Source organism: Hemiscyllium ocellatum, chromosome 16 (genome assembly GCF_020745735.1).
Source record: "Hemiscyllium ocellatum isolate sHemOce1 chromosome 16, sHemOce1.pat.X.cur, whole genome shotgun sequence".
NCBI classification, from domain to species: Eukaryota; Metazoa; Chordata; class Chondrichthyes; order Orectolobiformes; family Hemiscylliidae; genus Hemiscyllium; species Hemiscyllium ocellatum.
Window position 1 is genome coordinate 80,649,200 of NC_083416.1, and position 143,346 is coordinate 80,792,545.

General features: G+C 41.0%; 3 protein-coding genes and 1 pseudogene across 3 annotated transcripts; all 4 read left to right on the top strand.

The window, feature by feature from the left end:
- The first annotated feature begins 20,190 nt into the window (after positions 1 to 20,190).
- Positions 20,191 to 24,543, top strand: LOC132823509 (protocadherin-10-like). Its single transcript, XM_060837437.1, has 2 exons — positions 20,191 to 22,765; positions 24,236 to 24,543. Exons 1-2 carry the CDS (start codon positions 20,291 to 20,293, stop codon positions 24,269 to 24,271), a joined length of 2,511 nt encoding a protein of 836 aa, XP_060693420.1. The 5' UTR covers positions 20,191 to 20,290; the 3' UTR covers positions 24,272 to 24,543.
- Positions 24,544 to 31,983: 7,440 nt separating this feature from the next.
- Positions 31,984 to 33,667, top strand: LOC132823113 (protocadherin gamma-A4-like; annotated as a pseudogene).
- Positions 33,668 to 33,691: 24 nt separating this feature from the next.
- LOC132823114 (protocadherin beta-15-like) lies at positions 33,692 to 55,246 on the top strand. Its single transcript, XM_060836653.1, has 3 exons — positions 33,692 to 33,774; positions 50,098 to 52,534; positions 55,187 to 55,246. Exons 1-3 carry the CDS (start codon positions 33,692 to 33,694, stop codon positions 55,244 to 55,246), a joined length of 2,580 nt encoding a protein of 859 aa, XP_060692636.1.
- A 9,585-nt stretch (positions 55,247 to 64,831) lies between these two features.
- LOC132823507 (protocadherin gamma-A11-like) lies at positions 64,832 to 103,825 on the top strand. The gene is made up of 2 exons (XM_060837436.1): positions 64,832 to 67,279; positions 102,764 to 103,825. Exons 1-2 carry the CDS (start codon positions 64,832 to 64,834, stop codon positions 102,911 to 102,913), a joined length of 2,598 nt encoding a protein of 865 aa, XP_060693419.1. The 3' UTR covers positions 102,914 to 103,825.
- The last annotated feature ends 39,521 nt before the right edge of the window (positions 103,826 to 143,346 follow it).

Genomic DNA, 143,346 nt, shown 5'->3' on the forward strand with positions numbered 1-143,346 from the left:
CATCACCATACTAGGTAACATCATCAGAGAGACTCTCCAGTGAAGCACTGGTGGTATGTCCCACCTCTCTATTTATATATCTTGGTTTCTTAAGAGGGGGTGATATCATTTCCAGTTTCTTGTTGTGGTTCTGTTCGCCGAACTGGAAGTTTTTGCTGCAAACGTTTCGTTCCCTGGCTAGGGAACATCATCAGTGCTATTGGAGCCTCCTGTGAAGCGCTGCTTTGATGTTTCTTCCGGTATTTATAGTGGTTTGTTCTTGCCGCTTCTGGGTGTCAGTTTCAGCTGTAGTAGTTTGTATATGGGGTCCAGGTTGATGTGTCTGTTGATGGATCTTCTTGCCATTTCCGGGTGTCAGTTTCAGCTGTAGTGGTTTGTATATGGGGTCCAGGTCTATGTGTCTGTTAATGGAGTTTGTGGATGAATGCCATGCCTCTAGGAATTCCCTGGCTGTTCTCTGTCTGGCTTGTCCTATGATGGTAGTGTTTTCCCAGTCAAATTCATGTTCCTGGTTGTCTGAGTGTATGGCTACTAGGGATAGCTGGTCGTGTCGTTTTGTAGCTAACTGATGTTCATGGATGCGGATTGTTAGCTGAAACATCAAAGCAGTGCTTCACAGGAGGCTCCAATAGTACTGATGATGTTCCCTAGCCAGGGAACGAAACGTTTGCAGCAAAAACTTCCAGCTCGGCGAACAGAACCACAACAACGGACACCCGAGCTACAAATTTCCAGTTTCTTTTTTAAGGGACGGTAGGTAGGATGTAAATTGATGTGTTCATTGATTGAGTTCTGGTTAGAATGTCATGCCTCTAAGAATTCTTGTGCATGTCTTTGTTTCATCTGTCCTAGGATGTATGTGTTGTTCAAGTCTAAATGGTGTCCTTCTTTGTCTGTATGTATGGAAATAAGTGATAGTGGGTCATGCCTTTTGGTATCTCGTTGGTGTTGTGTAATCTGGTGGCAAGTTCCATGCTTGTTTCTCTGGTGTAGTGTTTTTTACAGTTGTAACTGAATATGGTGATGAAACATCTGAAAACAAACCTTCCTGTCAGCAAGCTAACTTACATGCTTATCATCAAACTGAGCTATAAATCTTCTAAAAATTCACAATCTTTATATCATCTTTGGTAACAGAGGAGGGAGAAAACTTGGAAATGGTCAATGCTTTTCCTTGTTTAAGAAGTGCAACAGGAATAATCCAGGAAATTACATGCCAGTGAGCTTTCAGTCAGTGGTACAGAAATTATTGAAGAAGATTCTTAGGGATAGGATTGACTCACATTCTGAGAAACATGGTCTTATCAGCATGGCTTTTTGTGGCAGGGTGGGGTGGGGCGTCATGTATAACAAACTTGATTGAGCTTATCGAGGGAATGACAAAGATGATTGTTGAGGGCAGGGCAGAGGATCTTGTGTCCATGGACTTCAGAACACACAGGTGAAGTCACATGTAATCATGGTGAGCTGATAAGATGGATACAGAACTGGCTTGGTCATAGAAGATAAAGGATAGAGGTGGAAGTGGAAGTGCATTTTTTTTCAATTGGGGAGTTGTAACTAGTGGTGTTCCACAGGGATTAGGGTTGGGGCCCGTGTTTTCTGCAGTGAGGAGGATTTGACAGGATATAGGTAGGCTGGAGACTTGGGCAGAGGAATGAGAGATGGCGTGTAATCCAGACAAATGTGAGGTGATGCATTTTGTAAGGTCTGATACTGGCGGGAAGTTCACATTAAATGTCAGTATCCTTAGATGCAAAATCTTACATGGATGCAGCCATATAAGTTCATAGTTCCCTGAAAATGGAAACACACGTGTATAAGGTGATCAAGAAGGCATAGAATCATAGAATCCCTGTAGTGTGGAAGCAGGCCATTCAGCCCATCAAATCCACAGTGACCCTCTGAAGAGTACATGTACTCTATAGGGTAAAAAGTGAAGTCTGCAGATGCTGGAGATCAGAGCTGAAAATGTGTTGCTGGTTAAAACACAGCAGGTCAGGCAGCATCCAAGGAACAGGAAATTCGACGTTTCGGGCCAGAGCCCTTCATCACTATAGGGTAGCATGGTGGCTTAGTGGTTAGCACTGTTGCCTCACAGGTTCAGCACCCAGGTTTGATTCCACCCTTGGGCAACTTTGTGTGTGGAGTTTGCACATTCTCCCCCTGTCTGCATGGTTTTCTCTGGGTGCTCCAGTTTCCTCCCACAGCCCAAAGATGTGCAGATTAGGTGAATTGGACATGCTTAATTGCCCATAGTGTTTAGGGATGTGTAGGCTAGGTGCATTGGTCAGGGGAAATGTAGAATAATAGGGTAGAGTAATAGGTCTGGGTGGAAGACTCCTTGGAGTGTCAGTGTGGACTTGTTAGGTCAAATGGCCTGTTTCCACACTGTCAGGATTCTACGATTTCTGTGATCAGTCATAGCATAGAGTATAAAAATGGGCAAGTCATGTTGCAGCTGTAAAGAACTCGAGCTGGGTCATATTTGGAATATCACATACAGTTCTGGTTGCCACACCACCAGATGGATGTGAAGACTTTGGGGAGGGTGCAAAAAACGTTTATCAGGATGTTGCCTGGTTTGGAGGTGTCACAAAAGTGGTCTTTCTTTAAAAAAAAGCTGTTCCTTTTCTCAATGATACTGTGTTCTTGATTTTTTTTCAGAGGGGTCATAAAGCACTGAAATGACTGGTTTGGTACAGAGATAAAAGGTTATTGAGAGGCCTTTTTGTTTATATGCAAACAGATGAGACGTTAAGCCTAAGCTTTTATGGTTTAGGAATAACTTGTATAAGGCAAGGGGCATGGCCAGCTCTCTCTTGCTGAACAGTTCAGTTCAGAAATTAAGTTAGAGTCCGTTCAGCAGTGAGCTGTGTGGAAACAAGTTGCTAGACTCTCTGTCCTTCTGCCCTTCTAACTTCAATCTGTAAGCCTTTGCTTCATTTTTACCGTGTTTAAGGGATTTGTTTATTGACACTGTTGTGCATATTCAGAACAGCAAAATTAAGTCTAGTTTGGATAGACTGGGTTCTTGCAGGTGTTCTTTTTTCTGTTTCATTCTGTAATTTTGTGAACAAATTTTTGTCTGTTTTCAAACCTGGTAGCCAACCTAGTAAACGGGCAAAAATTTAAGACTGAGATGTGGAGGAATTTCTTCCCTCAGAAGACTGACAGACGTTGGAACTCCTTGTCACAAAGAGTCGTGGGGGCACAGTCCTTTTGTACCAGTAAGGCTGAGATATATGGATTTTTGATCAGTCAAGAATCAACGGTGCAGGAAAGGGCACATGAGGACTGCCAACTCAGCCCTGATCCTACTGAATGGCGGAGTACGCTTGAGTTGCAGAACGGCCTACTCCAGTTCCTACTTCTTATGATCTTGCAACCTGTTTTCATGAGCACCAAACTCCAACTTGAATTGTCATGACGAACTGTTACTTTATTTCGACTAAAGGCCTATCAAGGTAGAAGTCCTTTATCTCTTTTTTTTTAAAGCAATATAAACTGAGTTTCAATATTCTTACGGCCATAAAAGTTAAGATGAAAAGAGCTCCTTGTAGGTTTGAGCAAAATTCACAGTTAAAACGCTTACTACATCGTTAATACGTACGTTGAAAGCCAAAGTTCGTGTAACTAACTAGTCTCGTGTACGGAACAAAAGCCGTTTTAAGAACTGACATGTTATTTGCTCGCTTAAAGAAGCTTAGATCGATGAAATATCCAATTGTTTTCGCCATTTTCCTTTTCCATTTCAGCGCCAAAATTGTTGTCACATCATCACTCCTTAGAGGTTGTGATCTCCCTCTAGTGGCTGAAACCTGTAATTATAGCCTTCAACATTTTAAGGCACAGACCCACACAAGGTAAAACTATCAGAGAGGTCATAACAGTACAGAGGAAAATAGATACAAAAGAAGGAAAATAAAAGGGCAGAATATCAAACCAAGTAAAAGACAGAAACAATCAAACACCGTATTCAACAAAATTAAAATAATGCAACAGCCACTCAACAAAAGAAAGTCACAGGGGACATTCGATTGTCAGTTGAACGGCGGTTTATATCTTTACTCAATTACAGCTATACGTGCGATATGCACCTTTACTTCACAGATCAAACCATAAATGAATCAGAGAGGAGGCCTCTGAGTATCAGACTTTCTATGGGTAAGGAGGTACTTTGAACAAAAAAACATTAAGTTGCATTTCATCCAGATCTGGAGAGAACAAGCAAAAGACTGCGATCTTGGACATCTGGAACAAAAATGGAAAATGCTGGAGAAACTTTGCAGGACTGGTTGCATCTGTAGAGAGAAAGGGAGAAAGAGAGAAAGACTGTCAATATTTCACTGTTCTTTAGATCGGAAAGGAGCTGTAAAATCGCGATTTTCCTTGCTATTGACCGGGCCTGGATAAACGTGTGGAGCAGACGGTGAAGATCCCTAAAGCAAAATACACCGGAAGTGCTAATTTTGTTAAAGGAAAGATGAACATGTGGATATAAATGCTAGGTTTGACAAAGACAAAACGAATCTACTCTGCTGAGAGCAAAGCTAACAGGGCAAAAACAACACAAAAGTTTCGGAGTTCTTGCCCTGAAATTGTTGGTTTCTGCAGTGTGATCAAACAATTGTAAAATACCGATACAGAAAATTACACCATTGATGCCTTGCTAGAAGATAGTTGCGAAGATGAAATCATTTTCTTTTCAGAACATCAATTACAGCAAGCTTTTGTTGTAAAACTTGTATGCACCCCCCCACCCCCACCAATACCTCGTCCGTCCGCACCCACACACCGTATTTTTGACTGTGGGCTAAATGAAGGAGCAAAACAGTTTTAAAGGCGAAAGGTGTTTCAGGGATTTCTGACCCTTTTTTTTAAAAAAACAAAACAACCTCTGTTAGAGTGTTGTTTGCAAAAGTGTTTGTGCAAGCATTAGAGCAAGTGTAATTAAACACGAGCTGGGGACAGGAGGATACACGCAAATGAAGATTTGGCTGGTAACGCATAGCTGATGGTCAGTGAATCAGTGGCCAGGTATTGATGTCAAAGGCCTTCAGCTTGCGGAATCAGTAAACAATCTGATGAGCTCCCAGTTATCTGAACAACATGGGATGTGAATGTTCAGGTCAGATGGGAAGGATTTGTTGTTGGTTTGTACCTGAACAAAACTCAACACTGAAGATAGCCAATTTATTACCCTCCATTAATACCGAAATAAAAGGCCTCCTATTAGTGGCAGTCAGGCATCCTGTGATTTCTACAAGCACATTGATGCGATGGAGAAGGGAGATTAAGAGGCAGTCCTCCTGACAAACCAAATAGATCACCTCAGTGCACCCTGGAGCGAGGAACAATTGAACGTTATACCATAATCGTCCACCCATAATCTCCAATGTTTATTTCCTATCCTTATGTCGCAGGGTCACATTATAAACATGACAATACTGGCAACCTGGTGTGTGCGCGCGTGTGTGTGTGTGCGTGTATGTGCATTTCAATGCAAGGAGTATGGCAGGCATGAAAGATAAGCTTAGATCTTAGATGCGTTTAGCAACATGGAACTACGATGTTGTAGCTATTACAGAAATCTGGCTGAGAGAAGAGCAAGACTGGAAAATCAACCTTTCAAGGCTTAGATGTTTCAGGCATGATTAGGAAGTACGCGGTGAGTAGCATTAAGGAGAATTTTACAACTGCACTGAGAAACGGCATCTTTGGAGGGGTCATCTCGTGAATGTGTATGAGAAGAATTCAGGAATAAGAAAAGAGCAATCACGATGGTGGGGTTATTGAATCGACCTTCCAATAGCCAACAGAAGATAGAGGACTGATACGTTGGAAGATCGTGGTAATATGTGAAAATAACAGGCTTATTGCAGTGGATGGTCTTAACTTCTCAAGTTAACTGGAATTTTCATATTATCAAGGGCTTAGAAATGGCAGAATTTGTTATGTGCATCCATCTTAAAACAAGATGCAGATAATCCAACTGGGGAAGAGAATGCAAAAAAAAACATCGCCATAAGGAATAATCTGGCCAAATGATCGAAATTTCAGTGGGAGTGCATTATGGGAAATGTGACCGTAATTCTGTAAATCTTAAGATAGTTTTTGACAAAGATATGGCTGGTCCTCGAGCATAAATGCAAAACTAGGAAGAAGGCTAATTACAATAGCATTGGGAAAGGAGTGGGGAAATTAGATTGGGGTCAGCTACTTTTGAGGAAATTCACATCTGACATGCAGGAGTCTTTTAAAATCTAGTTGATCAGAGTTCAGAAACAGCATTTTCCATTGAGGTGAGATAAGAATGGCAAGATTCGGGATCTGGGTGCCGAGATATTGAGCGTTTAGTCAAAAAGAAAACAGGAGGCATATGCAAGGTTTAGGAAACTGGAAACAGACAATGCCCTTGCGGATTATAAAGGAAACAGGGAAGACCTTCAACAAAGAATTGAGAGAGCTAAAAAGGCCATGATATGTCCATGACAAGTAGAATGAAACAGAATCCCTCAAAAAACGTTGTAGATAAATAAAGAGCAAGAGCGTAGCTAGAGAAAGAGGAAGTCCACTCTCGATTAAAGGAAAAAAAATGCATGGAGTGACAATAAGTATGTGAGATCCTGAACAAGTTCTTCACTTCGGTACTCATCAAAGAGATCGACATGGATGATGGTAAGGTTCGGGATGGGTATTTTGATATTCTATAACATGTCGATATTAAGAAGAAGGAGGTGTTGGGTGTCTTGAAAAACTTTAAAGCAAATACGAACCAAGAGCCTAATGGGATCTATTCCAGGATACTGTAGGAGTCAAAACAAGAGATTGCTGGAGTTTTGACAGAGAATCGCAACATCTACTTTCACCAAAGGCAAGGTGCCAGAACAATGAAAAGGTGCCAGAACAATGGAGAATATCCATAGTTGTTCGTTTGTTTAAGAAGGGAAACAGGGCTAACCAAGGAAACTATAGGCTCAGAAGCCTTATGTCAATAGTACAGAAATTGATGGGGCAGGTTCCTCGGGACAAAATTTACTTCCATTTGGAAAAGAATGAATGTTTTAGGAATAGTCAGCGTAGTTTTATGCAAGGAGATCTTGTCTCACAAATTTGATTGCGTTTTTTTGAGGACATGATGAAGATGATTGATGAAGGTAGGGCAGTGGGTAATCATGGACTCTGCATGGACATTACTAAAGCAATTGACAAGATCTGTCATAGTAATCTGGTCCAGAAAATTAGGTCGCATGGGATCTGCAGTGAGTTGCTAAGTTGGGTCTAAGATTAATTTGGTCGTGGAAGATAGAAGTAAGTTGTGGAGGGGTGTTTTTCTGACCTGAAATCTATGACCGGTGATCTTCTGCATAGATCAATACTGGGACATATGTTGCTTGCAATTTACATGAATAATTTGGATAAAAATTTGGGTGATCTGATTAGTAAGTTTGCAGATGACATGAAAATTGATTGAGTTCTGGATACTGAGGAAAATAACAAACAAGCTGTAAAAAGGAAAGCCAGTGGATGTGACCTACTGGGATTTCTAGGAGGCCTTTGACAAAATGCTGCACAGGAGGTTGCTAAATAAGATATCAATCCATGCTATTGATACAAAGTACTGTCATGGATAGAGGATTGGCTGACTGGTAGAAGACAGAGAATCAGAATGGGCGGCACGGTGGCACAGTGGTTAGCACTGCTGCCTCACAGCGCCTGAAGACCCGGGTTCAATTCCCGACTCAGGCGACTGACTGTGTGGAGTTTGCACGTTCTCCCCGTGTCTGCGTGGGTTTCCTCCGGGTGCTCCGGTTTCCTCCCACAGTCCAAAGATGTGCGGGTCAGGTGAATTGGCCATGCTAAATTTGCCCGTAGTGTTAGGTAAGGGGTAATGTAGGGGTATGGGTGGGTTTCGCTTCGGCGGGTCGGTGTGGACTTGTTGGGCCGAAGGGCCTGTTTCCACACTCTAAGTGTAAGTGTAAGTAAGTGTAAGTAAGAATTAAGTTGTCTTTTTCAGGATGGCAGCTGGTGACTGGTGGAGTTCTGTAGTGTCAGTGTTGGGACCACAACCATTCCTGTTAAACATTAATAACCTGGATGAAGGAATTCAGAGTATTATTGCTCAGTTTGCAGAGGAAACAGACAGGTGGAGGGACATGAGGTGTTGGGGAAGTGGGAAGGTTGCAGAAGGTCTTAGACAGACTAGGAGAGTGGCAAAGAAGTGGCAGATGGAATAAAGTGTGAAAAATGTGAGGTTATACACAATGGTAGTAAGGATAAACGCATAGACTATTTTTTTAATTGGGAAAAAAAAGCTTCTGAAATCTGAAATGCAAAGAGATTTGGGAGTCCTAGATCAGGATGTTCTTAAGGTTGCCACATAGGTTAGGAAAGCAAATACAAATTTGCTATTCAGTTCAAGGAGGCTCGAATAAAAGAAAAGAAATGTAATGCTGAGGCTGTGTAAGGCTTTGGTCAGACAGTATTTGGAACATTGTGAGCAGTTTTAGGTCCATGTCGAAGGAAGAATATATTGTCATTGGAAGGGGTCCAGAGGAGCTTCAGAAGAATCATCCCAGGCATGGATGAGGTACTGGTACTGAACTTGATGGAGTTTAGGAAAAGGGGAAATCATTTCCTTACAGAAACTTACAGAAGTTCTTTCCATTCACCAGAGACAGTAGGAACTGAGAGCACAGTTTCAGAGTAAAAGGATGACTCTTTAAAACTGAAATGATGAGAAATTACCTAGCCAGAGAATGGTGAATTTGTGGAATTAGTTGCTGCAGAATGCTATGGAAGGCAACTAATTTTAAGATTTGTAAGGGGACCAAGGTTTATGGAGAGAAGGCAGGAGAATGGTGTTGAGAAATGCATCAACTATGACTGAATGGCATAGCAAACTCAAGGAGGCGAATGACCCAATTCTGCTGTGATGTCTGGACTTTAAATGCTTTTTCACATTGGGAACATGTGGATGTCCACGTGTGTCACACGTTCTGAAATGTCAGGCAAGCTTACATTTCCAATTGGCAAGATTTTGCTGCCCGATTCAACTCACAATTCTCCTACAGTGTGGGTTTAATCACTGTAATGAAATGAATGAATTGAAAACAAATCTGTTCATGGGGCGACTGTTCCAATCAAAATTCATGCTGCACAGCCTAATTGTTACCTATAGTGTTATGTGGCGATTGTAATGTGTTGACTTTTCATGGCTTTAATGTTTTTCAGATATGTGGTTTTTAGATTTTTTAGGTTTTGGAAGGCCAAATTTGAATGCAGGATACAAGGTTAAAGGCAAGATTCTAGGCAGAATGGAGAACAGAGGGATCTTGTGGTCCATGTAAGTAGACCCCTCAAAGTTGCCACCCAGCCAGATAGTGTTGTTAAGAAGGTGTGTGGTGTATTAGCTTTCATCAGCAGGGCTATTGAGTTTAAGAGCAGTGATGTTATTCTGAAGCTGTACAGAATCCTGCTTAGTCCACGCTTGGAATATTGTTGAGTTCTTGTCGCCTTATTATAGAAAAAAATGTGAAAACTTTAGAAACGGTGCAGAGGAGATTGACGAGGATGTTGCCTGGACTGGATGGCGTGTCTGATGAAGAAAGGTTGAGGGAGCCAGGGTTTTTCTCATTGGAGCGAAGAAGGAAGAGAGCTGATTTGATAGAGGTGCACAAAGTGTTGAGAAGCATAGATAGAGTGGATTGATAGAGACTTATTTTTCCCCATGGCAGAAATACCTACCATGAGGGGACATAATTTTAAGGCAAATGGAGGAAGGTTTATAGGAGATGTCAGAGAATGTTGAGTGCATGGAATGCACTGTCAGCAGTGGTAGTAGAGTCAGATACATTAGGGACATTTAAGCATCTCTTGGATAGGCACATGGAAGTTATTACAATGAAGGTTATGTCTGTTAGTCTGATCTTAGAGTAGGATAAAAGGCTGGCAGATCTTTGAGGGCCGAAGAGCCTGTACTGTGCTGTATTGTTCTATATTCTATGTTATTGCATTCCCAGATCAGTAGTGTTTTCCTTGTGGCAAACATAACTTTTAGTACAAATGTATTATGGTTAACTTGTATTCCATTGTTTCATGTTCATACCCAAACTATTTTTTTAACATTCCATGTTTAAAACAATTACACCATTAAGCTTCATCATTCCATGTCCATTCATTTCCCTATAGATGTATACTACTTTTTCTTGTCACCCATGCTCTCTCCATTCCCAAAATACTTGGGACATACAGAATGCACCCATAGAATGGTGACACATGTGATCGTTGATAGATGATTGTGTTCAGTTACAAAATTTTGTTTTCTCAATTATTGATCAACAGCTGTCTTCCAGTCCTACAGAGCAGTTTTTATAATACTTAAAATTACCACACAAAGTATCTATCCAGAGGGTTTTATGTTTCACCCTTTTGGGCTTTGAATGCCATCCATTCAAATCACTTGTCACTCGGCATCAACCACTTCGCTACTAAATATGAGAAAAATGTGTATCTTGAATTTGTTGTAATATGGATATACAATGTACTAATGTGAGAAAAGAACAATTTCTCACTTCAGTTTGCGAATACAAAGTCCAATTTCTGACCCTGAATGGAAGAAGAAGGAGACTTCTGTTAGGTGAGGCAAGGAAGGAAAGAGCAGAGATGCTGTCAATAATATTCAATTCCTCTCTGGAAACAGCACAGGAGTCAAAGGATTGGACTGCAGCCAATGTAGTATCATTAATCAAGAAGGAAGGAAGGATAAACCAGTAAAATACAGACTAGATTCTAAAATCTTAGCAAACAAGTAGGCAAAGGTCAGTGCCAGCCCCAGTGTCTGGAATAAATGATAAGGGCAAACCAGCAGGCAATAAAAAAAATGACAGTTAAAAGTTCTGTAAATATATAAAAAGGAAGTGAGAGATCAAAGTGAACATAAGCCCCTTGGAAAATAAATCTGGGAAATGGTTATGTGGAACAAGGAAATCGCAGAGAAGTTTAACAAATAGTTTAAATGAATCTTTACAGGGGAAGATGCTTTGAACATCCCAGTTATACTAAAAAAAAGGTGATGAATGAAGTACTAATCACTATCATTTAGACAAATCACTCAAGTAAAAGATATATAAATCCCCTGATCCTGATGGCAGGCATCCTAGGATCCTAGAAGATATGGTTGCAGAGATTCTAGATACATTGTTTCTAATTTTACAAATATTCTTGGATACTGGAGAGGTTTGGAGGACTGTCAATGCGACACACCTGTTCCAAAAAAAGGAGGTAAAATCCAGGTTAACCTACCAATCAGCTTACCATCTAATGTTGGAACAGTATTGGAATCAGTTATTAAGGCAATAATATTAGAATATTTGAAAAGTGATAATTTAATCAGAATCAGCATTGCCTCATGAAAGTGAAATTGTGAAGTTTTAGAGCAAGTACCAACCAGAGCTGATAGAGGGAAACCAGTAGATGCATTATAATTGGACTTCCATAACATGCTCCAGAAAAGGTTAAGTCATAAAATAAGAACCCATGCTGATGAAAACATTATATTAACATGGATATAGAATTGGATAATCCACACGAAACAGAGAGTGGGTTAAAGGGTTTTATTTCAGGTACCACATGGCTGGCACCAAACTGTTTGCGACATGTATTAATATCTTGGAGGAAGAAAGCCAGAGTATTGTAGCCATCATTTCAAAGTGCTAAAATAGGTGGAAAGACAGATTTCAAGATTGAACAAATACTTTGTTGAGAGACATTGATAAGTTAAGTAAATAGGGAAAATTGGCCAATGAAGTATCATTTGTGAAAATATGAAGTTGTTTGTTGTGGAAGGGAGACCAAAGCCTTACGTAATTGGAGAAAAAGAACTGCAGAAATCAGAAACATAAAGAGACTTGGGCCCCCTTTTGCATGAAATTCAAATTGCTCGCACACATGATCAGCAAGTAATCAGGAAGGCTAATGAAATGTCAACTATTGTTTCTAAGTGATTGGAACACAGCTATAATGAAGTCATTCATTACAAGGTGCAGGTGCAACCACATCTGGAGTACAGTGAGCAGGTTCTTCCACTCATTGAACAAAAACGTATCATTTCAAAGAAGGCAGTTCAAAGAAGGATCACGAGGGTGATTCTTGTTATAGAGAGATTGCCTTATACATTGCCAAACAGGTTTGGAATTTTTTGAAAAGGAGAGGTCATCTCATTGAAGTATACAAGTTTTTAAAGGGATTTGACAGGGTGAATGCTGAGACGATGTTTCCTTCATGTGCAAATCTAGGACTAAATTGCCTCACTTCAGATTGGACTTCAGTAAGGTGTTCGACAAGCTTCCTCATGGTAGAATGGTTAGCAAGGGTGGATCACATGGAATACAAGGAGAACTAGCCATTTGGATACAAAATTGGCTCGGAGGTAGAAGACAGTGTTTGGTTTTTGAGGGTTGCTTTTCAGAATGCCACAAAGATTTTGCTGGTTCCATTGATTTTCGTCATGTATATAAATGATTTTGGTGTGAACATAAGAGATATAGTTAGTAAGTTTGTAGATGGCACCAAAATTGAAGGTGTAGTGGACAGCGAAGAACATTATCTCAGAATATAGTGAGATCTTGCTCAGATGGGTCAATGGGCTGAGGAATGAACGATGGAGTTTAATTTAGAACAAATGTAAGGATCTGAACTTTGGAAAGACAACTCAGGGTAGGACTTATGTACTTTATGGTAAGGTCCTGGGGAGTGTTGGTGAACAAAGAGATCTTGGAGTGCAGGTTCATAGTTCTGTTTTCCCTGAAGCATTGGAGGCTGAGAGGTGACCTTATAGAGATTTATGAAATCATGAGGGGCATGGATAGGATAAATATACAAGATCTTTTCCCTGTGGTCTGGGTGTCAAGAACTAGATGGCTTAGGCTTAAGGTGAAAGGGGAAAGATTTAAAAGGGACCTAAGGAACAGCCTTATTCATGCAAATAGTAGTGCCTATATGGAATGACTGGTTGGCAGAAGTGATGGATGTTAGGACAAGTAAAACATTTAAAAGACATCTGGATGGTATATGAATAGGAAGGGCTTACAGGGATAGCAGCCAAGTGCTAGCAAATTGGACTAGACTAATTTAGGATATCTGGACTGCATGGACGAGGTGAAATGAATGGTTTGTTTCCATGTTGTACATTTCTATGGCTCAATGAATCAATGATTAAAGGGGGCTAACTAAAGATTGAGATGAGGAAGAATTGCTTCTCTCAGAAGATTTTACATCTTTGGATCTCCTTGCCTTAGAGAGCTGAAGGGGTAGATTCCATATGTATAGAGAATTTCAGTTATGTTCATGCATTTGCATCTAATGGATATTGTCCATCAGAATGTTAGAATTACACTCATAGAGGGGGATATGCCTAGTTGTATTATTGCCAAACTATTGATCTGGAAACTCAGCTAATATCCATCAGGGAAGGAAAACTGCTATCTTCGCCTGGACAAGCGTGGATGGCAGATTTCCTTCAACAACACTTGGAAGGAGCACTGAGGATGACAAGAGCACAAAATGTACTCTGAGTCTGGATTTCAATGTCCATCACCAAGAGTGACTCTGCATTGCATTATTCGGGTCCTAAAGGACATAGCTGCTAGACTGGGTCTGCAGCAGGTGGTGAGGGAACAAACAAGATGGAAAAAAACCACACCAGACCTCATTGTTAGCAATCCATTAGCTACAGATTTATCTGTCCGTGACAGTATCAGTAAGAGTGACCACTTCACAGTCCTTGAAGAGACGGCATTCCCTTTTACATTGGTGATAAGCTCCATCGTGTTGTGTGGCATTACCACCATACTAAATGGGAGAGTCTTCGAACAGACCTAATAATTCAAGGCTGGGAATTCATGTGATGCTGTGGACCATCAATAGAAACAACATTGTACTCAGCACAATGTACAAACTCATGGCACGACATGTCCCCCACTCAAACATTACCATCATGTCAGGGGATCAAACATGGGTCAATGTTGAGTTCAGGAGTTTATGCCAGGAAGAGCACCAAGCATACTTGAAAATGAGGTGCAACCTGGTGACGCTACCAAACAGGACTATTGTAAGCTAAACAGCATAAGCTGCAAGTGATAGACAGAGTTAACGATCCCACAATGAAAGAATCTGATCTAAGCTCTGTCATCCTGTCACATTCAGTCAAGAGTGTTGATGGACATGAAATAACTAACTGGAGGAGTAGGCTCCACAAATAACCTTGTACCCAATGAAGGAAGAGCCCAGCACATCAGTGCAAAAGATAAGGCTGAAACATTGGCAGCAATTTTCAGTCAGGAGTGCTAAGTGGATGATCCATCTCAGCCTCCTCCAGTGGACTCCACCATTACAGATAACAGTCTACAGCCAATTTGATTCTCTCCAAATAATATTATGAAATGATTGGAGGCACTGGATGCTGCAACGTCAGTGGGCTCTGACAACATTTTGACAATAGTATTTGCAGGCTTGGGCTCACATACTTGCCATTTCCCCAATCAAACTCTTCCAATACAGTTACTGCATTGGCATCTATCAACAATGGGAAAACCACCCAGGTATATCATATATATAATAACCAGAGCAAATCAAGCCTGGCAAATCACTGTTCCATCAATTTACTCTCGATCTTCAGTAAAGTGATGGAATGTGTAATCGACAGTGCTATCAAGCAGCACCAGCTCAGCAATACCCTGCTCATTAACATTAATTTGCATTCTGTCAGGGCCACTTGGTGCCACATTACAGCCTGCCTTTAAACATGGGGGAAAAAGAGCTAAATTCCAGAGATTAGGTTGCAGTGACAACCCATGACATCCAGGATGCATTCAACAATGTTCTTATGGAACAGGTTAGACCCCCTTAAAATATTTTGAGAAGGTTGCCTGGACCCTAACCTTTTCTTACTTTAAAGGTAGATATGAAGTGAGTGTTCCAGGTGTAATGCATCTTGTCAAACTACTTGGCTTTAAGCAAAAGAGAATTTATTTAAACATCACAGTTGTAGCATGTACAAGGGAAAGCAGAATTTAAATAACTTAATTCTTGGGAAACGTAACCAAAACTCAATACTATAACATAATTACCTGTTCCACTGTAGTAACATTCCACACATACACCACCTTGGCAAAAAAGATAAATCCAAACACAGATTCTTACAGACAGGAATGAACAGCATCCAGCTATGTTTTAGAGAAAGTCAGTCAGGAATCATTTACTGAAGCTTGCAAGCCCTCTGGTACTCATATATCTTGTGACTGTTACACTAAAAAGAATTGAATCTGCACTGGGAGAACTGGACAAGCCCACTCCATTGTTAGATTTTTTTTTAATAAAAGACAGATTCAGGCGAGCTCCATAGCACATTGGTACCTCTGCCTTTAGAACCTCAGTTCAGAAATGTCCAGGACAAAATAAGCTTTTTAAAGTGACAGCATCGTCACAGCGAGACATCAAGGAGCCTTGGCAAACTGGAATCACTTGATATCGGGGCACACTCTTCTCTGGTTGGAGTCATAGCTGGTATGTGGAAGATGGTCGTGGTTGTTCAAGGTCAGTCATCATCGCTTCAGGACATCTCTGCAGGAGTTCCTCCAAATAGTTTCCTAAGTCCAAACATCTTCAGGTGCTTTATCAATGACATTCCTCCACCATAAGTTCAGAAGTGGGATGTTCAATGATGAATGCACGAAGCATTAGAAATAAGATGGATGAGCTTTAGGTTCTTTTGGAAATTGGCAGATACGATATTGTGGGGATAACTGAGACATGGCTTCAAGTGGACAGGGCCTGGGAAATGAATATTCAAGGCTACACGTGCTATCGTAAGGACAGACTGACAGGCAGAGGGGGTGGGGTGGCCATGTTGGTCAGGGATGATATTCAGTCCCTTGCGCGGGGGAACCTAGAATCAGGGAATGTAGAGTCAGTATGAATAGAGCTGAGAAATACTAAGGGTAAAAAGAACCTCTTGGGAGTTATCTACAGGCCCCCAAACAGGGGTCTGGATTTCGGATATAAGTTGAATCAGGAGCTGAAATTGGCCTCTCGTAAAGATGTTACTACAGTTTTTATGGGGAATTTCAACATGCAGGTAGACTGGGAGAATCAGGATGGTATTGGACCTCAAGAAACAGACTTTGTGGAGTGCCCCCAAGATGGATTCTTAGACCAGCTGGTGCTGGAGCAGACCAGGGGGAAGGCAATTCTGGGTCTGGTATTGTGCAATGAACCAGAATTGATCAGGGACCTCGATGTGAAGGAGCCATTGGGAAATAGTGACCATAATACAATAAGCTTCAATCTGCAATTAGATAGGGAGAGGGTACAATCAGAAGTGACAATATTTCTGTTGAATAAAGGGATCTATGGAGCTATGAGGAGGAGCTGGCCAAAGTTCAATGGTGCAATATCTTTGCAGGGATGACAGTAGAGGAACAATGGCGCATATTTCTGTGTATAATGCAGAATATGCAGGATCAGTTCATGCCAAAAAGGAAGAAAGGTCCTAGGAGAAGGCATGGGTGGACGTGGCTGATGAGGGAAGTTATGGAACATATAAAGTTAAAAGAGAAAATGTATAACATAGCAAAGATAAGTGGGAAAACGGAGGACTGGGAAGCTTTTAAAGAACAACAGAGGATTACTAAGAAGGAAATACACAGAGAAAAAATGAGATACGAAGGTAAACTGGCCAAAAATATAAAGGAGGATAGTAAAAGGCAAAAAAAAAATGATTAAGACAGAAACAGGGGAATATATTGCGGGGAACAAAGAAATGGCAGAAGAATTGAATTGGTACTTCAGATCTGTGTTCACTGGGGAAGACACAAGCAATCTCCCTGAGGTAATAGTGGCTGAAGGACCTGAACTTAAGGGAATTTACATTTGCCAGGAATTGGTATTGAAGAGATTGTTAGGTCTGAAGGTTGATAAGTCCCCGGGGCCTGATGGTCTACATCCCAGGGTACTGAAAGAGGTGGCTCGAGAAATCATGGATGTGTTGGTGATTATTTTCCAGAGTTTGATAGATTTGGGATCAGTTCCTGCAGATTTGAGGATGGCCAATGCTGTACGACTTTTTAAGAAAGGTGGGAGAGAGAAAACAGGAAATTATAGACCAGTTAGTCTGACCTCAGTGGTGGGAAAGATGCTGGATTCTATTATAAAGGATGAAATTACGACACATCTGGATAGTAGTAACAGGATAGGTCAGAGTCAGCATGGATTTATGAAGGGGAAATCATGCTTGACTAATCTTCTGGAATGTTTTGAGGATGTAACTCTGAAGATGGACGAGGGAGATCCAATAGACGTAATGTACCTGGACTGTCAGAAAGATTTTGATAAAGTCCCACACAGGAGGTTAGTGAGCAAAATTAGGGCGCATGGTATTGGGGCCGAAATACTAACTTGGACTGAAAGTTGGTTGGCTGATAGGAAACAAAGAACAGTGATAAACATCTCCATTTCGGAATGGCAGGCAGTGACCAGTGGGGTACTACAGGGATCAGTGCTGGGACTGTAGCTTAAAGATGTAGAAGATGGTTTTAGCAATAGCATTAGCAAATTTCCTGATGATGCTAAGCTGGGTGGCAGGGTGAAATGTGAGGAGGATGTTAGGAGATTACAGGGTGAATTGGACAGGTTAGGTGAGTGGTCAGATGCATGGCAGATATCGTTTAATATGAATAAATGTATGATTATCCACTTTGGTGGCAAGAACAGGAAGGCAGATTACTATCCAAATAGAATCAATTTAGGTAAAGGTGCTGTACAAAGAGATCTGGGTGTTCTTGTACACCAGTCAATGAAGGTAGGCATGCAAGTACAGCAGGTAGAGAAGAAGGCTAATAGCATGCTGGCCTTCATAACAAGAGGGATTGAGTATAGAAGCAAAGAGGTTCTTCTGCAGCTGTACAGGGCCCTGGTGAGACCACGCCTGGAGTACTGTGTGCAGTTATGGTCTCCAAATTTGAGGAAAGACATTCTGGCTATTGAAGGAGTGCAGCGTAGGTTCACAAGTCCTGGAATGGCAGGACTACCTTACACTGAAAGACTGGAGCGACTGGGTTCGTATACCCTTGAGTTTAGAAGACTGAGAGGGGATTTGATTGAGACATATAATATTATTGAAGGATTGGATACTCTGGAGGCAGGAAACATGTTTCTGCTGATGGGTGAGTGCCGAACCAGAGGACACAGCTTAAAAATACGGGGTAGACCATTTAAGACAGAGATGAGGAGAAACTTCTTCATCCAGAGAGTGGTGGCTGTGTGGAATGCTCTGCCCCAGAGGGCGGTGGAGGCCCAGTCTCTGGAATCATTTACGAAAGAGTTGGATAGAAATCTCAAGGATAGTGGAATCAAGGGTTATGGAGATAAGGCAGGAATAGGATACTGATTGAGGATGATCAGCCATGATCATATTGAATGGTGGTGCAGGCTCGAAGAGCAGAATGACCTACTCCTGCACCTATTGTCTATTGTCTATTGAATATATAATGTTTAGCACAATTTGCATCTCACCAGACAGTGAAGAAACGAGATGTTGACAATATCCAGGCTTGGGCTGACAACAGCAAGTAACAATCGTACCACACAAATTCCAAGCTATGATCACCACCAAGAAGAAGCAATCTAACCACCACCCCTTGGCATTCAATGGTGTCAATCACTAAATCCACCATTATCAACATTCTGGGGGTTCCCATTGACCAGAAACCTCAACTGGACTCTTCATATAAGCACAGTAGCTAACAAAAGCAGACTAGAGGCGAGAAAAACTGCAGCAAATAACACATCTCCTGAACCCACCACCACATCCCGCCCTCCCCCTTCCCCCCTAACCAAAGCTTGCCCACCATTTGCAAGGCAGAAGATAGGAGTGTGATGGAATATTCCCAATTTGCTTGGATGGATATACCTCTCACAATACTCAAGAAACTTGACACCATCCGAGACAAAACTACAGTCTTGATTGGCATGGCATCTATAAATATCCACTCCCTCGCTTCCATCACTCAGTAGCAGCAGTGTGCACTATCTACAAGGTGCACTGCAGAAATTCACCAAAGGTCCTCAGACAGCACCTTCCAAACCCATAGCCACTTCCATCTAGAAGAACAAGAGAAGCAGATACATGGGAACACCATCACCTCTAATTTCCCCTAAAGTCACTCATCATCCTGACTTGGAAATACAACATGGTTCCTTGACTGTCGCTGATCAAAGTCCTGGAATTCCCTCTGTGATGACATTATGGGTCAACCCACAGCAGGTGGATTGCAGCAGTTGAATAAAATAGCTCGCAATCACCTTCTCATGGGCAACTGGGGGCGAGCAATAAATGCTGGCCAGCCAGCGATGTCCATAGCCCAGAAAAATGATTAAAGAAAACAAAATCTCTGTAATATGACAAAATGGCTGGTTTACAATGCTGAGTTGCACAAACACCTATGGCGTTCAATTCCCATACTAGCTGAGTTTATCATGAAGAATTTCCTTCTCAACTCCATCAGTTATCACTCCTTGGCGAGAAAGCAGTCCTATGGTCTGGCGAAACTGTAACAACTTTAACATCTTTAACCCAGCACTAAAAAATGCTTTCATAGCATGTAAGTTATTATGTTGAATGAAACATGATAACTATATGATGTTAATCGAATTGTAATGTTTTCCATGTACACCTTACACTAGTTTAGGCTGACTTCAAGTTTGGTCATTGCAGAACGCCATGAATAATACACTTAAATACATTTAAAAATCAAATTGCAAGCTGTCACAATCAATACTATATTGTATTAAAGCTTTTGCACAAACCATTTACAACCTAAATAACTACATTGTATGACAATGCACTCATATTTAAAGTTGTACAACGTGATTCGGTTCAATACTGCTTTAAGAGGAGTTGGTGTTATAATTGGTCGATACTCGCTGTGTCGCTGTGTACCAATACGGTGATAGCAATGTGGTTGGAGATCCAGCCCCACCCCCACAAGCGAAACGCTCGGCAATATCCGAGAATGACCAGCACACTCTTTGTCTTTTGCTCTTCATGACATCTGAGAAAGCACATTAGTCGCTAAAGGAACTTCGTGCAGATAATGCTATTGTTTCCAACTGGAAGTTGGAAAGAAGCGAACCAGGTACCTTTTGATATGGTGTTGTGTGGGGTATGATAACTGCAGTGCAATTTCTTGGTGTATTTGCCCGCAGTATACGTTTTGGTCTTTGAGTACGAATGGCTTATTTAACGTTCCCATTATTTTTTGTGCAACTTCTTTGTTTGATATTCGGCCAATTTTTATATTCAGTTTACGGAACCATTCGCTATTCAATTCCCGAAGAATTGCAAAAAGGTTCTATGGTTGGGAACATTGCAAAAGACCTCGGGATAGATTTACGGCAGCTGTCCGTTCGGAAGTTTCGGATTGCAACTGAAAAGCACAAGCAATATCTGGACATAAATTTTGAAAACGGCATTCTGGTCGTCAATGAGAAAATCGACAGGGAACAGCTCTGTGAACCGATATTTGCATGTGTGTTGACTTTGGAAGCTATGACTGAGAACCCATTTGAATTATATAATATTGACGTTGAGATTATCGATATAAACGACAATCCACCCGGGTTCCCGAAAGGCGAGACCCGTTTTGAAATATCAGAGCTTGCTTCACCCGGAACCCGCTTTCCACTTCAAAGAGCTTACGATCCTGATTCTTCAAGCAACAGCGTCCACACTTATCGACTAAGCCAAAATGATTTCTTTGCTTTGGATCTACAAACCAATAGCAACCAAATAATGACTCCAGAACTCGTCCTCCAAAAAGCCTTAGATAGAGAGCAGCAAGCGATTCATCGGTTAACACTAACCGCAATCGATGGAGGTTCCCCGAGCAAATCAGGAAGCACACAGATTGTCATCATCGTTTCTGATATAAATGATAATGCACCGGTTTTCGATGAGAATGTGTACCAAGTTGCGATTCCTGAAAACGCACCGAGGGGTTCTTTAATAGCAAAGGTTAATGCTATAGATTTAGACGAGGGAGTAAATGGTGAAGTAATATATTCTTTCAGCGAGGACACTGGTGATAAAATACGTAAACTGTTCAGCATTAATGCTGAAAAAGGAGAGATCAGAGTAAATGAAATAATTGATTTCGAGGAGATGGAGAACTACGAGATGACGGTGCAAGCAAAGGACAGAGGCATTGCAGGAATACCATCGTACTGCAAGGTCCTAGTAAAAGTTACTGATGTTAATGATAACGCCCCCAGAATAATGATCAGTTCTGTGCATGCCCCCATTCCAGAGAACGCCCCTGAAGGGACGTTGGTAGCCATTTTGAAAGTAACGGACAGAGACTCCAAAGAAAGACAGGCAGTTTCTTGCCGTGTTTCGAAGGATGTTCCTTTTAAGCTTGACAGTTCTTCGAATAACTATTATACAGTGGTTACTGACGGTGTCATAGATCGTGAAAAGGTGTCTGAGTACAACATTACAATTACATGCACGGATAAAGGCAACCCCCCACTTTCGACTTACAAGACTATCCCAGTGCAAATATCGGATGTAAATGATAATGTACCACGTTTTACGCAGCCTTCTTTTACAATGTATGCGACGGAAAATAATGCTATAGGCGCTTCAATCGGATTTCTATCGGCAAACGATCCAGACAGTAATCAAAATGGCCGACTGTCATATTCAATACTGGATAGAACAGTTCATGGTGTTCCTGTATCCACATTCGTCTATGTCGATTCAGATAGCGGAGTGATGTTTGCGCAACAAAGATTCGATTACGAGCAGCTTCACGATCTTCAGCTTTCTGCGCAAGTAATGGATAATGGAACCCCTCCGCTTGCCAGCAACGTAAGTGTAAATGTGATTATAGTCGATCAAAATGATAACGCTCCCGTGATCCTATCGCCATTGGCAAATAGAGACTCAGCAGCAGAGGAGACCCTACCCAGATCTGCGGATCCGGGTTATCTTGTGATTAAAGTGACAGCCACAGACGCTGATTCAGGACAGAACGCCCAGCTGTTTTATCAGATTAGCCAGCCCACGGATGAAAGTTTGTTTACCGTGTCTTCCGAATCAGGAGAAGTATGGACTATCCGCCACTTTGGCACAAAGGATTCACTGAAACAGCAAATCGTGATCCTGGTCAGAGATAACGGAAAGCCTTCACTTTCTTCAACAATCAGTATCAACTTGTCAGTGTTGGAAACTGATCAGACAAGTGCATCTAATGTTGCTGCGCTGGGGAACTCCGATTTCTGGACACATGATATCAGAATGTATTTGATAATTTCTTTTGGGATAATCTCCTTTGTTTTTCTTGCGGCTATAGTCATGCTCGCTCTGAAAATTCAGAAGGGCTCACATGGAGATCATGGCGACTGTTGTTGCTCAGAGATACTCTTCTGTGGTGTACAAAGAGATTCACTGCGAGGTGTTCAAAAAGCCAGTGCGAATATTCCAATTCCAGTTAATTATCCAGATGTGTACGAAAGAGTGTCGGTCCCTCACACGGCTGTATATGGCAAGTGTCCGACTTCAAATGCATTCACGAAGGATTTCACGCTGTTAAAGTTACATGATCCGCTGCAATCCTCGATTACTGTGAAACATGGTTCTTTTCTAATAGACAACACTACAAAAGAGCCCTATTCTACTGTGAAAGAAAGCGTTCAATCACACGAGGTGAGACATGTAACGTACTTGCAGAATCCGTATTTCCTTGGTCAAGGAAATCAAACATGATGTAATTGTATATGGAATGGGGTAGTGGAAACCGGAGGTTGTGTGGAGTAGAGAGAGAGAGAGTGGTGGGGGCAAATTTGGACGAGGCATTAAGATCAGATCAGTCATAATATTACAGAATGTTAGAGCATCTAAGAAGGGCCCAATGACGTGAGCTTGCTCTTAAATTCTTTATTTCTCCGCCTCATGCAATATTGAATTGACCAATCGTGAACGGGTTAAACAGTCGTAACTGTTCATGTATTCAGTCGATAAACTGAACGTTGCTTATCTGGAAATCAGGGGGAAAAGATGTTGGTCTAATATAACATGGACAAAATAGTGACATAGGTTCTGTCGTAGGACCTTGTGATCAAACTTATTACATGCATGTTGCAGTTTTTACGTTGCACAATTGTTTAGCAAGGATTTCATTCTAGTATTCTAATCCAGTTGATTACATAAACAAAATCAGAGTCATGCGAAGAAAGTCGTCTGGATTGGCAGCGTTTGTAGGGAAAGCGACAGAGTTGTGTCTGGAGTCCACTATGACTGTTCTACAGTCCCCGAGAAGAGTCATAGTGGAGTCAAAACATTCATTTTGGTTTATCTTTCCTTGCTATCAGACCTGCTAAGTTTTTCCAGCATTCTCTGTGTTTCATATTTGCAGCATGCACTGTATTTTGTCTTTGCACGATCACGCAGTTATGTAGAAATGGTTACTAAATGGTGCTGACAGCACTGGATTTTGAGTGTTGGTCCTGGTAGTTGGGGTGACGGGAGAGGTGGGGGTGGGGGGGTGGGCGGGAAGGTGTGGAAGTGGTAGTAGCGAATGGTGGAGAGAGACGGAGAATACAATGAGAGCTACACGTTGAAACAGAGAATGACAAACGCACTGCAAGTACTGAATGAATCCCTTGGAGACTATAAGGGTTGTAGGAGTATACTCAAGAGGGAAATCAGGATAGCAAAAAGGGGACATGAAATAGTTTTGGCAGATAGTAATAAGGTGAATCGAAAGGAATTCTACAAAAACATTGAGGACAAAAAACTGGGTAGAATATACGGCCCATTATGATCAGCAAGGCCACTTCTTTGTGGACTCGCAAGAGATAGGAGAAGTAACAAATGCATATTTCACATGAGTGCTTAGTGCAAAGAAGGATATGGAAGCCAGGCAACTTGGGGAAACAAATACTAATATCCTGAAAAGTGCCCATAATTACAGAAGAGGAGGTGCTGGATTATGCCTCATGAAATGCATCAAGATGGATAAATCCCTGGGGCTGGATCAGATGAAACCTAGAACATTGTGGGAAGTTAGGGAAATAACTACTGGGCCCCTTGCCGAGATATTTGTACCATCAGTTGCGACGGGGGAAGTGCTCGAAAACTGGAGTTTGGCTAACATAATGCTTTTATTTAAGAAAGGTGGTCAGGAAAAGCCAGAGAACTACAGATCAATGAGCCTGACGTCAGTGGTGAGTAAGTTCTTGGAGGGGATTCTGAAGGACTGGATTTACTTGTATTTGAAAGGCATGAATTGATTATGGATTGTCAACATGTCTATGTGCTTGGGAAATCGTGTCATCATTAACATGATTCAATTTTTTGAAGAAGCCACGAAGAAGATTAATGAAGTCAGACCAGTGGACATTGTCTATACGGGCTTCAGTAAGGCATTTAACAAGGTTCCATAAGACTTAGGTTAGACCACATGGAATACAGGGGGAATTAGCACTGCTGCCTCACAGCGCCAGGGACCTGGGTTCAATTCCCGCCTCAGGCGACTGACTGTGTGGAGTTTGCACGTTCTCCCTGTGTCTGCGTGGGTTTACTCCGGGTGCTCCGGTTTCCTCCCACAGTCCAAAGATGTGCAGGTCAGGTGAATTGGCCATGCTAAATTGCCTGTAGTGTTAGGTAAGGGGTATATGTAGGGGTATGGGTGGGTTGCGCTTCGGCGGGTCGGTGTGGACTTGTTGGGCCGAAGGGCCTGTTTCCACACTGTAAGTAATCTAATCTAGACGTTTTTGATGCAAAAGTGACTTGAAGGTAGGAGACAGAGGGTCATGGTGGAGGCATGCGTTTCAGACTGTGACCAGTGGTGTGGAACAAGGATCTGTGCTGAGTCCCTTTCTTTTTGACATTTATATGAATGCTGTGGATGTGAATACAGGAGATATGATTAGTAAGTTTGAAGATGATGCCAAAATTGGTGCTGTAATGAACAGAAAAGAAGGTGATCTCAGGGTACAATGGGACTTTGATCATATTGGAAATGAGTCTAGGAGTGACAGATGGAGCGTAATTTAGATAAATGTGAGGTGCTGCATTTTGATAGGGCAATTAAGGGCAGGGCTTACACACTTAATGTTCATGTCCTTGGGACTGTTGCCGAATAAACAGACCTTGGGCTGCAGCTTCATAGTTCCTTGAAAGTGGAATTACAGGTAGACAGGTTAGTGTAGAAGGTGTTTGACACGTGTGCCTTTGTTGGTCAGTGCATTGAGAATAGTCGTTGGAAAGCCATGTCGTGGCTCTACAGGATATTGGTTCGATCACATTTGGAGTACTGTGTTCAATTCTGGTCTCTCTGCAATAGGAAAGAGATTGAGAAACTTGAAAGGTTTGATACAAAATTTACAAGGATGTTGGATCGTTTGAAGAACAGAGAGAGGATGAGTGGGCTGGAGGCTGAGGGGTTATCGAAGTTTATAAAGCCATGAAGGGCATGGATAAGATGAACAGTCAAGGTCTTTTCCACAGGCTAGCTGAGTCCAAGCTATAGTGCATCAGTTTAAGGTGAGAGAAGAAAAAATTAAAGGGTCTTAAGGGGCAACATTTTAATGCAGAGGGTGGTGTGTGTATAGAATGATCTGGCAGAGAAAGTGGTGGATGTTCATACAATTATAACATTTGGAGTCTTAGTGTCATAGAAATGTGCAGCATGGGAAAAAACCCTTTGGTCCAACTTGTCCATGCCAACCATATATTCTCGTCCTACTTTCCAACGTTTGATCCATATCCTTCTAAACTTTTCCTATTCATATAACTATTCAGATGCCTATTAAATTTTATAATTGTACCAACCTCTTCCACTTCCTCCAGCCACTCAGTTCTATACACATGCCACCTTCTCCATGAAAACGTTGCCCTATAGGACCTTTTTAAATCTTTCCCCATTCACTTTAAACCGTTGCCCTTTGGTTTTAGATTCCCTAACCCCAAGGAAAAGACCTTGACCATTTTACCCTATCCATACTTTTATTCATGACTTTACAAACTTTTATAAGGTAACCCCTCAGTTTCTGATGCTCGAGTATAACAGCCCCAGACTATTCAGCCTCTCCCTACAGCTCAAACTCTCCAACCTTGGCAACATCCTTGTAAATCTTTTCTGAGCCCTTTCAAATTTCCCTACACCCTTTCTGTAAGGGGGAGACCAGAATCACATGCAATATTCCAAAATTGGCCTATTCAATGTTTTGTATGGCTGCAACATGTCCATCCAACTCCAATACTCAATGCGCTGATCAATAAACGCAAGAAAACCAAGGACGTTCTTCACTATCCAATGTACCTGAGACTCCACTTTCAAGGTACTATGAACCTGCACTCCGAGGTATCTTTTTTCAGCAACTCTTTCCAGGGCCTTACCATTAACAGTATAAGTCCTGTCCTGATTTGCCTTTCCAAAATGCAGATCCTCACAGCTATCTAAATTAAACTCCATCTGCCACTCGTTGGCCCATTGCCCCATCTGATCAAGATCTCTCTGCACTCTGATGTAACTTTCTTTGTTGTCCACCACACTTCTACTTTTGGCGTTATCTGCAAACTTACTAGCCAAACCTCCTATATTAACATTCAAGTCATTTATATAAATGATAAAAAGCGATGGACCCAACACCGATCCTTGTGGCACACTGCTGATCACAGGCCTGAAAAGCAACCCTCCACTAACACCCTCTCCCTTCTACTTTCAAGCCAGTCCTGTATCCAACTGGCTAGTTCTTCCTGCATTAAATAAAGTGCATATAGTTCACGTTCACTGCTCTGCCCTCATCAGTCCTCTTTGACACTTATTGAAAAAAAACTCATTTCAGTTATTCAGACACGATTTCTCACGCACAAAGCCATGTTGATTAACACTAATCAGTCCTTCCCTTTCCAAATACATGTAAATCCTATCCCTCAGGATTCCATCCAACAACGTACCCAGCAGCAATGTCAGGCTGAGTGATGTGTAATTCCCTGGCTTTTCCTTATCACCTTTCTTAAATAGTGTCACCACGTTAGCCACGCTCCTATCTTCTGGCACCTCACTATTACCTCATTAACTATTGAAAATAGGACTGTAACTGAACATGTTTACTAATAAACACAATAGGTAACTTACAAAAAAAATCCAATTATACTTCTAAGGGGGACCAACGGGTACTTTCTTTTGGAGCATGAGATTATTTTCAATACAAAATTAGTTAAGTAGATAATGAAAAAAATGTTAACAATTAGATCAGTTGTAACAGAATACTGTATGAGGGTTATGCAGAGATTACTATGAGCAGAAACTAGAGGGATTTCTGCTCTATTAATTGTACAGAAAGAGAGCTGTTTTGCTCAGTATTTAGATTCATCCGATGTAATGACTATAAGAAATTCCCCCTTGCCATTTTTCCATGTACTTACCTGATGTATCCCTTTCTGTCTCACTAATTTTTTGTACAAGTATAGTTAGCTTTATTTTATTGGTTTAAAAAAAGTTAAAAGATTCTTGTTTTGACCTAGAATGAGCATAATGTCTCTGTATTTGTTTTAGAATGTGTGATTCGATTAAGGAATCTAAAAATAATCCATTAATGCCCATTGCCTTATCACTTTCATTATTTTTATGCATTACTCTGCTGGATTTTGAAATCTGGCTTATATTATTAACCTTTATTTCTGCTTAACTTTTCTATTTTATTTGTTTTATAAACGATCCTATCTACTTAATAATGAGACTGATATACCATTAGAACACATATTACCATGAGACAGTGGGCACTAACAAGTTGAACCTACTTGGCTAAAGTTGAGAACCAGGATTGCTGAGATCTATTTTCCACCTGCCTGTAATGAATATTTACTTCAACAACTGTCTGTTGTTTGGCACGACCCAATTAATCTAGTTTCTGTCTAATTTCCCTTTGCTAAATTGAATCTATTGTACTGTACAAGATATTTACCAAATATTGCCAACTTTTCTTTCTATTGTATCTAATTGTGATGGTTTTTGAAACAGAAAATGTTATCAGCAGATATTGTCTGATGAACAAAAATGACCTTGATGGTATTTTGACATCCTAGATGCAGACCAATTCTCCATCTGGTTCTTCAATTGTATTCACTATCTCAGAAATGACTCTGCACATTTCACAACTTCGTATTTTTGAAACCAGTACCTTCAAAAATCAGTATGTTTTGTATTCGTCTTAAATTTTATCTTTTATTTATACTAATACAGTTTATAAATATTTGTGTTCGTTTCCTCCTCTCATAATTCAACTTGCATCAGCATATATAATCTCTCTGCCAACACTAGCTTTGTGGAAACACTTTGAAGACTCTATTTCACGTGAATGGTGCAACATTTCCAGAAAATGACATACACACTCAAAGTGACTACTCCCTATATATAATGAATTTCCTCTGCCACATTCTATGATGTATTAGTGCAAGGGAACTTTGTTTAGAGTGCATATTCGTTCAGCATTATTTCAATTTCAGCAAATATATCACAAGTTACAAGCCTTTCAAGTAGCATAAATTTATCTTTGATGAATGACTTCCATTAACCTAAGCTATTCACCACTTATTTTATAAAATAAGCCCGGTGTTCCAGGAATAGGTCGAATAAATCTTATCTGGCCTATCCAAAGTGTTTGAGTGTAATCATTGCAATTTTCCAACGCAAAGGAGCACCCTTTAAGATTGCAGAGATCAGGAGCCCCCGATCACATTGCAAGTGTTTCACTCATCTGTACATTTTAAGTTCATTTGAGAATTTAGTGAACATTACTTGGTATACAATTATTTCTTATTTATAACTAGCTAATCATTATTTTGCTTTTGTAAATTTGTCATGCCTTTCAACTTGCGCAGTGTAACTTTTTGGCTTTAATTTTGCTTCAAATTCCAGATCACTTTATTCATTTGAGACATTAATGATTAAGGTGAAACCAGACAGTCTGGTCCAGCAACTCAAGGAACATAGAACATAGAACATTACAGCACAGTACAGGCCCTTCGGCCCTCGATGTTGCGCCGACCTGTCATACCAATCTGAAGCCCATGTATCGAACACTATTTCATGTACGTCCATATGCTTGTCAAATGACGACTTAAATATACTTAAAGTTGGCGAATCTACTACCATTGCAGGCAAAGAATTCCATACCCTTACTACTCTCTGAGTAAAGAAACTCCTCTGACATCTGTCCTATATCTATCACCCCTCAACTTAAAGCTATGCCCCCTCGTGGTCGCCGTCACCATTCTTGGAAAAAGGCTCTCCCTGTCCACCCTATTTAACCCTCTGATTATCTTATATGTCTCCAATAAGTCACCTCTCAACCTTCTTCTCTGTAACGAAAACAACCTCAAGTCCCTCAGGCTTTCCTCGTAAGACCTTCCCTCCATACCAGGCAACATCCTAATAAATCTCCTCTGCACCCTTTCCAAAGCTTCCACATCCTTCTTATAATGCGGTGACCAGGACTGTGCACAATATTCCAAGTGCGACCCCACTAGAATTTTGTACAGCTGTAGCATACCCTTATGGTTCCGGAACTCGTTCCCTCTATTAATAAAAGCTAAAACACTGTGTGCCTTCTTAACAATCCCGCCAACCTGGGTGGCAACTTTCAAGGATCTGTGTATCTGAACACCGAGAGCTCTCTGCTCATCTACACGACCAAGAATCTTACCATAAGCCCAGTACTTTGCATTCCAGTAACTCCAACCAAAGTGAATCACCTCACACTTGTCCGTATTAAACTCTGTTTGCCACCTCTCAGTCCAGCTCTGCAGCCTATCTATGTCTTTCTGTAGTCTACAACAACCTTCGTCACTATCCACAACTCCATCAACCTTAGTGTCATCTGCAAATTTACTAACGGACCCTTCTATGCCCTCATCCAGGTCATTTATAAAAATGACGAACAGCAGTGGACCCAACACTGACCCTTGCGGTACACCACTGGTAACTGGACACCAGGATGAACATTTCCCATCAACCACCACCCTCTGTCTTCTTTCAGCAAGCCAATTATTGATCCAAACTGCTATATCTCCAACAATCCCATTCCTCTGCAAAATGTGCAATAGCCTACTGTGGGGAATCTTATCGAACGCCTTGCTGAGATCCATATACACCACATCAACTGGTTTACTCTCAACTATCTGTTTGGTCAATTTCTCAAAGAACACAATAAGGTTTGTGAGGCACGACCTACCCCTCACAAAACCGTGCTGACTATCCCTAATCAAATTATTCTTTTCTAGATTATTAAAAATCCTATCTCTTATAACCTTTTCCAACACTTTACTAACAACTGAAGTAAGGCTCACTGGTCTAAAATTACCAGGATTGTCTCTACTCCCCTTCTTGAACAGTCTTCTGGCACTATTCCTGTGGACAATGACGATTTAAAGATTAATGCCAAAGACTCAGCAATCTCCTCCCTGGCTTCCCAGAGTATCCGAGGATAAATCCCATCTGGCCCGGGGACTTATCTATTTTCACACTCTGCAGGATTTCTAATACTTCCTCCTTGTGAACCTCAAACACAACTAGTCTAGTAGCATGTATCTCAGTAATCTCCTCGACAACATTATCGTTTTCTAGAGTGAATACTGTTGAAAAATATTCATTTAGTGCTTCCCCTATCTCCTCTGACTCCACACACAACTTCCCACTACTATCCTTGATTGGCCCTAATCTTACTGTCGTCATTCTTTTATTCCTTAAATACATATAGAAAGCCTTAGTGTTTACCCTAATCCTATCCGGCAACAACTTCTCATGTCTCCTCCTGGCTCTTCTGAACTCTCTCTTTAAGGAACGTTACTTACGTTTTAAGTACTACTTAACAAGCAGTACAGGTGTACTACAGCCCTTGCTTTCTGATTCAGCGTAGGGCATGTGTCAATATTTGGTTTCTATACTCCCTCTCATACTTGGAATGTTGTTTGCTACCACACGGAAAACAGGATCAAATTTGATATGTGCTCTGGTCACTGACACATTTTACTCTATTAACTCTTTCCAAGCTATAAAACACATCAGTTAAATCGCTACATTTTAATTGGCCTCAGTGAAGAGAGCTTTATTGTCTGCCAACATCTTAAATTATACTACTTAATTCCTTTGTTTGGAATGTTAATTTCATTGACTTGACACTTTTTGCAGTTTTGGGGCAATGGGTGAGAAGGCAGATAATGAGAAAGCATAATCGTTTCTTGGACTGAGATAACCTATAAATGATTTAAAAAGTGGTTAAAAAAAGAAGTAAACAGACAGGGTTCACGACTATGTTGGAACTTGGAAATTCCATGAATTGTTAGAAAATTCTAGGAAGATCACAATGAGCTTGTCTCGTGAGCTGAGGGAATGGTTGAGTTAGGTACAGTATATACTGAAATATGTCTGGTGTAGGTAATGAGAACTTTTTTGACGTTGCTAATAGTTTCTAATTGAAGGCAATTACAGAAGGTGTGCTATTGGGTCACAGGAAAATGCAATCAGGAATTTGAGCTCATTTAATGTGGGCGAAAAATATAAACTAATGCCAGCAGCCTATTTGTGGAAACTGACAATTGGCTTGAAAGGTAAACAGCTGAAAATGTGTTGCTGGTTAAAGCGCAGCAGGTCAGGCAGCATCCAAGGAACAGGAAATTCGACGTTTTGGGCATAAGCCCTTCTTATGCCCGAAACGTCGAATTTCCTGTTCCTTGGATGCTGCCTGACCTGCTGCGCTTTAACCAGCAACACATTTTCAGCTCTGATCTCCAGCATCTGCAGACCTAATTTTTTACTTGAAAGATAAACATATAGGTTGACTATAAGAGATGCATTTTGACTGCAGCATCACAGCAGAGTGTGCGATATAGCAAACGAATACCATAATACCTAACATTGTGAAAATAAATCAAAATTCGGCACCACCCAGTTTAATGTTACAGTGCTGGATGAGAATGACAATGCACCAGTTTCCGAACAAAACTTCCATCATTCAACAACTATTCAAAACGTGCACAAAAATACTTTAATTTTGAAGGTCACTGCGGTGGATATGGACGAAGGCATTAATGGTGAGGTAGTTTATTCTTTCAGCGATCCCACTCCTGATCGAGTGTGGGAGATATTTAGCTTAAACTCAGCGATCGGAGAAATCAGAGCAATCGGCACGGTAGACTTTGAAGAAACGCATAATTATCAGATTGTAGAACAAGTTGTGGACCGAAGTCCACTTTCACGGCGAGTGCATTGTAAAGTTTTAGTAAAGGTCACTGATGATAATGATAATACTGTAGAAATAATGTCAACTTTTCTTTCAAGCCCTGTTCCAGAAAGTACTGCTTTGAACACTGTAGTAGCTGTTCTAAGAGCGACAGACTCACAAATGACTGTTTATTGCTGAATAGACGTGGTATTCCTCTTCAACGTAACAACTCCTTTAATAATTACTCCACGCTAGTCACTCATGGTGAAATAGACCGTGAAAAAATGCCAGAGTACAACGTTATCATAACGTGTGCAGATGCTACCTCCCCCCCCCCCCCCCCCCCCACCCCCCGCTCCCCCCACCTTCACTATGCTCCTTTCTCGGCCAACACAACCAACTGTGTTGAAATCTCAGACATAAATGACAGTGCGCCACGCTTTATCCATAATTGTTATCGGTACTTCAATTGGTTATGTATCAGCCTTTGACACGGATTCAATCAAATTACTCAAATATCAATAACTATTGATATTTTGGATGGCTTGATACACGAGTTGCCCGTATACACATTCGTGTCAATAAATTCGACAGTCTTTTGATTTTGAGCAGTTTAAAACCTTTCGTTTCTGAGTTCAAGCAAAACATGCCGGATTCCCTTAGCTTAAGTGCAGCGCAAGCGTAGATGATAACCCCCCTGTAATCATGTCTCCATTACCAATCAAAGGGAGAACAGCGCATGAGACAACACCCAGATCTGCTGACCCAGGTTATCTGGTTGCCAATGTGACAGCCACTGACGCAGATTCTGGATTGAATGCTCACTTTTTTTTTAAACCAATTCAACCAACCGATAGATGGCAACCTTTTGACTGTAGCTCCAGCGACAGGAGAAACCTGGACTATTCGCCGTTTTAAGGATAAAGATCCATCGAGACAAATGATAGTCATTTGTGTGAGAGACAATGGAACCCCTTCGCTTTCAGGTAAAGTCACCATCAGTGTATCCATGCAAGATGATACTGCAGAAAACGCATCTGATACCGGCGCGTTGAGGAACTCTCAGTTATGGATATACGATTTATAATTTTATTTGATTATCTGTTTTGGTACAATTTCATTCCTATTGTTTCTGGCGATTGTGATCCTCGGTATTAAGTTGCATAGAGGTAGAAATGGAGCTAAGATCTTCTGTTGCTGGTGGCAACATTACACATTTCCAGAAGGGATTCGCTGTACGGAATACAAAAAGCTAGTGTTAACGTTCAAATTGCATCCAATTCCACTTTGGAATATGGAAGCAGGGCAATGGGGCGTCCACTTCCCTGTGCGGTGCCTCAAGCTTCAAGCTTGGATGATTTCCGATTTCTTAGGTTAGATGACATGACAACAACTATGAGTGATGTCTGTCCCACCACCTGGATCCAGAAGGAATATGGAAAGACGTCACAACCGATATGCAAGGAAAACAGCGAATTTCGCAAGGTGAGTAGTACTTCCCTTCTGCACTGATTGGTAATGGCGATGTATCCTGGATTCGCAGTCGGGAGATCTGGGCTTGTCATCGAGAAAATGCATAGTTAAGAACCATGTGTCGGCGATGCAGTCTTTTTTATTTAAAGCCAGTTCGTAAATAATCCACGTTAGGGAAACGTGAACACTAAGGACAAAAACAGAAATTGCTGGAAAAGTTCAGCGGGTCCGGTAACATTGGAGGAAATCAATCAGAGATAAGGTTTCGGATCAGTTCTCAAAAAGGTCTAAGGAAGGGTCACTCCACACGAAAGGTTAACTCTGATTTCTCTGCACAGATACTGCCAGACTGCTGAGCTTTTCCAGCAATTTTTGTTTCCATTTCTGATTTACACCAACCGCAATCGTTTCTGGTTTCGTTTTTGGGTTAATATTAAGGTGCTGAATCAAGTTTTGGAAAACAAAGCTGATTATCAATATCATCAAGTTGCGCCCGAAGAAGACGTCTGCTGTTCTTAACATGGACAGCTTGTTGTGGCTCCAAAATTTGATTGAGCCACGAGTGTCAGGCTTCCATAGCAAGGCTTAGGAAGTCAAGAAAAGGAACTCAGTCCAATGGCAATCAGGGATGAACAACAAATGCTATCCTTGCAAATGATGCCCACATCTCATAAAATTAATAGGAATAAAGTATACTGCACGCTCTTTCTGTACTCTTTTACCTTCGTATCACGGAAGTAACATATATGGAACTCATGATGATTGTTATATCAATGTTCTTCTGTCCTCCGAAGGCATTTTAAATAAAAACAAAATGCATTTCCCGCTTCAGGCGACTGACTGTGTGGGGTTTGCATATTCTCCCTGTGTCTGCGTGGGTTTCCTCCGGGTGCTCCGGTTTCCTCCCACAGTCCAAAAATGTGCAGGTTAGGTGGATTGTCCACGCTAAATTGCCCGTAGTGTTAGGTGCAGGGGTAAATGCAGGGGAATGGGTCTGGGTGGGTGCGCTTCGGTCGGTGTGGACTTGTTGGGCCGAAGGGCCTGTTTCCACGCTATAAGTAATCTAATCTAATCTAATATTTGACGTTCCTACCTTTGCAGTCAACTTCTTATGGCATAAACTATCTTAAAGCCCAATACCTTTGGCATTACCATCATATGGAAAATAACATCTAGAAAACTGTCATCCTCCCTGAACGTGGCAATGACTCCAAATGTATGCCAAGTTCAGAAACCCTAAACTAGAGCTCAAGCAGTTGATAATACTGCATGAATATCTGTTCACCCACGACACCCACCTCCGAAGATGCACAGAGTGTAGCAGTTGCATGCAACAGGCCAACACTTGACCATCCATGATTAGGAAAAGCTTGACCCCAGATTTACCTACTGCATTGATTCAATTATTACTTACAGTAACGTATCTCGACTTGCTGTATGCTAATACTCCAGATACCAATTGACTTACTGTTGCTCATAACCGAATTAAACTTGAGCTCATCAGTTTAACTCAGTGACTGGGCCAAATAGATGCTTATGCATACTCCACAACTGAAAAAAAAACTACATGTCGTATCTTCAGAAATCAAGGAAGTTACAATCCCATGTGCCTGCGATGTTACATATCATGAAGTGTGCTTGAGTGAACTGGCCATTTCTTTCACTTTTGTTTTAGGATTTATTCCTAAAACTGTGTCTGTTTTCCTGTCTTGGTATGTGTAGCAGGAGTGGGAGGAGGAGCGTTGGAATAGTAAAAAAAATTGGGTCTGAATTATAGACACAACTTAGACAACTTTGCTCCGCTGAAGCAGCTGTATTATTAATACATGTTTAAATATGTATTCCTTATGAACAAAGCCTGGCACTGGTTATGTAAATGATCCAGGTAGGAACGATTAGGATAATTTTTGAGGGGGGTGGGGGTGGGGGGCGCGGAGGGCAATGAATGTCTAATTTCACCATATTGTGAAAATAGGGATAAGGATTCTGATTTGACATGGCTGTCTGCCTCCATGTTTCAACATAATTTTTGACAGCTTCATGACCACCATTTGTGAAATAAGATTAATAAAGGAAATTAATTAATTTAGTTGATTTTGAAATCCATGAGCTGCTGTGATGAGTTCTGAATACATGTCACCAAAGCATAAAAATTTACCATCGGGTTACGAGCCTCTTGACAAAACTATTATGTTAGCATTTATTAATTCCAGCCAACTTTGAGACAAAATGCTGCATCACAGATGTTGGGGGACAAGAAAAGATCAGATTAGTAAATTCACGTTCACAAATGAACTTTTTTTTTACATAAAATAGATTGTGTAAGCAAATTACTTGGGTCACATTCAATTTTAGGATTGAAAACCTTAGAAGAAAAAGTGCTGTCTAAGTACAAAGTGGTATGGTCAGTTTGTTTCTTGAAGGTGTCATTGATCTCAAATACATTTCACGGTAATTATTAGAAGGGTAAAACATTACCAGGAATCGTTCAAATCTAAAACATGAGTGATCTATTTTGCAATTGTGGAATACACTGCTGGTATCAGAGTAAGGAAGCTTTCATCAATCATTATAACTTTTGTTGAAATTTTGCTATTTCCCAGTTTAACAATTGGAAAAGGGAGCACCATTATCAATTCTAAAAAGAACATGATACCAGGTAACAGTCCAACAGGTTTATTTGTATGTAAAAAGTTTTAGAGTGCTGCTCCTTTGTCAGCAACCTGTCCAGCCCTCTCACCCACTCCAACCTCTCACCCTCAGAACGTGCAGCCCTCCACTCCCTCTGCTCCAATCCCAACCTCACCATCAAACCCGCAGACAAGGGAGGCGCGGTGGTAGTTTGGCGCACTGACCTTTATACCGCTGAGACCAAACGCCAGCTCGGAGACGCCTCCTCTTATCGCCCCCTTGACCACGACCCCACCTCCCACCACCAAACCATCATCTCCCAGACCATCCAGGACCTCATCACCTCAGGGGATCTCCCATCCACCGCCTCCAACCTCATAGTCCCACAACCCCGCACTGCCCGTTTCTACCTCCTGCCCAAAATCCACAAACCTGCCTGCCCCATCCGACCCATTGTCTCAGCCTGCTCCTGCCCCACTGAACTCATCTCCCAATAGCTCGACACGGTCCTGTCCCCTTTAGTCCAAGAACTCCCCACCTACGTTCGGGACACCACCCACGCCCTCCACCTCCTCCAGGATTTTCGCTTCCCCGGTCCCCAACGCCTTATTTTCACTATGGACATCCAGTCCCTGTACACCTCCATCCTCCATCACGAAGGACTCAAAGCCCTCCGCTTCTTCCTTTCCCGCCGCACCAACCAGTACACTTCCACTGACACCCTCCTTCGACTGACTGAACTGGTCCTCACCCTGAATAACTTCTCTTTTCAATCCTCCCACTTCCTCCAAACTAAAGGAGTTGCCATGGGCACCCGCATGGGCCCCAGCTATGCCTGCCTCTTCGTAGGATATGTGGAACAGTCCATCTTCCGCAACTACACTGGCACCACCCCCCACCTTTTCCTCCGCTACATCGATGACTGTATCGGCGCTGCCTTGTGCTCCCACGAGGAAGTTGAACAGTTCATCAACTTTACTAACACCTTCCATCCCGACCTTAAATTCACCTGGACTGTCTCAGACTCCTCCCTCCCCTTCCTAGACCTTTCCATCTCTATTTCGGGCGACTGACTCAACACAGACATCTACTATAAAACGACTGACTCCCACAGCTACCTGGACTACACCTCCTCCCACCCTGCCCCCTGCAAAAACTCCATCCCATATTCCCAATTCCTTCGTCTCCGCCGCATCTGCTCCCAGGAGGACCAGTTCCAACACCGCACAGCCCAGATGGCCTCCTTCTTCAAGGACCGCAGATTCCCCCCAGACGAGATCGACGATGCCCTCCACCGCATCTCCTCCACTTCCCGCTCCTCCGCCCTTGAGCCCCGCTCCTCCAACCGCCACCAAGACAGAACCCCACTGGTTCTCAAATACTACCCCACCAACCTCCACATACAACGTATCTTCTGCCGTCATTTCCGCCACCTCCAAACGGACCCCACCACCAAGGATATATTTCCCTCCCCTCCCCTATCAGCGTTCCGCAAGGACCACTCCCTTCGTGACTCCCTCGTCAGATCCACACCCCCCACCATCCAACCTCTACCCCCGGCACTTTCCCCTGCGACCGCAGGAAATGTAAAGCTTGCGCCCACACCTCCACACTCACTTCCCTCCAAGGCCCCAAGGGATCCTTCCATATCCGCCACAAGTTCACCTGTACCTCCACACACATCATCTATTGCATCCGCTGCACCCGATGTGGCCTCCTCTATATTGGGGAGACAGGCCGCTTACTTGCGGAACGCTTCAGAGAACACCTCTGGGCCGCCCGGACCAACCAACCCAACCACCCCGTGGCTCAACACTTTAGCTCTCCCTCCCACTCCACCGAGGACATGCAGGTCCTTGGACTCCTCCACCGGCAGAACATAACAACACGACGGCTGGAGGAGGAGCGCCTCATCTTCCGCCTGGGAACCCTCCAACCACAAGGTATGAATTCAGATTTCTCCAGTTTCCTCATTTCCCCTCCCCCCACCTTGTCTCAGTCGGTTCCCTCAACTCAGCACCGCCCTCCTAACCTGCAATCTCCTTCCTGACCTCTCCGCCCCCACCCCACTCCGGCCTATCACCCTCACCTTGACCTCCTTCCACCTATCCCACCTCCATCGCCCTCCCCCAAGTCCCTCCTCCCTACCTTTTATCTTAGCCTGCTTGGCTACTCTCTCTCATTCCTGATGAAGGGCTTATCTCGAAACGTCGAATTTCCTATTCCTGAGATGCTGCCTGGCCTGCTGTGCTTTGACCAGCAACACATTTTCAGCAGCGAGCTAATGAGGCAGGTTCCATAGGACACACAATTTTTCAGCAAAACTTCGAAGTGACATGCAGCTGATGCAATGTATTGGACAAACCTAGGTGGCCGTTAAGTCATTATCCTACCCCATTCGCTACCTAGCGAAGGAGGAGCACTCTGAAAGCTTGTACCTTCAATTAAACATGTTGGACTGAAACCTGATTTCGTTCACCCCAGTCCAACATCAGCGCCTCCACATCATAATCAATCCTATCATCATTCTATACAACAAAAAACAAAATACAGTCATTGCCGTACTATATAATAGGGCCCTACGGAGTGTTGCTGAACAAAAACACCTCGGGATGCAGGTGCATTGTTCCTTGAATGTGGAGTTGCCAGTAGACAGGGTGGTGAAGACGTTTGACACGCATGCCTTCATTGGTTAGGGCATTAAGTATGGATGTTGGAATGTCATGTTGTGATTGTACACGGCATTGGTGAGGTCACTTATAGAAATCTGCATAATATTCAGGTTGATTTTCCATAGGGAAGATGTTGTTAAAGTTGAAAGGGTGCAGAAAAAGGATTTACATGGATATTGCTGGGACTGGAGGGTTTGGCTTATAGGGAGAGACTGAGTAGGCACAGGCTTTTTCCCTGGAATATTGGAGACTGAAGGGAGACTTTAGAAAGATTTATAAAATCATGAGGGGCCTGGATAGGGTGCATAAGTCCAAAACTAGAGATAGTAGGTTGAAGGTGAGAGGGGAAAGATTTTAAAATGACCTGAGGGGTATCATTTTCACACAGAGGGTGGTGTGTGGATGGAACAAGTTTCCAGAAGACGTCTGTGCAGCTGGTACAATTACAGCAGTTTGAAAGCAACTTGATGGGTACGTGAATAGGAAGGGTTAGAGGGACATGGACCAAATGTTGGCAAATGGGAGGAGTCAAATTGTGATGTTTTGTTGGCGTGGACGAGTTAGACCTCAGGGTATGTATCCATGTTGTGCAACACTGACTCTGTGACTCTATGATATGCTGTTGGTGCGAGACAGTATACAGGCAGCAGAGATGAGGATATTGTAAAGATTGGACAGAAGAATGGGAGGTTGAAAATAAAAAGAGAAATGAGTTTATGTAGATAGAAAATGTATGAATGAGGTTTACATTTGAAAATTGGTAAGAGAAATATAGTGGTATGAAATGCCATAGTTAGAAGCATACAACAACAGATTATGGTCCAACAGCTTTATTTGGAAATACGAGCTTTTAGAGTGCTACTGCTCCAACAGGTAGCTGTAGACCAAGATTATAAAACACTGAATTTAGAGCAAAATATCACAGTGTTGTGCCACTGATACGATATATTTAACAAACCTTGATTGCTTATAAGTCTTCCATCTTTTAGAATGAGTTGCAGGTTTCAAATCATTAATATGTAAATCCCAGAACTTCTTTCAAGTCACACTCTCGAGATAACTTAAGGTTTTATTTTTAAAAAGTAACAACTCAGCTCAGAAAATGCCTGAAAGGTGTGAGGTTAGAGCCGGTCTGAATCCCAATCTTGAGTCAGACTGCTTCTAATTCCAAAGTAGGAATTTATAAAATGTTGCACGGATTGACTCCCTGCACTGACTGCATGCAGATTGTGTGCTTTTTAAAAACAAAATAGAACGTATCTACCATTACAATTCTGCAAATGCAAATACGCCTCCTAGACCCACATGTGGTCATCCTTAACCATCCTCAACAAAAGGTTTTCACCTTTGATAATCAGTTCTTCATCCAGACACATGAAACAGCCATGGGAACCAAATTTGCACCCTAAATATGCCAACCGTTTTCATGCACAAGTTTGAAAAGACTTCTTCTCTGCACAGGACCCACAACCAGCACTACACACCAAATGTATTGATGACATTTTTTCCCCTCTGGATCCATAGTGAGGAGTCACTAAAACAACTACACAGTGATATCAAGAAATTCCATTCCACCATCAGACTTATGATGGACTACTCTTTAGTATCTGTATCATTCTTGGACAGATGCATTTCCATTAAGGACGGGCCTCTCAGAACCTAATTCTACCACAAACCCACGGATAATCACATGGTGCTGCACTTCTCTAGCTTCCACCCTGAACACATCAAAATAGCCATCCCCTACGGACAAGCCCTACGCATACACAGGATCTGTTCCGATGTGGAGGAAAATGACAGATACCTGAAGGTGCTGAAGGACGCCATTATAAGTGCAGGGAACAATGCTCAACTCATCAATCCCAGTTCTGATGTGCCAGAGTGAGAAACCATAAAAAAAACCTCCTGAGGAGACAGATACAGGATGCAATCGATAGGGTACACTTCATTATCCAGTACTTCACGGGAGCGGCGAAAATATGACATATTCTTTGCAGCCTGCAACACATTATCATTGAGGACAAGCACCTCGCCAAGTCCTTCCATACACATCCACATCTCGTCCTTAAACAACCACCAAACCTTAAACAAACCATTGCTCACAGCAAACTGCCCAGCCTTCAAGACAACATCGACCACAACACCACATAACCCTGTCATGGTAATCACTGCAAGACGTTTCAGAGTATCGAAATGGATGCCACCATGTTGTGGTTCTGTTCGCCGAGCTGGGAATTTGTGTTGCAGATGTTTCGTCCCCTGTCTAGGTGACATCTTCAGTGCTTGGGAGCCTCCTGTAAAGCGCTTCTGTGTTGTTTCCTCCGGCATTTATAGTGGTTTGTCTCTGCCGCTTCCGGTTGCCAGGGCAAGCCAAACAGAGAACAGCCAGGGAATTCCTAGAGGCATGGCACTCATCCACAGATTCTATCAACAAACACATCGACCTGGACCCAATATTCCCTAGCTGTTCTCTGTTTGGCTTGCCCTATAATAGCAAAACCAACATAGTGTAAAAAAAATCCCGTGTGGGATTATTTGGGACGTTCATATATCCACATCCACACTATGTGGAAATTCTACAGGATGTTTGCATAAATCCACACTAGTAAAAATACATTTGGATTTGGATGATTCAAGCTGACAACTTAGTAGTAGTTAATATATTTGTTAAAAACGTAAAACACAACTCATCTCAAGCAATGTAAATGCAGCCGATATCAATCACTAGAATTAATTATAAATTGTAAACGTGAAATTATGTGATATTTGGAGAATACTTAGTAAGTTTTGAGAAGATTTGTAGCTCAAGTTGAAGATCTGGATGTAGGTTTGCTCGCTGAGCTGGAAGGTTCATTTTCAGACGTTTCGTCACTTTACTAGATAACATCTTCAGTGAGCCTCCGGATGGAGCACTGCTGATAATTCCTGCTTTCTGTTTATATGTTTGTACTTCTTCGGGCTGTCGATGTCATTTCCTGTGTTGGAAAGCAGGAATCACCAGCAGTGCTCCATCCAGAAGCTAACTGAAGACGTTACCTAGTATGGCGGTGAAACGCCTGAAAATGAACTTTACAGTTCAGTGAGCAAACCAACGTCCATTGGACAATAGTGGTCTGATTAAGTAGAATTATCGTGGATTTATTACAGAGAAATCATGTTTAACAAACTTGTTTGAGTCCAAATTTTAGAATATTATTAACAGTATAGATAAGTACCAGAGCACGCTAGATATGATGTGCTGTATTTAGATTTAGAGATCTTTTCCACAGCCTTACAAAAGAGGGTAATACTCAAAATTGAATCGTATGAAATGGTTGTTATATATTTGCATTGCTATGGCATTGTTCATAACATGTTATTATTAGCAGTGGTATTGTGATTTGACAAACTAAATTTGGTGGTGGAAGAAATTTGAGGTTAGTTTTTTTCTGGCCTAATATACGAGATTTTTTTTTTGGAAGTCAGCAAGTCATTTTTATCATTGATTTGCAAACAGTTCTTAGAATACATGGTGCAATTCCAGCTCAATGGCCAGCAGGGCACCTGGATGAGACCATAAGACCATAAGACATAGGAGTGGAAGTAAGGCCATTCGGCTCACCTTACAATTATGTCCCCTAGTACCCTGGGGAAAAGACTCTGACTATCCATTAAATCAATGCCTCTCATAATTTTGTATCAGGTCTATCAGGACTTCTATCAGGTCACCCCTCATCTTTCAACATTCAAGTGAAAACAAATCAAATTTGTCAAATGTCTCTGCATAGCTAAAACCATTGAGGCCAAGCAAAATAACATGATAAACCGTTTCTATACACTCTCCGACGTATCCATACACTTCTAGTCGTTTGGTGACCAGAGACACGCACAATTTTTAAGTTCTATGTAGTTGCAACATGATTTATCAATTTTTATACTCTATGCCCCAATCAATGAAGGCAAATATGTGATCTGCCTTCCTGGCTGTCTTATCCACTTGTGTTGGCCTTTCAAGGAACTGTGGACCTGTTCATCTAGGCCGACTGCATGTTAATACTACTTAGGGTTCTACCATTTACTGTACAATTCTTTCCTGTATTAGTTCCCTCAAAATGTGTCACGTTACATTTGTCTGAATTAAACTCCATTTGCCATTTCTGTGCCCAACTCTCCAGCGTATATTTATCCTACTGTATCCTTTGGCAATCAACCTCACTATCCACAGCTGCCCCAATTATTGTAGCATGCAGAAGTGTAGCAATCAGGCCACTTACATTTGTCTACACATAATTCATAGTTATAAAAAACGACAGGGATCACTGATCCTTGTGAAATACTCACTGGTCATAGATCGACGGACTGAAAAACACTCTTCGTACACTAGACTTTGTCTTCTACGATTAAGCTAATTCTGTAGCTACCTTACCACGTCACTAACCCTCTCCTTTTGTGTGAGCCTGCCACAAATCAGGGATTTGTCAAATGTCTTGATCACGTCCATATAGCCAACATCTACCACCATGCCCGCATCAATCATCATTGTCATTTCTTCAAAAAACTCAGTAATGTTTGTGAGACCTGACCTTCTTTGCACAAAAATATGCTGCCTATTGCTAATAAGTCCATATTCATTTTACAAAAGTGATTAAGACCTATCTCTAAGAATCTTCTTAGGCATGAGGCATGAACCTTGTAATTTCCCAGATTATCCCTATTGCACTTCTTAAAGAAAAGAATAATGTCGGTTATTATCCAATCCTCTGGGATCTCTCCTGTCCAAAGATTTCGGACAAGTCCCAGGAATTTTCTGACTGGTCTCCCTCAGCCTTCTGGAATAGTGTTCATCAGGTCCTGGGGTCTTGTCTACCATAATAATTTTCAAAAAGCCGCCACCCTCAACATTTTTGTATTGACGGGCCCTAAAATATCAAAAACTGTGTGGAAAATTAAACTGGGAACAGGGTTTAGAACCTCCATAAAAGATTCCATTCAGTGTAAAGCATTTTTGCCTCGTCCTGAGGCCCTCAACCTCACAGGGACTGCCTAAATTCAGCCTATTGCATTTAGCCAATATGATGTCAAGTACCAAACAGATGTACTAAATACTGCAAAGAGCTTGTGCTCTGAGAAAACTGCTGCAAATAGAACTGACGACATGTGTTTCAGGACATGTCAAGCTGTTCCAGGGCTATTTCAAAATTAGCCAGTTAATATGGAATATTCTGCAGGAGTGTCTGCCTTAGTGATGCAACTGCTGGTATTACCGTACAAATGAGACCCCAAAACAAAATTTGGTCTGCAGGTTTTCCTTTTTTCCAGTTAACCTAGCAACCAGTAACCAGAACAGTCAATATGTCTTTTTCTTCTTATCTTGAGTTGGTTGAACTGATGGTTTGTGATACAAAACGGCAAAAACAGCTCCTCTTCTAATTCCACACCAGCTCAGGTCACTATGAAAGTTCCGTTGTCTCAATCTCCCATCCCGCCTGAAGCATGGGACCCTCAGCTTAAACTCATCACTATTTGTTTCTCTAATGAGAGAACAGTCGTGTGGTCCTTTGGGAGTATGGTAACTACTGTAGCTGTAAAACAAATGAGAAGTTAAAGCAAACTTCCAAGCCAATGGATATGTTTAAGAATTATAAACAATGTAGCAATGTCTGTGTATAAATGGATCCAATACATGCTTGTCTGAGAGAGAATCACTGAGATATACAGCACGGAAACAGACCCTTCGGTCCAACTTGGCCATGCCGATAAGATATCCCAACCAAATCTCGTACCACCCGCCAGCACACGGCCCTTATCCCTCCAAACACGTCCTATTCATTTACCTATCCAGATGCCTTTTAAATGTTGCAATTGTACTAGCCTTCACCACTTCCTCTGACAGTTCATTCCATGCATGTACCACCTTCTGTGTGAAAATGTTGCCGCTTCGGTCTCTTATATATCTTTCCCCTCTCACCCTGAACCTATACCCTCAAGTTCTGCACTCCCCACCTATGGGAAAATACTTTGTACATTTATCCTAACCAAGTGCCTCATGATTTTATAAACCTCTATAAGGTCACCCCTCAGCGTCTGATGCTCAAGGAAAAACAACACTAGCCTATTCAACATCTCCCTATTCCTCAAATCCTCCAGACCTGGCAAAATCATTGTAAATATTTTCTGAAACCTTTCACGTTTCACAACACATTTCCGATAGGAAGGAGACCAGAATTTCACGCAATATTCCAACAGTGGCTTAGCCATTGTCCTGGAAAGCCGCAACATGACCTCCCAACTCCTGTACTCAATACTCTGACCAATAAAGGAAAGCATATCAAATGCCTTCTTCACTATCCTATCTACTTACGACTCCACTTTCAACAAGTATGAACCTGCACTCCAATGTCTCTTTGTTCAGCAACACTCCCGAGGACCTTACTATTAAGTGTATAAGTCCTGCTAAGATTTGCTTTCTCAAAATGCAACAACTCACATTTATCTAAATTAAACTCCATCTGCCACTTCTCTGCCCATTTGATCAAAATCCCATTGTAATCTGAGGTAACCTTCTTTGCTGTCCACTACACCTCCAATTTTGGTGTCATCTGCAAACTTACAAAGCATACCTCTTATGCTCATATGCAAATCATTTATATAAATAATGAAAAGTGGTGGACACAGCACCGATCCTTGTGGCACTCCGCTGGTCGTAAGCCTCCAGCCTGAAAAACAACCCTCCACCACCATCATCTACCTTTGAGCCAGTTCTGTATTCAAATGGTTAGTTCTCCCTGTGTTCCATGAGATCTAACCTTGCTAACCAGTCTCCCATGGGGAACTTTGTGAACGCCTTACTGAAGTCCATATAAATCACGTCCACCACTCTGCCTCATCAATCCTTTTTGTTATTTCTTCAAAAAACTCAACCAAGTTTGTGAGACATGATATCCCACGCACAAAGCCATGTTGATGATCCCTAATCAGTCCTTGCCTTTCCGAAAAATGTACATCCTGTCCCTGAGGATTCCCTCCAACAACGTCAGGCTCACTGGTCTATAGTTCTTTGCCTTGTCCTTACCACTGTTCTTAAACAGTTGCACCACGTTATCCAACCTCTAGTCTTCTGGCACCTCACCTGTGACTATCAATGATACAAATATCTCAGTAAGGTACAACGTTGTCAAAGAAACATACATGAATGATTCATATCTTATATCAGTAACTGGTCAATACCTCGATAGAAAAAAAACACTTTCATGAGAATTCAAGGTATATGAATAGTTGTTGGTAATGCGGCCCATTCCAAAGCATTATCCCCTTGACACTGATTACTAAACATGGTGGTCTTGGACTAAGCCACTCTCTGCAACTGGATCCTCAATATCCTGACGCAGAGGCTACTATCAGTGAAGACTGGGGACAATATTTTATCCTCACTAACACTCAATACTTGAGCCCTGCAGGGGTACATACTCAGCCCCTTACTGTATTCGCTGTATACCAATGACTGCATAATGAAAAAACAGATTAATTCCATTTAAAACTTCACTGATGACACCATCATAGCCAGTCGAATCTCAGATGGTGATGAAACAGACAAGACGTTGAAGGCCTGGAAAATTGGTGTACAGAGTACAACCTAGCTCTCAATGCTGGCAAAACCAAGGAACTCATTATTGATTTTCCATTGGATATTACTCATGCACCCCCCCCCCCCCCACCCCTACACACTAACAGCACAGAGGTGGAACGATGGAGACTGTCAAACTCCTTGGAGCAGTCATTAGCAAAAAGTTTTCTTGCATTCTTGTTGTGGATACACTGCTTAAAAAGGCCCAACAACATCTCTTCTTCCTCATGCAGCTGAGAAAATTTGGCATGACGGTAAATACTCTTCGAGTAAAAAATGAGGTCTGCAGATGCTGGAGATCACAGCTGCAAATGTGTTGCTGGTCAAAGCACAGCAGGTTAGGCAGCATCTCAGGAATAGAGAATTCGACGTTTCGAGCATAAGCCCTTCATCAGGAATAAGAGAGAGAGAGCCAAGCCGGCTGAGATAAAAGGTAGGGAGGAGGGACTAGGGGGAGGGGCGATGGAGGTGGGATAGGTGGAAGGAGGTCAAGGTGAGGGTGATAGGCCGGAGTGGGGTGGGGGCGGAGAGGTCAGGAAGAGGATTGCAGGTTAGGAGGGCGGTGCTGAGTTGAGGGAACCGACTGAGACAAGGTGGGGGGAGGGGAAATGAGGAAGCTGGAGAAATCTGAATTCATACCTTGTGGTTGGAGGGTTCCCAGGCGGAAGATGAGGCGCTCCTCCTCCAGCCGTCGTGTAGTTGTGTTCTGCCGGTGGAGGAGTCCAAGGACCTGCATGTCCTCGGTGGAGTGGGAGGGGGAGTTAAAGTGTTGAGCCACGGGGTGATTGGGTTGGTTGGTTCGGGCGGCCCAGAGGTGTTCTCTGAAGCGTTCCGCAAGTAAGCGGCCTGTCTCACCAATATAGAGGAGGCCACATCGGGTGCAGCGGATGCAATAGATGATGTGTGTGGAGGTACAGGTGAACTTGTGGCGGATATGGAAGGATCCCTTGGGGCCTTGGAGGGAAGTGAGTGTGTAAATACTCTTGCCAATTTTTATAGCTGCGCCATCGGGAGCATTCTGTCTGGATGTATCACTACCTGGCATGTCAACTGTACTATTCAAGATCTGAGATGGTTCCAGAGAGTAGTGAACTCGCCCCAGACAATCACAAATGCCAGCCTCCCATCTATAGAATCTACCTACCAGACCCACTGTCAAGGAAAGGCCGCCAGTATATTCAAAGATCCATCTCACCCTGGCAATGCTTTTCGAAAACTTCAACCAATAGAGGAAGGTACAGAATGGGGACCCAATGAACACAATCCGCCGATTTCTCAGCAGCAAACCCAAACAATCAGACAAAACACATTCAGAAACCTGAGCCATTCTCTCCTACATCAGAGAAATCTCGGAAATGATTGCCAGAGTACTCAGACACCGTGGCATCATGGTAGCCCACAAACCCACCAACACACTAAAACAGCAGCTAATGAACTTTAAAGACCCCATACAGACAACAAGCAAAACTAATGTCATTTACAAAATACCATGCATGAACTGTAACAAACACTACATTGGACAAACAGGCAGAAAACTAGCCACCAGGACACATGAACATCAACTAGACACAAAACAATATGACCCTCTCTCACTAGTACTCTTGCATACAGGTAAGGAAGGACACTACTTCACCTGAGACAACACATCTATCCAAGGACAAGCGAGATAGAGATATGCATGAGAATTCCTAGAAGTATGGCATTCCAACCAAACCTGTATCAACAAACGCTTGGCTTGGACCCCATTTACCACCCCCTGAGAAAAACAACAGGAAATGACATTTCCATAGGAAATTACATCACAACAGGAAATTACATCACCAACCCAAAGAAACCTATACATTTAAATAGAAAGCAGGAATAATAAGCAGTGCTTTGTCCGAAGTTCATGAAGATGTTACCAAGTATAGTGATGAAACGTCTGAAAATGAAACGTCCAGCTCAACGAGCAACCCTACATCCAGAACCTCAACCTGAGCTACAAATCTTCTCAAAACTCACAGGTAACTATATGCAATCCACTCAAGTATCCATTTCCTGATTTAAAGATTCCTCTGAAACTGTGTTCAGAATCCAGGTGTTCCGCTTTCTGAATTTTTTTGTGCATTAAGTGATTCTGCAATATGTTAATGCACAAAATTATTTTTATTTATTTTATCAAAGAATGTCAGCGATGGTATTAAGACAATAACTTAATGCAGTTCAATAATTTCACTTGAATTTAATGGAATTCACATTGCTGTGGACCAAATGACAGGTCAGGAAGGAATGATAGATATCATGCCCTAAGTCATCCTTAACTCAGATTTCTTTTTAGGTAAGTGACAATCGTTACGTTGGTCACAATTATCAAAGCTAGCTTAATTATCCAGATGAATTAATTGAACTTAAATTTCTCCAGTGTTTCTGGAGAGAATTGAAACTGCGTACAAACAGCAACAATCTAGGCTTCTGGATTACAGGTTTTGTGTCATTGTCATTACACTGTAACTTCGTATATGTAAATTCTGTATGTCGAATATTCAGTGTGAATGAAATTATTCCACAATTGTCACAATTCAGATACCATTAATCATGCACCTAACGACTATGCAACCTTGCTGCAAATCCTTGGTGCATTTTTTTTCCTCCTCGAGTCTGAAAGGGCAGTCACTGCAAGTGTGAACATATTCTTTTTCACAGGTTGCATTCTTTTCGGGACTGAAGACTTCATTTAAATTTGACAAAGCAACAAGATTCCAAGGCTGAGGCACATATTACATTAACAATATTACAAATATAGACAGACATATAGTAGAGAATAGTTAGATTGATTAAAAAAGTCAGGCTTGCAATCTGACAGAGCAATGTGAGGTTATATTTTTGTTGACAAACCCAACTAATTATAAACTGTCTTAACCAATTCAATGGGGTTCAGATGTGGAAGGAATTGGGCCAATTAGAGTAAAGGTCAATGCGATCACAATTTGAAGAAAAAAATGTAATGCCAGTAATGCCAATTAAAGTTGCACAACAATAAATGCACCAAACAGCTCTTCTTTTCACTGCAGAAGCACTCTTGCTTTAAGAGTACGAGCTGTTATTATTGACGGAGTCACTTTGTGTCGCTGTCAACCAATGAGGTGAGTAAATCTGGCTGAGGATCCAGCAGCACTCCCCCAACACCAAACACTGTTCAGTATCGAAGAAACGAGGAACATCCATTACTCCACGCGCTCGATTCATATCTGACTTTACATGGGAGGCAATCTGCGGGATTTGGACAAAAAGGCCGAGCTACTTTGAAAAGGTACTGCCGGCGCTTGAAGAAAAACACAGCTTTTTTCTGAAATTTGCAAATCCAAGGTAATAAGCAAGTATATTCTCCTGCTTTAAATAAGGAGCGTGGAATTAATCTGAGAACCAGTTACCTACAATTCTTTGAACCAGAATGGTATTTTTGCTAAATTACCGAGAATCGCAATGGCTCGTTCATTACATCATTCTTATGTATCTCTCCGAGTCTGTACATGGAAACATTCGCTACTCAATTCCCGAAGAGCTAGAGGTTGGTGCCTTTGTTGGGAATATTGCTGAAGACCTCGGCTTAGATGTTAATAAACTGTCCGAGCGCATGTTTCGGGTTGCATCTGAAAATGAAAGACAATACTTAACCGTAAATTTAAAAACTGGAGCTTTGCTTATAAAGGAAAAAATAGACAGAGAACAGCTTTGTGAACAAGGCCTCAGTTGCGTTTTAATGTTAGAGGCTGCGATCGAGAATCCGCTTAAAATTTATCGTATTGAAGTGGACATTCTCGACATAAACGATAACGCGCCAGTTTTCCAGAGGAAGGAGGTTAGCCTGGAAATATTTGAATTGACGCCGCTTGGAACGGTCTTTCCACTCCAGGGTGCGATTGATCCCGACACTGGAACCAACAGTGTTCGCTCCTATCACCTGAGCCCTAACCAGCATTTCACGTTGAAATCACAACCAAACAGCGGGCAACCTGGCATCCCAGAACTGGAGCTGCAGAGAAATTTAGACCGAGAACAGGACCCGAATCTTGAACTAACGCTAACGGCGTCTGATGGAGGGAATCCGAAGAAATTCGGAACCACGCAAATTAAAATTAATGTAGCCGATGCGAATGATAACGCTCCCATTTGCGAACAAAGTATCTATCACGTTACAATTGCAGAAAATACACCTAAAAATACTTTGATTGTGAAAGTAACTGCCGTTGATATAGACGAAGGCCTGAACGGCGATGTAATGTACTCTTTCAGCGATCACACTCCTGATAAAGTACGCGAGGCCTTTAGCTTAGATGCGACTACCGGTGAAATTAGGCTGACTGGAATCCTGGACTTTGAAGAATCAGATCGTTACCACATTTCAGTACAAGCTAAAGACAGGGGGTCATATTCAGTCGCAGTATATTGCAACGTTTTGGTAATGGTTACTGATGTCAACGATAATTCTCCTGAGATAATAATGAGAACCACGTCGAGCACGATTCCAGAAAATGTTTCACCGGACACTACCGTGTCTGTTTTTAGAATTACCGACAGAGACTCTCAAAATACAGCAGACGTTTCCTGCAGAATTCCTGGAGGTATCCCGTTTAAGCTCATAAACTCTTCAAATAATTACTATACATTAGTTACGCACGGAGTTATAGATCGAGAGAAAGTATCAAAGTACAACATTACAATTATGTGTAAGGATGCTGGATCCCCTCCACTTTCGACGAGTAAAAGAATCCAAGTTCAAGTTTCAGATATAAATGACAATGCACCACGTTTTACGCAGCCTTCCTTCGCCATGCATATAACAGAAAACAATGTAATTGGAGCTTCAATTGGTTCTGTATCAGCCGTTGATCCAGATTCCAATCAAAATGCAAAACTTTCATTTTCGATTTTGGATAGCCTAATAGACAATTTGCCTGTATCTACGTACATTTCGATAAACTCTGTCAATGGCGTGATCTTCGCTCAACAATCATTTGATTTTGAACAAATAACAGGTTTTGAAGTCCACGTGAAAGTGACGGATGCTGGGTCTCCTCCACTCAGCAGTAACGTAACTGTCAATGTGTTAGTCGTGGATCAGAATGACAATGTCCCTGTGATTGTGTCGCCTTTGCCCGTGAAAGGATCTGAAATCGAGGAAACAATACCGAGAACTGCTGAACCCGGTTACTTAGTCACAAAAATTACAGCTACGGATGCCGATTCTGGTATGAATGCCAAACTTTCTTACCAACTTCATCTGTCCAGTGACGAAAGCCTCTTCACAGTGGCTCAGGAAACAGGAGAAATATGGACCATTCGCCAATTTACAAGCAAAGATTCACTCCGCCCAAAAGTTATAATTCTGGTGAGGGACAATGGAACGCCATCCCTTTCATCGACACTTACTATCAATCTATATGTACAGGGCGATAAAACAGCAACTATACCAACCACTGGAATGTTGGGGATCACTGGACCATGGAAATCCGATTTGAAATTTTACCTGATGATTTTATTTGGCACAACCTCATTTATTTTACTCTTGGCTATTATTTTTCTGGGTATTAAGGTGTGCGGTGGTAGAAATGAAGTCACCAATGATTTTTGCTGCTTCTCCCGGGGAAATTCTCTCCACGGAATTCAAAAGGCAAGCGTAAATCTGCAGATACCACCCAAGTACACGCAGGCTTATGAAAACGAAAGTCTTCCACAACAATTTCGCTATGATCCCGTTATGAATGATTTACTGTTTCTAAAGTTACACGATTCGGCTCCATCAATGCTTGATGTGAAGACTGGGACATGTATCCCCACAAAACATGAAAATACATTAATCTCAATAAACAAGGACATGGATTGCGAGGTAAGAGAAGCTTTCTTTAATACATCTTGGGCATTTGGGGGGGGGGAAAAAGCAAACGAACAGAAGTTAGAACATAAACGTGGCAAAAAAATTCCAACTGCTTAAACTATAATTTCTTGAAAAATGTGCTGGCAAGCCTTGGAGTGATCTCTGTTACACTTAGAAACTGTTATTAAATGGAATCTTTTTAATACATATGTAGTAGCTAGCAACACCAAGAGCTATAATTATTGAAATGGGAATCATTGCAAAGAATTGAAGGTTTTGAATTATTAGCGACAACTGGTATGATTCCCTTACTGGTCAGTTTCATTAAGCATATAGCCTTCCCTGACATTAAGCTTTTAGTGATTACTTGGCAACTTTATCAATCAGGGAAGGATTAATGACCTGGGGAAGGAAAAACAAGACCAATAATGTTGATTAATTATTTGAAATTCCAACAAATCCATTTTCAGCATGTTCTAATGACATTCCTGTTTATAGGACAAGCAGTCGTATTAACATTACATTAAAAGCACAAAAAAATCAATAATCATACAAGATAAGGAGCAATGGCGTGTAAAACAAGAACTATGGCTTCAAAAATAGAATTGTGGAAGTGGAATTTATAAGTTCAAAGGCATGGTGGTGGAGAAAACTCCTTCTATCTGGTGGTGGAATGCATAATCACAAGAACAAAACAGCAGGAGTAGGCTATCCTGGGTCTCGTGACTGTTCCAGAATTTTACGGTATCATCATTGATGACAATGTCAAATTAATAAACTATACCTTGCTTCCTTGATGTCGTAACTCGAACTCAATCAATCTCTGTCTTCAACTTACTCATTGACTAAACATCTTCAACATTTTAGTGCAAGCAACCACTGACAGAGTTATGCAAGTCCTGTCCATCCAAACCTAATAACTCAACTTTAATTCTGAAATTAGTTTTCTTGCACGAGATTCCACTGCCTGGGGGAGCAAACTTTCTACACTTACTCTGTATACCACTTTAAGAATTTAATATGTTTGTTTGAAATCGTCTGCCATTCTTCTAAACTCCAGAAAATTCACGCCCCATTTCCTCAACCTCTACTTTAAGGTTGTTTTTCAATTCCTCTGCTGCACTGGAGTAATGGTCAGTCTGTTATTCCTTTGGCAAAGCAGCAAAAACAAAACACAGTACTCCATATACAGTTACACTAACGTCCTGAACAATCGAAGGAAGTCTTTGCATCTCTACTGAAGCCATCTTGCGATCAAATCAAAAATATTGAAATTCCGATTTTGTTGCTGCATCTACATACCAGTTTCCACTTATTCATACTTCCTAATAATACAGAGTTAAGAAATTCTCTACACGTTCATTGCTCCTTCAAAGGTGATAGGCTTGTGCTTATCGTTTTGATATTTAATTTGCAGTGATTTTTCCTGTCATTCAGTGAATCTACATCCACGTTTAGCCTCTTTTTTTTTATCATTCCCTACATTTGACTGCTCACGTCATGTCATACTTTCAACATTTTTGCAATACTTACTGATCTAGAATTGTTTGCCATATTTTCATCATTTATATGGATTTTGAACACTGGGGCCCTGGATCGATCTCACTTGGAATATTGTGTTCAGTCCTGATTGGCTCATTCTAAGAAAGATGTGGAAGATTTAGAGAGGATGCAGAGGATATTTATATGCACTCGAGGCCATGTCTTATGAAGAAAGGTTGAGGGAGTTAGGGCTTTTCTCATTGGACCACTAAAGAATGAGAGGTGACCTGACAGAGGTGTACAGATGAGGAGAGGGATAGAGTGGATAACGAGAGACGTTTTCCCGAGGCAGAAATGGCTATCATGAGTGGGCATAATTTTAAGGAAATTGAAGGAAGCTTTAGGTGAGATGTCAAAAGTAGGTTTTTTACACTATGCTGGTGAATGCTGGGTGCGTGGAATTCCCACTGCCAGTTGTGGTAGTAGAGTCAGATACATTTGGGACATTTCAGCGACTTTTGTTTTGTCACATGGACGAATGTAAAATGAAGGATATGCAGTTTAGTTTGATCGTAAAGTAGGATAAAAGTTTGGCACAACATTGAGGGCCAAATGTATCGTACTGTACTGTTCTATGTTTTATCTTTTAATACTTCAAGGTACCAAAACACAGAAAAGGCAGTTCGGCTAAGAAAGAGAATTGAGGTATATCTATATTTAAAATAAAAGGCATATGAAGTGAAAATAAATTGGAATAAATTTGAAGATCGAGAATGTTTTAGAATAGAACCAAGGAGCAACACGAGTTTTTTTTTAAAAAAGTGAGAGAATAGAAAACATATTCAATAGTGATAAGTATGAAATATATTACAGAAATTTGTAGAGGTAAGTGAAAAAATGCGTAAGTTAACACTAAATTGATTAAAACATAATCAAGAAAGTTTGCAATGGGTAAGTAGAGAAATAGTTACTTAGAAATGTTGAAGATAGGAGAAGGAGGAGGCTAATTGGCCTTTCAAGCCAGCTCGAGCATTCATCGTGATCATGGCTGATCGTCCAACTCAAGTTCAGAATACTGCTTTCTCCCCAAGTGCTATATTGAGCCGTCTCTTGAATACATTAAATGTTATGACATGAATTACTTCCTGTGGTAATTAGTTCCACATTCCTTCCATTCTTTAGGTGAAGAAATGTCTCCGCATTTCTGTCATTAATGGTCCATTCCGAATTCTCATACTATGACCCATGATTCTGGACACCCCCACCATTGGGAACATCCTCCCTGCATCTATGCTGTCTAATCCTGTTCAAAATTTATAAGTCTCTATGCGCTACCCCACCATTCACCTGAACTCCAGCGAAAGCTATTCAACCTCTCCTCATACAACAGGCTCACCGGCACTTGAATCAGCCTGGAACAACTTGACTGCACACTCTGGAAAGCAAGAATATCCTTCCTCAGAAAACGACACCAAACCTGCACACACTATTATAGGGATGGTCTCATCAAGGTCCTGTATAACAGTAACAACATATTTCTACTCCTGCACCCTCCACTCTGCCAATTTGCAGTCATTCATTAAGCAATTTGCCTTCTTGTTTTTGCTTCCAAAATGAATTATACTACATCTGCCATTGATTTACCCACTCACCTCGATGTCCAGATCATGCCGAAGAATCTCTGCATCCTCGTCACAATTCACCCTCTCACCAAACATGGTATCATGTGCAAACGTTGAGATATTACATTTTGTTGCCCTCATGCAAATGATTATTATATATTGTGAATAGTTGGCATCCCAGGACCGATCCCTGTGGCACCCCATGATTTACTGCTGCCAATTTGAAAGATACTCATTAATTCCAAATCGTTGTTTCCTCTCTGCCAACCAGTTTTCTCTTCAGCTCATTTCACTTTCCCAATCCCATGTGCTTTAATCTTACACTAGAATTTCTTATGCAAGGCATTTTTAACACTTTCTACAGGTACAAATATACTACATCAACTAACTCCCCCTTGTCAACTCTACTAATAATATCAGTATAGAATGCAAACAGATTTGTCAAGCATGATTTCGCCTTCATAAATCCATGCTGAAACGGGCTGATTCTGCCACTGCTTTCTAAATGCTCCATTATAAAGTCCTTGATAATGGATTCAAAATTTTCCCCATTACCTATTTTGTGCTTACTGGTTTATAATTACCTGGTTTCTCTCAACTTCCCTCAGGATATAAGCTACCCTCCAATCTGTTCCAGAGTTTATAGAATTCCGGAAGATGACCAAAAATGCAACCACTATTTCTAGATTTACTTCCTTAAGTACTCTGTGATGTCGATTATCAAGCCATGGGGATTATCTGCCTTCAATCCTCTCAAGCTTCCCAGCACCATTTCTCGACGAATATTGATCTCCCTCGGTTCTCTCCCTCGGTTCACTCCCTCACTAAATCTTGCATTCGTCAAGATCTCTGGTATCTGATTTGTGTCCTATTTTGTGAAAACACTTAGTGTCATTCTTTCTGTTCCCTGCAAGCTTACTTTTGTATAATATTTCCCTCTTCTCAATCAATCCCTTGGTCATTATTTTTGCTGAATTCTAAACTGCACGTATTATGAATTCTCAGACCTATTATTTTCCTCGGCCATTCTGTATGTTTCTTCCTTAGATCAGATACTATCCCTAAATGCCTTTTCAAGCCATGGATTGATAAAAGGTTCTATCAATTATGGTCACTCATCGTCAAGGGATCTGGCACTGCCAGATTTGCGATGGTTTCCTTCTCATCACACAGTGCCCAATCTAAGTTGGCCTGGTTTGTAGTTGGTTCCTTCAAATATTGTTCAAGAAGACCATTCCATATACACTCCAGGAATTCTATAACTACGATATTGTAGCTAAATTGAATTGTCCAACGTGTGTGCAATTAAAATCACCCATTATCACCGATACTCCTCTTATCAAAGCATCTCTGACTTCCCGTTTAATGCCAATGCCAACATCACCACTACAGTTCGGAGTATATATATGAGACCCACTAATGGTTTTTGCACCTTGGTATTTCTTAACTCTATTCTTACAGCTGACACATTGGCAAACCTAATATCCTTTCTCACTAGTGTATTAATTTCCTTCCCACCACCTTTTCCTTTTTGTCTGTCCTTCCTAAATACAGAATACGCGGCGACATTCAGTTCCCATCCTTGGTCACCCAACAGCCATGTCTCCATATATGTTGGCACAAAGTTCACCTTTTTTTTTCTAAAAGCTGTTTCTTGGCACAAGGAGATTCTGTCCTTGATTTTTTTTCAGAGGGTCAATAAACGGTGGCACAGTGGTTAGCACTGCTGCCTCACAGCGCCTGTAGACCCGGGTTCAATTCCCGACTCAGGCGACTGACTGTGTGGAGTTTGCACGTTCTCCCCGTGTCTGCGTGGGTTTCCTCCGGGTGCTCCGGTTTCCTCCCACAGTCCAAAGATGTGCGTGTCAGGTGAATTGGCCAAGCTAAATTGCCCGTAGTGTTAGGTAAGGGGTAAAATGTAGGGGTATGGGTGGGTTGCGCTTCGGCGGGTCGGTGTGGACTTGTTGGGCCGAAGGGCCTGTTTCCACACTGTAAGTCTAATCTAAACTGGTCCAGACTCTGATTAGTCTGGTTTGGTACATAGCTTGAAAGGATTTTGAGAGACCTTTTGTTTATATGGAAACAGATGAGTCTTCAGGCTAAAGTGATCATGTTTCAGAAGTGACCTGTATAATGAAAGGGGAGTGGTCAACTCTTTAGCTGAGCTGAGCTGAGCAGGTTTTAGTTCAGTCTTGAACTAGGAAGTTCAACAGGGAGCTTTCCCTCTCTCGTTACCACCCTTCAACTTCAACCTGTAAGCATTTGTTCCATTTATACAGTTTATTTAAAAAGGATGTTGTTTGTTGGAACTGTTGTGTGTATTTAGAGCATATAATTAAGTCTAGCTGGATAGGTTGAGTTCTGTAGGAGTTCTTTATTCTGTTCTTTGCGTTTCATTATGTCATTTTGCAAATAGATTTTTGTCTGTTTTAAAATCAAGTAGTCAGCCTAGCTATCTTATTCCAGATAATGTTCACTGTACACGTAACGAAGCAAATTGCAAAATTAGGTCTAGAGCTGTTGCTTATGAATGCGTTGAGTGGTCTGGCCCAGTCCATAACAATGTGTTTTGCAGGGGAATGGCCACAGGAGATTCCTGCACATGCTAACCCAGGGGATTGGCACTGTTCCTGGCCTGCTGTACGGAGCCAGCGAGTAAATCAACACTTTGAACTGTGAACGTAATAGATCCATTCTGTATGCATTCATTGAGGAAGATACAAGTAACCTGCCAGATCTAGGAAGAATACAGAGTTGAAAGAATTCGGAAGGACGCTGAACTGGAGAATTTTAATAGGGTTAAAAGTTGAAAAGTTCTGATGATTTCATAGTCTGCATCACAGAATGTTGAAGCACTTGGCTACAGGATTCGTCAATGCACTGGTAATTCTTCACGTGCTGGAATGATTGCTGCAGATTGGAAGTTTGAAAATCTCACCATACTATTTAAGAGAGTAGCAAACGGAGAAGCAGGGAACGAAAGGCCCTTCAGCGTTGCATCATAAGTAGGTAAAATGTTAAGAATACATCATAAAGGACGTCAGGAACCGACAGCAGAACACAAAAATAAAACTTACCTGATCGGGCAGGGTCAGCATGAATTTGCAAGTGGAAATTCGTGTTTGACAAGCTTGTTGGAATTTTTTTAGGATGTTATTAGCATAATTGTTGAAGAAGATTCGTTGGATGTGGAATATTTATACTTTCACAGGCTTTTTGGTATGGTGATGCATTGCAAGTTGGTGTGCTAAATTAGAACAAAGGGTACAGGAAGTAACATGGATTAAGGAGTATCCAGAAAAATTAAAAGATAAGCAAGGTTCAATACACGGCTCATTCTTGTGTTAGCTGACTGACAACTGACAAGGAGCATCATTTTGATTGCAGGTATTCACAATTTAACTTCGCAGTTTGGTGATAGTCACCGATTATAATCTTTCCAAATTTGTAGATGATGCAATATGAGCAGAAATAAGTGTTTTGAGGAAAAGGTAGAACAATTCAGGAGGATTTAGTCAGCTTAATGACTAGATACCAACATGGCAAATGGGACATAATGTGGAGAAATCTGCAATCATTCACTTTGGAAGGAAGAACTGATGTGAAGCGTATTTCTGAAATGGTGAGTGAATGGAAATGTGTAAAGGAAATTGAGTGTCCTTGTAAATCAGCCACTGAAAGGTAACACACATTTGTAATTATCATTTAGGAAGCTAATAGAGTTGTAGTCCTTATTGGGAAAATAAAATCAAGATCTGAGAGCAGAAGTAGCAACATCTATTTTCAATTCTGTGAGTTTGGTTAAACTGCGCTTGAAATAATGTTTCTAGTTTGGGTTTCCTTAACTGACGTGGAAGCAAAGTACACAATCCATTGGTTATAACATTCCGAACTATTCTGGGTGTTGGAAAGATTGCAGTAGACTGTAATAAAGTTAATCGAGCACCACTGTTCAAAAAAAGGATGGAGACCAACAGTGGGTACGTAGGAGACAAAAGACCGGTCTGTTTAATGTGGGTCACTTGGTAATTGTCAGAATACGTTATTAGGAAGTAACAACGGGACATTTGGAAATTCAAAACACAATTCATATAGTCGGCATAGTTTATGAAGGGTGACTCGTGTTTGACTAATTTATGAGGGTTCTTTGACGTTGTAACAAGCAAACTGAATAATCAGGACAGTGTGGGTGCAGTATATCTGGACAACCAGAAACAAAGCAAGATCATATCAGATTAGAGGTAATATATTAACTTAAACAGAGGATTGGCTAATGAACAAAAAGCAGAGAGTCAGGGGGAAAAAAATCGTTTTATCTTTCTGGCAAAGGTTAGCCTGTGGAATACCACAGTGTTCAGTCTTCCGACCCTATTTAATAATCTATATTAATAACTTGGATGCATAGATCGAACGTACATCAGCCAAATTTGTAGCTGACACAAGTTTTGTGTGAAAGTCAGTTGCAATGCAAAATGAGCAGTTTGCAAATGGATATGGATAGTTTAGGCAAATGAACCAAAAGTTTGCAAATAGAGTTTTATAGGGATACGTGTGTGATTACCATATTTATTGGGTAGAACAGAAAGACAATTTATTATGTAAGTAGAGAGAAAGTTCAGAACACTTCAGTGAGAAAGAATCAGACCTCCTCTATGATTTGCAGAAAGCTAACCTACAAGTGCTGCAGGTAGTATAAAAGGACGTTATTTTGGCGAAAGCATGTAAGTGTAAATATAGGAAAATGTTGCTGCAACTCTACAGGACATTAGTGAAACGGCACGTGGAGTATTGTTCACAGTTTTAGCGCCTTACTGAAGGAGATATGTTGTTTCATTTGAGGCAGCTTGGAGGGGATTCACGAGATTGAATTCCAAGGTGAGGAGCTTGTCTTATGAAGTGAAATTGAGCAGTTTAGGCCAATACATTTTTGGGTTTAAATGAATGCGGCAACCTAAAATGAGAGGTGATTGTTTAAGATAAGGGATAGCAGGTATAAAATAGAGATGAAGAGAAATCACATCACACAAATGGTCTTGAATCTGTGGAATTCAGGACTCCAGAGAATGATAGATGCCAGGACAGTAAATATAAGTAGGAGATAGACATATTCGCAATTCGTAATATTTTGAAGGATTAAGGAGAGTGGGCAGGAAATTGGAATTGAGGCCAATATGAGATCAGTCACGATCATATTGAATGGCAGATCAAGCTTGAGAGATTGATTTGCTGACTCTTGATATTAGTTGTTATTTTCCTATTTTAGGAAATGTATTGTTTGCATCAAGGAAGTACAATTACAATTCATCAGATTTGTTTAACTAATGGCAGGACAGTACTTTGAAGAGTGTAGGCAACCAAGTCTGTATTTGCGAACGTTTTCATGAAGAATAGGTGAATTTATTGAAACCAGGGAAAAAAAATGAAAGCGGTAGACAGGGTAGATAGCGATAAGACCATCAATGAGAAGTCTGGAAACAGACAGCACAACTTAAAATTATGGGGTGGCATTTAGGATTGAGATTTTTAGACTTACAGTGTGGAAACAGGCCCTTCGGCCCAACAAGTCCACACCGACCCGCCGAAGCGCAACCCACCCATACCCCTACATTTACCCCTTACCTAACACTACGGGCAATTTAGCTTGGCCAATTCACCTGACCCGCACATCTTTGGACTGTGGGAGGAAACCGGAGCACCCGGAGGAAACCCACGCAGACACGGGGAGAACGTGCAAACTCCACACAGTCAGTCGCCTGAGTCGGGAATTGAACTCGGGTCTACAGGCGCTGTGAGGCAGCAGTGCTAACCACTGTGCCACCGTGCCGCATAAATTAGATGATTAGAAAATCTTTCCTCAGAATTGGTGAATCTTCTGAACACGCTCCCTCAAATTGTTCTGAATATCATTCTGTAGATACATTTAAAGTAAAGGTTGATAAGTCTTTGAATACACACAGAATATAGGTTATGAGGTTAATGAGGGTAAACAGTATTAAAATGTTCGATAAGCCATTGCTTTATTAAATGGCAATGCAGGCTCGAAGGGCTGAATGTCCGGCTCTTGTTTCTGTATTTGCATGCTGATATTGCCTGACACTAATATGGCATGGAAATTGTACCTTGTTTGCCAGCCGAAGCATGATTTTTATCTAACACGTGTACATAACAAGTGAGCTCTTTGTTGTTTATGTATTTATGGTATATGAGTTGCTGGCGTCTGTGCAAATTCAGTAAAAGGGGTAAGTGAGGACTGCAGATACTAGAGATCAGAGTCAAAAAGTATAGTGCTGGAAAAACACAGCCGGTCAGGCAGCATCCGAGAAGCAAGAGAGTCGATGTTTCGAGCATAAGCTCTTCATCAGATTCTGATGAAGAACTCATGCTCGAACCATCAACTTTCCTGCTCCTTAGATGTTGCCTGACTGGCTGTGCTTTTCCAGCACCATAATTTTCGATCCATGTTCAGTAAATGTCCATACTGCTGACCTGATAAAGCTGGTGAAATGTGATTTCAAGAAGATCATTAAGCAAGAAAACGTAAATTTGTCAGCATATAACCCGTCCACAAAAATCAGGATAAATGCAATCCAACCATTAAGTGCCCTCATGCCCATCTGTCCACATTAGAGCAACACAACGATGATTTTGCTACCAAAAGTGAATTAGTCAGCAATGATTTGCTCACTGATCTTTTTTTTGTTTGCTTCATTTTGAATTACCTAACGTTCACTATATAGCCATTCCAAACATGTGTCAACGAACTTGATTCCAGAGCTGAGTTGACAGTGTCTACCATCGACTCTGAAACAACATTGATTGGAATACAGAAGCAAATGATTTCAGATTTTGCAGTCAATAGAAGTGAGGGGCGATGTCCTACATTGGCTGAAATCATTGTAGTGCTTAGTTTATTAATTGTAGTTTTGGAAACCAATCCCTCCACCACCACATTTTTTTTTTCATTTTGCTCTGAACATTATTCTGAGACTAACAATGTTCAGTTCCTTCACTGACAGATTTGACATATCAGCACATTGCCTATGTTTCCAAAGGTTTTGCTTTGTCAATGTCAACCTTAATAACTACGTCACCTTGGTTTTTCTCTGCTCTACAAATCTCAATTTATTACTCCACAAAGCATTTGCACTGTCTCAAAGCTGTAAGTCAGATGTGCACAATGTGCACTTGCTTTTTTGTGCACAACAGCACTCAAGACGCTCGACACAATTGAAGGCCAATTAGCCCTGGAGAGTGAAGCTGACACCATTACCTTAAGGTTATATTTCTTTTTTCACCATTATGGTTGCAATGTGGGCTATCGTCAAGAAGCACTGCAGCAATTCGCCAAGATTTTATTTTCAGCAACTTCTAAACGTGGAAACACAATGGCAGAGTTGACCAAGAGCAGTGGGTGCGTGAGAGTATAGCCATCCAGAAGTTGCATTTCACATTACGCAGTATGGTAAGTTGGAAAAAAGAAAGTAAATTTGTTTCTTTTTCTCCAAAGGGTCAAAATGCTTGAATTTCCAATGAAAATTGCGACAATAGTGACAATGCAGAGATCGTTTCCTGTCAGTAAACCTCCTACGGAATCATATTTTCATGGGTAATTAAAATCAGACAGGAAATATTGGCGTTGATAGTGACACCACCCGATTCAACTAATGAATTAAAAGGCTTTTTTTTAAGGAAATAAAAATTAAATTCGCAAATAGCTGTCTATTGGAGCATTGGTCTCTAGTTATTAGCTAAAGTATATGTAGGGCAAAGTCAAGCTCAGCTTTAAATTCAGACAATCGTTCCAAAACGGTGGCAGGGTTGAATAACAAGTTACCACCGAATACCATCTGTCTTGTAAATCATACATCCATCTCAAATTGTTTCCAGTACAAGTGTGAGGCCGGAACTTGAGCAGAAAAGTTTACAGTGACAGCTCAGTGAAATCCTGAAGGAATGATGCACAATTAAAGACGCGTTTTCTTTTCATGGAATGTGTCATCTTTCTGCTTACTTGATTTGAAAAGATCCATGGCACTATTTTGAAGAATAGGTGGGCAATTCTCGTGGTATCCCGATCATATTTATCCCTCAATCAGCACCAGGAGACAAAGTATCTCGGCTTTGCTGCATTTATAGTCATGTACAACTGTGACACGAAACCAACTATCCATCGTTTTAAATTACGATTACATAGATAAACACGTTACAGTGGCATGATTGACAAGATATCCTCTTCAATGTAGTAGATGCCTAAAACAGAATGGTATTGAGCATACATGAAGTGCACTATGCAAAAGAGGTTATTGTCAGTATGAACTAGTAAAGCTAACAAAACTAACATTTGTTTTTAAATACTTCTACGAAAATTTATGCTGCTCTTGCTCCTTGGATGCTGCCTGACATGCTGTGCTTTTCCAGCACCACACTCTCGACTACGAAAATTCATGTGAATATGTCAAACTACATAATTAGAACTGAGAGGTTAATTATTTTAATCACTTTTCAAACAGACCTGACGGCAAAATATTAGCGTTTGTACGTCGTGAATATTTTATTCGAGTAATCATGTGAATAACAAAGTGAATAGGCAGTCTTATTCATTAGATCACGTATCGAAGCTGCAAAGAACAATGTTACTCAAATGGATGGTGTTGCGACCTATAAAGCATCCTACTATTCAGATTGCACGGCAGTGGCACCATGTGGTACCGTGTGGTATCATGTGACTAATGTAATAAGATTCGCCAGAAATGTCAATTGAAGTTGCACAACGTTAAATACACAAAGCAGTTCTTACCGGTTTCTGTAGAGGCAACATTGCTTTAAGAGTACTAGCTGTTATTATTGGCCGAGTCTGCTTGTGTCGCTGTCTACCAATGAGATGACGAAATGTAGCTGAGGATCCATCTCCACGCCCGCCCCCCTCTCACCCTGCAACATATACTGATCAGTGTCGACGAAACGGGGAAGATTCCTCTCCCCACTCGCCCGATTCACATCTGAGAATTAGTCGCAGAAAATCTGTGGAGATTTGCACAATCATCGCAAATGTGATTAACAAAATATTCTCGGATATCTATTCAAAATTGATCGCTTATTTCAAAACCAGGAAACGTAAGGTAATGAACGATTGTATTCGCTTCCTTACAAGAGGAGTACAAAATAACTGAAAACTATTGTTTTATTTGCAATTCTTTGATCTCGAATGGCCTTTTTGCGGAAATACCGAGTATCGCGTTGGGCGTGTATTTACTTGATTCATGTGTATCTCACCAGTTCGGTGTTTGGAAATATCCGCTACTCAATTCCTGAAGAATTAGAACTTGGTGCCTTTGTTGGGAATATCGCTGAAGACCTCGGTTTAGATGTTAAGCAAATGTCAGAGCGTAGGTTTCGGATTGCATCTGAAAACAAAGGACAATACTTAACAGTCAATTTTAAAACTGGAATTTTGCATGTCAAGGAAAAAATAGACAGAGAGCAGCTTTGTGAACAAAGTCTCAGTTGCATTCTGATGTTACAGGCGGTGATCGAGAATCCACTTAAAATCTATCGTATTGAAGTGACCATTCTGGACACAAACGATAATGCGCCAGTTTTTCAGAGACAGGAAGTTAACCTGGAAATATCAGAAATGACAGCCCTTGGAACAGCCTTTCCACTCCAGAGTGCTGTTGATCTAGATGCTGGAACAAATAGCGTTCATTCTTATCAACTGAGCCCAAACCAGTATTTCACATTGAAATCACAACTAGATGGCAGACAAAATGGCATCCCAGAACTGGTGCTGCAGCGACATTTAGACCGAGAAGCAGAACCGAATTTTGGATTAAGGTTAACGGCGTTTGATGGAGGGAACCCCAAGAAATTCGGAACCATGCAAATTAAGATTAACGTAGTAGATGTGAACGACAACGCACCGGTTTGTGAACAAGACATTTATCAAATTACGATTTCAGAAAATATACCCAAAGACACATTGGTTGCGAAGGTAACTGCCACGGATATGGACGAGGGCCTGAAAGGTGAAGTAATCTATTCTTTCAGTGATAACACCCCTGCAAAAACACGTGAGGTATTTAGCTTAGATTCAGTTACCGGTGAAATCAGAGTTGTCGGCGCGTTGGACTTTGAAGAATCAGATCGTTATCAGATTTCAGTGCAAGCAAAGGACAAAGGATCACATCCGCTGGAAGTACATTGTAATGTTTTAGTAACGATTACTGATATTAACGACAATTCTCCAGAAATAATACTAATCACGACGACGAAAACAATCGCAGAAAATGTTTCACAGGACACTGTCATAGCTGTTCTCAGAATTGTAGATCGAGATTATAAGAATACAGCAGACATTTCTTGCAGAATCTCACGAACTATCCCGTTTAAGCTTATCACATCATTTGATAATTACTATACATTAGTAACGCATGGTGATATAGATCGAGAGGTTGTGCCAGAGTACAACATCACTATTACATGTACTGATAATGGGTCGCCTCCACTCTCGGCCACAGAAACCATCCAACTTCAAGTTTCAGATATAAACGACAATGCGCCACGCTTTACGCAGCCTTCCTTCACAATGCATGCAGCAGAAAACAATGTTATTGGTGCTTCAATTGGTTCTGTGACAGCCTTTGATCCAGATTCCAATCAAAATGCCGAACTTTCATTTTCGATTTTGCATAACGTTATACACAATTTACCCGTATCCACGCTGGTCTCTATAAGCACTGTCAATGGCGTGATTTTTGCTGAGCAATCCTTTGACTTTGAACAAATAACAAGTTTTGAGGTCCGTGTGAAAGTGACGGATGCTGGGGCACCTCCACTTAGCAGTACTGTTACTGTCAATGTGATTGTCGTGGATCAGAATGACAATGCCCCTGTGATTGTGTCGCCTTTGCCGGTGAAAGGAAATGCAATCGAGGAAACAATACCGAGATCCGCCGAACCCGGTTATTTAGTGACAAAGGTCACAGCTACCGATGCAGACTCTGGTATGAATGCCAAACTTTCTTACAAAATTCACCAGTCAAGTGATGAAAGCCTGTTCACTGTCGCTCAGGAAACAGGCGAACTGTGGACAATTCGTCACTTTACACGCAAAGATTCAATCCACAAAAAAGTGGTAATTTTGGTGATGGATTATGGAACACCATCCCTTTCATCGACAGTCAATATCGATGTATATGTGCAGGATAAAATTGAAAATGCATCAAACACTGGCATGTTGGGTACCATTGGACAATGGGAAACTGATTTCAAATTTTACCTGATGATTTTATTTGGAGCAACCTCGTTTGTCTTACTCCTGGCTATTGTTTTTCTCGGTTTTAAGGTGTGCAGTGATAGATATGAGACCAACAAAGTTTTTTGCTGTTGGAATGCATCATGTTTCTCCCAGAGGAATTCTCTGCAGGGAATTGAAAAGGCTAGCGTAAATCTACAGATAGCACCCAAATGTACTCAGGCTTATGAAAGCGAGAACCTTCCACGACAATTTCGCTATGATCCCGTTATGAATGATTTACTGTTCCTAAAATTGCATGATTCGGCTGCATCAATGATTGACCACAAGACTGGCACTTGTATCGCTGCAAAACACGAAAAGACATTAATCGCTACCAATAAAGAAACCAATTACGAGGTGAGAGGTTTACTCCTAAATATGTTTTGGGCATTTAAGGTTAAAATATTGACGAGAACTAAGAAAGTACACGTGTAGTAAACGCATTTGTTATTATGTAAAGTATAATTTAAATCAACTCCTTACGAAAAGAAGCAGCAGTTTTGGTGATATAGAACATTACATAGAATATTACAGCACAATATAGACCCTTCGGTCCTCGATGTTGTGCCGACCTGTGAAAACCAATGTGAAGCCCATCCAACCTACGCTATTCCATTATCATTCATATGTTTATCCAATGACCATTTAAATGCCCTTAAATTTGGCGAATCCACTACTGTTGCGGCAGGGCGTTTCACGTCCTTACTATTCTTTGAGTAAAGAAACCACCTCTGATGTCAGTCTTATATGTATCACCCCTCAATCTAAAGCTATGTCCCCTCGTCTTAGCCATCACTATCCCAGGAAAAGGCTCTCACTGTCCACCCTACCCAACGCTCTGATTATCTTATATGTCTCAATTAAGTCACGTCTCAACCTTCCTCTCTCTATCGAAAACAGTCTCAAGTCCCTTAGCAATTCCTCATAGGCCCTTCCCTCCATACCAAGCAACGTCCTTGTAAATCTCCTCTGAATCTTTTCTAAAGCTTCCATATCCTTCCTATAATGTGGTGATCAAAACTGTACACAATATTCCAAGTGCAGCTGCACTAGAATATTGTGCAGTTGCAACATGACCTCGTGTTTCCAAAATTCAATCCCTCGACCAATAAACGGTAACACACGGTATGCCTTAAAAATCCTATCAAATCTAAGCAATCTAAGTAACCTGGATGGCAACTTTTAGGGATCAATGTACATGGACAGCAAGATCTCTCTGCTCATCTGCACTACCAAGAATCTTACTATTAGCCCAATACTCTTTATTTCTGTTGCTCCTTCCGAAGTGAATCACCTCACACTTTTCCGCCATTAACTCCATTTGCCACCTCTCAGCCCAGCTCTACAGCTTTGTTTTGAAGCGATTTTCTATTTAACTTAGAAGCTACACTTTAATGAAACTATTTCAGTGTGTACATAGCAGCTGGAAACACCAAAAGAATGAAATAACTGAAACGGGAGGCATTGCCAATACGTGAAGGCTTTAAAGTTTTAGTTAGAACCTGGATAATTGGCATGTTGGCCAATCTCATTTAGCATATAACTTCCTGACTGAAAGCTGGCAGCGATTACTTGGTGATGTAAGTAATTTGGTAAGTATGGATGACCTGAAGTGTGAATACCAAACCTGTTCAATAATTACTTGTATTTACAACAAATCTATTAGTTCAAAAGTCCCACTGAGATATATAATTCATGTGCAAGCCAGCCATATTGGCATTGGTAAAAGAAGTATGGCTGCAGAAAAAGATAGTAAAGGTGAAAAAATATGAGTTGAACAAGAAGCTGGCAGTGAAATCTATTTATGTCAGTGGCACGGAAGAGAACAATAACGTTAGAACAATGGAATTCCTTTCCTGAGTGCATTGTGAATCATTCTACAGCATATGAACGGCAGAAGGTGATGAAGGTAGCTCACCACGATCTATTCAAGGGCAACTAACAATGGACACTAAACTCTGGACAGCCAGCGATGCCCACATTCCAAAAGTAAAAAAAGAAAAAGAACAGAAATAATCTATTCAAACCCACGAGAATGATCCACCATTTTTTAACATGACCATCGACCTCAATGTCAAATTCCCAAGCTATTCCCTCATCCCTTCATGTCAATAATTTGACCTCCATCAATGTCTGTCATTAACCTATTGATTAAACATCGTCAACCTTCTGGTGTGGACAAGTCAAAGTTTACACCAGTCTCAGACTGAAGAAACTCCTCTCCATTTCAGTTCTAATTGGCTTGCTTTTATTTTTTGACTGCTCATTGCAGAATCATCCCTTCTCTATTTACTCTGTCTACTACTTGAAAATGTTAGTAGCTCTGTTTCTGCATGCCTGCTTCGTGATCCTTTTCTTAGGTGCTTATTAAGCAGTGCTAAATGTCACTTAAGAGGTTTCTTGTCTGATCTGCTCATCTCAAAATATTTCATAGCTCATTGTATCTTCATGTGATTTAGCCAAAGTTTTTTAGAAGTTGAAATTATATCAATCAGAATTACATCAAATTGAAATGTAATGACAAAAAATCAAAACATTGCCTTTTAAAAAGCAGTTGCAGGTGTATTTTAAAGTGACTGCGTGTTTTATACAGGAAATGATGGCATGTTTCAGAATTTAGCATATATTAGAGCCTTTCAGAACAACTACATGACAAAGAAATTAAACCCATTTGAGCTTATCTGCCCTATGTACAAAAATAAAACATTACATACAATATTACGAAGACTAGATTATTTGAAAGCATGTAATTAGAACACATTTTTGGATGCAGTTGTTGGGTAGCAAGCGCCATACGTTCCCAGATGACAGCTCGAACCTGATCTTTCTGCTAATATTTTCTCTTCTCCTTGTCTTCAAGGTAGGGCAATGGGCGTGAAGAGAATTGGTTGACAATTATAGAGAAATTATGGCAGTGGTTTGCTCTTCAAGGGATAGCTGATGAAGAGACAGCCGCATTCATACCATCTATCAGTGAGCATACTAGAAAATGGTGCAGGATGAAATTCAATCTGTTTTGTCATGTCACGAATGCATCCTCGACGGCCAATCTGTGTAGTTCAGTCACACAGTTTTCAAACCTGAAAGAGGTGCGCTACTACTGAGCTGCAAAAAGTCTCTTGGTGAAGCACAGTTTACTTAAAATTGCATACTAATGAACCTTGAGGGTGAACAAAATGTCAGATTTCCAGTAAGAGTAACCAAGGCAGGACTAATTCTGCTGAAGTAAACATAGTCAAAATTTTATTGTCTTAGAGAAAGGCCGTAGAATAAATAAAGCAAGATGGCTCCAAATATAAGAGAGCATGGTCGGCAGGTGAATGTGGGGACAGTCTACATGGAAAATCAGGAAGCTAGCCAAGAGAGAGGTAATGAGCATAACGTTGCACACAAGTTAAGGCAATGGTCCTGCAAAATAATTACGTTAATCGTGATGTGCTTACTTCAATAATCAAACGCATCACAATGGAAGCGAATATGAATAAAAGGAGAAAAGGGGTATGTTGGCTGACTTGCAAGAGTCTTGGCATCACTGGGGATGAAACATTGAACAAAATGATCAAAGTTTCTTCGTTAGAAGCCACAATTTATTTTGTTTCTGTTGTCAGAAAATGGGAGATAATTTCCTATCAAATGTTTTCTGCCATAGCACAGAACTGGTTTCTTGTTCATTTTCAAGACTAGATCAATTAATTATGGAATGAATGGATCCCAAACTCCAGTCCTGCCATTCGATCCAGAAGGTTATCGATTTCTGAAGATGAATGTTGTTAATGCAGCTGAGATATTTGTAGCTTAACAGGCAGCATCAGAGAATATTACGTGTACAAGTGTTGACTTTAAAGTGCAGCAACGGAGAAAAACTTGATAACTTATGAAATCGGTTACTTTTTTTTTGCATTGTTATGCTGCATGACACATATTTTACAGACGTGAATAATGATGCAAGCAAAAGAATTCAGGTCGCACCATCTCAGTTAGGGAATTTAATTCAGTTAGTTCAGCAAAAATCTGGAATTAAACGGCGATAAAACAGACTAAGCAAAGTTTCAGTCAGTTCCATAAATTTATGGAAGTTCTTTAGAGGACAAATGTCCACTCTGAATCTACCCTGACCTAGTTTTAACTCCTAGGTTTCACTATACAAATTAATTGGCATTCAATTGTGCTCCAAAATGTTCAAGCAAGACACTCTGCTGTTTCATAGCGTAACAAAAATGTGCATGAAACACAAATGAAGCTTTTGGACCACGCATTAATTCAATTACACAACCAGAGGTGAGCAGTCTCATAGTCCACCTCAATTATCTTCATGCTCCTATGTCAACATTTGGAGATCTATCCAACCTTGACGTAGTTCTGAGCACATGTACATATCTTTCCAAAATAACATGGCTCCTCCACCAACACTGCTTGGAATGGCTGGGCACAAGAGCAGAGCAGAATCATCGAAACTTTTGTTATAGTGTTCATGCAATAGAGTATGGCTGGACTGAGAGGATCCAAAATTATAAACACACCCCATGTCTTCTCAAGTATCAGATCAAGTTCGGAAATAACATTTCCCGTTGGTTAACATAATTCTTCCATGTTGAAAGCCACTGTGAAGGTATGCTGAGAATGCAAAAGGTATGAAATTTATTATGAGTGGGAACCATCTGCATTCATTGCCAAGATTATCTCAGCAGGGTCACTATGAGCCATCCCATGAAGAGCAGAGCTATAAACCTGGGCCTGCATCGAATGATGTGAAAACCAGCAAAGTGAAGAACCCACTTAAGAACATCCCCAACATTCAATCTGTCCGAAATTATTGGGAATACTGACAGTTGTCTCACGCTTCTGGAAATAAATGGACCTTCTGTGAATGTGTTGCCTAGCATGGGACTTTCAATAGAGTAGACAGAGGTGTAGTCATTTAAAGTTGGGCATCTGAGACTGTGTGCACCATCAGCAGAAACAGATTCCAAAAAAAAAGTATAAGCTTATATCCACCTGCTCATGTCCTCTCTTTGACATCAATTTGCCAACCACGGGTTGAACTGAATCAACCCCTTATCTTATGGTTACTAGAATGCAGTCCTGGCACTAATCGTGAAATTAAAGATCTTGAGAATCTGTTTTAAATTTTCCTACCTAACTCCTTAATGTCTGCTTTCTGGAGTTCATCAAGATTCTTATATATGATTCTGGTAACCAATATGGGCAAGGCCTTCTGCATGATACCCCCTGCTAAAAAAAGCCTACAGCCTCTCCTTGATGTCCAGGGAGTCAATGCATCAACCTAGAATAATGGAAAATACTTCAGGAATTCTGTCTGATTTTTCAGATGAAATCCATAAGCTGTATTGTGCCTGCATATCACTCACCATGCGATTTCCTCAAAACAGGGGTCAATTTTGTTGAAAAGAGTATTGAAGGTTAGGAAAGAACAAGAGACAGTGATGTGAATGAAATAGAAAGTCGATGTGACTAAACAATCTCCAGTACTTTTATGAATACACCGTTGAAAGAGATGACAGCAATTTTAAAACGAGAATGATGATGTGGAGTGGTGTTCTTTCGAAAACAACACCTGGAAAGGAGGCAGATGTTTAAAATAAGCATAGTGAACAGGCTTATCGTGGTTAGAAGAGGTAAACAGTTTAAAAATTGAACATGAGGAAGAACTTTAAACCATGCACATGGCAAGAGAGAAGACAGGTTTATTTTTAAATCAAGAAAGGAGAGGGTATCGTCATTCTAGAAACAGGATCAAGAAACCCTGCGTGTGAAAGCAAATTCAAGTATGATGTCACATGAAGCCATAAATTTATGAATTTGTAAGATGCTGCGATTGAAGACTGAGAATCAATACCGTAAAGCAAAAAAGAAAGTTTTATTTATAAAGAAGGGCAGACACTTGGATTTCAGAAAGGAAGCAAGGATATTAAAATAAATCAGGTCAACGTAAAACAAAAAATAATACTGAAGAAAAATAAAGTCACGGTAACTGTTGTAAAATATTTTTGTGATAAATATATATTTATTCTAAGAACAGCGTGCAGTTTCCAGAGTTATAATTTAGCAAGTCAGCAGGGAAAGACGGAGTGTTCGTAATGTAGTAAGTGTGAAGTCATGGATATTCCATGTGTCCCAGACAAGTGCATCTGGAAGAAGTGCCAAAATTTTGCAGTGGCTTCAAAACATGAGCAGTAGCTGGTGTCACATTTGAGCATCATTAGGAAGAGGAACAGGTGCATATGGCTATCTGGAGAAGGTCAAACCTAGTTTACAAGTACATAAAACAATAATCATTGTACGACCACAACACAGTCGAAGTAAACTAGGAATTACAGGATTCCTCTGAGAATTCGATTTTTGTCAATTGATATTTTGGAAAGTTTTGAGCATGATGTTCACTTAGGAGAGTTCACCAAGTGATAAGTCAATGCTGCATTGATGTTGGAGATGTAGAGGGAAGAATGGGGGAAGTAAAAATTGGAGGCACAATACAGCTTATGGATTTCATCGTGAAAAATCAGACAGAATTCCTGAAGTATTTTCCATTATTCTAGGTTGGTGCATTGACTCCCTGGACATCAAGGAGAGGCTGTAGGCTTTTTTTTTAGAAGGGGGTATCATGCAGAAGGCCTTGCCCATATTGGTTACCAGAATCATATATAAGAATCTTGATGAACTCCAGAAAGCAGACATTAAGGAGTTAGGAAGGAAAATTTAAAACAGATTCTCAAGATCTTTAATTTCACGATTAGTGCCAGTACTGCATTCTAGTAACCGTAAGATAAGGGTTTGATTCAGTTCAACCCGTGGTTGGCAAATTGATGTCAAAGAGAGGACATGAGCAGGTGGATCTATACAAACTGGATTGGTTACCTCTCAGCAGCACAATAACTGATAAACCCGCATGGATATTTGCTGGTGCTGTTGGGACGCGGTTAAATTAACCTTTCATGGGAACGAGAATGTGAGGAATCCAACAAATTACAATGAAGTTATGGTGATAACAGGTAGTTCAAAAAATACATGAGGGAGACTCATGATTCCAGGTTAGTATGTTCACTCCCTGATCCATGGTGAAGGAGAGATAGAGAGGCTGTAGGAAATTAATTTAGAATAAAGAACAAAGAACAATATAGCACAGGAAAAGGCCTTTCAGCACTCTAATTTATGTGCTGCTGAAGGGGACATAGTTGACACCACATGGTTTGTAAACCCATGAGAGAGACAAGAATAAAGGAGAATCAATGCTGAGCACGAATGATGTGAAAAAGAGAAAGTTAATGCATTCTAGTTGAATCCATGCCGAATTTGCAGTAGAATAAATTATATAAATGCATCATGAAAAATAAATTTTTGTGATGCATTTACTATTATAGAAGCATTCTTACATGACAAGCGGGCCTGTGAACTAAAAAATGCAAAATATTGAATGTTCATAAAGGAATATTAGGTGAGCTTGTATTGATATTATGAGGTGGAATCAGTGTATTAGTAAAAGAGGTGTCAGGTCGAAATAACAATATGTGCGATCTGTTTGACTGGAGTACAGGACCAGCAGTGGACAACAGATGATATTTAAACGTAGGTATAGACCACCAGAACATTGAGGTGTTATTGGAATATATCATAAACCAAGATGTGAGAAAAGCTTAGAATATGCAAAATACAGTAGTTCTGAATGAGTTCAATTGGTAAGTTGGCGAGGCAAACCAATTGAGCTCAAAGGTTTTGCAGGAAGGTTTTCTGAAATGCCTTTGGGATGATATTCTGGAGAAAAATCTCTGAACAAATTATCTCGTTGTTCCTTCATTTCTATTCATATGCAAATGTGAGCAGAAAGCAATTATTCTCAGTTTAGAGATATGAATATACCCACAAAGATATTTCAGTTGCATATTTAATAAAGATAACTTCTTTAATGTTATTTATATAGCAGAAACCCTCTCCTGACGTCCCCAACAGTACTCTTCTACCGACACTCTCATTCGTTTGGCTGAACTGGTCCTCACCCTAAACAATTTCTCCTTCGAATCCTCCCACTTCCTTCAGACCAAAAGGGTAGCCATGGGCACACGTATGGGCCCCAGCTAAGTCTGTCTCTTTGTTGGCTACGTAGAACAGTCGATTTTCTGTAATTACACCGGCACCACTCCCCACCTCTTCCTCCGCTACATTGATGATTGCATTGGCGCCACCTCGTGCTCCTGCAATGAGGTTGAGCAACTCAACTACTTCACCAACACATTCCACCCTGATCTTAAATTTACCTGGACCATCTCTGACACCTCCCTCCCCTTCCTGGACCTCTCCATCTCCATTAATGACGACTGACTTGACACTGACATTTTTTACAAACCCACCGACTCCCACAGCTACCTTGATTACACCACTTCCCACCCTACCTCTTGCAAAAATTCCATCCCGTATTCCCAATTCCTCCGCCTCCACCATATCTGCTCCCAGGAGGACCAGTTCCACCACAGAACACATCAAATGGCTTCCTTCTTTAGAGACCGCAATTTCCCTTCCCACGTGGTTAAAGATGCCCTCCAACACATCTCGTCCCCATCCCACACCTTTGCTCTCAGACCCCATCTCTCCAACCGTAACAAGGACAGAACGCCTCTGGTGCTCACCTTCCACCCTACCAACCTTTGCATAAACCAAACCATCCACCGACATTTCCGCCACTTCCAAAAAGACCCCACCCCACCATATTTCCCTCCCCACCCCTTTCCGCCTTCCGCAAAGACTGTTCCCTCCGTGACTACCTGGTCAGGTCCACGCCCCCCCTACAACCCACCTTCCCATCCTGGCACCTTCTTCTGCCACCACAGAAATTGCAAAACCTGCGCCCACACCTCCTCCCTCAACTCCATTCAAGGCCCTAACGGAGCCTTCCACATCCATCAAAGTTTTACCTGCACATCCACCAATATCATTTATTGTATCCGTTGCTCCTGATGCAGTCTCCTCTACCTTGGGGAGACTGGACGCCTCCTAGCAGAGCACTTTAGGGAACATCTCCAGGGCACCCGCGCCAATCAACCATACCACCCAGTGGCCCAACATTTCAACTCCCCCTCCCACTCTGTCGAGGACATGGAGGTCTTGAGCCTCCTTCGCCACCGCTCTTTCACCACCAACCGCATGGAGGAAGAAAACCTCATCTTCTGCCTCGGAACACTTCAACCCCAGGGCATCAATGTGGACTTCAACAGTTTCCTCATTTCCCCTTCCCCCACCTCACCCCAGTTCTAAGCTTCCAGCTCAGCACTGTCCCCATGACGTGCCCTACCTGCCTATCTTCTTTTCCACCTAGTCACTCCACCCTCCTCCGTGACCGATCACCTTCATCCCCTCCCCCACTCACCTATTGTACTCTATACTACTTTCTCCCCATCCCCCCCACTCCTCTCATTTATCTCTCCACCCTTTAGGCTCACTGTCTTTATTCCTGATATAGGGCTTTTGCCCAAAACGTCGATTTTACTACTCCTCGGATGCTGCCTGAACTGCTGTGCTCTTCCAGCATCACTAATTCAGAATCTGGTTTCCAGCATCTGCTGTAATTGTTTTTACCCTGTTATTGAAAATATATTAGGCTATAAAATCATTCCAAACGTTGGTCATCATTCAAAACGTTCTTGTACCAATACTATTTAATGGTCTGTAGCTTTCACTGACAAGACCAGCATATGCTCCCTTTCTTAACTTCTCCTGAAAGGTTCTGAATGATTTGTGAGGCCTGTTTGGTGACAAGCACGTCGCTGTGACTCTGACGTCATATGTAGGCCAGGCAAGTCAAGGATGGCAGACTTCATGTCTTAAAGAGTAAGTCTGAGTCAATTATTTTACTCCATGAATCGATAGTTGTCATGGTCACTTCAACATGCATTAATTGAATTTTAATTGCACCAGCAGCCATGGTGCGATTAAAACATTTCTCAGTATTTCTAAATGCCAGTGACCTGTTTTTAACCACACTCCATCTCCACTTCATTTTATTCTAAATGGTGCACGAAAAGTTAGAATGAAATTATTCACCTAACTGGACTACAGCTCAGACTGCAATAATCATGTACCATATCAATGAGATAACGCTAGTTGTCAATTTCATTGTACTGTTAACGCGACATTTTATCCGTTTTTATAGGTCCGAAGGAATAGTTATTGCAAATACAAACTTGATGAATAATTGCATTTCCTAAAAATGTGTCGACATATATAAATCCATCAAAGCAGACCGTCAAGATGAAAAACTTAATTATTTTAATCAGTTTGTGAATATACTCGGAGGGTAAAGTATGATTTTTTTAAAAATTGATGAATACATGATTCCAGCAACAATGTGAGCGATATGAATTTGCAATCTTATTCATTCGATCGTTTTTGCTTGTATATCCAAGCAGTGATGACTAATATTTCTCAAATGAATCGTCATGAAATCTGTAGTGCCTGCTGTTAACTATTTAACAAGGAAATAGATACACCATGTGAATCATATAGTGAGTATTGCTGAAAAGATCAATTAAAGTTGCACAACTTTAAATAAACAAAGCAGTTCTTCTCAGGATCTGTAGAGGCACTATTGCTTTAAGAGTACTAACTGTTATTATTGGCCGAGTCTCTCTGTGTCGCTGTTTACCAATGAGGTGAGGAAATGTGGCTGAGGATCCAGCGCCACTCCCCCATCATCGAATAGTGACCAGTATCGAGGAAGCGAAGAACACGCGTCTCTCTGTGCGCTCGATTCACATCTGAGGAATAGTCGCAGAACGCCCACTGGGATTTGTGCATGTATTCTTAGCGAATTTAACAAAGAACTACCGGAACAGTAAGAAAAACGATCGTTTCTTTCTAAAATCAGGAAACATAAGGTAGTACATATTTCTATTCTCTTCCTTCCAATAGCAGAGCAAAATTTATAAAAGAATCAGAAGTTATCCTTGCAGTGCTTTGATCGAGAATGGCTTTTTTGTTGAAGAGCCGAGTATCGCAGTGGCCCGTTCTTTGCCTGATTCTAGTATATCGCACCGTTTTTGGAAACATTCGTTACTCAATTCCTGAAGAATTGGAGCTTGGTAGTTTTGTTGGGAATCTTGCTGAGGACCTCGGTTTAGAGATTAAACAGCTGTCCGAGCGCAGGTTTCGGATTGCATCTGAAAACAAAGGGCAATACTTAACCGTGAATTTAGAAACTGGCATCTTGCATATCAAGGAAAAAATAGACAGAGAGAAGTTGTGTGAACAAGCCCACAGTTGTGTTCTAATGTTACAGGCCGTGATCGAGAATCCACTTCAAATATATCGTATTGAAGTTGATATTCTCGATATAAACGATAATGCGCCCATTTTCCAAAGACAGGAAGTGAACCTGGAAATATCAGAATTGACGCCGCTTGGAACGGCCTTTCCACTGCAGCGTGCCTTTGATGCGGATGCCGGAACCAACAGTGTTCGCTCCTATCAACTGAGCCCAAATCAGTATTTCACATTGAAATCACAGCCAGACGGCGGCGATGCTGGCATCTCAGAAATGATACTGCAGCGACATTTAGACCGAGAACAAGAGCCGAATTTTGGGATAACGTTAACGGCGTTTGATGGCGGGAACCCAAAGAAATTCGGAACCACTCATATTAAAATTACAGTCGTTGACGCAAACGATAACGTCCCTGTGTGCGAACAAAATATTTATCAAGTTACGCTTGCAGAAAATACACCCAAAGGTACAGTGATTGTGAAAGTAACTGCCGTAGATGTGGATGAGGGCCTGAATGGCGAAGTAATCTATTCTTTCAGTGAGCACACTCCTGATAAAATACGTGAAACCTTTAGATTGGATGCTACCACGGGAGAAATCAGTTTAAATGGACTCCTGGACTTTGAAGAAGTAGATCGTTATCAGATTTCAGTACAAGCTAAAGACAGAGGCGCATTTTCAATGGCAGTATACTGCAACGTTTTGGTGATCGTTACTGACATCAACGACAATGCTCCAGAAGTAATATTAACCACTACGTCGAGCACGATCTCAGAAAACGTTTCACCAGATACCGTCATAGCAGTTCTTAGAATTGTAGACAAAGATTCTAAGAATGCAGCAGTGGTTTCCTGCAGAAGCCCACAAACGCTTCCATTTAAGCTAATCACTTCTTTTAATAATTATTATACATTAGTGACACACGGTGATATAGATCGAGAAGATGTACCAGAGTACAACATTACAATAGTATGTACTGATAATGGCTCCCCCCCACTCTCGGTTAAAGAAACCATACAAGTTCAAGTTTCAGATGTAAATGACAATGCGCCTCATTTTGCTCAGCCTTCCTTCTCAATGCACGTCACAGAAAACAATGCTGTTGGCGCTTCCATTGGTTCTGTGTCAGCCTTTGATCCAGATTTCGGTCAGAATGCCGAACTTTCATATTCGATTTTAGATAACCTGATAAATGGTTTTCCTGCATCCACGTTCGTCTCAATAAATGCGATCAATGGCATGATGTCTGCTCACCAATCTTTCGATTTTGAACACTTAACAAATTTTGAAGTCCACGTGAAAGTGACGGACGCTGGGTCCCCTCCACTCAGCAGTAATGTAACTGTCAATGTGATTGTAATAGACGAGAATGACAATGCCCCTGTGATCGTGTCGCCTTTGCCAATCAAAGGATCCAGAATAGAGGAAACAGTACCGATTTCGGCCGAACCAGGGTATTTGGTGACAAAGGTTACAGCTAAGGATGCTGATTCTGGTGTGAATGCGCAGCTTTCTTACGAGCTTCACCGGTCCAGTGATGAAAGTCTGTTCACTATTGCTCAGGAAACTGGAGAGATATGGACCATTCGCCATTTCACACGCAAAGATTCAAACCGTATAAAAGTTGTAATTATGGTGAGGGATAATGGAACTCCACCTCTTTCATCGTCAGTCACTATCTATGTATCAGTGCAGGATGATGGAAAAGGAAAGGAATCAAACACTGGAATTTTGGGGACCCCTGTACCATGGAAATCTGGTATCAAATTTTACCTGATGATATTATTTGGCGCAACATCATTTGTTTTACTTCTGACCATTGCTTTTCTCGGTATTATGTTGCACAGACGTAGAAATATTTCTTGCTGTTGGAATACGTCATGCTTTTCTGAGAAGAACTCTCACCAAGGAATTCAAAAGGCTAGCATAAACCTGCAGATACCGCCTAATTATACGCAGGCCTATGAAAATGAAAGATTCTCTCAACAATTTCTCTATGATCCAGCTTTGAATGAATTAATGTTTCTAAAGTTACATGATTCTGCTGCATCCATGATTCCTCACAAGACTGGCACATGTGCTAAGGCAAAAGATGGAAAGGCATCAATCTCTACCAGCAAACACCCAGTTCACGAGGTGAGGGGCTCATTTTGAATCCTTTGGAATTAGTCCATAAATGCCATGGTGTTTAGTACCATTAAGTATATACATTTTGCCAAGATGTAAGCAATTCAATCTATAAGTAAATAATTGATGTAAGTAATGATGGGGATGTAAATAATTGTTGATATTGAATGATCCAACAAAGTGTAATAGAACAATCCTGATAAATGGATGAATTAGACATCAAACAATTCTGGTATTCAAAAAGGTATATTAAGTAATGTATTTAAAGGGGAAATCTATTATTTTATAGCAAGGAAGAAATTGCACAAGATAATAGTTGGAAAAACATAGGTTTGGAGGAAATATTGTAAAAGTTGAAACATAACTTGAAAGAAAAGTTAACTGAACAAAATTATAATCAGCAGATGAGGACAGTTGGGACCAGAGGAATACCTTTGGATGGCAACGCTTTCTAACTTCCTGCTTTGTAAGAAATACTCTTCATCTTCAGTCCTCCAATAAAATTGTATAACCTCAAATTATTCCACAATTTATTCCATCAGCCCCTCTATGTTCCCCTGAAGGCTGTTTAATTTCTCCTCACAACGAAAGCTCTCTTCAATCTTTGTACCTTCGTCAAAGTTGGAAATATCACAATTGATGCCTCCATCCTCATCATTCATATTAATTTGGAGTGACTGGGTCAACTGGCAATTACCTTTATAGTACATCAGTGGTTGGAATCTTTCTGCCTGAGAAAAACCAAGTTAATTCCACTCTCTACTTTGGAGATATTATATTCATTAGTGGGGCTAGGGCATTGCTGGCTGGCCAGCTTTTATTGCCCTTCCACAGTTGTCAATGAAACGACCATGGTGAGCTGTAGTCTATCTGCTGCAGACTGAAGCACAGTGCCCTAAGCAAGGGAGTTCCAGAATTTTGACTAAGTAACAGTGAATGTACAGTGATATATCCGTCAGGATAGTAAAATATCTTGGATGAGATCTTGCAAGTGGTGGCATTTCCATGTATCTGCTGCCCTCGAACTTCCAGATGGAAGTGGCCATAAACTTGGAACATTTTACGGATTTTTGATGAATTTTTGTTTTTTTTCCTGTACATGGCTGCTGCTGATCGTTGGTGGAGGCAGTGGATGCTTGTGAATCTGCTGCCAGTCAAGCAGGCTGCTTTATTGTGGATTGCATCAAACTTATTAACCGTTGTTTAAGATGCATTCATGTAGGCAAGCGAAGAGTATTCCATAACACTCCTCACTTGTGCCTCACTTGTGAAAAATCTTTGGAGAGTCAGGAGTTGAGTTACTCAACGCAGTATTCCTAGCCTCTGACTGTCTCTTGTCACTTAGGCATTTATAGTGAGTCCAGTTGAATTTAGACCTTAAGTTATACAAGGAGAATTGGGACATTTGGCCCATTGAGTCTGTTCCACCATACGATCGTGGGTGGTATTTTCCCAATCCTATTTTCCTTCCTTGTCCTTGTATCCCCAAATCTCCTGACCAATCATGAGTGTAGCTAACGTTTCTTAAATACACTCAAAGGTTTGTTCCCCCACAGCCCTCTGTGGAAATGAGTTCCACTTATTTGCCATCCGCTGGCTGAAGACAGTCTTCCTCATCACATTTATGAGGAGTCACCCTTCACTTTCAGGCTGTCCTCCTGGCACTTGTATCTCCAACTAATAGAAACATCTTCTCTATGTCCAGTCTATCTCAGCCTCTTGTATTTTGTAAGTTTTCATGAGATCCCAAATCATTGTTCTGAATTCCATTGAGTACAGAGACTGTTTTTCAGTCGTCAACTGTTTTTCATGCAACAAGTCCTTCATTGTTGGGGTGATTCTTGTAAACCTCCGCTGGACCCCTCTAATTCCAGCATATTCTTCTATAGATATGAAGCCCAAACCTGATCTAAAAATTCCAAACGTGATCTGACCACAGCCTTATCTCAGTCCAACTCTGTTCTTGTGTTCTAGACTTTTGAAATGAATTATAACATTGCATTTGATTTCCTAACTGCCATTTGAGCTGTCTGCTAACCTTAAAAATCCTGAGCTAGACATATCAAGTCCCTTTGTGCATTAAACATCGAGTGCCTTTATTAGGTCATAAAATAGACTGCGTCTCCATTCATCCAACCAACGTTCATAAACTCACACTTTTCCACATAGTATCCATCTTTCACTTCTTTGCTCACTCCCATCACCTTTCCAAGCCATTCTGCAGTCTCCTTGCTTCCTCAACACGAACTGTCTCTCCATCTGTCTTTGTATTATCTGCAAACATAGCAACAATGCCTTTAGATATGTTTGAAAGAGAGGGAAATCGATGTAAGTTTTGTATTAGTGATTACCTTTCAAGTCTATTAAGACTGCAATGGTCTTCGGAAACAATGCAAATGTAACCCATCTGTGTCAGAGAGAAGGTAGAAAAAATAATTTCCAGTCAATGGTAACCCTCGAGGTGCTGATAGTGGTTGATTCAGTGATGGAAACACAACTGAATATCAAAGGATGGTGTTTAAATTATTTCCTATTGAAGATGGTCATTGCCTGGCGTTTGTGTTGCTGCTTTTCAAGCCTCGATCCTATCCAAATCTTGTTGCATTGAATATGGATTGCTTATGTATCTGAGGAGTCATGAATGGTCGTGAACTTTATGGAATCATCAGTAAACATCTTCACTACTGAGCTGTTATCATGCTCCAATCCATGCTAGTGTATTTCTCCAGTACAATACACATCAATTTTGTTTAATTACGCTGTTATGTGAAACCTTATCAAATAAATTCTGATAATGCATGATATTACAATCACTGTTTCAAATTGCTGCCAACATTCTCAAAAAAATCTTTCAAATTTACAAACATATTTCCCTTTCATAAATCCATGCTGACGTTTTCCAATCAGACAATTATTTAATGAATACCCAAAGACCATCTGCTTTCTAGTTAATTCTAGTCTATTCCCTACTTTATGCAGCAAGTCTGCTGTTGGTTTTTATTGTCTTCCCCGACTTTCTGACACAGGGGAGTTATACTTGCAACCCTTCAATTTGCAAGCACAGTTGCAGAATTAATATAAAGATAACCACTCATGCATCAAGTGTATCGATAACCCTCTCTTTCAACAATCTAGGCCAATAATTATCAGATCTTGGGGATTTGCCAACTTCTATCTGGTTAGTTACTCCAATATAATTTTTCAAGATAACAATTTATTTTTGTTTTCTTTTCTTACTTAAAAAAGTCGGTTATTAATGAATTGAGAGACATTTTGTGTTTTTTACTCAGTGAAAAGAGAAAAAAATGTACCGAGATAGCATCATTGCCATTTTTTTTTCTAACATGGATTTTCCAGTCTTTTTCTATGAAAGACCCAATTTGTCTTTGCTTAAATTTTCCATTTAACATTCCTGCAAAAAGTATTGAAATCCTTTCTCGTGTTTACTTCGTTTAAAAAATACATTCTATTGCCATTTTCATCATCAATTCATTCATCCTTCTTTCTCGCATTCAAAACTTCTCCCAATCCTTGGCCCTACAACTTACTTCCCACTGAATAATATCCTCCTTTGTCAAAATACTATGTTCAGTATCGTTTTGTATGCACGGCTCTGACAGTTGTCTTAAGGGAATTCATTTGTCAAAAGTAATTTTAATAATTTATATAATAATCATTGCCTGGGAAACGTTAAATATTTTAATATACTTTTCAAAACCCCCCCATAACACAATTCATCCTTATAATCGTCCTTCATAATTGCACTTTTTTACATTTCAGACCCTATTTTTAGATCTAGGTGCATTTTCTCCAAAAATAATGGAAATTGCAACCATAATTCAGTCACTATTTACGATTTTTTCCCCTAAAGCAGAGCAGTAATTTGTGATTTCTCTTGCATTACATTTGAACTGAAATGGCTGAAACCCTGTTTTGGTCCTTACTAAACTTTAGCAACAAACTACCCTGAGCAGAATTCAGGAAATCTTCCTCCAATGGTACTCAATGGACGTATACAACCTGTGTTCAGACTGAATTAGCTTAACCTCGGTTGTTGGTAAAATTCTAGAATCCATCTTTAAGGATGAGGTTTCTAAAATCTTAGAAGAGCAGAGTCTGATTAGAACAAGTCACCATGGATTTAGTACGGGGAGATCATGCCTGACAAACCTGTTGGAATTCTTTGAAGAGGTGACAAGTAGGTTAGACCAGGGAAACCCAGTGGATGTGGTCTATCTAGACTTTCGAAAGGCCTTTGAAAAGGTGCCACACGGGAGACTGCTGAGCAAGGTGAGGCCCATGGTGTTCGAGGTGAGCTGCTGGGATGTATTGAGGATTGGCTGTCTAACAGAAGGCAGAGAGTTGGGATAAAAGGTTCTTTTTCAGAATGGCAGCCGGTGATGAGCGGTGTCCCGCAGGGTTCAGTGTTGGGGCCACAGCTATTCGCAGTATATATTAATGATTTGGATGAGGGGACTGGGGGCATTCTAGCGAAGTTTGCAGATGATACGAAGTTAGGTGGACAGGCAGGTAGTACTGAGGAAGTGGGTGGCTACAGAAGGATCTAGACAGTTTGGGAGAGTGGTTCTGGAAATGGCTGATGGAATTCAACGTGAGCAAGTGCGAGGTCTTGCACTTTGGCAAAAAGAATAAAAGCATAGACTACTTACCAAATGGTGAGAAAATTTGTAAAGCCAAAGTGCAAAGGGATCTGGGAGAGCTATTCGAGGATTCTCTAAAGATAAACATGCAGGTTGAGTCCGTGATTAAGAAAGCGAATGCAATGTTGTCACTTATCTCAAGAGGGTTGGAATATAAAAGCAGAGATGTGCTACTGAGACTTTATAAAGCTCTGGTTAGGCCCCATTTGGAGTACTGTGTCCAGTTTTGGCCCCCACACCTCAGGAAGGACATATTGGCACTGGAACGTGTCCAGCGGAGATTCACACGGATGATCCCTGGAATGGTAGGTCTAATATATGAGGAACGGCTGAGGATCTTGGGATTGTATTCATTGGAGTTTAGAAGATTAAGGGGAGACTTAATAGAGATGTACAAGATAATACATGGCTTGGAAAGGGTGGACGCTAGGAAATTGTTTCCGTTAGGTGAGGAGACTAGGACCTATGGACACAGCCTTAGAATTAGACGGGGTTAATTCAGAACAGAAATGCGGAGACATTTCTTCAGCCAGAGGGTGGTGGGCCTGTGGAATTCATTGCCACGGTGTGCAGTGGAGGCCGGGATGCTAAATGTCTTCAAGGCAGAGATTGATAGATTCTTGTTGTCTAGAGGAATTAAGGGCTACGGGGAGAATGTGGGTAAGTGGAGTTGAAATGCCCATCAGCCATGATTGAATGGTGGAATGGACGCGATGGGCCGAATGGCCTAACTTCCACTCCTATGTCTTATGGTCTTATGGTCTTATGGAATGCTCCCATGATAATTGCATGCCCATATAGCAAGCAACGTTTTAAATCCTAATTCCATTATTGTGCAATGGTGTCTAAACCACCATTACTCATCTTTTATGCCTTCAGTTTCTTTGCTATAATGCAAGCTAGTTCCACATCACCACATAATAGAAACAAACCACTGTGGATAGTGGAAATTTGAAACTGTCTCAGAGAATTCTGGATGAACTCAGCAGGTCTGACAGTATCTGTAGAGTGAGAAATAGAATTTAGTTTCCAGTCCATTATGACTCTTCTTCAGAATATCAAATTCTTCTCATTGAGGATTTTCTCTCTCAATTAATATTATCCCATACATTCTTAATAGAAATCTACACCGTTTTTCGCTTTTTGCCTTACTTCCTAAATGTTGAATATCCATTAATTCTGAGTTTCCAGACTTGATCAACTTGCAACAAGTCACTATAATGGCGAAAAAAAACATACATTTTTCCTTCTGCTATAAATTCTCTTTACCTGTAGTGAATGCTCCATGCACGTAGAGGGAGATCTTTAAAAGTTTTTTTTTAAGAAAAGTTCAACAATTTGACCATGGCTGATTCTGGGATTTGGTTATGCTACTCTCTACTTCAATTTACAGAAGTTCAAATTCCTATTGCAAGCTTTGCTTTGTTCTACCTGATTTAGTTCTTAGGTTCCTGTCCCTCTGATGTTATTTTCAATCTTCCCAGAAGCTTCAGAAAATTTACCTGCGAGGATATTTGTACCACTCATACTAAGGTGCAATTTCCAAACTTACACAGATGCCACTTGCTTCAGAACTGGTAACAGTACTCCAGAAATCCAACGGCCTCTCTCCAGGACAATTTCTTTTTTCAATCACCTTCTTATTTTCTCGAACTTCCTATTCCTCTGCTCACCAGCCTGTGGCACACAAGCAATCCTGCAGTAGAGATGCTGCTTTTCAGTCTCTTGGGATATCTCCAAATTTTATTTCATCCATTCCATCCATTTTTCCAACATCATCAGAGTTAACACAACCCACTACTTCTATCTATTCACCAATTTCAAAAATAATAATCTATGACTTCTCTTGAATTTTTGACCCTGGCAAGAAGTTGGCAGTATGTATGACAATGCTAACCATAGAAACATCTATCTTTTCCAAACAATCGCATTGCCTATGAGGATTTTCTTCCACCATTCCCCCTCCCATCTGTGATATTTACCCACTTGCAGTGCCATAGGTCTGCCTCTGACTTCATTTTGTATATTGATCATCGCCCTCACCAGTTTTTAGTAAAATGCCAATTTATGAGTGAGATAGTCTTTGGGAACTCGTGTATAACCTCGCATGTCTTCATATGTTGCCTACTGGCCTCCCGTGATCTATGGAAGCTTCAATGCCCAAGTGTAATGTCTCAGGTAGCGTAGACTTTGTCGAGGGCAGAGCAGTTTCACGGGAGTTTTGGTACTACACAGTGATATGGTTTGATATATAAAAAACAAACTTGTCTCCAAACAGTAGAATGTTAATGCATTTGCATGGAATTTAGACAAAACTTTTACTAAACAGAATTACATTAAACTGGAATATAATTTGAAAGACATTGTCCATTGTTTAAAAACAATGGAGTTATTTTTAAATGACTATCTGTTTCATGCATGAAGTTATGAAATGTTTCACATTTCAGTCTATATTTGAAACCATTTCAGTACAATTGCACATAAAATTAATGAAGCTTATATGAGGTTATTTAATCAAAGAGAATTATCAAATATTGAATGGTGGCAGAGCTAGTTTGATTGAAAATCTGAAATTGATGCACAGAGGTTGACACAATTGCTGAGGAGCAAATATCACATCTTAAATAAAAGCAAAATATTGCTAATGCTAGATATCTCAAATAAATGCAAACTCTGTTAGAGTAACACAGCCAGACTGACATAATCGGTGAAGAAGGAAACGCAGTTAATGATTAACCACAATATAACTCATATTTATTCGCAGAAGAGTCAAACTGAATTCGAACCATGATTTTTTTTCCCTTCTGTCCATAAGCTGCCAGACATCTTGAGGTTTGTTAGCACTTCTTAAATCATTTCAGTCATACACCTTGCCATTTTATAAATCACCCGTGTCTATACTTCTTTTCTCCCATTTGTTTTGCATTTTCTCGAGAGTTAAGCAAAGTAGAGTGCTGGTTTGCAATTGCCATCTTCACGGTGGCTGGCCAAAAAGACCAGACCGTTTTGCTTGCAACCTGCTTTCGAACAAATTCAAGGAGTTACAATTGACTAAGGTCAACCTGTTTGGTTATCGTGTGACAATACTTTATTTGACTGACACGGAGCTCAATCCCACAATTCATAATGCAGACAGAGATATGCTATTGTTGGGCCACAAGAGCTTCTGGACAACTTGTTAATACCTTGAACTTATGTACTTCTGCTACTTTAGGATTAAGAGTGTGTATCAGTACTGGGAAGTTCAAGAAACGATCTAAACACGATTACCCCTCCAAGGATATATGTAAGTGACAAGAGCAGCAAGCAACATAGGTAGGTTTTAGAAAAAGCAGGAAAACAACATAGCGTTTGCAACCAAAGTTGCACAAGGATAAATGGACAAAACAGTTCTTCTAGCGTACAATAGAGGGACTATTGCTTTAAGAGGACTTGCTGTTATAATTAGACAAGTCTCTCCGTATCGCTGTCCACCAATGAGATGAAGAAAAGTGGCTGGAGATCCACTTCTCTGATCCCCTCCCTCCCAACCCCCACACCATCACCCTGGATCGCACACTGCGCAGGAGAGAAGAAGCGAAAAGAACTCCACAATCTCCGGTCTGAATTCATCTCTCAAAATCGCTCTGCAATGTTGAAAACTACTAGTCCAATTGCCCTTTTTGATTTTGTCGAAGAAAACTATTTCTACCGCAAATGCAAAACAAAATCTTTCTTCTTCCGGAAAAACAGTCAAATGAGGAAATATATTCCAAACACGAAAATTTCATGCAATTATTGGGAAAATCTGGCAGCAAGATTAGCGTGCATTAATCCATAAGTGGTCTACATGTCAAGCTGGAATTTGTCACAGCGGCACATCCTTGTTTTAATACTCGCATATACTTTGAATTCAGTCTTCAAAAATATTCGATACTCAATTCCTGAAGAATTAGAGTTTCATGCCATTGTTGATGACATGGGCTTGGATGTGCGCCAACTTTCCTTGCGCTGATTTCGCATTATATCCGCTTGTCAAAAGTAATACCTGGACGTTAATTTAAGTACTGGGATCTTGTTCATAACAGAGAGAGTGGACAGGGAACAAATTTGTGAAGAAAGGTTCACCTGTCTGCTGATGATGAAAGCTGTAGTGGAAAACCCCCCAAAGTTGTATGGCGTGGAAGCTGAGTTTCAAGACATAAATGACAATCCACCCGTCTTCCAGAAAGCGGCTTGTTTTGGCAGTATCCGAAAATGCGTTGGTGGGATCGCGTTTACCAACTTCACGGTGAATCTGATCAGGATGCTCTGACCAACGGCGTGCAAACTAACCGGCTGAGCGAAAATGAATGCTTAGCTTTATAACTAAAACCACATAAGAACCATTATGTCATCCCAGAGATAGTAATTCAAAAACCCGTCGATCGACAACAACAGACTGCCCGTCATCTAACACTAACTGCGACTGACGGAGGTACGCTTGAAAAAAATCGGGAACAGCGCGAATTGTAATTACGTTGTCTGATGTGAATGATCATGCTCTGGTCTTCGAGCAGACAGTGTATGAGATAACTACCACAGAAAATGTAACTGAAGTTTCTCTCACAGCGGAATTAAGTGCCAACGATATTGATGAAGATCTGTACTGCGAGATAATCTATTCTTTCAGAGTTAAAAATCACACAGTACCAGGTTATAGTCCGACAGGTTTAATTGGAAGCACTAGCTTTCGGAGCGCTGTTCCTTCATCAGGTGGTTGTGGAGTATCTTGATCTGACAGATTGTGAAACATTTTCGGATAAACCCTCACAACGGAGAAATCAGGTTCAATGGCATTGTGGACTTTGAAGAGACAAAGTATTATACCTTTTCAGTACAGGCTATGGACAGAGGTTCATACGCTGTGCCAGCTTATTGTACTGTCCTAATCAAGATTTTGGATCTTAATGACGACGTTCCAGAAATAACAATCACGTCTAATTCCAGTCCAATTTCAGAGTAGGTAGCACTTTTAAAGGTAACACATCGGGATTCTAAAGGGGAAGGGTGTTTACTGCTCTATCTCGAGAAATAGTCCCTTTAAGCTTAATGAACCACTCAATAATTACTACACTGTGGTACTTTCTAGTATCTTAGATCGTGAAACGGTATCTGAATACATCACAATCACCTGCAGTGATAGAGGTACCCTCTGGTAAGAAAATATAAAGTTATCTGTATTCAAGTCTCAGATGGTAAATGATAACCCACCGCACTTTAATAAGGCTTCGGTTACTGTTAGTGTTACTGAGAATAACCGGATCCCTGCGTACATAGGTTCCGTGTTAAGATTTGATCCAGACGTTAGTGAGAATGCCAATTTGTCTTATTCCACTTTGGATATCCTGGTAGACCGCTCGCCTGCGCCTGCTTTCGCCCCAGTCAATTCGGCCTCCGGTGTGATATTTGCTCACCGTTCATTTGATTACGAAAACTTGAAACGTTTCCAGCTTTCCATGCAAGTAAACGATGCGGGAACCGCTCCGCACAGTGACGCTGCAACAAGTGAATGTAAACAGAATGATAATGTTTCTGTGATCCTATCGTCTGTGGCAATTAGACTCTCTGATGAAGAGACAATGCCAAACTCCGTTCCAGGATACTTCGTTGCTAAAGTCACGGCCAGCGGCGCCGACTCTGGACAGAATGCACATCTTTTCTATCAGTTATTACAGACATCAGAAGGAAATCTGTTTACTATCTCCACTGATACAGGAGAAATCTGTCATATGGGCGTTTTGGTTTTAAGGATTTAACCAAGCAGAATCTCGTAATTGCCGTCAGCGACAATGGAAAACCATGTCTTTTCATCAAAAGTCAGCATCAAGTTAACTGTGTTGGAAAATAATACAGAAAATACGTCTACTATTGGACTGTTGCCGAATTCAAAACTGTGGATGCTCAATTTAAGACGTTGTTTGACTATATCTTTTGCTGCCATTTCCTAGATTTTTCTGGTGACTATCATAACCCTTGCAATGAAGATTCACAAAGGCAGAAATTCAATGAATGACTGCAGCTGTTCTTGGTCCATGTTAATGCAGAAAGACTCGCGACATGAAATTCTTAAACCGGGTGAGAATAGTCATCTTGCACCGAATATTGCAAGGGTCTATGAAAGCGATACACTCCCTCAAATTGTTCTTTGCAAATTAGGTACAGATCAGGCTATGAATGACACTATGTTGCTACAATTGCATTGTCCTGATTCACCGATAATTAGCATCAAGACTGGGCAGTGTATGTTACAAGGAAGTGGAAAAATATTGAATTCTGAAATGAAGGGAAGTGGGCAGTCCACCGAGGTGAGCTATACGTACAAACGTTTCAGAATGCATTATGGCATTCAAACTAGTAATTAATTTAAGCATATCAGTATTGATAATCACTTCGAAAAACACTAAATTGTTTTGTTAAGATAAGCCTTGACAGTAATAGAATGCCTTTCTTGAAATTTCTTGAACGGAACCCATTTCCAACATTCCATTGGGCAGCGCAAATTAGACTATAACAAGACATTTATAGTCTTGTTTCTTTAAAGTGCTTCTGGTTATTTTGTCTGCCTTTTTCTAATCATGTATGCTGCCAAACTGTTGAGCATATAGGGATTGTGTTGCTTTCAGATTTTCAATACTGCTCTTCTACATAAGTAGCTGAAAATGTGTTGCTGGTCAAAGCACAGCAGGCCAGGCAGCATCTCAGGAATAGGGAATTCGATGAAGGGCTTATGCTCGAAACGTCGAATTCCCTATTCCTGAGATGCTGCCTGGCCTGCTGTGCTTTGACCAGCAACACATTTTCAGCTGTGATCTCCAGCATCTGCAGACCTCATATTTTACTTCTACATAAGTAAACTATTGAAGCAAACAGTGTAAACATATTTCCAATTGGGAAAAAATAATGCATGATGTAACAAAAACAGAATTTGCTGTAAAACTACAAAGAGTCTGGCAGCATCTGGTGGACGGAAATCAAAGTTAACGTTTCCAGTCTGCTGACCCTTCTTCAGAATTTCAACATCTGTCAAAGAATTTCAGAGTATTTCCTGATTATTATTGTGAAAGTTTGAGGGAAAACTAGGAATAAATGGACAACATGTTGTCAAAATTGAAATGAACTTCAGAGTGCTTCAGTGCAGAGAGATCTGATTGTCTTGGTCCAATCATTTGAGCAAATTAGTGAGCAAGGACTGAAGGAAATAAGGAAGGCCAATGGAATTTTGGCATTTATTTCTAAAGGACTAGAGTATAAAAGGCGGAAAGAGTTGCTCCAACTGTATGATGGCTTAGTGAGAACAAACCTGGAGTATTACGTGCAAATTTGGCCCCTTTACTTGAGTATAGATGTAGTTGCATTGGATAGAGTTCAGAGGACATTCAGTCGATTGGTTGTCTTTTGACGGGTGATGTAGCGGTTTAGGACTATACTCTCTGGCGTTTAGACGAGTGCAGTCCTCTTCAGTCCACCTCTCAGTCCATTTCTCAGTTTTGTAAAATTTGTTTTCACGATATTTAAAACTTTTCCTCCTGATTTATTTCTTTCCTTTTCCATATAATACTAAATCTGACTTGTGGTCACTGTCCCAGTTATGGTCGCCCATTGTCACTTCATCCGGTTGCTCGTCTTCATTTCAACAAACTAAAACCAGAATTATGTCTCTGCTGGTTGGGCTTCTCAAATATATTTTATTAAAACATCCTGGGCACAGTATATGGATTTTCCAACCTCAGTGTCTCCTATATTGTTTGAAACCCAGTTGATATTGAAATAGTTACTGTCCTAGTTTTTTTGTCCTCTTGTTCCTACTGGTGGAAACCTGTGTGCGTAAGTGTTCTTCTATTGTTCTCTCTCTATTTAAGCATGTATAACATATTCCTAGTTGTGTGATTGTCCCTTGCCCGATTAGTATATCATCCCTTCTCACAAATGTAATTGGTTCTATAACCCATACTGCTACTCACATCTTTTTGTCACCCACTTTATATTGCAGCAACCCTCTATATCCAGGGATATTGAACTATCAATTTTCTCCACACTTTAATCAGATTTCCGTTTAGGGGTTACATCGTACTGCCATATGTTTACCTTTGCCCTTAATTCATCTGCGTTGTTTGCAGTACTCCTTTCATTGAAGTATAACCAGCTCAACTCTGTCAATTTTCTTAAGACCATAAGACATAGGAGTGGACGTAAGGCCATTCGGCCCATCGGAAGTCCACTCTGCCATTCAATCATGGCTGATGAGCATTTCAATTCCACTTACCCGCATTCTCCCCGTAGCCCTTAATTCCTCGTGACATCAAGAATCTATCAATCTCTGCCTTGAAGACATTTAGCGTCCCGGCCTCCACTGCACTCCGTGGCAATGAATTCCATAGGCCCACCACTCTCTGGCTGAAGAAGTGTCTCCGCATTTCTGTTCTGAATTGACCCCTTCTAATTCTAAGGCGGTGTCCACGGGTCCTAGTCTCTTCGCCTAATGGAAACAATTTCCTAGCATCCACCCTTTCCAAGCCATGTATTATCTTGTACGTTTCTATTAAGTCTCCCCTTAATCTTCTAAACTCTAATGAATACAATCCCAGGATCCTCAGCCATTCCTTGTATGTTAGACCAACCATTCCAGGGATCCTCCGTGTAAATCTCCGCTGGACACGATCCAGTGCCAGTATGTCCTTCCTGAGGTGTAGGGACCAAAACTGGACACAGTACTCCAAAAGGGGTCTAACCAGAGCTTTATAAAGTCTCAGTAGCACATCTCTGCTTTTATATTCCAACCCTCTTGAGATAAGTGACAACATTGCATTCGCTTTCTTAATCACGGACTCTTTAGAGAATCCTCGACTAGGACTCCTGGATCCCTTTGTACTTTGGCTTTACAAATTTTCTCACCATTTAGAAAGTAATCTACGCTTTTATTCTTTTTTCTCGGAAGCATTGCTTTGCATATCTGTCTTCAGCCAAGACCTTTGCACAACGGGTCCAAAGTGAAACAAAGCCCTTTTCAGCTCTGTGTGTTGCCCATAAACTTAAAAAATAACTAGAAAGTTTCACGAGAAGGCTTAGACAGGATGGTATGTCCCGTGCACGCTCTTAAACTCTCCTGTCTCAGCAGAAACCCATTAATTCTGGGAAGCATAGCTCTCAAAAATATTGTAAACAAGTCACTATGGGTCTAAAAATAATTATAAGACAATCATTAACACCGTTGGATACACAGGAAAATCCATTAATTATTAATTCAAAATTCAATAATCCAAACATAGAAATTAATATTAATAAAATCATGTGTAATAAATCAAAATTATCATTTATTTACACTTATATGGGTACACATTATCACATACTTCTGAGACAATGAGCGTCCTCACCTCTAAATTTGAGATGGAGGGGTAATTGGTGGTGAAGCAGTTTAAAATACTTAGGTCTAGAACAGAACCAAAGGAACTCCTACTTGGATGTCCTTGCCAAGATGAGCAAACTCGAAAAGTTAGACTACTTTCATCAGCATTAATTTTGATTCTAATCGATGGAATGTTTATCACAAAATCCTAATGATTTGTGTTTTACCAGGGTTCTGTGATGCCACTTTTGACAAATTCTGCCATTATGTCAATGACATTCACTGGCACATCACCTTTTGAATTATGAACAAGTTTGGACCAACCTGTAGTGCATTTAAGAGCTAAGTGTCTCTCCTGGATCCAAGCTGTGCATCAGTGAGCAACTGATAACGGAATAAGTGTTGCTCAATCACATATTAGAGGCTTCTTCAATCGTTTTACTAATTAGTAAGAGTAAGGTGAGGGGGTAGTAATTGTTGTGTTTTGAAATGTTGCTGATGAATGGACAAAACAAAATGGGCAATTTTCTAAATGCCCAAGTTGTAACTGTGATGACAAACGTAGCCATATTAATGGCTCATACTCCAGAAACTGTAACTTTACCAGAACCACAGATTGGCAGTGTACCATACTTGCAGCTATTTCTTGTTACAATGTAGTGGATCAAATAGCTGAAGACTGGCATCTGTGATCATGAGAACACAAGAAGGACGTTGTGACTGATGGCCCAACTAGCTGGTTCCAGAATAGTCAAGATTGTCTTTTTTCACTAGTTGCTCCAATAACTGAACATTTGTTATATTTTAAAAGCCTCCTTCACTTGTTACGTGTTTAACATTTCACCATCACTGTAAACTGAATGTGGCAGAACTGCAAGACAATGATTTGATTGATTCTTTATGGAAGCACTTAGTTCTATTGACTATATGCTGCATATTCTTCATTCACAAATATCCCTGGGTTATAGTTCCACAAGATTGATGCTTTAGATTTAACGACGCTTCTGGCAGGCTTTCCTGTGTTGTTCATACCACTGAGAATATGCCAAATCACGAGATTAAAAATTGTGGTTGAATAAACATTTGCTGCAACTAACATTCCACAGCACCTAATGGATGCCCTGTTTCGAATCGCTAAAATTGTTGCATATATTCACTTAACACCCATATTGGAAAGGAGTTTGCCTGCACAAGAAATGTCAATGCTGTGGTACACAGATGCATATTCAACAAGAAAATTAGTGAAGAAGAGGTCAAGTGCGTCTTTCCCTTCTGTTTGTTTCATTAAAAACTTCCCCAGATGTAGTCTTGTCATTATCTCATTCTGCACTTGTTAAGATAGGTTAGTCATATGTAATCAATTCACTCTTGTGAAGGTCTCTGAAGTCTTCCACCGAGAACATTTTGACACTGACACCGTTCTGTTTCATCCAATTTGTGTTCTGTATGTTTCAAGTTCTCATTTGCCTGCAGAAGGTAGTCGATAATAATCAAAAGGAGATTCAATTGTTGATATTTAAATAGAATCCGTGACACCTCCTGGCATCCAGAGTCAATGTTCCACATTCCCAGTGTTGTGTGCAGTGTGCTGCCAACTTTGACAAGATTGCCCTTCGTGTGGGAAATTTCATTGCAGAAAACAATACAGGAGACCAACAGTATATTGACCTTCATTGAAAGTGGATGTGAGGTCGAGATATCTTCAACCTAAGGAAATACATATTTAAAATAATGGGAATGCAGTGTGGATTCATTAGACGGATTCTAGGTATGACAGGATCATCCTATAAAGCAGACTAATCTGACTTAGTCTGTACTCTTAGAAGAATGAGAGGTGATCTGTTTACAACGTGAGATATTCAAACAAAGCTGCACAAACGAGATGCAGCAAGAATGATTTCCCTGACTGGGGGCGGGGGGGGGGGAGGTTGGGGGGGGTGAGGGGGTTCAAATTAAGTCTGAGATGAGAAAAATATAATTCACTGAAAGCCTGTGGATTGCTCTAACACAGAAGTGGAGGAGGCCAAGACATTGAATACATTCAAGAAAGGGGGGTTTTGTTCAGAGTTCAAATGCATTAACTGATATTGGGAGAATGCAGAACAATAACATTGAGATAAAGATCAGCCATGATCGCATTGAACGGTGGAGCTGGCTTGAAGGGCCGAATAGTCAACGCTTGTTTAATTAACTGTGACATATTATTCTGAAGGTACGACTAACTCATACTGCGACCTGACTATTCTATGGGACATCCATCATTGGTAAATTTCCCACTGACCAGATATGAACAAGTGAATTAGGAGGAAAAGTAGATATTCACTCTCTTGAGCTTGATCCAACAGTCAGTAAGGTCATGGTGATCTGACTGTATCTCGAAATCAACATTCCTAATAATCCAACTTTTGCTTACAAGTTAGAACTTGAAACATACAGAACACAACTTTTGCCTGGCTAACAAGATTCTATCTACTTTCATCTTAAACATTTCAGTGTCCCACCTCCACGACATGAGGAAGCATGGAGTTCTCACAGATAGCAGTCAGAGGGAAGTTACACACACCTCTCAGATAAAAGAGAATTTCTTTGCACTTCTGCCCTAAAAAAAGATGATCACTTTTAAAAAATTATACTCAATCATCTGGGCATATGCACAAAAGGTAATGCCCTTTCCACTTTCATACAATAAATTTCTGTTAGCATCTTACATGTTTCAATAATCTTCAATACATATGAAGTCAACACTATCCTTGTAACAATGACTGCAGTCTGTCCATACTTTCATCACGGTCAATGCTTTCATGAGAGAACACTCATGCCAGGTATCAATTTAGATAACATTCTACGTCAGCTCCAACGCATTCACATCCTACCTAAATAGTACAATTTATAGGCAGGGTCAAAAGGGATGGAATTATACCTTTGCAAGTCTTCGTGCCTTGAGCATCACTTTGTTGGTTCCTTGCAAAAGTGATAATTTTCACACTCTACCATCTTGGCAAGTAGTACTGCATGCCCACAAGGATATAGTTTCTGGCTTTGATGTGTTGCAGCCTAACTGCTTCTACTGCTAATGTTACCCTTCGAACTGGTTCAAAATTCTAAGGAACTTTATGCTCTTCATCTAGTCATCCATTTAGCAATTAAATCACAGGATCACGGAAGTTGGAGGTTAAAAGACAACATTTCTCCCATTGTGTCTCTGCTGACTCAACTCAGGGCAGCCAGCTTCATTCTGACTTGTACAATTATGTCTATAGTCCTAAAGGTTCTGACCCTTGAAGTGTCTATCTATACACTTTGCAAAATAAATTAGCATTTCTGCCCATATTACCTTTTCAAGCATTGACTCCGAGAACAGGACTGCACTGTGGGTGAAAAAAAGTTTCATTATTTGATTAGATTCTCTGCAGTGTGAAAACAGACCATTTGGACCAACAAGTCTAGACTGACCCTCCGAGGAGTAACACACCCAGACCTACTTCTCTCTGACTAATGCAACTATCACTATGGACAATTTAGCATGGCCAACTCACCTGATCTGCACGTCTTTGGACTGTGAGAGGAAACTAGAGCACCCAGAGGAAACCCACGCAGACACAGGGCAAATACGCAAACCTCATACAAACAGTCACCCAAGGGTATAATTAACCCGGGTCCATTATCACAAAGCTAGTCTTTCTTTTTCCTAAAAGCTGTTCCTTGGCTCAAAGATACTCTGTTCTTGATTTTTTTTTTCAGAGGGCTAATAAACCAGGCTGGGCTCCAGTCAGTCTGATTTGCAAGAGAGATGGAATGGATTTTGAGAGGCATTTTGTTTACATGTAAAAGGATGAGACTTCAGGCCAAAGTGGTCATGTAATAGAAATGACCTGTATAATGAAAGGAGAGTGGTCAGCTCTAGCTGAGCAGTTTAGTTCAGTCTTGAACGGGTGAGGAGTGCAACAGTGGGCTGTGTGGAAGCTCTCTCTCTCTCTCTCTCTCTCTTTCTGCCCTTCAACTTCAACCTGTAAGCATGTATTCCATTTATACTAGTTTTTAAAGGGAGCTTGCTTATTCGGACTGTTGTGCATTTTCCGAACAGCATAATTAAGTCTAGTTTAGACAGACTGAGTTCTGTCAGAGTTCTTTATTCTGTTTTTTTTTTCTGATTCATTGCGTAGTGTTGTGAATAGATTTTTGTTTTAAAATCTAGTAGCCAGCTGAGCTAGCTTATTCTGAGTAAGTTTCACTGACCACTTACTGAAACAAATTGCAAAGTTATGGCCTGAGTTGCCTCTTAAGAATATTTTGAGTGGTCTGGCCTAGTCCATAAGAAACTGGGGATTCTTTGCAGGATTTTAAACAGTAAGTGGTAGGTGCTAGTGTCTTTATTTCAGGTGTTTGTTTCGTTGGGTAGACAAAGCTTGGGATAAGAATGGCTCTTCCAGTCGTCAGAAGTTTTCTGGATATGGATGTGGTGACTTTGGAAGTTTTGCAAAACGTGAATAAGATCAAGTTGCACTAATGAGCAGAAAATATGGAATTCGAACTGCCTGCTTTTGCGAGGAAATTAGAGAAAATTACAGCAATAGCTCAGCATTTAAACTTACTGGAAAACATCAGAATCGATGGAGATGGCAAGAATTCAATTGCAAATGAAACAGCTTGAATTTGAGGCAAGAGATGAGAAAGAGCAGCAGAAATGAAACAGTTTGAATTACGATTAAAAGCAGAAGAGATGGAATAAGATAGAGCAAAGAAAGAAAAAGAGAGAGCTTTTGAACTCCAAAAACTGATACTTCAAAAAGAAAATCAACTTAAAAGGCTGAAGATAAAGACTGAGGGTAGGCTTAGTGAGAAAAAGAGTGAAGATGAGCAAGCCCCTGGTAGTCAAAAGCCTAGCGAGAAACTGCTTAAGTATGTTCAAGTGTTGCCGAAATTTGCTGAAAAGGATGTCAAAGCGTTTTTCATCTCATTTCAAAATGTGGCTAGACCAATGCAGTGTTGTTGGTCTAAACGTAACTTGTATTCAGGATGGTAACATGCTCGCACCACTATCAGAGGAGGTATCATGAGAGTATGAGGAGGTGAAAAAAGCCAGTTTAAGTGCATATCAGCTGTTACCAGAAGCCTATAAAAATCGTCTCAGGGATCTAAAGAAGGACCCTGGTCAAACCTGATCAATTTGAAAGGATCAAATCGAGTAGTTTTGATAGATGGATAATACCTCTAAAAATTGAGCAAACCTATGACACTCTTAGAGAGGTAATTATTTTAGAGGAATTGAAAAATTCACTGTCGGAAGTAGTACAAACTCATGTGGAAGAGCAGAGAGTTAAACCAGCAAGGATAGCAGCTGAAGTGACTGACGATTACGAGCTGGTCCATAAAACTTGGCTTGGCTCCCAGAATCGATTTCAGTCCATGATGGATAGACACTGGGGCAAAAAGAAATCCTCACATGGAAAGGGAAAGGTAGATGCCAGTTAAGATCACAAGGATAATTTACCACAGTGTTAAAAAAAACCCTTGATGGGGAAAAAGAAGTTAAAAGGTTCTTGTGTTTTCATTGTAATAAAGTGGGCCAGATGAAATTACAGTGCTAGTGGGCGAGAGGATATATGAAAACCAGACAAGCCTGAAAGTTTCGTTGAACTAGTAACAAAAAGCACAAGTGAAGTTAGACAACTGCTTCAGATTGTGCAAGATGACCAGAGATTCATTGAGGATAAAGTGCCAGATCTGTTTAAAAAAATATACATGCAAGGGTAAAACTTATTCACATAGGCCAGGAGTAATGGTTAATGAGATTACAGTATGAAGGGTTAGAGGCTCCTCTCAGTATGTGACGTTAAAGGATGAGAAGATATGCTGCCCTGAGGGACTATTGCCAGAAAAGGTACTTGTAACAGAAATTCATGGTGAGACAAAAAGTGCTCAGTTATGTAAAGTGAGGCTAGAGAGTCCAGAGAGGAGTGGAGAGTTTGTGGTGGGTGTACTGGAAAAACTCTCAGCTTCAGGAATACAATGTCCTTGGAAATCATATAGCTGATTCACCAGTAGGTGTGCTGCCTACTCTAATTGAAAATGCAGTGGAGACATAGGTAACTTCAGACCTGAAGGATGTTTATCCAAGAATTTTCCCTGATTGTGTGATCACAAGATCATAGAGGCACAATTTGAAGAAGGAGAGATCAAAAGGCACAGATAAGGAAGTCGACATAGCGTTATGTGAGACATATTTTGATATCGGATAAATGTAACAGAAAAGGAGCAAATAGGTAAACATGCGAGTATCATTAGCTTTGCTAAGCTGATAGAATTTCAGCAGAAAGATGAGGAGTTAAAGCACCTTATAACAAAAGGCATTTATTGAGAAAGAAAGTGAATGCTTCCCTGCATCTTATTACTAAACAAATAATGTCTTAATAAGCAGTTGCAGTGACTGGAGCTCACCTATATTCATGGCGCTATCACAAAGTCAATGCTGTTACAAAAACTGATGCATATCCAATTCCACGGTTGGAGGACTGTGTTGAAAAAGTGGGACAAACAACTTACACTTGGATTTCCTCAGAGGCTACTGGCAAGTACCTCTGTCAGAACGAGCAAAGGCAATTTCAGTTTTGATAACACCAAATGGACTATATCAGTTCAAAGTCATGTTGTTTGGTATGAAAAAAGTTTCAGCAACATTTCAGAAACTGACTAATAAGGTCATTGCCAGATAACCCAACTGTATGGTGTACATTAATGATCTGGTGATTTTTATTCACTCATGGAAGGAACATTTACAGAATTCCATCACTAAAGTAAACGTATTGTGGTCACTATCAGTAAACTGCTCACCTACTTCCAAATCTAACACCTGGCAGGTTTCATTACCCAGCACCAAATCGAGTGTGGCCACATCCCTTGTTGACTTATCTGCATACGGTATCAGGAAATCCTCCTACACAAAAAAACTGACCCATCTAAAGTACTCGAACTGCAGAATTCCCTGTCTATATTTGGACAGTTAAAGACCCCATGACAACTACGCTGTCATTGTCGCTCCTATTAAGAATCATCTTTACTAACCTTTCCCTTACATCCCTGGATAACAAAGCATGCTTTCCCTTTCATAAATCCGTGCTCACTATTCGATTGTGTGACTGTATTCTAAATGCTCTGCTATTAAATATTTCCCAATGAGCTGCAGCGAGTTTAACACGAATAATGTCAGCCTTCAACTGGTCCATAATTTCCTGTTTCTTGCTTTCTCTACCTCCTTTTATAACCAGTGGGTTTATATCAGATATCCATTGGCACTGTTCCAGGGTTTACAGAAGTTTGAAAAAATGACTACCAAAGCATCCAGTATTTCCCTAGCCATTTCGTCAGGGGACTATGGGGTGTAGATTTTCAGGCCCTGGGAATTTATTGGCATTTCTTCACATCAATTTCCCCAACGTCGTTTTCCTAATAATACTGATGTCTTTTAGTCCCTACCTCTAACAAGACCACATATTATCCAACATTCTTGGTACATAGAAGCATAGAAGAGAGACGTGAGAGTGGGCCACTCTGTCCCTCAAGCCTGCTCTGCTATTCCTTATGATAATGGCTAATAATTGAGTTCAAAACCTTAATCTTACCAAGATCTCATATCCATTGATTGCAGTAGACATAACAATAATTTCTATGCAAGCTTTGTCAAGACAGAACTGAAGCTCATAGTTAATTGTTCTGTCATCTCTTTCTTCGCAACTTCCCAAATTTCTGAATGCGAGTTATCTACATTTGTCTTCACTAATGCTTTTCTCTTTACACACCAGGAGAATTTTTTATGTTCAGTTTTGTATTTTCCCTGCAAGGGTTATCTGATATTCCACTCCCCCGTCATAATCCATCCCTTTATCCTTTTTACTGAAATCTTTTCCATTAATGTATACAAATATCAAATATCATCGGTGCATTGCTTTTGTGAATTCAACATTGCGTTACTGCAGTGCGTAGACACAAATGTGCACGTTAAATAAAAATAAAGGACAAATTTGTATGCATGTTGGTGGGCATTGATAGCAGCAAGGTAAACTCTATATGGCCGTAGAAATGTTTTGAAAAAACATAACAATGGTGAGTCAAAGTAGCTGGAGCATTAACATAGCTACTATTCCAATCAGAAAACCGTACTTGTGTCACAACTAAACCAGATTTCCAACAATAGGAAAAAAATCTAATAGACTACTTCAGTAGAGATACAAACGGTATGCTGATAGTAATTTAAATACATCTCATAATTAAATATGACTTCATACGATGTTTTGCAAGTAACTTTTTTTCTCACGTGACATGCGGAAATAATTTGTTGTTCACATAGTAATTTTTTTTACTTCCAAGTGTGCAGATGAAAAGAAAAAAAAATCTAAAACTTGCTTTCTCATTTGTGTTTCCAGGCATACAGCAGCAGACCACGGGATCTGGAGCAATCCTCCATTGAAAGATGCTCTTCAGGACAATATGGGATGGGGTTATATACTTCGGATAAATGCGAAGTGGAACCTGATCCCAGAAGGCTTGTAGAAATACATTCTCGAGCCTTATAGGTGCTCTGAATGGGTACATTGTGACTCGAATTAATGTTTTGTCAGTGTGATGAGAAAATTGACAAAAATGTATTTGGTCTGCTTACTCTGGCTAACTTAATTGAAGAATATTACTCAAACTTGCATCACATTATATTCCAAGATGAATAAGCTCTGTACAGTCAAATTGCATGCTTCTCGAATGAACGACGACAGTGTGCATCTCAATAATGTTTGGCTATATATAGATATTAATAAAGGAAATGTCTCTTCACGTAGTTGTAGATGTGCGTACCCATTTCATAATGATCTGGATTTTTGCACCGTAAGACTGTCACCTGTGTATAGCATCTGGTATTCCTTGTTTTCTGAAAAGACAATTTCAATTGAATATGTGATACACTTTCTGGAAGGACTATTTTTTTTTAAGCTTCCTAATAGAATATTCTGCATTTACCTTATTGGAAAGGAATACCCCACCAACCCCACACCCCATCATCTCCCAACCATCTGCTCAATCTCTCCCAATTCTGATCATTCTCCCATCATCTATTTCTGGACAATGCACTGAGTCGTCATTTTTTTCTAAATGCAATAGAATAAACATAATGGCTGAGTCATGGATATATGGATAATAGGCAAAATATATATTCTATACACAACAGGGGATGGAGACGAATGTTGATATTTTTCAGAACCAATGTGCAGATGCTAGTGACGAGCAGTTGTGGACCATTAAGAAGGCAAATTGATACTTTGAACGGCTTCAAAGACTTTATTTTTCTTACTTGTGCATTGAAATCTAATTTTTAATCCATCTCCTCCATCAGTTGTTGCGTCCAGTTAACTTGCTACGTTACTTGATATCAGTGTCTATGCAGAAGCCTTCGACAGAGGCACTTAGATTTGTCGATGTTTTAAAAGTGCATTTTGTTGTTAGTGAATCCAATTGACTTAATAAAGAAATAATTCTGATTCAGAGCATTCTGTCTTGTATCCTTTTTAACTGCAATTCCATTTGCTGGCAGTTGGATATCAGGCAAAATTGGTTTTATTTTCTAATTCTAAATGTGTGTGAAAATGTGCTACTCAGTTACATTGATACAATGCATTTAACTTTGAAGATTAAAATTCTTTGATATTGTTTAAAAAAAACGAACATTGAAAACGTGAAATATCATGCACCATCCAATTATTTTTTGGTAAACTTCAATCATTCATCATGAATCAATTGCTGTTTGTCTATGACAAAATTATTTGCACTGTAATTTCGAATATGGTATTCTACTTCCATCAAAGATGGAATCCATTTCATTAAAGCATAATCGAATCTGTTGTCAGTTCATTGAACTAGATTTAATATAAATAATAGACATTAAACACTTTTTGGCATTTGGAATATTAAAAATGCCCATCAATCCTGAAATATCTTTTTTTTTAAATATCTGAGGTATTTGTATTTGAGACATGAATTCTGAAGACAACAACAAAGAAACTGATTAGGCACTTATACTACATAGGTACAAACACAGCAGCAGAAGAGGCAACAGTGGAATTTAGAGATTATGGACAGTGACTTCTGCAATATTCAGTGAATTCTATACCATCAGCTGGATGATTTCAGTGACACGGAAATATAATTGCTCATGCGGCATAATTTCAGTCAAGATGGTAATGCCAATACAATGATAAGAAATCGGAGCAATTGTCAACCATTCGAGCTTGCGATGCAAGAGGGAAATCTGCTGGGATTAGGTTCTTCAGTTTTTGACATTTATTGATTACTTAGTAGTGGTGAAGGAATTTGTTGTTAAAATGTGGTGATGGCTGACGTAAAGCACACACAGTTAGCACACAAGACATAAAAGTTTGGTGAGTGTGGCAAGTTGGGATTATTATTGTTAAGGCTTATCATGATCGGAGATCAGCCAGCACAGGGACTCATATGAGTGATGCAATTACATAAGAGTGATTTAATTCATTAATGTCATGCTTCATTTCTTCATATAGAAGCACATGTCCCTAAAGCAACCAAATATTGGTTAATAAACGTTTCTTTTTAATTGTGCATTATTTCAGATTAGAACAAAACAAAGAAAATTCTTAGCCCAGGAACAAGCCCTTCACCCCCCCACCCCCCCCCCCCCCCCCACCCCCAAGCCTGAGCTGAACCAAATCTACTTTCTAAACCTGATGCCCAATTCCTAAGCGTCCATATCCCTCAGATCCCCACCTGTTCATGTATCTGTCCAGACGCATCTTAAATGACTCTGCCGTGCCTGCCTCTACTATCTCTGCTGGCAACGTGTTCCAGACACCGACCAAATTCTGTGTAAAGTACTTGCCTCGTGTATCCCCCTTAAACTTTTCACCTCTCATCTTGAAAGCGCGACCTCTCGTCATTGAATCCTTCACCCTGGGAAAACGCTCATCTCTGGGCAAACGTGAGGACTGCAGATGCTCGAAAACAGAGTAGAGATCAGAGTGGTGCTGGAAAAGCACGGCAGGTCAGGCAGCATCCAACAAGCAGGAAAATTGACATTTCGGGCAAAGGCCTTCATCAGGAATGGAGGCTGGGAGCCTCCAGGGTGGAGAGATAAATATCGGTTCGGTGGGGCTGGGGAGAAGGTAGCACAGAGTACAACAAATGAATGGGGGTGGGGATGGAGGTGATAGGTCAGAGAGGAGGGTGGGGAAGATTGAAAAGAGTAAAATAGGTGAATGGGGGTGGGGATGGAGGTGATAGGTCAGAGGGGATGGTGGAGTGGATAGGTGGGAAGGGAGATTGGCAGGTAGGACAGGTCAAGAGAACGTGCTGAGATTGGAACTGGGGTAAAGTGGAGGGAGGGGAAATCAGGAAACTGGTAAAGCCCACATTGATGCCCTGGGGTTGAATTGTTCTGAGGTCGAAGTTGAGTTGTTGGGGGGAGTGGACCTGACCACTTAGTGATGGAGGGAGTGGTCCATGTGAAAAGAAAAACGGGGTGGGGAGGGAAAAAGATCTCTGCTGTTGGGGTCAGGTTGGTAGGGCGGAAGGTGAGGACCAGGGGAGTTCTGTCCTTATTATGGTTGGAGAGGTGGGGTTTGAGGGTGGAGGTGCAGAATGTGGATGAGATGTGTTGGTGGGCTTCTTCAACCAAGTGGGAAGGGAAATTGCGATCTCGAAAGAAGGAGGTCATCTGGTGTCTTCTGTGGTGGAACTGGTCATCCTGGGAGCAGATATAGCAGAGGCGGAGGAATTGGGAATATGGGATGGCATTTTTGCTGGAGGTAGGGTGGAAAGGTGTGTAATGCAGGTAGCTGTGGGAGTTGGTGGGTTTGTAAAAAAATGTCAGTGTCAAGTCGATCGTCATTAATGGAGATGGAGGTCCAAGAAGGAGAGGGAGGTGTCAGAGATGCTCCAGGTGAATTTAAGGTTGGGGTGGAATGTGTTGGTGCAGTTGATGAACTTTCAACCTGCTCGCAGGAGCACAAGGTGGCAGTCATCAATAAGGCAGAGGAAGAGGTGCAGAGTGGTGGCGGTGTAACTATGGAAGACGGACTGTTCTATGTAGCCAACAAAGAGACAGGCATAGCTGGAGCCCCACCAACCTTTGCATTAACTGCATCATCCACCAGCATTTCTGCCACCTCCAAACGGACCCTACCACCAGAGATATATTTCCCTCCCCACCCCTTTCTGCTTTCTGTAAAGATCATTCCCTCCATGACAACCTGGTCAGGTCCACGTCCCGCAACAACTCACCCTCCCATCCAGGCACCCTGCCCTGCTATCACAAGAATTTCAAAATCTGTGCCCACACCGCCTCTGTCACCTCCACCCAAGGCCCCAAAGGAGCCTTCCACATCCATCAAGATTTCATCTGTGCATTATCAGTGTGATTTATTGTATCCGTTGCTGCCGATGTGGTCTCCTCTACATTGGAGAGACTGGGCGCCTCCTCACAGAGCGCTTTAGGGAACATCTCAGGGACACCCGCACCAATCAACCCTACCGCCTTGTGGACCAACATTTCCATTCCCCCTCCCACTCTGCTGAGGACATGCAAGTCTTGGGTCTCCTCCACTGCCGCTCCCTCACCACCCGACGACTGGAGGAAAAATGCTTCATTTTCCATCTCAGAACAATTCAACCCCAGGACATCAATGTGGACTTCAACAGTTTCCTCATTTTCCTTCCCCCAACCATACCGAATTCCAACCTTCCAGCTCAGCATTGTCATCATGACCTGTCCTACCTGCCAATCTCCCATTCCACGCATCTGTTCCACCCTCCTCTCCGACCTATCACAATTACCCCACCTCCATTTACCTATTATATTCTTAGCTAACCTCACCCTAGCCCCACAACCTTCCTTTTATTTCTCTACCACCTCGGTTCCCAGCCTCATTCACGAAGAAGGGCCTTTGCCCAAAACGTCGATTCTCCTGTTCCTTGGATGCTGCCTGATCTGCTATGCTTTTGCAGCACCACACTTTCAACTACGAACTCTTATGATAAACAAGGGAGAAAATCTCACTGCCATTCATTTGTTGTCCCAGTTTTCCTTATTCATTAATAAAGATTTTGTCACATCATTAAATTAATGACACTTCGCATTCAAGATAATGTAGCAAGAAAAGCATTTTCTTTCCTGGGAATCTGTACAAAGTTTATGTTAAATCTAGTTTTACCTGAACAATCTTGGAGTTTTATTTTTAAAGTTATCAACGAAATGCATAGATTAGGAGAGGCAATAACTGTAGTCTCATCTTTTTTCCATATTGGATAAAAAGTCTAAATCATTGAAGAGCTGTTCACATAATCAGTGTTTCCTTCTGCATCAGTGAAATGTGGCTTGGGTATCTATCAGGTGTGGCAAATGCAGAAATTACCTTTATATTCATTGCTCTTGATACTTTGCAATATCCTTTCAGCAAATCAACTTCAAAGAAGAATGATGCACTGCCAACTCTAGCAATGCAATTCCCCTGTCTAGGAATGAGTATGAATATATCCTTGCGACTGTATGGACTTTATTGTACGTTACACATAATCCAATGCACAACCTGATTCAGGAATAAAACAACAGGAGAAATTCAATGACTCTAACTTGGTTCAAAGAGCTTATTATCCAACAAGTATTAAATTCTCGTTGTTACTTTGGCCTGTTTCTTGTTAACCGAAGTGGGTTGCGTTTTCAGTCATTTACATAAAATGCTGATCTCTTCTTAACATCAACATACAGAGCGATGAAGATGTATAGTGCCACAGTTCGCTGCATGTGGCAACAGAATTGGTTAATCTGATTTAAAAAAAGGCATCTGTCAGGCTTGCCTTCATCTGTCAAGGCTAGGATATAAAGCTTTAGCAAGTCTTGTTACAGCTGCATAACACTTCAGTCAGGCTACATTTGGAATATTGTGTGCAGGTCTGTCCGACAGAAGGATGTGGTGGTCTCGCAGAGAGCATAGAATCAGTTTACCAAGATGTTGACTGATTTGCAGTGTATCAGCTATGAGGAATCATTAGATAAACTTGGTTGGCTTTCAACTGAACATCGAAGGAAAAGGATACACCTGACAGAACATAGAACACGGAATTGTACAGTACAGGAAAGGGCTCTTTGGCCCATGATTTGGCACCAAACAGAATTAATCCCTTCTGCCTGTGCTTGATCCATATCCGTTCATTCCTTGCAAATTCATGCACTTATCTAAACGTCCCTTTAATGCCTTTGTCATAACTACCTCGACTACCAAACTTGCCCTTTATCTCCTTTGAACTTTCTCCCTCTGACCTTAAATGCAAGTTTCCTAGTAAGAGACATTTCAACTCTGGGGAAAGAAGGTTCTGACTGTCAACCCTATCTATGCATCTCATAATTTTGTAGACATCTTTCAAATCTCTCTTCAGCCTCTGCCACTCAAGAGAAAACAGCCCGAGTTTTTCTAGCCTCTCATTATAGCTCATGCCCTCTAATCAAGGCAGCATCCTTGTAGATCTCTTCTGCACACTCTCCACAGCCTCCACATGCTACCTGTAATGTGGCACCCAGAATTGAACACAATACTCTAAGTGTGACCTTACCAAAATCTTGTAACGTTGAAACATGACATCCTGATTCGTGTACTCAATTCCCTGACCAACAAAGGCAAGCATGCCATTCTCCTTCTTTACCGCCCTATCTACGTGTGTGAACACTTTCAGGGAGCTGTGGACTTGAAACACAAGATCCTTCTGTACATTAGTTTTATAAAACTTTGGGAGTCAGGGATAAAATTGATATTCAGAGTATTTTTGCCCAGGATAGAAATGTCAATTGGTAGGGAGAATTGGTATAGGGTAGGAGGGGATAAGTTTAAAGAAGATGCAAGAGGAACATTTTTATACATAAAGGATAATATGTATCTGAAATGCACTGCCAGGGGATCTGGTGGAGGTGGATACAATAGCAGCATTTAAGAGACAGCTTGACAGAGATATGAATAGGCAGGAAATAGAATGATATGGACGACATAAATTCAAAATATGATTCATTACAAAAGCCCTCATGTGTCAGTGGCATCCTGGAAGGCTGATGGACCTGTTGGTTAGCTACACTGTTCTTTGTACTTTGGGTGAAAAAAACTCACATCTGTGGCATGCTTGGTTGCATACAAAGGTATCTTTGCAAACTTCTTTGTATTTTCTAATCAATCTCCCAATATCCCCTTGTTGACCTCATTCTAATTATGAAAATACTAAAAACTCCAAACTTACAATAGGCATAATTTTACTTTGGGAATGGTCCCGTTTTCTTTGGCAATCATTCTTTTTCATATCCTCCTCTATTATCCTTACTACTTGACACACCTGCAAATTCTCACCATTTTCTTCACGATAGTACACTTTTAACATGTTCACATGATACAATTGATTTTTTTTCTATAATCAAGAAATTAAATTAAATATGTTACCTGACTAACTATTATAATCACTTTATAGTAACCATTGAATTTTGCTGTTAATGGATAGCAGTGCAAAGGTTGAAGTGTCAAATCTTCATCTCCCGCTTTAAAACTTCTCTTCGCGTGTTTACCTGTGCACTTTTTCATCTTGTGTTGGAAATGTTTCAGACCGTTCTATGCAGTTCTACATGTTCCTATTAGCTTTTTAAGAAATGTGAGACATATACTCTAACATTGAAGATTCATATTTCTGCCTTATCAATTTATCACTCATCCATTTTAATGGTGTTCTAATACATGGCCATAAACTAATTTGAGTAAGCTGATGCCAATGGATTCTTTGGAGAATCTCTGCTGACAAATAAGAGAAAATCTAACAATTTGCCCCAATTTGTTGGACACTTATTACAATAAGTTTTCATCATGGTTTTGAGAGCTTGATGACATTTCATAAACACTCATTGGGTGTGCAAATGGTCCGCAGTAGATTTCAATTATTTCATCCTTAAACTATTGATGATATGTTGAAAAAATGTATACATTAAGTTTGATCCTCGATCAGACTATACTTTATTGGTAGGCGATAACATGTGAAAATCTGAGAGATTTGACACTCTGATGGTAGTTTTGAATATTTTAAGTGATTAGCCTCCTGAAATTGGTAATTATATCTATAATGCTAACAATGCATTCATTTCTGGCTTTTGTCTGAGGTAACAGTCCCACAGATTCCACCAGCACATGAGTGAATGATTCCTTGAAATTTGGTAGAGGAATTCAGGGAGCTGGTTTAATCACGTTTTGAGGTACATCTACAGCTTGATAACAATGGCATATTTTATAAAACTCCACATTTTATGCAATTTTAACCAGATAAATTGTTTATGGATGCGTGAGTCTTCCGAATTCCTTTATATCCTACCAAGGGAATCATAGGTGCTACTCAAAATATCTCCTGACGATAGCTGTGCAGTACCACTACCTGATGTACATCCGACGATTAGTCATTGCTTTGTCGATGAGGGTCTCAATACTTCCTCGTCTGCACTCCTTTTTTTAAAGAAAACAGCACACTGGAACTCCTTTGGCCTGTAGTACTGTCTGAGCCAAAAGTGCTAATTTATTTAATTCAGGATCTGATTTTTCTGATGTAATTCAGGATCTTATACCAAATATTCTATCCTAATTATCTTCACCCCATAGGGAATTTTCAGCTATGCTTTCACTTGCTTGTTGTGTCACCTCAAATTTTATTGATAGATTTTGTTCCATCATTACACTCATTACCGTACATAAAAGAAAGATAATAAGAATCAGTTCTTGTAATTGCTCTGTTTCTTGTACCTCCTTTGGGTATGTTTTAAGTATCATTGAAGTTACCACCTTGAGTCCTTCCAAAACATTGAACAGAAGTAAATTCATTACTTCAAAAACTACCATCTTTGCTACTCCGACAAATATATCTCCTGGTAACAAAACAATTACTTATTGTATTTCATATAGCACAGCCAGAATGTAATCTCCACCCATCCATTTAATAATAATTTGTATCCCACCAAGCTCTCTAGAGGGAAAATCAAGTTTCTCTCAAGTAAAAGTGATTGCGTTACCCCTGTTGATTTTAAATTTAGCTACATTGCCTGAAGAAAAAGGAGTCAAAATCACTTCTAAGAAAAGTCCTATTTACCACTCATAAACTTTACAAAGCCCATTGCTAAGGACAGAATTAATCTCTGGTCCTTTTTTCATTAGTGTAAAAAGTGAGGTCTGCAGATGCTGTAGATCAGAGTTGAAAATGTGTTGCTGGTTAAAGCACAGCAGGTCAGGCAGCATCCAAGGAACAGGAAATTCGACGTTTCGGGCTAAAGCCCTTCATCAGGAATCCTTTTTTTATTATCAGAGCTACAATCTAGTCTATGGCATTATCTTTTGCTGAACCCCTTCTCCAACTCGCTTTTAATCCTATGAGTCCTATGTGTATACCTCACAACTTCAAATATTCTGAACACGCTTGGCCCAACTTATTACAAAAAAAAGTTTCCAAACATCACCACCACCCAGAGGAATTTCATTCTTGAACAGACAAGGAGTCCTCGGGCATTCCCCACTGTCTATTCCCTATCTCGGAAAAAAAACCTTCCTTTTCTTTAAGTCTCATATTTAATTTTTCCAAACTTTCTGGGGGTCACACAAGACAGTTTTATAGCTCCATTCATAATCATCAACTATTCTCACTGCTTCTTTTGCCATTGCTACACTGAGGTCTTCTCCATGATATATGATTGCAATAGACAGTCTCAGAGGCATCAATATTTCAGGGGAACTTAAAACTTCCTTATTTTCTATAATTGGATCTCATGTCGAAGACTATTTTAACTATTATTCATTTGCGGGACTTGGACATCGCTGGCTGGCCAGCTTTCATAGCACATCCTTATTTGCCCTTGAGAAGGTGATGGTGAGTTGCTTTTTTGAATTGCTGCAGTCCACTTCTGAGGGTTGACCAACAATGCCTGTGGGAAGGGAATTCCAGGATTTTGACCCAACAACTGTGAAGGAACTGAAGTATATTTCCAAGTCAGGGTGGTGAGTGGTTTGGAGGGGAACTTGCAGGTGGTGATGTCCCCAAGTATCTGCTGCCCTTGTCCTTCTAGGTGGTAATGGCCAGGAATTGGGAAGGTGTTGTCGATGGGTCTTTGGTGAATTTCTGCATTGCTTCTTGTAGATAATACACACTGCCGCTACCAAGCACCGTTTATGGAGGGATTGAAGTTTGTAGATGTGGTGCCAAGTGGGTTGCTTTGACCTGGATGATGTCAAGCTTCTTGAGGGTTGTTAGAGTTGCTCCCAACTAGGAAAGTGCGGAATATTCCATCACACTCCTGACTTGTTCCTTGTAAATGGTGGATAGATTTTGGGTGCCAGAAGGTGAGTTACTCACCGCAGTATTCATAGTCTCTGACCTGTCCTTGCAGCCACTGTGTTTATGTGGTGAGTCCAGTTGAGTTTCTGGTCAACGGTAACCCCAAGGATGGTTACAGTGGGGGGATTCAGTGGTGTTAATATCGTTGAATGGTAAGGGGCGGTGGTTAGAGTGTTTCTTATTGGTGATGGTCATTGTCTGGCATTTCTGTGGCATGATTGTTACTTTCACTTGTCGGTCCAAGTCTGGATGTTGTACAGATCTTGTTGCATTTGACCACAGACTGCTTCAGTATCTGACGAATCACAAGTGGTGCTGAACAGTGTGCAATCATCACCAAATACCCTCACTTCTGACCTTATGAAAGAGGGAAGATCATTGATAAAGCAGCTGAAGATTGTTAGGCCGAGAATACTACCCCGAGGGACTCTTGCAGAGATGTCTTGGAGTTGAGATAACTGACCCTTCACAACCACAAGCATCTTCCTTTGTGCGAGGTATAATTCTAACCAGCAGGGTGTTTGCCCCTATATCATTGATTCCAGTTTTGCCAGGCTATTGTTGTTACAGCATAAAGATTCAAAGCTCTCTGCCTAATTTCCCATACCAGCTCATGGAAGCTCAAAAAATATTGAGCAAAGTAATAAGCATTACCACCTTCATCTAATTGTACTTTAAAGCTGAACTTGATCAGCATCTTCAGAAAATCTACCAAAAGACATGTAGAACACATGCCTTTGGAGCAACGCATTAGAGAACCTACTTAGGTAGTCTGCTCAGCTTTGCCACTCTCTCTGTGCACTAAATCATCTCACGTAAGCCTATCAGCTTAGACCGACTATGAATCTTAATATAGTCGAGAGTGTGGTGCTAAAACAGTACAGCAGGTCAGGCAGCATCCGAGAAGTAGGAGGGTTGACGTTTCAGTCAAAAACCATTCAACTGGAATGAGGCTATGAGCTGAGAGGGTGGTGAGATAAATGGGAGGGGGGTACGGCTAGGGGGAGGTTAGGTGAGAATGAAATATGAAGATGGAGTTGGGGGTAATGATGATAAGTGGAGAGGAGGGTGAAGTGGATAGGTGGGAAGGAAGGTGGACAGGTATGACAGGTAATGAGCGTGGTGCCAAGTTGGAAGGTTGGAACTGGAATAAGATGGTGGGGAGGGAATGAGGAAACTGGTGAAATCTACATTGACGCTGTGGGGTTGGGTGATCCCTGAAGTGGAAGATGAGGCATTCTTACTGCAAGCGTTGGATGTTCACGGAATGGCAATGGAGAAGGCCCAGGACCTGCATGTCCTTGGCAGAGTGGGGAGGGCGGGGGTGTGTTGAAGTATTCAGCCACGGGGAGGTGGGGTTGATTGGTGTTGTCCTGAAGATGTTCTCTGAAATGGTCTTTGAGTAGGTATCCTGTCTCCCCAATGTAGAGGAGACTGCATCAGGAGCAACGGATACAGTAAATGACATGCGTGGTAAAATTCTGATGGATGTGCAAGACTCCTTTGAGATCTTGGATGGAGGTGAGTGAGTCATGGAGGGAATAGTCTTTACAGAAAGTGGATAGGGTTGGGGAGGGAAATATATCTTGGTGGTGGGGTCTGTTTGTAGGTGGCAGAAATAGTGGAGGATGATACGATGTATACCAAGGTTGGTGGGGTGGAGGTGGGTACCAGGGGAGTTCTGTCCTTTTGCGGTTGGAGGGGTGGGGTTCGAAAGCAGAGGTGCAGGAAGTGGATGAGATGTGCTGGAGGGCATCATCAACCACGAGGGAGGGGAAATCTCAGTCTTTAAAGAAGGAGGTCGGCTGGTGTTTTCTGTAATAGAACTGGTCCTGCTCGGAGCAGATTTGGCAGAGGGGGAGGAATAGGGAATAAGAGAGAGCATTTTTGCAGGAAGTAGGGTGGGAGGAGGTGTCGTCCAGATAGTTGTGCAAGTCAATGGGGTCTGTAGAAGATGTCAGTGTTGAGACAGTCATCTTCAATGAAGATGCAGAGGTCCAGAAAAGGGAGGAAGAAGTCTGAGATGGTCCAGGTGAACTTAAAGTCAGGGTGGAACGTGTTGGTGAAGTGGATAAACTGTTCAACCTCCTCATGGGAGCATGAGTGGTGTCGATGCAGTCATCAATGTAGTGGAGGAAAAGGTGGGGAATGGTGCCAGTGTAACTGCAGAAGATGGACTGTTCCACGTAGCCAACAAAGTGGCAGGCGTAGCTGGGTCCCCTGTGGGTTCCCATGGCTGCCCCTTTTGTCTGGAGGAAGTGAGAGGATTCAAAGGAGAAATTATTGAGGGTGAGGGTCAGTTCAGCCAAACGAATGAGAGTGTCAATGGAAGGGAAATGGTCGGGAGTTCGGATGGAAGTGTATAGGGTTGCATGTCGATGGTAAAAATGAGAATTTGGCAGCCAGGGAAACAAAGGTCTTATGGAAACTGGTGGGCATGGGAGTGTCCTGAACGTATGTGGGGAGTTCTGGACTGGGGGATAGGACAGTATCAAGGTACATGAAGATGAGTTCGGTGGAGCAGGAGCAGGCTGAGATGATGGGTTGGCTGGGGCAGTCAGGCTTGTGGATCTTGAATAGGACGTAGATTGGGGTGGTGCAGTTTCATGAACTATGAGTTTAGAAGCCGTGGGAAAGAGATCCCCTGTTGTGATGGGGTTGTATACTGTCTGAAAAATTATGTTTTGGTGACAGGAGGTGAGGTCATGGTCAAGCAGGTAGTAGAAGGAGGTGGCTTCAAGTTGGCAACTGGCTTCAGCGGTGTAGAGGTCAGTGCACCAAAATACAATTGCCAAACACACGCCCCCGTCTGCTGGTTTGATGGTGAGGTCGAGGTTGGAGTGGTGGGAGTAGAAGGCTGTGCTTTTCGAGGGTGAAAGATTTGAGTCGGTGAAGGGGGTAGACAACGTCCGTAGACATACATATTGCATTATCCTCCACCAAGTCTGCCACCTACAAATGGATGCCCCCACGAGAAATATATTTCCCTCCCCACCCCTATCCATGTTCTGTGAAGACCATTCCTCCATGACTGTCTCTTCAGGTCCACACACCCTCACCAACCCACCGTACCCTCCCGACACCTTCCCCTGCCACCACAGGAATTGTAAGACCTGCACACAACCTCCCTATCACCTCTGTCCAAGGCCCTAAAAGAGCCTTCCACATCCATCAGACTTCAGCCTGCATTTCCACACATGTCAGTTACTGTATCCATTCCTCTTGACACAGTCTCCTCTGCATTGGGGAGACACGACGCCTACTCACAGAGTTCTTGAGAGAACATCTCTGGTAAACCTTCACCAACCAAATCCACCACTCCATGCCTGACCATTCAACTCCCCCTCCCACTCCATCAAGGACATGCAGGTCCTGGCCTCCGTCTTTGCCACTCCCTAACCACCCGACACCTGGAGGAAGAATGCCTCATCTTCTGCCCTGGACCCTCCAACCCCACAGCATCAGTGTGGATTTCACCAGTTACCTCAGTTCTCCTCACCCGCACCTTATCCCAGTTCCAACCTTCCAACTCGGCACCACCCTCATGAGTTGTGCTTCCTGTCCATTTACCTTCCCATCTATCGGCTCCACCATACTCTCCTATCTATCACCATTACCCCCATCTCCATCGATCTATCGCATTTTCAGATATCTTCCCCCAAGCCCTACCCCCTCCTGTTTATTTCACAACTCCCTTGGCTCACAGACCCATTTCTGATGAATGACTTTTGCCTGAAGCGCCAATTCTCCTGTTCCTTGGATGGTGCCTAATCAGCTGTTCTTTTCCAGCGCTCTCTACTTTGATCTCCAACATCTGCAGTCCTCACTTTATCCTAGTCGATTTTAACTTAATATGTGTGCAGCCCAACCTCTGATGACCTGTCTTGCTCATTAGCTGGGTATAATTCCAGCCATAGGCATCACTCAGAAATAGCGCTGTACAAATTACAAAGGTGTCTGTCATCCAGTTATCAGGCTCAATCTTGGAAAGTTAACACCTTAACTATCAGCAAAGCAGCTCGTGTCATCTCCACAAACACATTGGATGGCAGGGTATGACAGTTCACTATTCAGTAAGTCCTGTCCATGGATTTGGCTGAGAAAAGGAAACTGAGGCTAGGAATTAAGCCCTTTTTTTTGATGAGAGGAAAGCTTGTAGTGAAATCACAAGAGTTGTGTGCTGGGACCATTTTTAAATGACATGGGCATTATAGTATAGGACAGAATTTAAAACTTTGTGAATGATTCGAAATTTAGAAACATTGTATATTATAAAGATCATGATATAGAACTTGACAGTGATAGATAGGCGGGTTTGTGCAATGAGCAGACAAGAGGAAATACAATGCAGGAAAGTATAAAGTTATACACACATGAGGTGAATGGAAAGAAGGTACATAAAACAAACTGCACAATTGTAAAGAGCTTGCAGGACCAAATGGATGTGCGAGTATGTGCATGAATCATTGAAATTGGAATAAATAGATGAGAGTACACTTAATTAATAAATGATGAAACATCTTAACGTTCTGAATAGGGACATGTTGTGTAAAAGCAAAGATTGTTAATGTAAAGTTTTATAGAATACTCTTGCTGCTGTGTTGTGTTAATATCTGTGTCTGGCTTCACAGAGAAAATCACAAGAACTCTATCTTCAATAATTAAGATCCAAAGGTCTTTTGAGAGTGGCAAAATTGGTATTAGTACAGAAGTAGCATTGTAAAACCAAATGACACTGAAAGTTGAGAAGAATTCTTTTGTTTTCCCAAGAATGTATTCTGTTAATTTCTCAGAGACACCCATGGGAAATGGCGGAAAGTCCTTTGAGGAAATGCATCCAAAATTTCCAAGTTTGGTCACAGGGAAGATAAATTTCATATTTATGGATTGATTGAAGTTTTTGGGACTGTTTTAGAACATAGAACATAGAAACGTACAGCACAGAACAGGTCCTTCAGCCCACAATGTTGTGCCAAAGATTAATCCTAATCTAAAATAAAATAACCTAACCAACACATCCCTCAATTCACTGACATCCATGTTCATGTCCAGCAGTTGCTTAAATGTCCCGAATGACTCTGCTTCCTCCACCACCACCAGCAACGCTTTCCATGTGTTCACAACTCCCTGCATAAAGAACCTACCTCTGACGTCTCCTCTATAGCTTCCTCCTAACACCTTAAAACAATGATCCCTCATAGCAGTCAATCCTGCCCTGGGGAAATGTCTCTGGCTAACAACTCTATGAATGCCTCTCATTACCTTGTACACCTCAGGTCACCTCTCATGCTCCTCTCCAGAGAGAAAAGTCTGAGTTTATTCAACCTCTCCTTGTAAGACAAGCCCTCAAGCCAGGCAGCACTCTGGTAACCCTTGTTTGCACCTTTTCTAAAGCCTCTGCATCTTTCCTATAATAAGGAGCCCAGAACTGGACACAATATTCCAAGTGCAGTCTCACCAGGGTTTGTAGAGTTGCAGCTTTTAAACTCGTTCCCTCTGTTAATGAAAGCCAAAACACTATACGCTTTCTTAACACACCTATACACTTGGGTGGCAACTTTGATGGAACTATGCACTTGAACACCAAGATCCTATTGTTCGGTCAAACTGCCAGGAATCCTGTCTTTAATCATTCAACGTCAAGTTCGACGTTCTAAAATGCATCACTTCGCATCTATCCAAGTAGAACTCCATGTGCTATTTCTCAGCCCAGCTCTGCATGGACAAGGAAAGGATAATTGCCAGTTTCATAAAGGTACCAAACTTGTGAGGGATATAGACAAAGTAAGTATTGAGCAACTGTTCTATCTGTGAAAACAGGGCATAATGTTATCAGAATGGGTCTCCAAAATCTAGGCCTGGCATTTGGGCTCAAGTCGTACCAGGCCAAATGGTGTAATTTAAATTGTAACCTGCTTGGTTGGAGCTATGAAAGAGCTGGGACAGCCAGCACTGAAGTTCTTTTGAAAAAAATTAGTCAACCAGTTCAGACAGTGTAATATACATCCAACTTAAATGAAAATTGAAGTTGTTTTTTTTTTCAGACGTAAGGGCATTACCACTGAGCTACAATATTGCTTTATGTGGATTTTGAACGCTACCAACAGAAGTAACAATTTGGGGTCACATAAATTACAAAATTAGATATATATGCATTCAGCGAGAGAATGCAATAACCATGGGTGACCATGACTCAATGTATGAACTAATAAAATCTAATGAGCACCAATGTTGTGGAGGATGAATTCCTAAAACATGTTTGAGATAGTTTTCTGGAGCAATATGACGAGACCAAATAAAACATATTCTATTTTGGTTCTAATATCACGCAATTGCAAAGGGCTAATTAATATATTTGTATTAAAGATATTTAGGAATTCATTCCCAAAGTTTGAAATATTCAATTTTTTTAAAAGATGTAGATTATTCAGAAATAACTTCATCAATTTGAAAAAGGGGGAGGATAAACGTATGAAGAGGATGTTGGCCCTGGTCTGTTGGAAAAACAGATAATAACAACCATCTAATTTTTTTGCAAATAATATAAAATCCACGAGAGAGAGAGAAGAGCTCTGGTTAATACGAGATCTTAATGATAGCATAAGATCTAACAAGTTACCAAGAAAAGTTGTAAGCCTGAGCATTGGGAAATTTTTAGTGAATGCATAGGAGGACTGAAAAGATTGAGAAAAATAGAATGAACTAGTAACGTTACACAAAAAGGAACATAGAAAGAGGTAGAAAACTGTAGGTGTGCAAGAAGGAAAAGCTTTGCAAAGACAGATATCCAACAATTACAGTATTAAAAAAGTTATTTGTAATGTAGCAAGCGTAGAAAACCTAAATATTTGCTTTGTGTATGGATTCACAGATGAAGTCTCACGAGCTCTCTCTTGAATTCTTGAGATCCAAATGGCCTCGAGTGTGCCAATGAAAGAAATCAGTATTACTGTAGAAGTAACATGGTTGAACTCAATGAAACTGAATGTTGAGCAAACCGATTACCTTCAAACAGACTGATAAAAGACATGGTCACAGAAATGGTGGATACATTAGTGAACAACTTTCAAGATTCTATTAATTCTGCAAAAGTACAGACAGATTAAATGGTTGCAAATAAAACTGCACCATTTAGAAAAGAGAGTGATGACTTCAAGAAGCTATGCACCTTTTAGTCTGTCGTCTGGGGAAGGGAAAATACAATCATCTATCATATATATAAAGGAGATGGACTGATAGATGGAAAATAATTATTTGATTTAACGTTGGTAACATGGATTTATCAAGGGAAAATTATTTTTTACAAATCTGATAGAATTGTTTGAGGGTATGACGAGCAGAGAAGGATGTAGTCCACTTTGATTTTCACAACTGTTTTGATGAGGCCATGACCAACTCCCTCTTGAATATATCTAACGATCTGTCATCAACAGCTTTCTGTGGTAGAGAATTCCACAGGTTCACAACTCTGAGTGAAGAAATTCCTTGTCATCTCAGTCCTGAAAGTTTTAGCCCTTATTCTTAGACTGTGAACCTGGTTCTGGACTTTCCCACCATGGGGACCATTCTTCTGAATCTAGCCTGTCCAAACTCACCAAGAGTTTACAATTTCTACACAATTCACCTCATACTTCTAAATTCCAGTGAGTACACACTTAATAGATCTAGTCTTTCATCGTATGTCAGTCCTGCTATCCCAGGAATCAGTCTGGTGAACCTTCACTGGACTTCCTCAATAACAAGAACATTCTTCCCCAGGCTAGGATACCGTGACTACACACAATGCTGAAGGTGTAGCCTCACAAAAGCCCTATATAACTGCAGCAAGACAATCTTACTCCTATATACAAATCCTCTCACTGTGAAGGTTGGCATGCCATAAGATTTCCACACTGCCTATTGCACCTGCATGCCAAACGTCAGCGACTATTCCACCATGACATCCAGTTTTTTTTTTTGCATCTCAGCATTTCTTAAATCTCCACCATTCAGATAATAAATGACCTTCCTGTTTTTAACACAGGGGTGGATAGCTTCACATTTATCCACATTACATTCCACTTGTGAAATATTTTGCCACTCTGCCAGTCTTCCCAAGTCACCTTGCAGCTTCTTAGAATCTCCCTCACAGCACACACACTGTCACCCAGCTTAGAGTCATCTGCAAATTTGGAGATATTGCATTCAATTCATTCATCCAAATTGTTAATGTTTATTGTGAACCTCTGTGGTCCCAGCATTGAACCCTGCAGTACGTCTGCCACTCTGAAAAGGACACATTTGTTTTAACTCTCTGCTTCTGGTCAGCCAATCACTTCTCTAATCACTTCAATACATTTCATCCGATACCATGATATCGATACAAATAAATACCTCAGTCGGCCATTTCAGTGGGCAGTTAGGTGTCAAACACATTACTGTAGTTCTGGTGTCACATGTAGGCCAAATTAGGTGAAGATAACAGATTTGCCGAGACAAATTGATTTTTCCATACCATCACCAATTTGTAGTTCTCAATAGATTTGTAATTCCAGACTTTTATTTATTAAATTCAAATTCCACCATCTGCCATGGCTGGTTTCAAACCCATGCCCCCGTAATGTGTTTTCTGAGATTCTAGGCTCATCTTTGAAGAAAAGTACCACTGGGCCATCCCCTTCCAAGAGGAGCAAAAGTGCTTAAATTGTGTAAGTGAACTTGCAGCATAGCAAGCTTGTGACAGAAAATCTGCAGAATAGCAAGCTGTACTGTTCACCTTGTTTAAAACAGCTAAAGCAGAAGTTCACCAGACTATTTAAGAAGGTTTTAAGCTTGTCCTACGAGGGGAGACTGAGAAAACTGTGACTCTATTGTATGGAGATGAGAACAACAAAAAGACAATGATACAGAAATTTCAAAATGTGCATAGGTATTGACAGCATAAATGGAGTAAGTATATTTCATCTTATTGTAGAGTGTCGAACCAAGGGACATACATTGACATTAAAGAGTAAGCGACACAGACTGAAAGGAGAAAGAAATTGGTCAACAACAGCATGATGAAATTCTGAAATTGTAAAGTGCACACGGTATGTTCTGTCACCAAGTGATTTTAACAGAGACAGATAAGTTTCCAGTTACTAGTGACATCAAGAGATGTGCACTAACATTGGATGAAATGAGTTTATATACATATAGTGGATCCCAAGAAAGGGAATTCATGGAATGCTTACAGGATGGCTTTTTGGAACAGCTTGTCATGGAGCCCACAAGGGAGCAGGCTATTCTGGACCTAATGCTTTGCAATGAACTATAAAAGATCTTAAAGTAAGGGAACCCTTAGGAAGTAGCGATCATAATATGGTAGAATTCAGTCTGAAGTTTGAAAGAAAGAAGGCAAAATCGGATGTAATGGTGTTACAGTTAAATAAAGGTAATTATGAGGGCATGAGAGAGGAACTGACAAAAATAGGCTGGAAGCAGAGGCTAACCTGGAAGACAGTAGAGCAAAAATGGCAGGAGTTTGTAGGTATAATTGAGGACACCGTACAGAGGTTCAACCCCAAGAAAAGAAAGATTATTCGGGGAGGAATTAGACAACCATGGCTGACAAAGGAAGTCAAGAAATGTATTAAAGAAAAAGAGAGATCCTATAAAGTGGTTAAGAACAGTGGGAAATCAGAAGATTGGGAAGGATACAAAAACAAACAGAGGATAACAAAGAGTGGAATAAGAAATGAGAGGATCAAATATGAAGGTAGGCTAGCCAGTAATATTAGAAATGATAGTAAAAGTGTCTTTCAGTACATAACAAACAAACGACAGGCAAAAGTAGATATTGGGCCACTTCAAACTGATGGAGGAAGCCTAGTGATGGGAGATAAGGAAATAGCAGGAGAACTCAACAAGTACTTTGCGTCAGTTTTCACAGTGGAAGACATGAGTGATATCCCAAAAATTAAAGGGAGTCGCGGGGCTGAATTGAGTGTGGTTGCCGTTACGAAAGAGATAGTGCTAGAAAAGTTAAAAAGTCTTAAAATTGATAAATCTCCTGGCCCCGATGGGATACACCCTAGAGTTCTGAGAGAGGTGGCTGAGGAAATAGTGGAGGCGTTGGTTGAGATCTTCCAAGATTCACTGGAGTCAGGAAAGGTCCCGGATGATTGGATGATAGCTGTTGTAACCCCTTTGTTCAAGAAAGGATCAAGACAAAAGATGGAAAATTATAGGCCAATCAGCTTAACCTCGGTTGTTGGTAAAATTCTAGAATCCATCATTAAGGATGAGGTTTCTAAATTCTTGGAAGAGCAGAGTCTGATTAGAACAAGTCAACATGGATTTAGTAAGGGGAGGTCATGCCTGACAAACCTGTTGGAATTTTTTGAAGAGGTAACAAGTAGGTTAGACCAGGGAAACCCAGTGAATGTGGTCTATCTAGACTTTCAAAAGGCCTTTGATAAGGTGCCACATGGGAGGCTGCTGAGCAAGGTGAGGGCCCATGGTGTTCGAGGTGAGATGCTGGGATGGATTGAGGATTGGCTGTCTAACAGAAGACAGAGAGTTGGGATAAAAGGTTCTTTTTCAGAATGGCAGCTGGTGACGAGCAGTGTCCCGCAGGGTTCAGTGTTGGGGCCACAGCTATTCGCATTATATATTAATGATTTGGATGAGGGGACTGGGGGCATTCTAGCAAAGTTTGCCGATGATACGAAGTTAGGTGGACAGACAGGTAGTACTGAGGAAGTGGGGAGGCTACAGAAGGATCTAGACAGGTTGGGAGAGTGGTCCAGGAAATGGCTGATGGAATTTAACGTGAGCAAGTGCGAGGTCTTGCACTTTGGAAAAAAGAATAAAAGCATAGACTACTTACTAAATGGTGAGAAAATTAGTAAAGCCAAAGTACAAAGGGATCTGGGAGTGCTAGTCGAGGATTCTCTAAAGGTAAACATGCAGGTTGAGTCCGTGATTAAGAAAGCGAATGCAATGTTGTCACTTATCTCAAGAGGGTTAGAATATAAAAGCAGAGATGTGCTACTGAGACTTTATAAAGCTCTGGTTAGGCCCCATTTGGAGTACTGTGTCCAGTTTTGGTCCCCACACCTCAGGAAGGACATACTGGCACTGGAACGTGTCCAGCGGAGATTCACACAAATGATCCCTGGAATGGCAGGTCTAACATATGAGAAACGGCTGAGGATCCTGGGATTGTATTCATTGGAGTTGAGAAGATTGAGGGGAGACTTAATAGAGATGTACATGATAATACATGGCTTGGAAAGGGTGGACGCTAGGAAATTGTTTCCATTAGGCGAGGAGACTAGGACCCGTGGACACAGCCATGGAATTAGAGGGGGTCAATTCAAAACAGAAATGCGGAGACATTTCTTCAGCCAGAGAGTGGTGGGCCTGTGGAACTCGTTGCCACGGAGTGCAGTGGAGGCCGGGATGCTAAATGTCTTCAAGAACGAGATTGATAGATTCTTGTTGTCTCGAGGAATTAAGGGCTATGGGGAGAACGCTGAAAAGTGGAGTTGAAATGCCCATCAGCCATGATTGAATGGCGGAGTGGACTCGATGGGCCGAATGGCCTTACTTCCACTCCTATGTCTTATGGTCTTATGATCGTATATATATATATGATCAGGCATGACCTAGAATGGCAGATTGGGCTACAGGCTCCTCGTCCTGCTCCCAAATATTTTGAAGAAACACACGGTGCCGTTACAGTGAAATTGAAAAATTGACAGAATAAGTAATAGAAACATGATGAAAAACATTTCACAAGGCGAGATTTTCCTTTTCTTGTTTTTTGTGTTTATTTAGAGTCACATGGCATGGTTAGTAAGTTTGCTGATGACACTAAATTTAAAGGTGTCGTGGATAGTAAGCAAGATTACCTCAGAGTACAATAGGATATCATTCAGATGGGTCGGGCAGCATCCGAGGAGCAGGAAAATCAACATTTCGGGAAAAAGCCCTCCATCAGACTTTTGCCCAAAACGTCGATTCTCTTGCTCTCGGATGCTATCTGACCTGCTGTGCTTTTCCAGAACCGTACTCTTAACTCTAATTTCCAGCATCTGCAGTCCTCACTTTTATCTCATTCAGATGGTTCAATGGACAGAGGAGTGACTGATGAAGTTTAGATAAATGTGAAGTACTGTATTTTGGAAAGGCAAATTAGGGCAGGAAGATCCTCGAGAGTGTTGAGGAACAAAGACAACTTGGATTGCAGGTTCATAGTGGAGTGGTAGGTAGATCGGAGAGTGAAGAAAGCAATCGGTATGATTGTCTTTATTGCTAGCACATTGAGTACAAAAGCTGGGAAGTCACATTGCAGATATACGGGGCATTGGTTAAGCCATTATTGGAATACTGCATACAGTTCTGGTCCCCTTGCTACAGGAAGGATGTTGTGAAACTTGAAAGCGTTCAGAAAACATTTACAAGAATGATTCCAAGTTTGGAAGATTTGAGCTAAAGGGAGAGGCCGAATAGATTGGGGCTATTTTCCTTGTAGGGTCAGAGATTGAGGGGTGACCTTATAGAGGTTTACAAAATTATGAGGAGCATGGACAGGGTAAATAGACAAATTATTGTTCCCATGGTGAGGGAGTTCAATACTAGACGACATAGGTTTAAGGGGAGTAGGGAAAGGTTTGAAATTTTCATACAGAGGGTCGTGCATGTATAGAATGAGCAGCCGGAAGTTGCAGAGGTTGATACAACTACAACATTAAAAGGCACCTGGACGGGTATATGAATAGGATGGGTTGTGTGGGATAAAGGGACAAATGCTGCCAAATGGAGCTAAATTTATTTGGGATATCTGGTCAACCTGGATGAGTTGGACCAAAGCATCTGCTTCTATGCTGTATGTTTCTATCACTATGTATTTTGTTACAAAATGCAATGAAAAGTGTTGTATAATGTCATCATTCTTAGGCACTATCTTAAAATACATAAGATAGACCAAAACATAGTATATTAAGTCAGAAAAATGAAGAAATAAAGAAAATTGTTCAACTTTGCTATCCATCTTGTTAACAACTCCTCCTTGGTCCAAGAGTCGGGTGGCCAGGCATGAATCCCATTTGCCATGCCACCACCACTGGGAAGAAAGCCATCACTCTTTGGCACCATGTCACCGCTACTAATGCCCTCTACAGTATGCATCTTCTGTAGACCTCGTCAATGCAGACACCACTAATGCTGCCAGGTACTGCAATATCCCAAACTCTACTCTGCCAACCACAATAGAACATACAACATTACAGCACAGTATTGCCCTTTGGCCCTCGATGTTGCACTGACCTGTGAAACCAATCTGAAGCTCATCGAACCTACACAATTCCATTATCATCTATATGCTTATCCAATGACCATTTAAATGTCCTCCAATTTGACAAGTCTACTGCTTCTGCAGACAGGGGATTCCACGCCCTTACTTCTCTCTAAGTAACGAACTTACCTCTGACATCTGTTGTATATCGATTACCCCTCAAATTCAAGCTGTATCCCCTCATAATAGCCATCACCATCAGAGGAAAAAGGCTTTCACTGTCCACCCTATCAAATCCCCTGACCATCTTGTATGTCTCTATGAAGTCACCTCTTTACTTTATTCTCCCTAACGAAAAGTCTCGAGTCCCTCAGTCTTTCCTCATGAGACCTTCCCTCCATATTAGGCATCATCCTGGTAAATCTCCTGAGTAAACTTTTCAATGCTTCCACATCCTTTCAATAATGTGGCGAACAGAACTGTACGCAATACTCCAAGTGCAACCGCACTAGAGCTTTGAACAGCTGCAGCATGACCTCATGGCTCTGGAACTCAATCCCTCTCCTAATAAAAGCGAACACCATGTAAACCTTCTTAACAGCCCTATCAACCTAGGTGGCAACTTTCAGGGATCTATGCATATGGATACCACGATCTCTCTGCTCATCCACACTGCCAAGAATTTTACCATTAGTCCAGCAATGTGCATTCCTGCTACTCCTTCCGAAGTGAATCATCTCATCTTTTTCTGCATTAAACTCCATTTGCTAACTCTCAGCCCAGCTCTGCAGCTTAGCTATGTACATTTCAAACCTGAATCATTTTTCTGCACTGTCCACAACTCCACTGACTTAACTGTCATCCGCAAATTTACTAAACCATCTTTCTAGCCCTCATCCAGGTCATTTATAAAAATGACAAGCAGCAGTGGCACCAAAATAGATCCTTACAGTATATATCATTACTGAATTCCCAGCTGAACATTTCCCAACAACCATCACTCTCTGTCTTCTTACAGCTAGCTAATTCTGATCCAAACCGCTATATCGCACTCAATCTCATGTCTTCTTATTTTCTGCAATAGCCTACCGTAAGGAAACTTATCAAACACCGTACCGAACTCCATTTTCACCACATCAACTGCTTTACCCTCAACCACCTGTTTGGTCACCTTCTCAAAGAACTCAATAAGATTTGTGAGACAGGACCAACCCTTCACGAAAGCATACTGACTATCCCTAGTCAAATTATTATTTTCTAGATGATTATAAATCATATCTCTTATAACCTTTTCCAACACTTTACCCACAACTGAACTAAGGCTCACTGGTTTATAATTACCAGGGTTGTCTCCACTCCCCTTCTTGAACAAGGGGACAACATTTTTTATCCTCCAGTCATCTGGCACTACTCTTGCACACAATGACGACATAAAAATCAAAGCCAAAGACTCTGCAATATCCTCCTTAGCATCCCAGAGAATCATAGGATAAATCTCATCCAGCCCAGGGGATATAACTATTTCAACACTTCCCAAAAATGCTAACATTTCCTCCTTGTAAACCTCAATCCTGTCTAGTCCAATAGCGTGTATCTCAGTATTCTCCTCAACAACATTGCCTTTTTCCTGTGTGAATACTGATGAAAAATATTCATTTAGCACCTCTCCTATTTCTTTTGACTCCACGCACAACGTCACACTACTGTCCTTGACTGGCCGTAACCTTACTCTAATCGTTCTTTCATTCTTGACATACCTGTAGAAAGCTTCAGTGTTTTCCTTAATCGTACCTGTCAAAGACTTCTGTCCCCTCCTGGCTCTTAGCTCTCTCTTTAACTCCCTCCTGGCAAACTTGTAACTCTCAAGTGCCTTAACTGAACCTTCATGTCTCACCTTTACATAAGCCTCCTTCTTCCTCTTGACAAGATTCAACATATATAGTAAATGACAGTTCCCTCGCTCGACCACTTCCTTCTTGCCTGACAGGTGCATACTTATCAAGGACACGCAGTAGCTGTTCCTTGAAAAAGCTCTACATTTCAATTGTTCGCATCCACTGCAGTTTCCTTCCCCATCTTATACATCCTAAATCTTGCCTAATAGCATCACAATTGCCTTTCCCCAAGCTGTAACTCTTGCCCTCTATCCCTTTCCTTCGCTAAAGCAATAGTAACCAAATTGTGGTCACTATCACCAAAGTATCACCTACCTCCAAATCTAACATCTGACCTTGTTCATTACCCAGTATCAAATGCAATGTGGCCTCGCCTCTTGTTGGTTTATCTACATACTGTCAGGAAACTCTCCTGCACACATTAGACAGAAACGAACTCATCTAAAGTACTCAAGCTATAGCGTTTCCAGTCAATATTTGGAAAGTTAAAGTCTCCCATAACAACGACTCTATTACTTTTGCTCCTATCCAGAATTATCTTTGCAATCCTTTCTTCAACATCGCTGGAACTATTTGGAGGTCTATAGAAAACTCCCAGCAGTGTGACCTCTCCTTTTCTGTTTCAAATCTCAGTCCATACTAGCTCAGTAGACGAGTCCTCCAACATTCTTTCTGCCACTGTAATACTGTCCTTGACTAACAATTCCACACCTCCCCCTCTTTTACCACCTTCCCTGTTTAGATTAGATTAGATTCCCTACAGTGTGGAAACAGGACCTTCAGCCCAACATTTCCACACTGACCCTCCAAAGAGTAACCCACCCAGACCCATTTACCCCTGACTAATCCACCTAACATTACAGGCAATTTAGAATGGCCAATTCATCTAACCTGCACATCTTTGGATTGTGGGAGGAAACCGGAGCATCCGGAGGAAACCCAGGCAGACATGGGGAGAATGTGCAAACTCCACACAGATGGTTGCCTGAGGCGGGAATTGAACCCGGGTCCCTGGCGCTGTGAGGCAGCGTTCTTACAGAAACATGTAAACTCTGGAACCTTCAACAACCATTCCTGCCTCTGTTCTATCCAGTTCTTCAAAATAGCCACAACATCAAAGTTCCATAGGCCAACCCATGCTGCATGTTCACCCATCGTATTCCAGAGGCTCCTGGCATTGAACCAGACACACTTCAAACTACTTTCCTGTCTGCCCAGTACAAACTGTGACCTTGAAACGATCTTTATGACCTTATTACTCACATCCTCCTGTACACTGGAGCTACATTTCAGGTTCCCATTCCCCTGCCGAATTATTTTAAACCTTCCTGAAGATCATTAGCAAATTTCGCCCCCAGGGTATTGGTTCAGGTGTACACCATCCTGTTTGTAAGCTCCCATCTACCCCAGAATGAGCCCCAATTATCCAGGCATCGGAATCCCTCCCTCCTGACCATCCCTGTAGCCACGTGTTCATCTGCTCTCTCTCCCTATTGTTCACCTCTCCAGCACATGGTTAAAAAAAAGTATTTGGACAAACCAAAGGTAACAACTGTTTGTTCTAGCACTAAGCTTTCACCCGAGCTCCTTGAATTTCTGCTTTGATGTGTACAATGTCTTCGAGCTGCGTAAAAACATGATCTGAGACATCACGGACCCTGGCACCTGGGAGGCAACACATCAACCGCGAGAATCTCCTACCTGTCCCCCTAACTATGGAGCAACAGGGACAGACTCAGTGCCAGAGACCTGCACCCCATGGTTTACTCCTGTTAAGTCATCCTCCCCAGCAATATCCAAAACAGTACACTTATTATACAGGGAATGACCACAAATGATCCCTGCACTGACTGCTTCTCACCCTTTTTAACTGTCACCCAATTATCTTCATTTCTAGAAGTAACTACCGCCCTGTAACTTCTATCTATAACTGTCTCTGCCTCCCAAATGATCCTGGGTTCATCCAGTTTCCAGCTCCAGTATCCTAACTCAGTTTTCAAAGAGCTGTGTTGGCTGCAATTCCTGAAGGTGTACTCAGCTGAGACATTATTGGTGTCCCTCACCTCAAACATCCCACAGGGGGAACATTGCCCCACCTGCACTGCCGTTCCTGCTAACTTCCCCAACAAATGAAAGGGGGAGAAAAGCATACATGATTTCCCTCTTGTGGTACAAGATTAGGGGAGATGGGTGGATAGGAGGCCCAATAGGCGTAGGGTCTCTGGTTTAGCTAACATCCAATTTATATATCAACAGGGAAAGAGAAAAAGTCACAGAAACCACTGCACTCTGATAGATTTTTAAGTAAAGAATTTACTTTCCTGGCAGCCCTGGTTTCCACCCACTCTGCTCCTACTGGACAATGTACCTTCCTGACAGCCCAGTGGCTGCTGCTCTCGCCCTCCTACTGCAGAAGCCAGAGCTTTGAACTCACCTCAATGATGGAGCCATGGCTGATGCTGCATCTCACATTGGCCCAAACCCACGTCATTTGTCACCTCCATGAATCTGCGCCAGACGCAGAATCTGCTGGGAGCAAAAACTCGCCTCTGACACTTGCATGGAGAAAGTGAGGACTGCAGATGCTGGAGATCAGAGTCGAGAATGTGGTGTTTGAAAAGCACAGCAGGTCAGGCAGCATCCAAGGAGCAGGAGAATTCCTGATGAAGGGCTTATGCCTGAAGCGTTGATTCTCCTGCTCTTCAGATTCTGCCTTTTCAAGCATCACACTCTCGACTCCAACACTGCCATCACGAGTCCACATTGCTGGGTCTACTTGAGTTTATGCTCGACTCATTTGCTGCTGCTGATGCCAATGCTGCGGCCAAGCACCTCAACAAAAGGTAAGTAAAATAAAAAGAGAAAACAAGGAAAATAATAAACAAAAAGAACAAAAAGACAAAAAATAGAAAGAAAAGCAGATGAGCCTCAAGCTCAGAAGCCATACTCCACGGCTGTCTTGCCAGTATTTTTTTTTCATGGGATATGATTATACTTCTTCTGGTCAGTACATGTTTCCCATTCTTAAGTGCACTGGAGGGATGGTAAAGGGCTGTCATCTTGAACCACTGCAGTGAATGTGGGACATCATGTTACTGCTTCGAATGGAGTTCCAGGATTTCGACCCAGGAACAGTGAAGCATCGGTTATGTTGTTCAAATGAGGGTATTGATTGGAGGAAGTATTGGCTTTCCAATCTATCTGGTGACCTTGACTTTCTCTTTGGTGGACGATACATATTTGTAAAGTGCCATTGAAGAATCCTTGGCCAGTGAATGTGGCACACAGATTAAACACACTATTGTTATTTCGCCTTGGTGATTAATGGAGTAATTTTGGAGATAGTGGATGGAATGATAATCAAGTATGTGAAATTATTATTGCATTAAGGGTTGTATTTTTTTAATAATGAAAGGATTAGACAGATGAGATGAGCAGTCTGCTCAAAGACAATAAAGTAAACAGCATGAGATTTATTTTTCTTATAGTTGGAACAATCGAAACAAACTGAGTGGATTGGGCCAAGCTCCCACAGAAACAGGATTTTTTTGATTTCGCATTCTCACTTACTGTGGTTTTGCAGCTGGCTGTATCAGTTCTTATTCCTCTCTCTGTTAAAGCTAAAAAAAGAAATGTTTTGCTTTGAATCAAGAAATTCCCTGAATGGAAATGAAAATGTATGGAGAAACCTTGACAGGCCAGTATATTGAGATAGTTGGGGGTGTTTTGCTTACTATGAATCATGCCCAACATTGATTTCAATGAAGACAGGCTTTATTGTCCACAGCACATCCAGGTCATCTACAGACAAACTATTTCTGGAATAAGATTAACACAGATGAATATTTGAAATTAATACAATCTAATGCAATACAATCAATGAGGTGAGCCCTTCAAAATAGAAAGGAAATCTCACAAGTTCGAATTGGTTCAATAGCCATTGGTGTGGAAACTAGCACTTGGAAATTGAGGAAACGAATAGCATCAGATATGCATCATTCGGAGTAGTCTTCAATGTTTCTATTTACATTTAACATGCTTATTTCACCATTATGTTGAGACTTCTCTGTGAATGTGTTCGCTGTTTTAGCATTTAAGGGGGAAGTGCATTGTCCATTTGTTTGACAAGTGTACAGAAAGCCCACGAGAATCTATGGCAACTTTACCAGCCACTGAAGTTTAGTTAAGTTACATGAAATGCTAGAATTTGTTGCATTCTCTGAACATCTAAGTTGAAATTCTGTAGAAAAGAGCTATGACCATTTAATATCTCTGTGCAAAATTATTTTCTTTGGAAGCAAGATTTTATGAACATGTTTATTAATTCTTATTTTTTTTCCAGTCTCAGGGTTTGCAAGTAAATTAGACCTAGTGGTTTTTGAATTCCAAAAGAATTTGATCAACTCATTCTGTGTTAGTGTGGAAGATGGGGAACACTTCAGCTGGCAGGCACATTTGGCCTCAGATCTTTGGGTGACCGTCCTCCACGATCAACTTCAGGATATGAAACAATGCAGAGTGATTGAGGAGCAGCAGATAGCCATGTTTTGTACCCATGAGGATGGCCTCAGTCAGGACCTTGGGTTGATGTCACACTACAAATGACCCCGCTACATGATACACTTTTACACACTCACAGAAATGCACGTATGCATGCACTCTCCTACATACTCACACTCATGGAGACTCTCATATACATGCTCTCTCCCAGACACACACACATACATCCTCTGCACTCACACCCAGGCACACACCCTCTCACAGCTTATACTCCGCCACACTCACGGACACACTCTAGCAAACATGTACACATACAACACACTCTCACACACTCACACTCTCCACCTCCCCCACCCCTCATGCCCACACACACGCATATAGGTCTACGAGGTGAATTTGCATTTGCAAAATGGTCATTGCTGATACATCCTATTTTGTACAAAAAACACAAAATCTGCAGGCAGTCAAAACGAATATTGAATGCATGTAACTTTTTATAAATTCCTACTTTGAAAATAGAACCAGTCTGACACAAGATTAGACTCGAAGGGCAGAATGGCCTAATTATGCACATATTGTCTATTGTCTATTGATACAGACAGACTCCAACTTGCACCTTCCGTGCATTGTCTGAGCCGAGGTCTCACAATTTTTTTATATATATAAAACCTGAAGTTATCTCGAGAATGTGACTGGAAAGAAGTTCTGGGATTTACATATCAATGAACTGAAACCCGCAACCCATTCTAAACGATGGAAGAATTAACAGTAATCTCGGGTCAGTATATAATTCCAGAGTTTAGATCAGTTTGGTGCTGGAAAAGCACAGCAGGTCAGGCAGCATCCAAGGAGCAGGAAATCGACGTTTCTGCTGTGCTTTTCTAGCACCACTCTAATCTTGAATTTGATCTGCAGTCCTTACTTTTGCCTAGTTGATTTTAACCTTACTCCGAATCCCTTTGCAAGGATGGATATATTGAAGAAGTTCTCCTCCTCTCTCTACATTCCTGATGAAGGGTTTTTGCCTGAAATATCGATTTTCGTGCTCCTCGGATGCTGCCTGACCTACTGTGCTTTTCTAGCACCACTCTAATCTATTCATCAGTATACTCGAGGCTTTCATTGGCACCATAGGGACACTTGTGTTTCCTCAAAATCCAAGAGCAAATCAAAATAAAATATGACTAATTGTTAATGTTAACCAACATATTTGCAAAGCAATTAGCAATAGTCAAAAATTCCAACCTTCCAATGATGCTTAAATATTGTGAATAATATTTCAATCAAATAATTTCTACATTTAAGTACTGCTTCATCAATATGTGCACCTGCAACATTTTATGAGCAATGATAAAGTGATTCCAATGGAACAACCAAAAGAACAAAACAATTCACTAAATGTTTCAAATGACAGTCAGGAATAATGAATTTTGTTAGATGTTTTACATATGCAAGAGTGTACGTAATTTGTTTTGCTCTCTATGATGGGATGTCCTGGATTTGAATGAGGAGGCCACAATTACAAAATGTCCGAATGATACAACTTGTGCTTTCAAGATGATAGTAACATGTATCAAGAGTCGAGAGTGTGGTTCTGGAAAAGCACAGCCAGTCAGGCAGCATCCAGGAGCAGGAGAATCTACATTTTGAGCATAAGCTCTTCATCAGGAATGAAGCTTGTGTGGGCTGAGAGATAAAAGGGAGGGGGCTAGAGCTGGGGGGAGGGTAGCTGAGAATTCGACATGTAAATAAAGGTGAGGGAGAAGGTGATGGGTCAGAGAGGAGGGTGGAGAGAATGTGTGGGAAAGGTGATGGTGGTGCCGAGTTTGAGGCTTGGCAATAGGATAATGCTGGGGGAGGGGATTTGAGGAAACTGATTAAATCTACGCTGACCTGAAGTGGTTGCAGGGTCCCAATGTGGAAGATGAAGCGTTATTCCTCCAGGCATTAGGTGGTTAGGATTTGTCAATGGAAGAGGCCCACGATCTGCATATCCTTGGTGGAGTGTAAGGGTGAGTTGAATTGTTCAGGCGTGGTGGGGTTGGTTGGTGTGGGTGCCCCAGAGGTGTTTGCTGAAATGATTCACAATTTGGTTTCCAATCTCTCTAATGAAAAGGAGCCCACATCGGGTGCAACAGATACAGTATATGACATTGGTGGAGGTACAGGAAAGTTTCTGTCAGATGTGGAAGGATCCTTTGAAGCCTTGGACAGAGGTGAGGGGGAGGTGTGGGCACAGGTTTTGTACTTCCTGCGGTGGCAGGGGAAGGTGCTGGGAGTAAGGTGTGGGCTGGTGGCGGTATATGGATCTGACAAGGGAGTCTGAGAGGGAAGAGTCTCTCTGGAACACCAATAGGAGTGGGGAGGGGGATATATCCCCAGTGGTGGGGTGTGTTTGTAGGTGGCATACGTGGTAGAGAATGATGTGATGTGTACAGTGTTGGTGTGGTGGAAGTTGAGAATCAACACGTCCTTCCACTCCACCAAGGACACGCAGGTCCTGTGCCTCGTCTATCAACAAACCCGAACCGAATGACTCCTGGAGGAAGAACACTACATCGACCACCTTGCAACCCTGAAACCATATGGAATCAATGTAGATTTCATCAGTTTCCTCATCTTCCCGTCCACACCACATTACCCCTGTCTCAAGCCTCCAACTCAGAACTGTCCCCCAACCTGTCCATCGACTTCCCCATCCAGTTGCTCCATCCTCCTCTCTGACCTATTAATTTCCCCCCACATTCAACTACCTATCACATTCTCAGCTATCTTCCCCTCAGCTCCACCCCCCCGCCCCCTCCCCCCCCATCCATTTCTCAGTCCCCGGCGCACAAGCCTCATTCCTGATGAAGGGCTTGTGACCAAAATGTGGATTCTCCTATTCCTTGGATGATGTCTGAGTGGCTGTGCTTTTCCAGCACCACAGTCAAGGCTCTGATCTCCAGCATCTGCAGCCCACACTTTCTGCATATATATCTATCAAAATGACAGGAAGACAGATTAGTGGACCAGATGGGCAAATGATAGATGACGTTAATGCAGCAAAGTGAAAAGTAACACGACTTTTCTTGGGTAGGAAGAATGATGAAAGTGAATGCAATGTAAAAGATACAGTTGCAAAGCTTGTATATGAGCAAAGGTACCTTAATGGAAGCAGATAGTAAGGATAAAAAAAGTAGATCCTGGATTTAGAAGAAGAAGCAGAAAATGCAAAACAAAATATTAACATTGAAAACAGCGTGGGTTTTCAAAACATTTCATTCTGCGCTTATCTGTACAAAAATAATAGTACAAATTGTACAAGGTGACACAATGCATACTGCGTGAGAAAATGATGCTGTTTCGCCACACCATTGCGTTGGAAGAAGCATCAGGGAGTAGTTGCCAAAGTATTGGTTAAGTTCAAAAAAGGCAAATGAAGTCTCATTGTTTGATGTGTTACCATTCAGTATGAACACTCCTGCATGCAATAAACCAACACAAACTTGTCAGCTAGACTCATAATTGAGTTTGATGTATGTTCAGAGCTAGATATATTCATAGATCATGTGCTCTGGAAGCAGTTGGAACTCGCCCAGGTGCTGGACTATTTAGTCCAACAAAGTCAGGGCGACATCCATTGGTTGCTTTTCCCATTGCATGGCTTCTGATTTTCACTCAAATAATTATCCAATCCCCTTTGAAAGTTGATGGAATCTGCATTCACCACACTCTGTCGAGGCGTATTGTTGTGTTCCTGACCACTTACTATATAGACACATCTTTCCTCCTAATACTTTGGAAATCCCCTTAAAGTGATAGTGCCATACAAGCATCTATAGCACTGAAAAAGTCCCTTTAGGCCACCATAGACTTTCCAAACAAAAACAACCACCTAACTAGTCTAACTCATTTTTCCCGCACTTGACCAATCACTTTGACATTGCACATGCATATATAAATACTTCATACGTGTCTATGAATCTCACAGTTCCAGTTTCCCTGCAGATGAAAAAGGTTAATTTTCTCACATTTCCTCTAAAACTTCTGTCCCTTATCCTTAAACTGTGGCCTCAGCCATTGATTCCTCAAACAAGAGTAAATGTTTATTCCTATCTACTATGTTTATGCCCCTTACAGTTTAAAGAACATATGAAATGGGAGCAGGAGTAGACGTTTTGGCCCCTTGAGCCCGCTCTGCGAGTAAATAAGATCATACCTGATCTTTTCCTGGACACCCCAACTGCATTTATCTGCCTGCTCACCATTGTCCTGAAATGCTATGCTATTCAAAAATCTTTTTATCTTTGGAATATAAATACACGAGGAGGTAACATCAACTGCTTTACTGGACAGGAAATTCCACAGATTCACAATGCCTTGGATGAAAAGAATCCTCCTCAGCTCAGCTCCCTATTATTTTGAGGCGATGCCTCATAGCTTTAGTTTCACCATCCAGACAACCTTCCTGCTTCAATCTTACCTATTCCCTTCATAATTTTATATTTTTGCTATAAGATTCCCCTCATTCTTCGAAATTCCAATAAGTACACCCCAGTCTACTCAATCCCACCTCATAAGCCAAACTTCTCAACTCCAGAGTCAACATAGTAAATATCCGCTGTACCTCCTCCAGTGCCAGTACATCATTTTTTTTAAGAAAGGAAACCAAAATTGTACACTGTACTCTAGGTCCTGCCTCATTAGAACTATATACAGCATAAACTTTCTGTTTTTAAACTTCTTCTTTATTTATACTTTATTTGTCTCCTTAATTATTTGCTGCACCTGCAAACCAACTTCTTGTAATTCATGCACAAGGACAACCTGGTTCCTCTGAACAGCAGCATGCTGCAATTTTTCATCATTTAAATATTAGTCCACTTTGTTGTTCTTCCTACCAAAATGATGACCTCACATTTACCGACATTTCACTCCATCTGCCAGAGTCTTCCCCACTTTCTTAAACTATCCACAGACCTCTGTGGACTTTCAGTGTCCTATGTACACTTTGCAACCATGCTAATACATTACCCGTATCCCCATGCACCTTGATCTTATGCAGCAGTCTTTTGTGCTACACCTTGTCAAATGCCTGCTGGAAACTCAGATACATCACACCCACCAGTTCTCTCTTGTTCACCATAATCATCCTCAGAGAATTCTAGTTAAGTTAGTTAAACATGACCTACTTTTCATGAAGCCGTACTGTGTCTGCCTGGTGGATCAATTTCGATCCAAATATCTTGCTATGTCTTCCTTGATGATAGCATTTCCTCAATACAGAAGTTAAGCTCATGGACCTCACCTTTTAAACAGTGACATTATATTTTCTGTTTTCCAAACTTTTGAACTGCCCCAGAGTCCAGCGAATGTTGCTGAATTGCCACAAGTGCATTTGTTATATCCACTACCATCTCTTTAGTACCCCTGAGCTGCATCCCATTAGGGCAAAGAGACTTGTCTAAGTTTAGACCCATTAACTCGCCCAATACTACCCATTTAGTGGTAATCCTTTAAGCATTTTCAATAATGTCCACTCTCAATCTCCTCTTCTCTAAGGAAAATTACCCCAGTCTGCCCCATCTCTATTTATTAATGAAATTTCAATTTCATTAAAAACTCCTCTGCATCTTTTCTAATGCTATCACATCCCTCCTATAGTGTTGACACTAGAACTCTACACAATACACCAGCTCTAGCAAACAAATGTTTCCACCAATTTTTGCATTGTCTATGAATTTGCTGATCAATCCTACACCACACCCAAATAAGGGCACCAACAATGACTTCTTCGAAGCCTCACAAAATACAGATATCCAGTCAGAAAAAAAAAACCCTGACCACTGACATCTGTTCCCTGCCACTAATATTTACAAATCCAATCTACAATCTTCATTTGGATCCCCTGGGCCCTTATCCTTGCTATCCATGTCACATGCAGGATGTTATTGAAAGCTTTACTGAAGCCAAGTGGACTACTTCAAGACTATTACCCTTATCTATACACTGTCAGCTCTTCAAAAAATTCATTCAAGTTGGCCAGGCATGACTTTCCTTTCAGAAAACTTGGCTCACTTTTGTTCATTAATCCTTGCCTGTCAAAAATGAAATCGTTTTGACTCAGAAATGCTTCATATTGTTTTTCTGATACAAACGCTAGACTGAATGGTCGATGGTTTCCTGATTTATCGCTTCCTCACTTTATAAGGTAAAGACACCACATTGGCTGTCCTCACATCCTCTAGAACCTCTCTAGTAGGCTGAAATGAATTGAAAATTTTTGCAACCTCCCTCCCTTGTTCACTCAATGGCCAGAATTGCATTACATCTGAAGCTGAATATGTACCCACTTTTCAGCCTATCAGAGAATTTAGAACCTTCTCTCCGCCTATGCTAATTTATTTAATTGTGTCACAGACAATTGACTCAATTATAATATGTTCTCCTTGATTCCTCTACTCTCACACTAACAAAAGCGTTCGTTTATAACTGAACTACACCCTCTGACTTGATGCACAAATTATCAATCTTAATATCCCTACTCTTTCCCTCGTTATCTCTTTGCCCTTAATGAATCTGGAAAGCAACTCGCGACTTCACTTTATTATAACTGCCACACTTCGTTCATATATCCATTTCCCTCTCCTCAGCTCCATTTTAAATTCCCTCATACATCTTATACTTCTCTTAACCTTCAAAGGATTTGAACACTCCATATCTTCCTTAAGCCTCCCATCTTCTTCTCTGAACCCAATACTTCATGTTCTTATATAGCCAGTACCAATACTATTTTGTCGTTCCACTTTTACTTTACTGAAACGCATGGTCTTATTTTGTCCATGTTTGCTTCTTGAGTGCATCCTACCGTTCTGAGACAGATTTACCTGACACTATGTGCTCCCAGTCAACTCTGGCTTAATCATGCCCAACTTTGCTAAACTTAAACCTCCATAATTGACAGTATGATTTCAGGCACACCCGTGGCCTTTTTCCATAACAATCTGGAATCTACCATGGTGTCCTTTATTCTAGTCTTGCTGCCAGTAGGAACATTTTCTCTTATCCACTTTGTCTCAAACTCTCAATATTAAATGTATTCAAGGTTGAGAGAGACTTTTTTTAATCAATAGCGAAATCTGGAGTTTTGGGGAGATGACATGAAGTGGAGTTGAGGATTATGACATCAACTGTGATCTCCTTGGATGTTGGATTACACTTGATGGGCTGAATGGCTTAGTTATGTCCCAATATGTTATGATCTTAAAGTGTATAAAAGTGTGACCAAATTCATAATAACCCCTCTGTACTATATTTTACTTTTATTCATCACCATTTCAAATACCTTCAGTCCCTTCCAAAAATGTAGCATTCTGAGCTGAATGCAATAGTTACATTGAGGGCCAGTCAGTCACAGAAATGTTATGGCACAGAAGGCCAATTAAGTGTACAACACTACCTTGTGGCTATGCCCTTTTGTTGTCCTCCGTATACATTAATTTTTTAATCCAAATCATAAATGTACCCCTAAACGCTGCTGTTGGATCTGCCTCAACTACACTATTCATGCCCCAACTATTTGCTGAGTAGAAATGCTTTTCATCACTTCAATTTTGTCTCGTTTTCCAATTATTTTGAATCTGTAACTCATTTTATGAGCTGGAATATTTTCTCCCTATATACTCTAATTATGATTTTCAAGATTACTAACAGGTTGTTTCTTAGCATTTTTCTGTCCAAGGAAACCGATGCAACTTCTTCAATCTATCCTCATGACTGAAGTCTCCCATCTCTGGAACCATTCATATAAACCACCCACTTCTACATTTTCTCCAATGAATTCAAACTTTTCATAGAGTCATGGAGTTACAAAGTCATGAAATCATCCAGCATTCAAATATAGCCTTGGGTCTACTAGTCCCTGCCAATCATAGTCCCAAACCAAACTAGTCGCACTTGCCTGCATTTGCCCATATTCCTCATTTTTCCTATTCACAGATTTGTTCAAATGTTCTTTGAATGTTTTTAACAGCACCTGCATCCACCCTTTACTCTGTCAGTTCAATACACACGAACCACCTTGTGTAAAAACATTGCCCTTCACATTATTTTGAAAATAATTCTCCTCTCAGCTTTAAAATATGACCCTAGTTTTGAACTCCCCCACCTTATGGCAGAGACTCTTGATATTCAGTTTCGCTATAACTGTAATGATTTTTGAAACTTTTACTGGATACCTTTCAAACTCCTACATTCCAGTGCAAGAAGTCCCAGTATATCCAAACTACCTTTGAAACTCAAGTACTTCTTTCCTGCAACACCCTGCTAAATCATTTCTGAACCCTTTCCAAATAATAATATCCTTCTTATAGCAGGACCACCCACAAATGTATATAGTATTCCTGAAGAGGCCTCGCTAACGTCCTGTACAATGTAAGCATGATGTCCAAACTCCTATACTCAAAGTCCGGGGCAATGAAGGCAAGCATGCTAAACACCTTCTGAACCATTCTGTCAATGTGTGATGCAAATTTTGTAGAATTATGCACCTGAACCTCTAGGTCTCCCTGTTCTGCAACAATACCCAGGGCCCTACCAATAATTGCATAAGGTCTACTCTTGCTTGTTGTACTAAGATGTAATACCTCACAGTTGTCCCAATTAAACTCCATCTGCCACTCTTCAGCTCATTGTCCCAATTGATCAAATCTTTTTGTAATCTTAGATAGCCTCCTTCACTGTCCACTGAAGTAGTAATTTTGGTGTCATTCACAAACTTACTAACTATGCCTCCTAAACATTCATCCAAAACATTTCAATAAATGACAAACGAAAATGAACCCTGAGCCAAACACTCTGGAATACCACTGGCCACAGGCTTCCAGTCTGAAAAACAAATGCCTATCACTACCCTCAGTCCCCTACTGTAAAGCCAATTTTGTATCCAACTGGTAAACTCTCCCTGAATTTCATGTGATCTAACTTTACTCATTTGTCTACCATGCGGAACTTTGTCTATATAAAAGCGCCCACTGCTCTGCCTTCATCAATCTTTTTGGTTATTTACTCAAAAAACTCAATCAAGTTGGTGAGACATGAATTCCCTCACAGAAAGCCATGTTGGTTATTCTAAATCAGTCCTTGCTTCTCCAAATGCACGTAAATTTTATCTTTCAGAATCACCTCCAACAACTTACACACCACCGATGTCAGATCTACCCGTGTATAGACTTAAATAAAAACGCAACATTAGCCACCCTACAGTCCTCCAGCACCTCGCCCGTGTTTATAGACAATACAAGTATCTGTTGCTATATAATGTGGCGCCTAGAACTGGGTATAATCCTCGAGTTGAGTCAGCAAATTGTCTTATACATGTTCAATATGACCTCTTGCACTTGTACTCTATACTCCTGGATATCGTCTGTTTCACTCGTTGCTCATTATATCTGCCCTGCCACTTTTAATGATCTGTGCACTATACACCCAGGTCCTTCTACCCCTGCAGCCTTCTTTGAATTATACTTGCTAGCTTATATTATCTTTTCACTGGTATTCCTAGCAAAAACACATCGTAGTTCTCTGCTTTAATTTCCCTGTCAGAAAGTCATGCTGATTTTTTTTTTTCAAATTCAGTTGCCTGTTTGCAAATAACTACCAATTATATGCTGATACCTGCTTGTAGATTTTCCCCACCACTAAAATTAAACTGACTGGTTCGTATGTGCTGAACTTATCCTTACAACAAGTTTTTGTTTGTCTTAACAACTGAACAATCTTTTTAATAAGAACCTTTGCAATTCTCAAGTTTTCTAGCATTTCCCCCTATTGAAATAAAGGGAAAACTAAAATATTAGAGCCATTATCCCTGCAATTTACACTCCCACTTCTTTCAAAGTCTTTGAATGTGTCTCAATTGGTCCCCGTACTGTGCCAACTTTAAGTACCAGCAATATATTCAGCACGTCTGCCCAATCAAATTGGACACCTTCTACTGGCTGAGTTCCATCTTCTGCCATCATGGCCTAGCTGCATCTCTCTCTCTCTCTCTCTCTCACTCTCTCTCTCTTTGATAGAAATAACGGCAAAATATTCATTTAACATCCATTTCCCCTTCTTTGAAACAGCGTCACCTTTTACCACATTTACACTCTATATTTCCAAAGAGGATATTGTGGTACTTATTTATTTTGGCTAGAAGTCATTTCTTTGCATCTCTTCTAATTGACACCTCTTTGAAGTTTCGATATTCCCCTTTTTCTTAATTTGATTTCACATGACATTTTGTCAGAAACATACGCTTCCGTCCTTATATATTACTATCTCCTTTGTCATTCAGACAGATCTGGGTTTGTTTATTTTTCCTTTACGTGAATATACATTGACTGTATCAGAACCACGTCCTCTATTCACTTACTGTATTTCCCGTCAACCTCTTGATTTGCCTAGCTCTTTCCTTACGCTATAGAAATTCACTCTCAATTAATTGTTTATTTTTTAAGTGGGGCAGGTACTGATTAAAAATGTTGTACTGAGGTACGAAGCATATTCCTGGACGAAAGAAAAGATAACATTGCTGTAAATAATGGGTTCTAGTAAGTATGTGCGCAATTAGATATTTTATATGCTGTACAAGTCTGAAAAATTGAATAGTTATCAGTACCATCATATACTTCCTATGCTCTGATATATGCTAGTCAATGGGAACGAATTAGTAATACAGCAAAGACAAAGTGCCCAATGTTTTAGTGTCACACGAAAGGAAGCTCTGTTGTAGATTTGACTGCAGTAGCTGTAAGTTACGACGAACCAATAATTCATCAGGACTTGATTAAAGTGCACGACCAAACTAAACTGCATAGTCAGAGGGCGAGAGACTTCGCTGAAGTGTCACTGGCACTGCGTGATGCATTTTGTGAAAATTTGAGTAAAAGTGGAACTCCCATTCAGATGACGAAAGTGG

Coding starts and splice junctions, on each gene's coding strand:
- LOC132823509 (XM_060837437.1), top strand. CDS start 20,291: ATGGCTTATTTAACGTTCCCATTATTTTTTGTGCAACTTCTTTGTTTG. Junction 22,766..24,235: donor AAAGCGTTCAATCACACGAG/GTGAGACATGTA, acceptor TATTTAAGAAAG/GTGGTCAGGAAAAGCCAGAG.
- LOC132823114 (XM_060836653.1), top strand. CDS start 33,692: ATGTCTGTCCCACCACCTGGATCCAGAAGGAATATGGAAAGACGTCAC. Junction 33,775..50,097: donor AAAACAGCGAATTTCGCAAG/GTGAGTAGTACT, acceptor TCTTTGAACCAG/AATGGTATTTTTGCTAAATT. Junction 52,535..55,186: donor ACAAGGACATGGATTGCGAG/GTAAGAGAAGCT, acceptor TCCATTCTTTAG/GTGAAGAAATGTCTCCGCAT.
- LOC132823507 (XM_060837436.1), top strand. CDS start 64,832: ATGGCCTTTTTGCGGAAATACCGAGTATCGCGTTGGGCGTGTATTTAC. Junction 67,280..102,763: donor ATAAAGAAACCAATTACGAG/GTGAGAGGTTTA, acceptor TTGTGTTTCCAG/GCATACAGCAGCAGACCACG.